The sequence below is a fragment of the Tetrao urogallus genome (assembly GCF_951394365.1).
Source record: "Tetrao urogallus genome assembly, chromosome: 25".
Lineage (NCBI taxonomy): Eukaryota > Metazoa > Chordata > Aves > Galliformes > Phasianidae > Tetrao > Tetrao urogallus.
This window is the reverse complement of record NC_136838.1, coordinates 2,848,059-2,986,532: the sequence shown is the minus strand read 5'-3', so window position 1 is coordinate 2,986,532 and position 138,474 is coordinate 2,848,059. Positions and strand designations below refer to the sequence as shown.

The 138,474-nt window shown below is 52.4% G+C and overlaps 12 protein-coding genes across 14 annotated transcripts in view; 6 read left to right on the top strand and 6 right to left on the bottom strand.

The window, feature by feature from the left end:
- Positions 1-500: 500 nt before the first annotated feature.
- Positions 501-1,511, top strand: LRG1 (leucine rich alpha-2-glycoprotein 1; the record flags this gene model as incomplete). The annotated part of the gene is made up of 1 exon (XM_079546761.1): positions 501-1,511. The coding sequence occupies one exon, from the start codon at positions 501-503 to the stop codon at positions 1,509-1,511; it is 1,011 nt and encodes a 336-aa protein (XP_079402887.1).
- A 1,366-nt stretch (positions 1,512-2,877) lies between these two features.
- Positions 2,878-5,120, top strand: LOC306955463 (perilipin-3-like; the record flags this gene model as incomplete). The annotated part of the gene is given in 8 exon segments (XM_079546760.1): positions 2,878-2,919; positions 2,997-3,023; positions 3,025-3,196; positions 3,280-3,362; positions 3,435-3,687; positions 4,199-4,380; positions 4,453-4,566; positions 4,653-5,120. Coding segments are annotated over 8 exon segments (1,341 nt in total).
- Positions 5,121-6,022: 902 nt separating this feature from the next.
- LOC306955358 (perilipin-3-like) lies at positions 6,023-8,040 on the top strand (the record flags this gene model as incomplete). The annotated part of the gene is made up of 7 exons (XM_079546630.1): positions 6,023-6,076; positions 6,220-6,415; positions 6,504-6,586; positions 6,658-6,955; positions 7,057-7,247; positions 7,324-7,446; positions 7,524-8,040. The coding sequence occupies 7 exons, from the start codon at positions 6,023-6,025 to the stop codon at positions 7,866-7,868; spliced, it is 1,290 nt and encodes a 429-aa protein (XP_079402756.1). The 3' UTR covers positions 7,869-8,040.
- A 1,747-nt stretch (positions 8,041-9,787) lies between these two features.
- Positions 9,788-19,456, bottom strand: HDGFL2 (HDGF like 2; the record flags this gene model as incomplete). The annotated part of the gene is made up of 14 exons (XM_079546845.1): positions 9,788-9,866; positions 10,078-10,207; positions 10,927-11,140; positions 11,230-11,331; positions 11,797-11,867; positions 12,234-12,304; positions 12,830-12,924; positions 13,662-13,947; positions 14,062-14,137; positions 14,349-14,496; positions 14,781-14,852; positions 15,001-15,114; positions 15,383-15,562; positions 19,385-19,456. 14 exons carry the CDS (start codon positions 19,454-19,456, stop codon positions 9,788-9,790), a joined length of 1,710 nt encoding a protein of 569 aa, XP_079402971.1.
- A 2,263-nt stretch (positions 19,457-21,719) lies between these two features.
- UBXN6 (UBX domain protein 6) lies at positions 21,720-25,761 on the top strand (the record flags this gene model as incomplete). Its single annotated transcript, XM_079546953.1, has 11 exons — positions 21,720-21,802; positions 22,050-22,204; positions 22,538-22,599; positions 22,749-22,880; positions 23,139-23,236; positions 23,584-23,659; positions 23,751-23,835; positions 24,041-24,260; positions 24,358-24,488; positions 25,104-25,249; positions 25,633-25,761. The coding sequence occupies 11 exons, from the start codon at positions 21,720-21,722 to the stop codon at positions 25,759-25,761; spliced, it is 1,317 nt and encodes a 438-aa protein (XP_079403079.1).
- A 1,316-nt stretch (positions 25,762-27,077) lies between these two features.
- CHAF1A (chromatin assembly factor 1 subunit A) lies at positions 27,078-41,248 on the bottom strand (the record flags this gene model as incomplete). The annotated part of the gene is made up of 14 exons (XM_079546945.1): positions 27,078-27,175; positions 28,584-28,677; positions 30,850-31,334; positions 31,937-32,198; positions 32,412-32,501; positions 32,589-32,669; positions 32,875-33,043; positions 34,051-34,271; positions 34,672-34,740; positions 35,258-35,318; positions 35,894-36,135; positions 37,815-37,871; positions 40,164-40,984; positions 41,200-41,248. The coding sequence occupies 14 exons, from the start codon at positions 41,246-41,248 to the stop codon at positions 27,078-27,080; spliced, it is 2,799 nt and encodes a 932-aa protein (XP_079403071.1).
- Positions 41,249-42,583: 1,335 nt separating this feature from the next.
- Positions 42,584-67,963, top strand: SH3GL1 (SH3 domain containing GRB2 like 1, endophilin A2; the record flags this gene model as incomplete). 3 transcript variants are annotated; one of them, XM_079546918.1, is made up of 10 exons in its annotated part: positions 42,584-42,628; positions 59,394-59,462; positions 59,575-59,647; positions 60,385-60,437; positions 62,707-62,739; positions 63,578-63,736; positions 64,106-64,209; positions 65,141-65,265; positions 65,740-65,793; positions 67,767-67,963. In XM_079546918.1, the coding sequence occupies 10 exons, from the start codon at positions 42,584-42,586 to the stop codon at positions 67,961-67,963; spliced, it is 912 nt and encodes a 303-aa protein (XP_079403044.1). The 3 variants fall into 3 exon arrangements, with proteins under 3 accessions (XP_079403044.1, XP_079403042.1, XP_079403043.1); XM_079546916.1 differs by having other exon boundaries at positions 60,385-60,528; positions 62,606-62,739; XM_079546917.1 differs by lacking the exon at positions 60,385-60,437 and having other exon boundaries at positions 62,606-62,739.
- Positions 67,964-75,646: 7,683 nt separating this feature from the next.
- MIER2 (MIER family member 2) lies at positions 75,647-85,783 on the top strand (the record flags this gene model as incomplete). Its single annotated transcript, XM_079546848.1, has 12 exons — positions 75,647-75,728; positions 76,243-76,394; positions 77,131-77,256; positions 77,848-77,968; positions 78,593-78,702; positions 79,375-79,444; positions 80,892-81,043; positions 82,514-82,595; positions 82,697-82,791; positions 83,574-83,701; positions 84,354-84,490; positions 85,308-85,783. The coding sequence occupies exons 2-12, from the start codon at positions 76,251-76,253 to the stop codon at positions 85,781-85,783; spliced, it is 1,641 nt and encodes a 546-aa protein (XP_079402974.1). The 5' UTR covers positions 75,647-75,728; positions 76,243-76,250.
- Positions 85,784-91,251: 5,468 nt separating this feature from the next.
- Positions 91,252-98,096, bottom strand: MEX3D (mex-3 RNA binding family member D; the record flags this gene model as incomplete). The annotated part of the gene is made up of 2 exons (XM_079546638.1): positions 91,252-92,507; positions 97,553-98,096. 2 exons carry the CDS (start codon positions 98,094-98,096, stop codon positions 91,252-91,254), a joined length of 1,800 nt encoding a protein of 599 aa, XP_079402764.1.
- Positions 98,097-109,306: 11,210 nt separating this feature from the next.
- On the bottom strand, positions 109,307-122,504 carry MBD3 (methyl-CpG binding domain protein 3; the record flags this gene model as incomplete). Its single annotated transcript, XM_079546825.1, has 7 exons — positions 109,307-109,499; positions 110,473-110,650; positions 111,075-111,165; positions 113,495-113,632; positions 114,462-114,621; positions 118,906-119,028; positions 122,449-122,504. 7 exons carry the CDS (start codon positions 122,502-122,504, stop codon positions 109,307-109,309), a joined length of 939 nt encoding a protein of 312 aa, XP_079402951.1.
- A 3,923-nt stretch (positions 122,505-126,427) lies between these two features.
- Positions 126,428-128,700, bottom strand: UQCR11 (ubiquinol-cytochrome c reductase, complex III subunit XI; the record flags this gene model as incomplete). Its single annotated transcript, XM_079546912.1, has 3 exons — positions 126,428-126,686; positions 127,896-128,035; positions 128,651-128,700. 2 exons carry the CDS (start codon positions 128,698-128,700, stop codon positions 127,915-127,917), a joined length of 171 nt encoding a protein of 56 aa, XP_079403038.1. The 3' UTR covers positions 126,428-126,686; positions 127,896-127,914.
- Positions 128,701-136,869: 8,169 nt separating this feature from the next.
- TCF3 (transcription factor 3) overlaps positions 136,870-138,474 on the bottom strand; it is a gene marked incomplete at both ends in the record, with an annotated part of 98,843 nt that continues 97,238 nt past the window's right edge. Inside the window, one exon of the mRNA XM_079546759.1 lies at positions 136,870-137,012. Coding sequence (XP_079402885.1) covers positions 136,870-137,012 — 143 coding nt within the window. The remainder of the gene's footprint in view (positions 137,013-138,474) is intronic.

Genomic DNA, 138,474 nt, shown 5'->3' with positions numbered 1-138,474 from the left:
GGCTGTGAGGCAGGGGAGCATGTGGGGCTTTGTGCTGTGCCAGCATGCAGAGCCCCACTGCGTGCACATATCTGTGCACTCACGCCTTCATTTGGGCTCCCCTGCAGCCTCGTGGAAGGGGAGAGCTCAGTGCTGTGCCACCCTTGCACCCAGAGCCTCAGTGTGGGGCCATGGGGATGAGGAGCGCCCAGCCCCTGCCGTGGGTGCTGGCACTTCCTTGAGCTGCAGTGATTGCGAAGGCGATGGTTTCCCAATCGAGCGGACGTGAGGCCAAACCAGCAGCGTGGTGACGAAGGAGGAAGGACCGTCCTCAGGGAGCTGAGTTGGCTGCAAGAGGAGGTGAGGAGGGGGCTGGGGGCCCCTGGGCCAGAATGAGGAGGGAGATATAGGGGCTGCAGCCCATCCGCCGCCCAGGGGGGGCACGCAGGGGTGGTGGTGGGAACAGCGCAGGGCACAACGCCTGGGGTGACATTAAGCTGCCTGCCCACAGCACCAGCACTATGGCAGTGCTGGGTCACATCCTGCCACCACCACCTCCTCTGCTGCTGCTGCTGCTACTGCCATACAGCCGTGCTGCACCATGCCACCCACAGCCCAACGCCACGCACTTCATCTGCACGGATCCCACTCTCAGCACTTTCCCCTCCGGACTTCCCCCTACCACCGTGGCCATCTCAGTGGAGTTCACTGCTGTGACCACCATATCCCCCAATGCGCTGGCCGGGCTGCCCCATCTGCAGGAGCTGCACCTCTCCTCCAACCGCCTGGCTGTGCTTCCAGAGGCCCTGCTGCAACCCGTACCCACCCTGCGCATCCTCGACCTGACCGACAACCTCCTGCCCGACCTCCCTGCTGGCATTTTCCATCACTCCATCCACCTGCGGCACCTGGTGCTGCAAGGGAACCTCCTGCAGGCACTGCAGCCAGCCTGGTTCGTGCACCTGACCCAGCTGCATTGGCTCAACCTGGCAGGCAATGCTCTGCTCGAGGTGCCCCCCGCTGCCCTCCGCCCGCTGCGCTCCCTGCGCAGCCTGGACCTGGCACACAATTGCCTGCATCACCTCCATGCTGATACATTCAGGGGGTTGCAGACGCTCGAGCGGCTCGACCTGGAAGGCAACCAGCTCCGTGCACTGTCACCAACCCTCTTCATGCCCACCCCTGCTCTGCGCCTGCTCTTCCTGCAGAGCAACACCCTGCAGGTGCTGCCCGATGGCATTTTCTCCCCACTGCTCCATCTCCGTGTCCTCGACCTGGCACACAACCATCTGCAGGCTCTGCAGCTGCCCCCACGCTCCCCTGGTCCCCCGCTGTCCCTCGACATCTCAGGGAACCCTTGGGTCTGTGAGTGCTCATTGCTGGCACTGCTGCAGGATGCAGCCCCGCAGCTCACTGCTGCCCATGACACACGCTGTGCCAGCCCTGCACAGCACCGGGGGCAGGAGGTGGCTGCTGTGAGCCAGGCTGGCTGTGACCACGGAGGGAACAAACAGAGTCCCCTGGATCACTAAGGAAGGGGTTCAGCACCGTGTCCCCACCCCTCCAACCCTCCCAGGGAAACTGAGGCAATGAGAACAGGGCTGTCCCCATCCCAGTGATTCCCATCCCTATCCCAGTGATTCCCATCCCCATCCAACCCCCTCCATCCCAAAGCCTCCCAGCCTCACCCCGCCTGGTTCACACCATCCCCTGTCCCATCTCTCTGTCCCCATCCTTACAAAAACCAGCATTAAATGGATTCTCCTCGTTCTGCTGTGCTGCCAACTGCGTTGTCCTGTGAAGTTCATGAATGAAAGGCGGTGATGGCTGCCATGTCCTCTGGCCAAGTCCATCCCATCCCCTCCATGTTCCGTGCCCCCTGCCTGCTCCCATCCAGGCCAGCCCGATCCCCTGGGGTGACCCTCCTGGACAACACAACGTCCCCAAGTTCCCCACCATCTCCCCCAGGTGACACTGAGCCCTGGGGACAGACAGAGGGGTCACGGGGTGCTGTCACGGGGAGGCGTGACATAAAGACACTGCATGGGGACACTCGGTGTAGGGTCACTCGCTATGGGGACCATTGACACGTGGACACACACAGCAAAGGGACACTCAATATGGGGACAAACGGGGAGGAGTGCCGGCGGGGGGGGACACCAGCAAGGCACAGGGCCACCTGTTGTGGGACATCCTGCTCGGGGACACCTGGAAGGGGACTCCTGGCACGGGGTTACTGGGTAGGGGGACAACGGCCGGGAGTCCCCTCTTGGCCGCATCCCCTCAACCCTCCCAAAGTCCCGCCCCTCCCTCCCGATTGGCCGCGGAGCGCCCCACCCCTTCGCTGATTGGCTCCCGCCTCGCTATGAACGCGACGCTGGGAGTGGACGAGGAGGGGGGTTACGATCGCGACCGGGAATCTCGATCGTGACCGGAGGTGGCGATATCCCACCCCCCCCCCCCCCTCCCCGCAGTGAGTACGACGCTGGGGTTTTGCAACAGCAGGAGAGTGGGACGGGGGGGGCCGGGGGTCCGAGGATGGGGGCGGCGGGGGCACCGCGATGTCCCATGGGACCCCTAAGAGTCCCCGGCGGGGACACCTCCCCCCCCACTCCCTCCAACGCCCCCTAGAGGACGGAGGGAGTCCTGCACCCCCCAACCCCCTCCCCAAGGACCCCCTTCCGCAGGGATCCAGCCCCTCTTCCATCCCTCGAGACCCAACCCCACTGCGTCCTGGTGGGGTGGGAGGTGAGCCTCAGCACGGAACCCCATCCAATCCCCCATCCACCCCCTTAAAATCCCCATCCCCTGCGGTTCAGTGGCCTCCCGGTGCTTTCCACTCGTGCCATGAGTTTGCGGTGCTCGGCACCACGTGTCCTTTCTCTCTCCACCGCAGCGATGTCAGCCAACAACGCGGCACCAGCACGAAAAGAGCTGCAGGTAGGGCCATGGGGAGGGTCCATGGGCTGGGGGCACTGTGGGATCCCACCTCACTGTTCCCCATTGCCACCCTACAGCAGAGCGCGGTGGGGCGGGTGGCCAGCCCTGCCCCTGGTGAGCTCCGCCTGCGGCATCGTGTCCAGTGCCTACAGCTCCACCAAGAAGAGCCACCCCTACGTCCGTTCTGTGTGTGATGCTGCTGAGAAGGGGGTGAGGACTCTGACAGCAGCGGCGGTCAGTGGAGCACAGCCCATCCTCACCAAGTTGGAGCCACAGCGTGAGTGGGGCACCCCACAAGTCTGGGGATGGGGAGTGTTATGGGGTTCCACATCTGAAATTTTTTTGGGGGTGGGCTTTTAGTATCCACTGCTAATGAATACGCGTGCAGAGGGCTGGATAAGCTGGAGGAGAAGCTGCCCATCTTGCAGCAGCCCACTGAGAAGGTAATGTCCCTATAGGGCAGGCCAGCCTTGGGTGCACTGCTGGGACAAACTGCTCCGTTCTGTGCCCTCCAGGTGGTGGCAGGGACCAGAGAGTTGGTGTTGTGCACAGTGATGGGTGTGCGGGAAGCAGTGAGCGGTGCTGTGGGAATGGCCTATGGGGCCGTGCAGGGCAGAGTGCAGAGGACACAGAGGATGCTGAGCTGCAGCGTCGACACCGTTGTGGGCACCCGTCTGGGTCAGCTGCTGGCAAACAGGACGGAGACAGTGCTGGAGAAGTCAGAGGAGCTGGTGGAGCATTACCTGCCTGGGATGGACGAGGGGCCGGGTGAGTGCCCACCGCCCTGTGCTGAGCCATCTCCCTCTTTTTATGGGGTGTAACCCCCTGTTGGGACTGAACCCCATCCCCAGGGCTCAGCGCTGCTCTGGTACCGTGGGCTCTGGGTGCCACGATAGGAGGTGGGCACTGAAAGTCCCCACCTGCAGAGCAGCCTTCAGCCCTCTGCCAGGGCAGCGCTGAGCCTCGCAGAGCCACCGTAACCCAGAGGATGTTCCCTGCATGGGGAAACATGTAGAGCAGCAGTGGGTGAACTCTCACCTGGAAAGCAGAGAGCAAATATAGCCCTGTGTGCCACCAGCCTGCATGAGCTGAGTATTTATAGCTCAGCACAGGGCAGCGGTGGGCAGAGCTGGCACTGTGTCACCGCAGAGGTGACCGCAGGGGCAGAGGGGACACCTCCAATGACTGGGAGCCAAACACCCTGCGCTGTGACACGGAGCTCAGGGCACATCCTTGGGGATGCTCTGCACCCTGTGCAGCTCTCACCATCACCCTACAGCAGATGGCACCGAGGTGACCTCAAGGGAGCAGCGGCGGAGGCGGCAGAGCTGCATGGTGCGCGTGGGCTCACTTTCAGCCAAGCTGAAGCACCGCGCGCTGCGACGGTCCCTGGGTGAGCTGCAGTGGGCCCAGCACAGTGCACAGCAAGCCCTCAGCAGCCTGCACCGCATCATCGAGCTGGTAAGGCTGCAGCCATCCCTACATCCCCACCTGGATCACAGCAGTGCACTCCTGGTGTTTTCCATCCGTTAGATCCAGCAGGGCCGGCACGGCGTGGACGGCTCGTTGCACAGCGCCCGGCAGCATCTGCACCGCATGTGGCTGGAGTGGAGCCTGCAGGATGATGCACCCATGGAGGACAAGCAAGTAGGGGAGGGCCGCTCCTCAGCAGGGTGTAAGGCAATGGGGTCGGGGCTGTGCCCCAGCAGCGCTGCCTTCTTGCTGCTTTCCAGGTGGAGATGAGGACCATGGCCATGCTGCGAGGGCTCCTGAAGCAGCTGCAGGCTGCCTGCGCCCATCTCCCCATCCGAGGGCTGCCGAGCGGCGTGCAGGACACGGTGGGGCACGTGAGGCACGGCGTGGAAGGGTTGCACAGCTCCCTGTCCCGTGCTTGTTCCTTCCACGACCTGTCTGGCATGGTGCTGGAGCAGAGCAGGCAGCGCGTGCTGCAAGCGCAGCTGAGCATCGATGAGCTCCTGGAGTACGTGGGGCAGCACGCAGCCCTGCCATGGATTGTGGGACCCTTTGCTCCCGTCCTCGTGGAATATCCGGAGGATTGTCCCATCGAGATGGCCAAGTGGAATGGCTGTGACTGTGTGGGACACGGGGTGAGCACTGTGCACGGTGGCTGCGCAGAAGGAAGCCAACCCCAGTGGGGTCAGCAGCAGGATGGATTCAATCGCCCGGTGTGGGACCTGTGATGCAAGGAAAGGGGGTGGTGGCGCGTGAGAAACACCCGTCTCACCCTGAGCCAAGATGGCATCACGATTCCTTATCTTAGCATCTTTCGGAGCACGTGAAAAAGAGAAAAACAAACCAAACGATCCCAACCCATCGCTCTGTGCCTCTCATTGAGTTGGGGGAGGGAAGGGGGACGAGTAGAGCCGGGCTTGGCTCCATCCGGGTGCGGAGGTGGCCGAGTGTCCCCGGGCTGTGCCCCGCCGTCGGGTGGCAGCGGACTTCGGCCTCGTTATCACCGTCTCCGCTTCCCATGGAGCGCGCGGAGCTGTGCGGGCATCCTCACGTCGGGGGGCAGCGAGGGGGGGGTGGGGAGCGTCTGACAGCCGTGGGGAGGGGGGGGACGGGAGGCGTGGAACTGCCTGCTCCGCTGGGGAAGATCTACGCCGTCGGTCGCTGCTCTCGGGCCGCCCCCGGTAGGGTGGGACGCGGTCACATGCGCACGGGGCGGGACCTGGGGCCATAAAAGCGAAGGGGGGGAGCGGCTTCGAAAGGAGCGTCGCGAGTAGCGCTGAGCTGGTGAGTGGGGCGGGGGGGGTTGTGGGGGTGTCCCGGTCCGAGTCCGGAGCTGCTGTGTGTCCCCCCTGTCCCCGCATCCCCTCCGGGAAACAGCCGCCACCGCTCCGTGCTGGGGGTGGGCCGGGATCGCACCGCCCCGTCGTGGTGGGAGCTTCGGAGGGAGCTGGGCCCCCCCTGTCCTGGGGTGTGCGAGTCTGGGATTCCGTCCGGGGGAAAGGAGGGGAAAAGGAGGGGACCGCCGGGGTCGGGGGGCAACGTGGGGTTCCCTCTTCCGGGGTTTTCATTCCCCCCTTCCACCCCCACTGTGCAGATTTTTGGGGGTGCTGCCCTCCTGCTCTGCCCCGCCATGGCCGCTAGTGAGGATGGCACAGCGCAGCCCAAAGCTGAGGAGCAGCAGCAGGTCAGTGGGGCCGGGGGAGTCCGCCTGCATGGCGATGGGGGCGGTGGGCACCGGGGAGGGACAGTGACCCACTCCATCAGTGACCCCATTCCCATCCACGAGGGCTGCGTTTTGCTCTCACTGTTCCCCATTGTCACGCACAGAGCATCGGGACGCGGGTGGCCAGCCTGCCCCTGGTGAGCTCCGCCTGCGGCATCGTGTCCAGTGCCTACAGCTCCACCAAGGAGAGCCACCCCTACGTCCGTTCTGTGTGTGATGCTGCTGAGAAGGGGGTGAGGACTCTGACAGCAGTGGCGGTCAGTGGGGCGCAGCCCATCCTCACCAAGTTGGAGCCACAGCGTGAGTGGGGCACCCCACAAGTCTGGGGATGGGGAGTGTTATGGGGTTCCACATCTGATTTTTTGTTTTTTGGGGTGGGGGCTTTTAGTATCCACTGCTAATGAATACGCGTGCAGAGGGCTGGATAAGCTGGAGGAGAAGCTGCCCATCTTGCAGCAGCCCACTGAGAAGGTAACGTGGGGTGCGTGGTGCGTCGGGATCTGCCCCAGTGCTGCCTACCAGGGCTTTGTCGTTCTCACCAGCTCATCTCAGACACCAAGCAGCTGGTGACGTCCACAGTGACGGGGGCCAGGGATGTCCTGACCTCCACTGTGGCCGGAGCCAAGGATGCAGTGAGCAGCCGTGTGACAGGAGTGATGGATATGACCAAAGGAGCCGTGCAGGGCAGCGTGGAACTGACCAAGTCGGCGGTGAGCAGCGGTGTCACCACCGTGATGGGCTCCACTGTGGGCCAGATGGTGGCCAGTGGGGTGGGCTCCATGCTGGAGAAGTCTGAGGAGCTGGTGGACCACTACCTGCCTATGACAGATGAGGAGCTGGGTGAGGATCTGATCCAATATGTGGCAGATGGAGCCCGCACTGGCTCTGTGTGGAGGTCAGTGGTGGGGCAGGGGCTCAGTTGATGGATTCCTTTCCTCTAGCCAAGCTTGCCACAGCTGTGGAGGGCTTTGAACCGGAGCAGCAGAAGAAGCAGCAGAGCTACTTTGTACGCCTGGGCTCTCTGTCAGCCAAACTGCAGCACCGTGCCCTCCAGCACTCCCTGGGCAAGCTGCAGAGCGCCCGCTCCAGCAGCCAGGATGTGCTGGGCCAGCTCCAGCGTGCCCTCGACCTGGTAGCACCATCCCCATCCCCACCCCCACCGCTGGGCTGGGATCAGCCACCCACCCACTGCTTTGTCCCCGCTGCAGGTGGAGCAACTCAAGCAAGGCGTGGACCAGAAGCTGCAGGGAGGGCAGGAGAAGCTGCAGCAGCTGTGGTTGGAGTGGAGCACCAAGCAGCCCAGTGGCGGCAAGGAGTTGGTGCCACCAGCAGTAAGCAGAGGGCAGGAGGGTCCCAATGCTGCCCCGGTTTCCCTTCCGTGCTCACCCCACTTTTTGTCCCCACACAGACAGTGGAATCAGGTGTGCTGGCCCTGCTGCAGGGCTTGGCTCAGCAGCTGCACAGCACCTGCCAGCCCTTGGTGTGCAGCCTGCAGGGCCTCCCTGCTGGCATCCAGGACACGGCAGCACAGGTCAGACACAACGTGGAGGAGCTCCGTGCCAACCTGACTTCAGCCACCTCCCTGCAGGAGCTGACAGGCAGTGCAGTGACACGGGCACGTGCCCACGCTACCAAAGCCCGTGAGCTGATGGATGAGCTGGTGGAGCACGTGGCGCACAACACCCCCCTGTCCTGGCTGGTGGGGCCCTTTGCTCCTTCCGTGCAGCAGGGGCAGAGTGTGCAGGGGGAATAGCAGCCCCTGGGGGGAGGATGGAAGTGTTTCCAAGCTGAAATCAAAGCTCCTACTAACCTGCCCAAGTACCCATTAACTTCCCTCCCTGCCCATCCTGGGTTTCCCCTTGGCCAGAGCAGTGCCAGCAACGTGCCTTAGCTTCCCTCAGTGCCTTTGGATGCTCCAGCCCTTGTTGGCCAGCTCTCCATCTTCTCCAGCCTCCACTTGTCACCTCTGGTGCCTTCAGGCTCTTGCTCTTCCCATCCTTGCAGCTTCGTCTGCCCCCAGTGGTGGCTCCTGGTGGGGAGGGGGCTGTGGCTTGGGGTGGGTAAAGCAATAAACTCTGTTTAGGTTTTGCAATGGTCTAAGCCTTCTTGGGGGAACTGGGGCTGGTGGGGTTGGGAACCTCGGTTTCACCTCAGGATCTGCCCTGCTGCTCTCCTTGCTGCCACTTGAAATCCTTCCTGGGGTCTTTACTGGAAGGAGGAATGAGGGCACATGGTCCTGTAAGGTCTTCCAAGGGTGGGGGGCTTCCGATAGTGGCACCAGAAGAGGCTGTCCTGGTACTGAGCTCCATGCTCCACCACCAGTGCTGCACAGAGCTGAGGGGTTGAAGCTAGATGATCATTATGGTCCATTTCAACCCAGGCCATTCTAGGATTCTGAAGGTCAGAGGCTCCTGGGGAGTGCAGACCTCTGGGTCTGATCTCCCAGTACCTGCCTAGATCTGGTTCACAGCCTGTATCTGACTTTCAGCTCACCCGTACAGAGTGATGCCCTAAGTGGTGCTCACTGAAGCCCTTTGCTGGGATGACGCACAGTTTGGCCAACCCAAGGCTTGACTTGTTGCCAAAAATTGGGCAAGAAGGAAGCAAGGTTTATTTGGGCTTTGTTTATGGAGGGGTGGAACATGAAATAAACCCTGGGAAAGAGCACAGACTCCCCAGAGTATGGTTACAGCAACACCAGCCTGGGATCAGGGCACACCACCCTGCGTTGGCACTGCCTGACCCATGGCACAAACAGGACACGAGGACGCAGCATCTGGTTGAGCTGGGAACAGCTTTATTTTGCATGTACAAAAGCTTCAGATTTCTTGCAAAAGAGCAGAAAGACAGACAGACAAACAAGATGCTGCCCAGCACAAGGCAGGATGCTGCCATAAGAGTCCCCCAGCCAACGTAGGGGAGAAATACACAATTTCATTGTGCTTATCCAAAGGCAGGTGCTGCATCTGCTGGAGTGGAGGGACCAGGCTCCAGCAGCTGCAACCACAGGAGGGAGAAAAGGGCTCAGAGCAACACAGATCTGCCACTGAGGGGAAAAGTCCTTGTGTCCCTTCCCTAGTGGGGCTGCACTCAGCACCAGCACTGGAAAATGAAGAAGGAAGGCTGGGAGAGCAGCCAGGCCCCACCATCACCCTTTGGGGACAGCTGTGGCAGAGACAGGGCCAACTCTGGGTGCTCAGCCCAGTTCAGGGCCCAAGGGAATAGAGACCCCTGGGGATTTGCTCTGGTCCCAGCCCTGGGCAGGGACAAAGGGATGAGGGAAGCTCCTGCCCACCCCTAGTCACAGTCAACGATGCCTTAAGAAATAGACACTATGGCTCTTTGTGTTTTTCATTAAAAAACCCTTTATATTCATTTCATGTCGGTTGAAATCACAAGAAATTAGGTGGGGGGGAAGGGGGGGAGAGGAAGGAAGGAAAAAAAAAAAATAAGAGGGGACAAATACAGACAAAACAGCACAGTTTCCCCCCACGTTCAGTGCTTTCACGGGGTCAGGGGCACAGGACAAGACCTAGGACATCAGCTACTGTGTGACTTAGTGAAGTAACGCAAAGATGGGCAAGGCAGAGGCCGGTCTCCCTTCGGAGCAGGTTGTGTGGCCCCTCCAACATCCTCCTGCAGGCAGTCCCACGTGCTCAGCTCTCCGCATCCTCAGCTCTCCTCTGCATCATCCACAGACTCTGACTCCCCACGAGCCCTCTCCCGTTCGGTGCTAGGATAATCCTGCACGCTGCAAGGAGAGCACAGGCACCACCTCAGCAAACGTCTCCCCCCTGCCCTGACCCCCCAGCATCCCTTTCCCAAGCTAGGAAAAGTCCTACAACCCATAAAATCCCCCAGATGTGGCCAAACGGGAGCTCGGCTTCCTGCAGAGTTGAGGCTGGGTGTATGGCAGATGCCAAGGAGCTCCTCTGTGCTGCATTTGCCTCTTGTCCACTCACTTGTTATGGGCCTCCTCGCTAGGTGCCTCCGGCTCTCCAGCTCCTGGCCCTCGGCTTTTGTCTCTCTCCTGCTCCTCTGTGCCCTCCATTTTTTGGGACAAGGATTCGCCGTTCACAGGACCTGACAAGTCTGCAGAGAAAAGACAGGTTGGGGCTCTTGGGGCTCTTGGGGCAGTTCTCACCCACCCCACCCCACTCCAGAGGCTGGGCACCACCAGGACCAGCACAGCAGGTTGTCCTGGTACACAGCCAAGCCCTCAGCACAGGTATCCCAGCTCTGGCCTGACCAAGACAGCTATTAGAATGGCCCCAAGACTCAATTGCCCAAGTCCAGAGGCTGACCTCAGCATGGATTTTCCCCACTGTCCCCTCCAGGAAAACTCTTACGCCATTACTAGCATGTGCTCAGCCAGGATTGACTGCTGGGCTCGCAGCCAGGAGACAAAGGAAGATCCCAGCCACCAGCTGCCTGTACAAGATCCCCCCTATGGGTGTCTCCACATTCCTTCATCTCCCTGGTGCCCTGGACCACAGCTCAAAGAGTGAGCCAGGCCCAAAAGCTGCCTCAGAGGCACTCAAAATCAGGGTGTGGACACTGAGGTTGCCCTTTGCTCTTACTGCCACGAGCGTTCGATATTCATCTCACAAAGTCTCACTTAAAAATGCAGTCCCTAGACTCTGTGGGGGAAGCTGGTTTGAAACCAGCCCCTTCTCCAGACAGCTTCACAGCCCTGACGTGAGCTAGACAAAGGTCCACAGGGGGACCAGCTGTGCCCTGAGCACAGCCCTGGGATTGCCACACATCCAGACAGAGCAGGGAACCACCCCGAGACGTGCAGGGAACGTTACCAGCATTCATTTCCTCTTCTCCCTTCTCATTCTGTGTCTCCCCTCCCGACAGCTTCTCCTGGCCTTTCTCTACATCCCCCTTGTCCTTCTCAGGCCCAGCTTTGTTGGCTTTCTGGATTGCTTCCATCTTTGGTCCTAGGACACGCGACTTCAAGCGGGTGTAGACTTCAGCAGCTTTCTCCATCACGTCCTTGTTTGCTTTATAGCGACGGATCTGCAACAGAAACAGGGACAACCTTGGAGTTGTAGTCCCCTAAGCAGGCTTGTGCCCTCAGTGGGCGTTCAATCCTCCACCTGCCATACCTTCTTTAGAGTAGCCACCACATCAGTGTGTTTCTGGAGGATGTGAGAGGTGACCTGGAGTGCACCCAGCTCCTCTAACGCATTCAGGCACCGCTTGATGTCCTGCAAGGATGGCACCAAGATCAGAAACCTCCTGGAAGTCTCTCTGTGGATTACATCTCTCTCTGCACAGGCAGCAGGGGGAATAAATTGGGAGGCAGAGGGACTTCATTTGCTAAACCCCTATGGGGCTTTTCAGCGAAACTCTGGATCTGTCTCAAGGGAGAAACCAACCCTACAGCACTGCAGTCCCAACTCCACCAGCTCAGCTCAGGTGAGAGGACAACCACCCCCCACTTGTGGGGACAGGAATGGGAATGACAGAATCGTCCCTGCCAGCTCCCAAGGGGGCAACCAGGGCAGCCTTGAGCTTCCAGTGGGCATCCAGGACCAGCACTGCTGTGAGCACAGTTCCCTCACAGCACCTGCTATCAAGACATCTGCCTTGAGCAGCTGGCAAGGCCTGCATGGTGGCCAAGGACACAACCAGGGATCTCCCAGGCCAGGTCAATGTGTTTGAGCACTCACTGGGTTGTCCACCTTCAAGGCAAACTTGATCTCACTGTGAAGTTTCTGAAGCTTCTCTTCAACTGTGGGCTCTGGAGCAGCAAGAGACAGAAAAATGTAACAGGTCACCAGTATGGAGCACGCCATTACCCAGGATCTCTCCCCCAAAAGGGGACTGGCTTCTTCTCATGTTTCCAAGGCTGAAAGCAGCCTCAGGGGCTTCTATGAGGAGAATGGGCTGAGGTGTGCCAAAATTAGCAGGAATCTATGTAGGAAAGTGGTCTCTACACACTCTGTAAATACTTTTCGACGTGATGCAGGGACCACGGCCATGCTGGAAAGGTGCAAGCACAGCCAAACTGATCCCAACTGCAGAGAACCCTCCCCCAGCTCAGTTAGGAAAGGAACCAGCCCTGGCTCCCTTCTGTAACTCCTCCCAAAAGCCATCGCTCTCTCACCCTTTTTCTTCTCCATTCTCCTTTCAGGGATCAGGTCAGACTTCTTCCGGCCTCTTTCCACTTTCAAAGGTCTGTAGGTAAAAAAAGAAAGAAGTCATTCAAGGGATGCCTGCAGGTGAAACCACCTGCCTGTTGCTGGGCAAGCAAGCAAGGTGACAGCTCATGCCAGTGCATCCTCCAGACTGTAAAACAGCATGAGCCCTGCCACACTCCACCCATGCTTGCAGACACATCTCCGAGATCACACAGGCAGGAGCTCTGAGACAGCAGCTCCCCCATGCCCCAGCTTTCCAGAACTGCAGAAAGGCAGAACTCAAAGCAAGGTGTCTGGGGATACCCCAAGGATCTTCCCCTCTGTGGGTTGGAATAAACCAAGGAAGCTCAGCCTGGTGCCCTCCAGACACCTCCATCAGCCCCTTCAGTTCTAAGAGAAAGGAGAGGAGAAACCCCCTCCGTGGGTGCTGCTGTCACAGACAGCTCCACAAGGATGCTCATCCCCACTCCAGGGTGTCCTCAAAAGGGACTGGGCACCAGCAGAGGAGGAGATCTGCCCCCAGAAGAAAAGAGCACTGAGTGCAGGGAGGGGAGATGCTGACTTGTTTCGTGGTTTCTCCTCTGCTCGGCCTCTCTTCTCCTTCTGATTTGGTTTCCTTGACAACTCTGAGGGCTGCTTCTTCACTGGTTTCTTTACCTGAAAGGAGAGAACAATGCGGGCAAAAGCAGATTGCAGCAGAGAAACCCCCCCCTACCCCAACCACTGCAGGAGGGAGGCAGTGCCATGGCCCACTCTGATCCTCCCAGTCCCATATGGGGGTGATCCAGAAAATCCAACAGCCAGCACCCATGATATCACTGCTGCAAGCCACAGGCAAGCAGCACCATTGGTCTGGGTGCAGTGCTGTCCCCTGCACAAGATGAAAAAAGATTTGGGTTACAGCACAGCCATCTGCTGCTTCAGAAGTAAATATGCTGGTACTTAAAACAGCCCACCCAGCCTGCAATACCTGGCTGCCTGTGTGGGCAGACCCACACTTCTTTCACAACTCAGATCTGCACGATGCTTTCATAGCCCAGCTCTACATGCAGAAACAGGCATCAGAATGAAACCCTTCCTCTGTCAGTGAGGAACCACAGCAGCCAAAGGCCCTCTGCAATCTTTCTCAGTGCTTTGCCCAAGCCTCGCTAACCCTTTCCATTATCTGCAGAGCAAAATGATGATTGTGGTGGGAGGGACAGCATCACAGGGATGTAAGCTGGATGAGGGCTCCAGAGCCCAGGGAACAGCTGCCCCACGGATACATCCCTTTCCTGCAACTCCAATGCAACAGAAGACCAAGGCAGCAGGTCACTGCTGCTCCTGGAGGCACCTGCTGACCTAACAAGAGAGGGTGGGCTGTCATTTGACACCAGCTCTCCTCCTGTACTCACCTCTTTCTCCATCTCCAGCTCAGAGTCCGAGGAGGACGGGGCCTTACCCCGGCCCTTTCTGCCCTTTTTGGCCACTTCATCATCTGCACTACTGTCGCTGTCTGAGTGCACCTCCTCGCCCTTCTCTGCCTTCTCCTTCCTTTTTTCTTTCTCTTCCTTCTCCTGCTCCCGGAGCCGACGGATTTCTTCCTCTTGTTCCCTCTTCCTCTTCTCTTCCAGCTCCCGTCGCCTTTCCTCGTCTCTCCTCTTCCATTCACTGATACGGTCCACATCACTGTCACTATCACTACAACAAAAAAACAGAGAGTGTGTTTGGAAGCCTTGTAGTGAGAAGTGAAGCCAGGGACTCCCCCCAGCCCAGCGGGTGACAGCACCCCAATCCCACTGCAGCTGATCTCACCTGTCGCTGCTGGAGCTGATAGGGACACGCTCGAGTTTTGGTTTCCTGCCACGGGGCTTGGGAGGGGGTTTCTCAGCTGCAAGACAAGGAGAAGATGTTCAGCAAGAGCCCTGGTAGCTTCTTGTGAAAACTGCCCCAAATCAGGGGGTGCTCAGACACGCATTAGATGCTGCCCACAATACAGTGGGCTTCAGAACCTCAGGAGCACCCAATTTCTCGTGCTCTCCAGTATCCTGAAGAAGCCAGCAGTGGCTCAGTTGCAGTAGGTGAAGTCTCCTTGGTGTTACCTGGCTTTCTGCCCCGTTGAGGCTTTTTAACAGACACATCAGAGTCTGAATCGGAGTTGGAGTCTGACTTGGTCATGTCCACAGTCGCATTTCCCATTTCTGAGTCTGAGTCCACTTTGGAGTCAGAGTCGGAGCAAGACTCCACTTTCTGTAGATAAAAAAGCAGAGTTGGAGGTGGGAAGGCAGGAGCAGCTGACATCCCCAAAAGCAGCACTGCAGGGCCCAGCCAGGTCACTGAGACAGAAGCAAGGTCTCACAGCCTCCTGCCCCAACACAGCAGCACAGAGCTCAGCCTCCCTGCTCAACAGAGGAGCCACCCCCTGCACCTTCCTAGGCAGTGCTGGCAAAAGCCAGCTGCCCCATCACCTGGGGAGTCTGAAGGAAAGCAAAGGAGCAATGTATAGGGACAAACTACTTCAGGAGTCTTTTTACCTTCTTCTTCCTTCCCCCTGCAGGCATCCTCCGGGGAGCCCTGGCCACCGGCTTCTTCTCCGGAGTGAAGTCCTGAAGGAAAACCCAGATATTCAAAAATGGGGAAAGATCTCACGAAGGTGAAGCCAGTCAGTTTCTCCAGGCCTTGATTCAGTGCCACTGGCTCCACAGATGGTGCTGCTCTTCCGGTAGCATCCTGCCATACCCCAAACTCTCTTACCTGGTCACTGTTTTTTTCTGACTCAGACGACGTTTCTGAGTTCTCTTCTTCTGTCAGGGAGGGGCTGCCCTGATCTTCACTTGAAGATTTCCGAGGCCTTTTTGCCACTGGCATCTGATACTCGAGAAGCAACAAAGTGAGAAGTCCACCCTCTTTCCTCCCACAGCAGAAAGGGAGGAAGAGGTTGCCCAGCTCTACCAGATCAGCCCCACTGGAATGGCCACGTGCACCAGGATTTGGCCATGGCCACCACTTCACAAACAAAGCACAACAACTGCAAGACCCGTGAACACACACTGGGCCCCACAACCACACTACAGCAACCCCCCTCCCCCCCATTCTGGGACAGCCCCCCATCCCCACTGCCTCAGCCCACACTCACTTTCATTGCCAGTGATTTTCGTTTGAGCCCGCTGTGGTCGCTGCCTCGATCCGAGTCCTCATCACTTTCCATTTTCTCTGTGGTGACTGCAGCCATGGCAGCATCTTCCTCATCATCACCAGCATCACTTCCCCCCATCGGGTCATTCTCGGGGATGTCACTGTCAGAGGAGCTGGCAGGCTAAAGATAGTGGAAATAACAATGATGTTATTGCACCCGCAGGCCTGTGGTGTGCCAGGCTGGAGAAAAGGGGCACAAAAGGGTGACAAGCAACGAACAGCAGCATTGAGCAGAGAGGAGCACACACAGAAGAGCACAGGTAAGGTCCCCAACAGGAGCCAGGGCCCTTCAGCGTGGTTCTGGGGCAGAAGGACAATATCACACAGCCCTTGGATGAGCGTGCTCTTGATCCCCTTCTTATCTCCCTGCACCCCCTTCCCCAGAGCCCCTTCCACACCACCCCGAGACCACCAGAAACACCTTCCCTCCAGCTCCCTTGGCTCAGCTCCACCTACCACTTCCTTGCTCCCCTCCCCAGCATCCTCATGCTCTGCCAAAGACCCCTGGAGAAGCCTGAGCCTGACATCCCCCAAGGGCGAGCGCACCCCGGCCTTCCTCTGCCTTGCAGGTGCCAGAGAAGCAGGGCTGGGTGGTGTGGTTCAGTCCTTCCTCCAGCAGCTCATTTCATGCCAGGCCTCTTCCTTCTCACACACCTTCCCCATCAGAATGGCCTGCAAAAGGAGTCCAGCACTGCAGCCCTGCTGTCACCCAGTTGGGATCTCTTCCATGCTGTTCCACCACCCCGCGCAGGGAACATCTCCCAGCTTCTTATCAGCCCATCACGAGGTTCCTCAAACAGGCACATCGCATCCAAGGGGAAGAAAGCACCTGAGCTGCTTCTTCTGGGCTCTTCCATACTTTTCACAGACAGCAGGACCAGCTGAGCCGAGAGCCGGGGTTCTTCCAGCACTGAAGCCTTGCTGCTGGAAAGACTCTCATCGTTTTCTTGACACCTTGCTTCACTTAGGTCTCGAAACCAAAACAGCCTCTACTTCAGTCTCTTCTGTGAGACCTGTGGCCTCGTTGGGATCTTTGCCATGGCCTCGGTCACAGCAGACCCTTCAGGAATGAGTTTCTGAAGTCTGCTGGAAGTTCACAGTGATGCTGAGCCATCTCTTGAGCAGAAGGTGCCGCCTTCCTCACCATTGCCATCCTCCCTCCCGCCAATACATACAAGCAAAGTTGTTCTCCAGGTTCTCAAAGATCTCCAGGGTCTCACCTTATCTACAACTGCATCCTCGGGTCCAGCCTTCTCCCACAGCTACTCAAACCACAGCTCCTCTCCTGCAATGCCAGCAGCACATCTGAGCCTGCCTACCTCCAGACCATCTCGTCTTCATAGCTCACCTTTAAAAACCTTCCTCTGCCTCTTCAGACCAACTGCCTATGAAGCTGCTTTGGACGCCTTCTTTGAAGATCGCTATACAATAAATTGTATCATACAATAATGGTTACAAAATGCCCTTCGTACACATGAACAATTGACAGCAAAGAGCCTTTCCCCAGCCTGCTCTGAAGGAGCAATCAGTGGCTTTTGGCTCAGGACCTCGGAAACGAACGAAGAGAGGGACTGCACACAGGTCCATGAGCCAGGGACCAGCAAGCCTCCATTCTCACTCTGACAAAGCAATCCTCTGTGGCTTTGGGCAAGGCACACGCAGCACATCCCTGTCTCACCTCAAAGATGGGGCAGAGGTGCCTACCTCGCAGAGGACAAGGAGGGCCGACTCACCGAAAGGAGAGGCAGGAAGGGGGAAGCTATTTCAACCCGAGAAAGCCAATCTGCGAGATGGAAGCGCAGAGACACCACAGCAGTGACAAGCAGAAAAAGGAGGAGAGCGACTCGGAGGAAAGGAAAGCTGGAGGCAGCCCGGATCCTTGCTGACCCCCCGCCGCACGAGGCCCACACTCACCGGAGGGGCACTGTAACTGGCATGAGGGTTGTTCTGGATTTCCCATAATCCCTCGTTGAAGCCTTTTCTCTTGTTTGGTTTCCCATATTTGTCCTTATACTTTTCATAGGGGAACAGATCTTTGGGGCCCAAAAAGGCGCTGGAGAGAAACAAAGCAGAGGTGAGCCCAGAGCAGAAGCAGCAGGGCAAAGCCCATAGGAGGGGCGAGGCAGCGCTTACGTCTCGTGAGTGCCGAAGAAGAAGATGGGGTACTTGTTCGGCGGGGGTTTCACAGCACCATCCGCGATGTCATCGATCTGAAAGGAAACCCAAAGCAGGAGGTGGTCAGAGAGAGCGGCTTGGGCACATCCTCTGCAAGGCACATTAGCCCCGGCTAGCAGCGTCGGACTCCAGCACACACACACACTTGGAGGCAAGCACGGCAACAAAGCACCCGGACAGGGAACTTGCTACGCACAGAGTCCTAATGCAGCATTACGGCCAAGCAGGAGCTCTAGAAGAGGAACAGAAGGGATCCGGCGCAGACGCTTTATGGCTATAGCTGGGCACCATGTGCCCCTCGTCAGGATGCGTGGGAAACCCCCTCCGAGCCCAGGGGTGGCAGCTCCGGCGGGTGGCCTGAAGGTCCCTCCTGGCTGCAGACGGGCCACAGGCAAAGCCCAGCCGCCAGCAGGACGCACGGGCACCCCAGTCTTCTTCCCAACACGCCGCATCGGCTCCGGTGCCCTTCGGTCTGCTCCACATGGTCTGGGCTGGGGCACAAGCAGGAGCCTCGGGGGCCCCCCAACACGCTGGGGAATCTTCAGGAGGAGCGTTCCCAAAGGAGCAGCCAGCTAAAGCAGGAGATGCTGTGAGCAATGCAGCGAGCGCCCCGCTGGAAGGGCTGAGTCCTGTCGGCGCCGGGCCCCAGCCCCGCGTTGGTGCAGGGCTTGGAATCCCAGATCTCCTGGCGTGGTGCAGCCAAGCAGCGTTGTCTCCAGCACCCTGGTCCTGCACAGCATCACTCACCATCGGACCGACCCACCGAGCCCTCGCACCCTCAGCACTGCAGAACTCTAACTGAGCCCCGCACGCCCCGTGTTGGCACCGCCATTCGGAATGGAGATGCACAGCACTGCCCACCAGGACGGCCATCCCCACCACATGAACTTTATCGCCCCTCACTCTGCCCGCAGCACAACAGCACCGCTCCGCTCCTGCACCTTGAGAGCTCACAGCCCCCTGCACGCATCGGTGTCACCTCAACACGTCCCAGCAAACGGCACTGCCCCACAGAAGCTCTGCCCCCATCCCTCCTCCTGTAGTCCTCTGAGTTTGCAAGGCTGTGCAATGCGGTGGAAGGACGAGGCTGGAGATGGAAGGATGGGGCAGGGGATGGGCGCCGGGAGTACAGACCCAGCAGGAGCCCAGGCAAAGAGTAGCTCCCAACCCCTTGGGAGAGTAGGGCAAAGCGGGAGCCTTTCTTGAGCGGTTCTCCATCTCAGCCAGGGTTGGAGTTTGGCCCATGTGTCAGTACAGGACCTCAGCTCCCCGCTCTGGCTCAAGTGACAGCGTGGGACCCACGTATCAGCACGGGGTCTCAGTTCCCATTCAGCCCAAGCACCAGCGCGGGATCCCAGGGCGACGGGGGCACAGAGCACCAGGGGTGACCAAGGGACGGGAGCGGGGCAGGAGGGCAGAACGGGGGGCAGAACGAGGCCCGTTCCCGATCACAGCCCCATCCCCAGCCGGGAACACAGCGCGGTGCGGTGCCAGCGCGGGTCCGCAGCTCCCAGCCGGCCCCGGTGCCAGCAGAGCCCCGCTACCAACGAGGGACCTCAGCTCCCACTCCGCCCAAGCGCAGCGCGGGCTCGCAATGCCGGCCCGCCCCGATCCCAGCCCCGCTGTCCCCGCGTCCCGCCGGGCTCCGGTCCCGCTGCGAGCGGCCGTGAGAAACCCGCGCTGCGGAGCGCGCTCCGCCCCGAGCCCCGCCGCCACGGGGCAGCCCTTCCCGAGCCCTTCCCCTCGCGGAGCGGCCCCGCGGGCTCACCCGGGCGGGCCAATGCGGGTAGCCCTTCATCTTGGCGAAGACGAGATCTCCGGGCTTGAAGCTGTGCGGCATGGCGGCCGCGGGGCGGGGCGGCGGCGGAGGCCCAGGCCGCGGGCAGCAGCGAGCAACGGGGCGGGGACGGCCCGGCCCGGCCCGCAGGATGTCCCGCCTCTCCCGCACGCCCCGATTCTATTGGTTGCTAGCGGTGCCGCTCTGCCATCTCGTCCAATGGGAAGATGCGAGGGCACGGCGGGATAACGGGATTGGGCCGTGCCTCCAACGGCGGCGGGGTGGGGGCAAAGAGGGGCACGGCCGGGGGGGCGGGGGCCGAGATGTGGAGGGGCGCGGGGCCTCTGCGGGCTGAATTGCGGGGCTCGGGGTTGGATTTCAAGGGGTCGGGAGCTGCGGTTTGGGGCAGATCTGTGAGGGGGGGGCGTGGGCTGTCGGGAACTGTGAAAGGAATGAAAGGAAGAGCCCCATGGAGAGGGTCCCCGCGGCACGAAGGTGAACGATTTAGAGGGAAAAAAGCCATCGGCAGCCATCTCGCTTGGGGCAGAAGTGCAGCCCAGAAAGCCTGAGCCTTCCGGAGAGGTTAAATCCCAACAGCTCCCTGGAGCTGTCCTGATAGAACCATGAGAGCAGGGCTGGGGGTAGCTGGAAGGCATCCCTCAAACAGTGCGGCTGTGGAGAGAGCTTCCCCTTAACCTGGGGGAAGGTTCTACAGGAAAGGAACGGGAAGCACGTGGAGGAATTAGACCTGATTTAGAATCGTGACCTGATTTCTGTGCTTTTGTAAAAACTCCTTTTCACTTGAACTAAATCCAAGTCAAACCAAGTCAGACCGTCTGCAGCTTCGTCCTGGTTTAGCTCAGCTTTTAAACGTGGTTTTATACCAATCTGATTTTTTTTTTCCCCGTTAAATCATGGAAAAGTAACAATTTGCTGCTGTCTCCAAAGTGAGAAACTTCAGTCAAATGGAAGTTGCATGCGATGCTGTGACAGCCTGAGCTGCGCCTGGCAAGGGTGAGGCTGTTACCAAACACAACCCACACGTGTCTCAGAGATTACCTACGGTGCAATTACACCTCTGGGAGAGGCGAGTGAGAACAAACCAGGGGCTGAGTGTGCTGTGCTCCCTGCGGCGCTGCTGGGGCGTGCGTGGCTGCTTTGGTGGCAAGGGGAAATGACTGCAGGCTGTGTGGAAGGAATCCACTGAGGTGTGGCGGGTGCAGACAGCAGCCAAGGATCAGTGTAATGGAGACAGAGTTACCTGGGACAAAGGAGCTGCCCCAAACAGCATCTGCTTCTGTGCCCCTAGGGGAAGCTGTGTTGTATCCTGGGCTGCATCCAAAACAACGTGGCCAGCAGTCATGGAGGGGATCTGCTCCTCTGCCCTGTGCTGGGGAGACTTTATCTGGAGCACTGCGTCCAGATGTGGAATCTTCAGTGCAAGAGAGACACGGACCTGTTGGTGTGTGACCAGAGAGGGATGTGAAGGATGGACCAGCTTCCTGTGAGGACGGGCTGAGAGATGGGGCTGTGCAGCCTGCAGAAGAGAAGGCTCTGGTGGGGAGAGCTGAGAATGGCCTGTCAGTACCTAAAGGGGCTGTAAGGAACAAGGGGATGGTCTTTAGCAGGGTCTGTGTGATAGGACAAGGGGGAATGGTTTCAGACTAAGAGAGGGAAGATTTAGAGCGGATATAAGGAACAAGTTTTTTAACATAAGGGAGCGCTGGCACACGTTGCCCACAGAGGCGGTGGTGCCCCATCCCTGGAGACACTCGGACTCTGGATGGGGCTCTGAGCACCTGACGAAGCTGTGGGCATCCCTGTGTTCACTGCAGAGGAGTGTGACCAAATGGCCTTTAGAGGTCCCTTCCAACTCAAACCAGTCTGTGATTCTACGCCTCGACCCAGTTTGCCTGCAGTTATCACGGGTTATCATAAGATGACAGAATCACGGAACGCTGTGAGGAGCTGCAGGCCGCCATGAGGGGCTGCAGGCCTCGGGGTCCATCAGGGAGCTGTAGGCCACCGTGTGGGCTCCCCTCAGCCTCCCCTTCTCTGTGCAGAACAAACCAAGGGTGGGTTTCGGGTGATCTGGGGGCTTCGCGGTCTGTTTACTACTGAAGTCGTGTCGGTGAGGATACCTCTGTCGGCCCGCGGGCTCCTCAAGAGCCTGGAGGACCGCGCACAGAGGCGGCGGGATAGAGCGGCAAGAGGGCGGTGATGGCCCCGCCCCCTTCCGGGCACGGTCACGTGAGAAGACCGGAAGTGATAGGGTGGGTGCGACTGGTTGCGTTCCGGTGGGAGTTCGCGTCCCGGCTCCGTCGCTATGCGCAAGTTCTTCCAGGAGATCAAGTCCGACCTGAAGTTTCGGAGCGCGGGGCCTGGCCAGAAGCTCTCGGAGCCGGCTCGGTACGGGGTTCGCCGCCGCCGGTAACCGCAGGTCCCGCTGTTGGGCCCGGCGGTGGAGCTCGTGGTCGGGGCGTCACGGCCTGAGGGACGCTGAGCTCCCGAGATGGCTCGAATGCAGCTTGCAGTGATTAGGGAACATACGTTGAGTTCCTCCACGGGGTGCTTCGGGTGCCAAAAGCAAGCGGGTTGCTGCCGGTCCGCGGTGCCCCGGGAGCTGCCTCTTGAGCTGCGTTCTGTCCTGCCGCAGGGTCCCCAAGGAGAAGCCGAAAGCAGAGGCAGCACCGAAACCTCGGCAGGGACCCACTGATGAGGCACAGATGGCAGCGGCGGCAGCGTTGGCCCGGATGGAGCTGAAGCCTAAGGCAAAGCCACCCTCCTCCCAGGGGGCCATCAAGAACCAGGGTAGGAGATTCCTCGAAGGTGCAGCTGGGGTGAGAGCCTGGCTGGGCTGCAAGGCTTTGCTGGTGATGGCTCCAAGCTCAGAGATAACTCCTGCAGCTGCTGTAGGTCTGAGCCTGGAAAGAGAGTTCCTAGCTTGGCAGCTGTGCAGCTGGAGCCGGCTCCTTGCTGATGACAAGCCTCTTAGAAATGGGGCTAAGGCACACCCTGAACCAGAAGCAGAGCACCCACAGAAGTGTTTGCTTCCTTGGAGCAGAACTGCACTGTGCAAAGCCCTCTGAGGAACAACTTGGGGTCTGTGCCCCTGCTGCCATAACTGGGATTTTTCTCTCCTAGTGAGAAAGGAGCTGATGGCTGAGGCAGCTGCAAGTGAGAAGGGGGTTTCTGCACACCAAGAGGTACGAGACCTGCTGCTGTTTCCTAATCATGTTAAAATGCATGCTTTGAGAGTGCTGTTGTCCCTGTCCTATAGAGATATGCTAACAACCCACAACAATCCAATACGAAGCAACCAACATTCAGTTGCGCCTGCTTTTGTCTCTTTTAGGACCCAGCCTTCTCAGACAGGGAAGCTGCAGCTGAACCCTCTGTTTCAGGGGTCTATTTCATTTGCCCGTTGACCAGCGCAGTTGTAAGGAAAGATGAGAAAGAGAAGCATATCAGAGAAGCCATCCAGTCGGTGAGCTCCACATCTGCTGGCTGTGCTTCTTTTATTCCTTCAGTTTAAACTCATTTTGTGCATGAATCTCCCTCAAGCAATGCAGCAGTGACCTCTTACCCTCTGCCTTCTCCCTCATCTACCAGACTGCAGGCTCTGTTCAGATGTTACAAATTCCTGTCCTTTTGCTATTAATGCTGAGGCAGGGAGCTCCAATCCCCTTGGATTGTACACAACAGTCAGTTCCCCCTTGACCAGCGTCTCTCCTTCTTTTTCCAGTATTTCTCTGTAGACCCAGTGGCTGCCTCCATCATGGAGATTCACACCTTCAATAAGGATCGGGAGAAAGTCCGAGTAGGTGTGGAAACCATGGCCAAGTAAGTAGGATGGAGCATTCAGGGAGCTTGTCCCTTCCCTGGAGGTTAACAGGCATTGCTGCACTCCGGGCAATGCCTGAAGGAAAAACAAAACCAAATGCTTGAAACACGTAAAGTGTCAGTTGAAATAAGGCCAGATTCTCTGAGGTGTTTTGAGTTGATCCACTGGTCCAAGGGGTTTGGTGGTTGAGATCAACCACCGCCACGTTCTGCCTCGCTTGCTTTCCTCACTTTTTCAGCTTTTATCTGAGACCTTGCAGTATTTCCCATACGTGATCGTTCTGCGTGGGGGCAGCGTGTCCTCGAGTGCCCGCTTTGATCCATGAACTGCATTCCTCTTTCTGCAGATACTTGGACAACATTTATCTGCATCCAGAGGAGGAGAAGTACCAGAAAATCAAACTGCAGAACAAAGTATTTCAGGTGAGATCAGGATTGCTGCAGGTGCTCTGCCTAGGGAACTCCTTGCCTGGAGCAGACTATGTTTAATTAATTTATTTTTTCTCCCTTCCAGGAAAGGATAAACTGCCTGGAAGGCATACATAGATTTTTCCAGTCTGTTGGGTTTGAGACAAAAACACTTCCTGTTCCAGGACAAGGCAAGATATTTAAGTGTCTTGTAAAGTGAAGGCAGCAGTCTGAGTGGTGGGGCATCCCAGGGGAGGCTTTGGTTGTTCTCAGAGCTCCATGCTTCAGGGCTGTTACACAAACAGCCTCTTGCCCTGCATTTTCCTTGTTAAAACAGGAGTTTTTCTGCATATTATCGCCCTTATATTTTGTGCATTAATGTGCTTCTGGTTGTAGACACCACTGAAGAGTACTATGTACTAAAGGAAGAAATGCTGACCAAGTTGGAAGACCTCAAGGACTACAAAGAGCAGCTTTTAAGCTGTGAGCCACTGAGACTCCAGCTGGATCGGCAGCTCTGTGTATTTAAACCATCAGCTGAAGCCGCTCGATTTGAGCTGCCAAATGACTTCTACAACCTCACTGCAGAAGAGATCAAACGAGAGCAGCGGCTCCGGTGAGGAGGTTTAAAGTGAGGGCCTCCAATAGCCGGGGGGCCTGCTGTAACTCCCTCATGCCTCTTCTTCATGCTGAAAATCACTTTTTATCTAAAGGACAGAAGCAGTGGAAAAGGCTTCAATGCTGAGGACAAGAGCCATGAGAGAGAAAGAAGAACAAAGGGAAATGAGGAAGTACAACTATACCCTGTTACGAGTTAGATTTCCTGATGGCTACCTTCTCCAAGGTAAGACTTCTTAGCCTCTCTTTGTGCACCCCTAATAGCTTTTGAGAATACTTGTAGCAGAAGAGATTGATAAGACGTGCAGAAGACAAGTATTAGAATGAATACAGAAAGAAAAAGAGTAATGTTTCAGTGTGAATCTTTACAACCTTTGAGCCTTCTGTGTGCCTCAGCTGCACAGGGCTGGAACTGTAAGCCAGGGTTCACTGTAGAGGAAAGAATCTCAAGGCATTACTAATTAAATGTGCTCTTCCCAGGCTACTGCTAGCAAGCTGGAATCATTAGATGAGTTTGCTATAGTAACCAGCATGAAATTGCCTGTGTGGTGGCAGGCTGTACAACGGTACAAATCCTCTTCAATTTTTGCAGTAGAACTCCAGAAATAGGTTTAGGCTTTTCCAGTTCTTTGTTACAGGCTGGCAGGGGTTTGCAACGTGCGAAGCAGTGCTTTTCTTTAGGAATGCTGCTTTCATACTTCAGTTGAATCAGGCTCTTCCGATGCCACTGAAGTAGTTTGTAAAGTTAGCATCAGTACTGGAGCCCTGTGAAACCTACCACTAAAGATTGCATTTGCCAAACGCTACAGCCTTCCTCTATGTCACTTTTTCTTCATGGCAGGGACTTTTTATGCACGTGAACCCGTATCTGTGCTCTACAACTTCGTAAGAGAAGCACTCAGAGATAACTGGCTGCCCTTCGAGCTTTTGGGACCTGGAGGTCTCAAACTGACAGAGGAGAACTTGGCTTTCAACGAGTGTGGGCTGGTGAGTAAGAGATTGCACCTTGCACAGGGGTCTTCAGGTGGCAACAGAGCTCGACTTGTCAGGGTCAGATGCTGCTCATAACTTAGGTTGCATCTTCAGCACAGTAGTGCTCTGTCCCTTCTTTAAGCTCAGGCAATTGCACGAAGGCTAACTCAAGGCTAGGAGGCCTCCATCAAAGAGACTTTAAGGACTTAGAGGAAACTCTGGCTACAGCATTTGCCAGCAGAGGGCTAGGACACACTCTGGGAAAAGATGGAAGGCAGCAACTGCGAGCCGAGCACAGCTCTAGCATAAAGGTTCCATGAGCAAGCTCAAAGCAGTGTGCCCCAGGGAGCATATCTGTATAGTATTGTAGCTTAGTAACACTGCTTTCTCTGTTCCAGGTCCCCTCAGCTCTTCTGACTCTCACCTGGGATGCAGCAGTCATGTCAGACATTGAGGCATCAGGACAGGAGCAGCCAGCAAGCCCCCTGAAACCAGAACTTCTCTCCAACGTCCAGACACTATCGTGAAATAAAGGGGAATGGATTCAGCACTGGTGGCTTTAGATTGTTCCCTTAGGCTGGAGCTTCAGCCATTTAAAACCAGCCTTGCAGCCATTTCCACAACTCGGTAGCCATTCAAGGTAGTCTTACCCAGTAAAACTTTCAAGGCTGCACTTAATGGCTTTAAGAACTAAGTTCTAGCAATGACTGCTGAAGGTATTTTTAAGGCCATGATGAAGTACCACTTTCCTCTTTTGGAGGAGGGAGGAGATGCTAAGAGAAGGCTGGATGGCAAACTGAGAGAGCCTGGATATTGGGCTGGGCTTAGAATTCAGCTTTTCCTTTTGTTTCTGTGTGCACTGTAACTCCTATTGGAGAGAGTATATTTAGATAACATTATGTTTAATCTAATTAAATTGATTATTTAAAGATTCAGTTCTCCTTCAAGTTATTTGAATTGTATTATTTACAGTTTTGAAGTACAGCTGAGTTCCAGTCACTGCTGGGGCATTTGTTCTCATCTTCCTAAGGCACCTGCAGCCAGAAGAGCCAGCCTGGGACACAAACAACAAGCAAGAGCTACCGAGGCTCCATTTGCCCTCTGATGAGAGATGAAACTCCAGATTACAGCCAGTATTTCAGGGAATTCATCCCTCAGCAGCTGAGAAGCCTTATAAAGAGTTAAAAACCACAGCAAGCTTGTTCCATACATTGACAAGTGTGATGCTGGTTCCATTCCACATGCTTAAACCCTAAAGCTCTCCTGGGGACAGTGATCAGCTTCCCCCCCCCCCCTTTTCTATTGCAGTGTACACAGGAGATCACAAGTCTCTCACTGTCACTAGCCTGTAATTAATATCAGACTATCACAAAATAGGAGGAACAGCTGGCAGGTGATTCCTTTTCCAAAGGCAGAGCTGTGGAGCTGCTCCTCATAGCAAGTAAAGTCACAAACAGGATAATACAGATAGCATAAAATCAAATGTAATTGTACATCGTTCATGCCCAAGGGCATGCTATACAACATTATGAACAGAGGAAGCCTCAAGAAGCAGCACAATAAGCTTATTTAAAAAACCCTCCACTAACACAGATACCTTCCATTACAAAGAAGTACCAAAATTTCAATAATGCTTTATTAAGGACAGATTAATATGCAATATCTTTTAAGCTAAAAACTAGAAGATTTAAGCTTCCATCTGGTCTGAAGCAGAACAAAGTGCTGTCTTCTCTTTACAAGAAATATGGAATACTTTCAGGTATCTTGTTCAAAGATACACAGGGTTTTAAATTTTCTAAATAATTCTACATACATACAAGAGAAGTTAGTAGGCATTGAAGTCTCAAACTGTATTAGATGGGCTGACCACGTTGGCATCCTGGTGAGCAGCAGCTGTACCACTGGATTCTGGAGCTGTTTCAGTGACTGTCAGTGTTGAATCTGCAAAGTAGAAACTGTCACCTTGTGGTTTTGTTCTTTTTAAAGCATCTTCATTAAACCAGTCAAATCTGACCACTGCCAGCTATGCATGCAGCCACGAATCCAGTTACAAGTCTCCTTTTCAATACCATTTGGTATTAACACTGGATTTCAGCACTGGGTTACACTAATACAGAGTAAAACTAATTCTAATTAAGAATCAAGTCTTGTCAGTGCTTTAGAACTAGGCAGAGCTGCTACCAAACAGCACTCTCATCCTCAGAACAAGAGCTTATGAACCTGAAGTAGGGCTTTCATCCTGCTGCAGTCATGTAATAAGCAAAAGCAGCTTAAGATGAAATGCAAAGCTCCTTGCCAAACAGCTGTGTTGTCACTTATGGAAGGTGAGAGGAGGAATGCAACACCAGCTCAGATAGAAAGAGAACCAAGACATGCCTAGAATGTCTCAAACCTCTGTAGAACTGAGTATTTTGGGAACAGAACAGAGAGGCAGAAGCCCTCATCTAGCAATTAAAGGAGCTGCCTGGTAATAATAATAATAATAATAATAATAATAATAAAGCCACTTAATTCAGGTTATGCAGCATTGTGATAGAGCTGTTGTGAGAGCTGTAAAGCTTGGAGGTTTTAAAAGCAGTTTAGAGGACGTAGCTGCACGTGGTTTGTGTTAAGTCATTGGTCTGTATGATCAATGTGTAGTTAAGACCTCACTGAGATGAAAGGAGCTTTTCCTTTCCTCATCTCCCTGTTCCAGAATCTGTAACCTGAAAGGCTACACTGACAGAGCTTTTGAAAACCCTTTTTCCAAGCGATAACTGGGACGCAAATATAAACAACTGCTTAGATTGTAGCACATAGCCGTGCAATGCTGATCAAAGCACTCATCTGTCACACAGCTGAGAGCTTGGTTATCTGCTGCTATTTCCTTCTGAATGGACACTTCAGCATGCACTTCAGACTTCAAGAAGGCAGCAAAGCTAAGCTCCAGACCTTGTTAAGCTCTGGGAAAGCTCTGAACAGAAGTATGCAACCCCCTGAGATGAGCCCTTCTCAGCAATATCCACTTAATGTTAGTAAATCTGCTGATAGCAAGATGTTCACTTTCCTTATCAGAAACAAACTGTAATGCTGGCAGATAATTGCTGTTCACAAACACTTTGCTCTGCTTAGTCACTTGGAGGGAAAAAGAAGGGCAAGAGCAGATTAGCAAAGATCAGAAAGAAGCATCTAGAATAAGTCATAAAAGCAGAAAAATATATTGCATAAAACATCTATAGAGAAGAGCACAAAGCTTGGTAAAACTGAAGCAAAAACAAAACAAAACAGTGACAGGTTTAGCTACAGTTTTTACTCCTCCATCTGCTACTGGTTGTCTGCCAAGAGCTGGCTAACAAGTGTTTTTCCCCACCTTTGCATGGCTGTACATCCACAATCATGCAGTCGTCATCGTCCTCATCTTCCTCAGTGTCTGCCTGAAAGCCATCCATCTCCATGGCTTCAGCCTTAAGGGGAAGAGGAGGAAAAGTTACAAGGTATCAGCAAGGTGACAGCATTAAGGTGCAAGATCTTGCACAGCCAATGCTAAGGACTGCAATGGAGGCTTCTCACAACTAGTGCTCAAAGCACAGTCCAGACAGGCAGGCAGAGATGTGTGCAAGGAACAGCAAACACTGACTTCTGGTAAAAGGCCTGCTCTGCAATGGCCCATGCAGCAGGAAGCATGCCAAGTGCTTGTGCTCCATGTTACACAGCACAATTACACACCTAGAAGTCAGTTCAGGCCTCAATTAGAGTCTGACTCAGTTTTGTCTTTTTTATTATTATATTTATATATACTTCAGGGAAATCTTCCCCCTCTTTTGATTTCTTGCTTCTGAAGACAAAAAGCAACTTCAGCTTGTCAAGTTTAACCTTGTTCTCCCCTGACTCATCTGTCAATAAACTCATTTTCAGGGAGGGATGACAGGTCTTTCCTTGGTGACACTTTGCTGCCCTGAGAGCTGCAAATCCACTCATGTTGAAGCAGGAAAGGAAACAAAACATAAGGAGTGACGCAAACTGAAGCTGTTCTGCATCAAATATCTCCAAGTTCTTTTTCCCCCCTCTTACTTTCTTCAGCTGGAACTGTGAAATTGAAGTCTCAGAAGTTGGTCCCTGCCCATCCTAACTGTTCCAAGACGTTTCATGTTCACATCTTTCACTAAAGTTGCAGTTTTCAGATAGAAGCCATTCCCCTCCTACACACACTGAGGTATTTCAGTACCAGGTTCTTTCTCTGCAGCTTATGTAAGAGCACCTTCACTTATAGAAGGGTCCTGGCACGAGCTCTGTGGCAGAGCCACACAGGAGAACAATCAGCAGGTCAAGGCTGTCAGCTTCTCCAGTTTCTCCACCAGCCTTGCACAGCTGGAAGGATGGGATCTCAATCCCCAGTTGCTGCTGATTTAGATGACAGGCATGAAAGGCTTTCAGGAACCTGACACCTTTGTTCTCAGCTGTGCTACATCACATCTGAGGGCAACTAAGATGCTTTCAAAAGCTTAGAAGAACTCAGGCCAATGCTGTAATTCTACTAAGAGAGTTAGTTTCACTATGTCTGCCCAAGTGCTTGAATATAAGCAGAGCTTTGTAGTTGTTTATTTTTTAATCTCTGCTTTTATTTAGCACACAAGAAAAAAAACCAAGCAGATGCAGTTTGGGGACTGAACAGTTTCTCAGCTTTCTGATCCCTATCAATATTTGTACTTCATTACAGATCTTCAGTACAAAAGCTGAAGAAGTAGGGAGTAAACTTAGAAAGAAAAGCACAGAAAGCCTTGAGCAAGGCTTCCTTCCTCCCCCTTACACACAGGAGAGTAATAAATCCACTGAAGAGTGCAAACCACTCCTGTCTGCAGGTTTGAAAGCACACAGCTGATAACAGCAGGCTTCAGGACCTAAAGCCTTACTGTCTGAAGAACATGGGCAGAGATTCACGTAGCTAAAGCACTGATCACATGCTTTTCAACCATACTTCTGGATAATTAAGCTCTTAATGCTACTTGTTTGCCTCTGCTTTTCAGGGTAAACATAACAGGAAGAGCACAGATTAGTTGGAATAGTGACTACTCCAAGCATCTCCTCTGCTCCTGTGATTTTTTTTCTTTAAAACAGCTCTTGAAATCCAGCTTATATGTATATAATATTATGAGCCTGAGACTTTGCAGACTATTAAGAGTTGAGTTGCAGCACTCAGAGACCAGATTTAACCAGTACACGTGCATCTGATGCAAGTCACCAGCGCAGGCTATACATCTGGCAGCCATACAGATCTGCAGGCAAATTGCATACAGCTGGAAAACCAAGGACAAACAGACACTCAAAACTATTCACAGCTTGGAAGCAATCACTGCCAAATAGCAGAAAATGGAAGAACAGCAGGAGATTAATGTTTCAAGTGAAACAATCCAAGTCAGAGGCAAAGAAATCCGTCTCTTCAGAGTTGGGAAATTGTACTCCTTCCCCACGAATAAAGATCTTTTTGTATGACAAATTGTTTTGGTAGCTGAATATTTTGACTCTGCTGATGGCAGGTTTAGGTCAGTTTGGGAGGAGTGCCATGATACTTGCCTACTGAAGATGCACAGCTACATTCCTGCTGTTCATAATTGGGGGAGAGGGCTGTGAAAGCTCACCTGTTCAGCATCCCTGGGCCTTTTCATGAATTTAGTGATGCACATACTTCCAGTGGACTTCCTCTTTACTGACACAGGGGTGCTCTGCACAGGTGCCACACCTGGCACACCACCACCATCCTCCTTTCCTGAAGAAGGAACTTGGGTGACGTAGTTCCATTGGCAAGGGACAGGGAGGTGCTCTTGATCAAAACTCTTCAGCACCTCCGAGTGGACGTACCAACACATCCGATATTCAGGTCTCTTCTCATACACAGAGTTCTCAGAAATGATTCTCTTTAGCCTGGCTTTGGAAGGGACACCACTGTCCTCACCGACTGGCGTCTGCGGTCGGGATGTGTTGGGGCTCACAGGGCTCGTGTCTCCACTCTCAGCTGCAGTCACATCACTGAACAGTCCTTGCCGGCAGCACTCCTGGAACTCCTGGATGATCACTTTGCTGCCATTCACGTTCCCATGGAGCAGTGGTAGAAGCTGGCCAAGGACTGCGGAGAAGAGAAGTTGCATAAAGGTTGTAGAGAACGATTTAAAGGTCAAGAAAAGCTTGGCTGACATAATATCAGTGTACACGTCCCCAGGAAAGAAGACAAATGAGATTAATTTTAGCTTCTGTTGCAGCCCCGGATCTAAACTTTATAGTCAAGCACAATAGGAATGTGAAGTGAGAATTTCAATCTCTATTCTGGTCTTTATGGGCATTACTCATACCCTCGTGTTAATCACACACAGGATGTACTCAATACTGAAATTACAAACAAAATACACCCTCTCTCTCTGAGCAACACACAGCTAAGTCAGCTCAAGCACCTCCAGTAAGGAGTCCTAAATCTGAGCCTTCTGAATGAAGTCTTGTTGGCATTGTTTCCTGGATTACCTGAAGCAAGAGCTTTTAGAGACAGCAACCAAGGCCACAGAGTTGTGCAATGGCAGAAAACTGAATCCCAGGAGACTTCATAAAGATTACTTGAATTTCAGACAGTAATAAGCAGGCCATTCTGATGCTTTAACTTGATTTAAAAAAAAGAAATATCTCAAAACTGGAGTACAACAGTGCATATATACAATTATTTAGCCCTTCACGTCTTACTCTGCTGATCTTTTGCTCTTTTTTTGCTACATTTCTGTATCTGCTGTTCTTCCTCAGCAACAGATGAATCCAGGATACATGCTGTGAACTGCTGGAGGACCTTCAGGTCTGCATTTGTGCCGCTGTCATGTTGTGCACTTTCCCAGATGCAGCCAATTTTCACAGGCTGTAGAACATGGAGCCTCTTCCCCTTGGCCATCAGTTCATCCCACTCCTTCGCTTTCAGCTTTTGACGAACCTTCTGATTCTCTGGATCACACTCCTAAAAAGCCACAGGTGAAAAAACTTGTTACAACCGTTCCAGATGAACAATTTTCTTTTGAAAAAAGCCACCTTCTTGCTGTGCCCCCTGAGTTACTCAGGTTCTCTCCTGCTCTAAGCAAATACGAGTTATGCCACTGCCAGGATCACATGATTTCACGTGTCAATATTTAGCGCTTGATAGAAGCAAAGATGGAAATCCTGGTTCACTTACTTCTGTCACTCCTTCATCTTCAGATAGGTACCCATGGGGTACAAAAAACCCATCGTCATCATCTTCATCCTCTCCTTCCTCTTCATCATCCTAAACATAAACTCAGCTTTTTAGAAATCTGGCACTGCCAGATGCAGTCGTTTTTAGAAGCTGTCTTTCAGCACACAGAATCCTTACCCCTTCACTATGGGAAAGGCTTTCACCAGGTTCCTCCTCTTCCCACTCTTCATCACTGTCTACTTCATAGTCCAGTAATTTCTAGAAGAAGAAATGCCAATATGCCACTTCTGTTAGCCTGAAAGCACGATGCCAGAGTCCACCTAGTGCTTTGTAACTCAATAGCAAGAATGAGCACACCAGTGGATCAGCAATCCCAAAGGACAGGTAAACCTGACCACCACATATTCACTTTGAGATCACTAAGAAAAAGAGAATCCAACTACATTGCCTGTAAATTACTCACACTGTCCTTTGACCAAGGATTCCTGGGACGGATGACATTGGTTTTCTTGTTCCATGTGCCCCAGTATGCAGGACGGTGATTTTCACAGAACTGCAGAAGTTTCATTCTACCAAATTTCCCCCTTTCAGGAACAGCATCTGTTTTGCAGTTATCCACCACTACCACATCACTGTTAAAACAAGAGACTCCTTTCAGAACCCACAGAACGCTCCCCTGCCGCTCAGGATATCATCTTCTACAAAGTTTCAGTTCAGCCATGGTATCAACACAGAACTTGATTAGAACAAACACTCACAATTGGGTTGCAAGAACAGGAGTTTCATAGAGGCTACTGCCCTCTTAACAATACTATGAACAACTGCAGCCTGCCTCAGTTTCAAGGAGTACAACTGACATCTATCAAAGATAGATAGATTCCCTCACTGCAAGAAAGATATTGAGGCCCTGGAACGTGTTCAAAGGAGGGCAACAAAGCTGGTGAGGGGTCTGGAACACAGGGCTGATGAGGAGAGGCTGAAGGAGCTGGGAATGTTCAGCCTGGAGAAGAGGAGGCTCAGGGGAGACCTCACTGCTCTCTATAACTTCCTGAAGGGAGGCTGCAGTGAGCTGGGGGTCGGCCTCTGCTCTCGTGTCATCAGTGATAGGAGCAGAGGGAATGGTTTCAAGCTATGGCAGGGGAGATTCAGGCTGGACATGAGGAAGTATTACTTTTCAGAAAGGGTGGTCAGGCACTGGAATGGATGCCCAGGGAGGTGGTGGAGTCACCGAGCCTGGGGGTGTTCAAGGAAAGGCTGGATGTTGTGTTGAGGGACATGGTTTAGTGGGAGCTGTTGGTAAGAGGTGAGCAGTTGGACTGGATGAGCTTTTAGGTCTTTTCCAACCTTGGTGATTCTATGATTCTATGATATAAACACTATTCAAAGGCAAGTAGTTTCCAGTGCTGAAATGCAGCTGCCTAAAACAAAAGACCTCCTGCAAATAAGGATTTAAGAAACATTACAGAATGAAGGAAATCTGTATCCTAACACACTCTCCCTCTGAGGGGACTGTCAGACAAGTATCAAAAGCAAAGCTGCACCTTTCTATTACCCACAGCATTAGATTACAGCTTCCTTGAAACCAGTCCCCTGTTCATCACAAAAACAAGAGGAGAAAAGCCCCGAGACACAGACTAACCTGTTGACTGTGGTACTGCTATTGACAAAAGTGGGTCCAGTTTTACGTGGCTTACGACACTTGAGGTCTCTCAAGAAAGAAACTTCACTATTCTGTGCGTGCAGGAGCCGATCCAGCTGTTCTAAGAAGTCTGGATAAAGGGCAATACGACAGAGGGGAGCTAAGACCATGTTCTCTTTAATTTCAAAAGGAGCAAACTTCCCACAAGAGCCAGCAAGAATCTGAAATGGTAAGTGAGGATTGTTAGGGCCTGAACACCTGAGAAACTGCAGTACCAGCATATTCATAACGCACAAACCTAAGGAAAAAAGAAAGTTACTGATATTTGAATGAGGATTTACATCCTCTCAGAGACCCCAACAGATCCTCTTGATGTCTGTACACCCAACACAGCAGAGACAAAGATGAGATTTTACTCAAGCAACTGCAGACTTCTGTCATCTTTCCTCTGGTCACAGACTTGTTGTTTTAAACCATTCAATGCTTTAAAAATGAGGAAGTAGGCACTAATACCTCATACACCTAAGGAGCTCTGAGGGACAGGTGAGAAGGAAACCAGTGTGTTTTGTAAGAAGATGACTAAGGAAAACCCAACAACATGCAGGCATAGCAATAGCTCACCTTTGGGGCTTGTGGAGTCTTTGGTTTCTGGAAGAATCTTGTAATTTCTGCTTTCTGAGCATTAATACGCTAAGGTCAGAATGGAAATGCAAATTGTAATTAAAGGTATGACAAGGCTTCATCATTTAAAGTGAACTCAAGCATGACCCAACTTCAAAACTAATGAGGCATAAAACAAAGTTCAGTTGTTTATCAGCTCCTGTGATGCAATAAAAAAAATAATAATTGCCTTCTCTAACACACATACACAGATTCCATTGTAATTGCTAAGACAACAAATGCAGAAATAATTTAACAGATAGAACAGAGACAGCAGCATCTAAACAAGACAAGACAACTGCAAGATCTAACTGGTGGAATGGCACTACCTGATCCCATGGGACTGACTCTGTTTCAAAGGGACATGCTCACTTCCCAGCAGCAGATGCTGCAGGGGCAGCAAGGCAGTGTACTGCTGTACTGAGAGAACTTCAGGGAGGGTAAAGCAGCAGTTCCACAGCTAACAGCTCAGCTGCACTCAGCAGGGTGCCAGGGAGTCCATTCACAGCATTTCACAAGAACAGAAGAGCTTAGAGAGAGCATTTACCTTTTCCTCCTCTTTTAACCGTTTCTCCTCTTCTTTCTTTCTCTTCTCCTCGAGTTTTGCCCTTAAATATAAAAGTTCATTTCACCAGTCACAACTCAAAGTATTTGCTTGGACTTTGGCAGGTGAGAAGCCTTAATTAAGAGCACATCACATTATGCACTAAGATAATTTGTTAAACAAGCATGGCACTTGACTGAAGCGTATAGAAGACTCTCTTCACTCCTTCTAAATCAAATATTGAACTGATTTGGGCACAGAGTATAGAGGATGCTTCAAATTCTCCTCGATACAAAAAAAGGCATTTAATGAGTTATCACAATACAAATGACTTCCTCAACAGAAGACAGCAGTACCAGCAAATGCAAAGCTAATAGTAAGAGTGGTCAGGAAGGGAAAAACTCAGTGGTTCATGACAGCTCTTTTCAGCCATTTCTGATCAGAAAGCCAGCTCAGCCAGCAAGCAGAAAGCAGTGCTGGCATTAAGATCTGACATTCTTCCACCACTTTGAATATATTCAGTGACAAACAGGCACGTGCTGTCCTGTGCTCTAAAATAGGGGGAATATGATGGGTCTGCAGAGGTTACCACATCATCATCCATTATTCCCCATGGCCTTTAGAAGCCAAGCCACTTACTCCAAGGCTTCCTGCCTCTCCTTGCGTTTCTCCTCCTTCACTCTCAACTTCTCAGCTTTTTCCTTTTCTTCTTTTTCTTTCTTTTCTCTTCTCTCTTTCTCTTTCAGTTCTTTCTCTTCCTCTTTCTTCTTCTTTGCCTCTTCCTTGGCTCGCTCCTTTGCAGCTTTTGCCTCTTCTTTCAGCCTTCCTTTTTCCTCCCTTTCTGCTTGTAACTTCTGCAGCTTGTCAGCACGCTCCTGATCCTAGTTCAAGAAAACCCATTAAGAAAGTGTCTTTGTGCACAGAAGCAGCTGCTGGCACACACAGCTGGCTGAAACAAGGACACAACTTCTCCAACTGAGATTCTTGACCCATCCACAAAGACCTGCAAGGTTCCAGCTCCTATAGCTGCACTTAGGAACTGCATCCTGGGTGCAGCCTCAGCTAGCTGACCTGTCTTGCGTGCCATTTTATTAGTTAATTTCTTTTCAGATAATCAGACAAGGCAAGGCACTCTGTGCTTACTTAAAGGGTAGCATGAGAACAGTGAGGGAAGGTGACAAGAGTCAAAGTGTTGTTTTTCCACATAATTTCATTTCAAAGCAACTAAAATTCTCATTACGGGTCTACTGACATAAATGAGAACGTGGTATTCTTACTAATTAAAAAAAAAAATTAAGGGAAGTAATTTCCCTACGCTGTAGACATTGGTAACTTCACAAGGAAACTAGGATACGCCTGAACTCAGAGATATAAACAGCCTTCTGGTACATTTCCAATTTCTTTTTGTTTATTTCACATCTAAGTCTTCCTGGCAGGATGAAAAATTACTGAACAGCATCACAGTGTACAAATAATGCCAGAACTGTGCCAGAGGTAAAAAGCAACACTGCCAGAACTGAGTCATGGAACTCAGTAAAGATCTACTGGGTAGCTTTAGGAAGAGGTACGAAGCAGACAGCAGGGGAGGCGGGCTGATTTAGCTTTCAACACTAAGCTTCCACATTCTCATCTCTTTCAAATGTAACTATTTACATAAATAAACATTAGAAGTGAATTACAGGAAAAAAAACCAACAGTCTGGAGCTTCACATGGGGCACTGTGAAAAGCCAGCATCTCAGGGAGTACACTGAGCCACTTATAGCTTATATAGAAAAAATGCAACCAACCAATTTCTAAATTAGTCACTACAAAACACAGCAAGGATTCAGAAGCACAGCCCCTCCCAACTGCTGGTAAAATAACAGCCAGCTTTTCAGCACGCAGAGCCCACTTGTGCAATGCTGGGCTGCTTGAGAACTCCGTGTGATCCATCAGCCTCCTCTGCATTTAGCACTGCATGACTGAAAACAGAATGAATGGACAGCAAAAATCACACCGCCGTTTGGTCTGGATGTTCTGGCTACCAGCATTGGAGTGGACACATAATGCAGCCTTAAACATTCCCAGCAGTGATGTGCAATAGTTTCCATGAACCCATTGGCCCTCTTGCCTCACCTGCTGAAGAACAGATGCTACTTTTTGTGTTTTAAAGGGAGAAGGGTGAGAACAGTAAGGCAGGAACCCTAAATAAAAGCCTCTCAAGGATTTTGGTTGCGAGTCTCCACTCTGGAGGCTTCCACTCTCCAAGGAAGGGTTTGAAAATGCTCCCAAAAGCCCTTTGATGAGCAGTCAGCAACATTTACAGTCTCTTAATACCTTACTGAAGTGCACAGAAATGCAGTGCAGGCCACCCACACACCATCAGGTATGCATTAAGGAGATTTTTGGAACAAACTGAGTGCTTTAACCACATGCATTAAGACTTTTCCATATTCATCAGTGAGGAAAGCCAGGGAAAGAGGTGCTATAAGTAGACTGAGATGAAACGCAGGGGGCTTTGCTTACTATTCAATGCAAAAGCACAGCAGGTTAACTTTCTATTCAGTGAAAAAGCCTTACTCTTTGCAATCTCAGCTTCTCCTTCTCTGCAGAACTTTTGTGGAGTTTCTGAGATACCTGAAATCACAAAAAAGGAAGTTTTAGAGATCCGTGTCATTCCTTTCTCATGAGATGCTAAAACTACTAAGAAGAGCAGCAAGCTTCATTTAAATTACATTAACTTTTTCTTCAGGTTAATGTATCCAGCAACATAAGCATTCCTTCAGCACTAGATATGCTTGAACTCTATTCTTAGATCCAATCTCACTGATTTATAATAAGCCTGAACACACTAATTGTTTCAGTTTACATTAGGTCCTCCTATTACCAGGCTTTGCATAAACAAACCCTTCTCCTTACTCAGCCCTGAAACATCATTTGCAATGTAACACCACGAGTCCAAAAACAAACAGGAGGTACAGCTGCTCCAAATCACAAGAGCACAACATTGACTCAAAGGAAGCAACTCTGCCATATAAACTTTTGTTTTTTTATGCTACTGTTGTTATGCCAGATTATTTAGCTACAGCTTCCTAAGCACAAGGACTACTTTCAGTATTCCCATGCTGTTCCTGCTGGTGATCACAGCCCTCCTGTTCTTCCACTATTATCAACCCTATGGGTCACAGCTTCCTTTCAGTTAAAGCCATTATTCCCAAGGAAGAAAGAAGGCACAAAGCTACTCTGTATCTAAACAGTAGCACTCATTGACCTTAGCTTCTGAGCAGTCTATATTTCAGCTCACTCTGGCTTGCTTTCTTGCATCCTCTTCTTCCTCCTGCCATCCTCAGGCAAAGGCAAGAGCATTTATCTCTGTGATTAAAGCATTTGGTCTGCTTTATTTTCTACACTCAGGCACGGAAGTTCAGAGTGTAAAGATGCATCAGGTGACTCTGTACTCACGTGATGCAAAACAAGAACACTTTAAACTCAGAGCTTTACTTTATTGAAGTGTTTCTGCTTTAGAAAGCAGACATTCTAGCACAGACAATGGTGCAGATCAGCACAGACATCCCACTCTGGCAAACAGAATGAATGATGTGCCAACCTTGCCTCACACCAGGCAAAACCAATAACTTGTTGACGTGAATATATTACATCCAAAGTCAAGTGCCCTCTTCCGTTCCGTTGTACTAGGAATATTTCATGCCTACTTGAGTTTGTGTGTGTATTGTAGAGTGACACCACAAGTTTTAACAGCCAGAAGTCAGGACCAGGTAACTCCCCCCAGGAAAATTCAAACAGAAGAAAAAAGGCAGACCACAATGAGAACTGCAAGTCCAGCTCACGCAGCACAGCATCTGAACAGCTGAAAAAGCCCTCCTCATTTTCCCCTCCAATAATGCAGTTAAATGCAAACAACACAGCAGTCAGAGAGCTCAGCTGAACTTTGGGCAAGGCTTGGCTACAGTATCCAACACACTCCCCAGGGCTGCTCTGCTGTACAGGTTTCACTGCTGACTGTTGTGCTCCCAACCAGAGCATCCTCTCTTTATACCTCCACTGATCTGTTCCCCAGGAAGACCAAGCATTTTCCAACCACTCAACTCACAACCATTTCAGCCACCTGCACAGACACTGTTGGTTTTAAAAGCCTCCCCTTCAGCACAGCACCAGAAGTCCAATCACAGGTGTCTCTTGTTACAGGACAGGCAGCGACCAGAAGCTAAACCAGATCCCAGCCCCAGCACACACAGGGCTGTTGATCAGAGGTATCCCATCCCCTCCAGCCCTAAGCAGCATCTCATGGTCACAGGAACACACAGTGAGTTATCCCTTAAGCAGCCTCCTGCTGGACAGGGCACACAAGATGGCTGACAGCACAAGCCTTACACACTTCATTCCTATGGAGACCCATTTGGCTTGCCCTCTGTCTTCAGAGGGAAAACTGCACTTCTGCTAATGCCCTATAGTTTCACTGAAAGGGTTTTTAACAGCCCAGATTCAAGATTTCAAAGCTGGTGGTGGAAGCTGACAAAAAAACCCCACAGCACCAACAGAGAGAACAGAATGGATAAAACAACCCCTGCTGGACAACAACTCTTTGAGCTCTGTCCTTATCCCAGTTACTAAGGTGTACATCCCAAGGCATACACTTCACAATCACTATAATGAAAAGAACCTGTAACAGGAGCTTAAAGCTGCACTCACACTATTCAAACACAGCAACTCAAAACCAAGACTTAAATAGTCTAGCTACACAATTTAAAGGAGGATTCAAGAGGGTAATCATTCAGTTACATTATTAATAGATGGACAACACCTTCCATAAGGTCCCACAATCTTTGTGAATAACTTGTTTATCCTTTTCATGACAAACAGTCCATCTACAGTGTAATAACTCTTAAACAACCAAGAAAAGAGACCAACCTTCCTAATAGGCGTTGAGACAGCTAAAGGACTAGTATTTCTCTTGCTTTCTGCAACAGGCTGTGCCTCAGGGGAGCTCACAGAGAGGGAGCTTAATGAGGAATTAGTAAGTACAGAGTCTCCTTCATGGGACAATTCTACGGTCTCATTTTCTGATGTGACACTTCCATCCAGAGAAGTGACTTGGGGAGATTTAGCAGCCATAATATCTTCAAGAAGCACTACAGGCATCTTCCCCTCAAATATGATGTCCTTCAGTTCACCCTGATTAACCTTCGTGTTTTCCAAGTTGTTACACTTTGTCAACCCAGAACAAGACTGGATTCCATCTACCAAATCTTCACCCTTATTTGCAATAGCTTCACACTGCACATCAGTCTCCATTGAATCATCAGTTTGGCTGTTCTGGGTGGAATTCAGGCAACTCAGCTTGTTCGTATCTTTTCCTAGCACACCGTTAGTCAGAGCTGCAGAAGATGCTTTTGAATCAAAATTAACGTGGTCTACATCATCACTGAGCCTTTGATTAGGCTCATCTACCGAGTCAATAATGACGATGATTTCATCTCTGTTATCTTTTGAGCCCTTTTGTATAAAGTGGTCTAAAGGACCCTTCCCGTTAACAAGCTTCGGAACAAAAGTCACATCTGAATTCAGCTGGCAGTCATTCTCCATATTGTCCGTGGAAGCACACGATGTGGCTGTGGAAGAATCCTTACTTTGGCCCAAACCACTCTTAGAACTCTTTCCTTTCTTGCCTTCTGCTTCTGCATCACATTTCTCCTTTGGTACAGGATTCAGGCGCTTGAAAGGCAACCGAGCTGCAACAAACAACATTTGGCTATTTCAGTCACAGCAAACAAAGCAGCAGGGTAAGGAGAAATAAAACTTAACGCATTCATTTTGCTGTTAAACAGCAGAACGAAACCAGATTACAGCTGCAGGCAGTTCACTGCGGCAAATACTCCCAGGCCTGGTGGTTTTTGAAGGCATTGGGGCTTTACAAGAGGTGACAGAGGCTCTCCCACAGCCTTACCTTGCACGAGTCTCCGCGGGGGAACGACCGCTTTGTCTCTGCACTCCATGGCTACAAAAGGGAAACAAAAAGAGCCCCGTGAATGGCCGGGCCACGCTGCAGCCCCACCACCGGCCCCGAGCAGCACCCAACAGGCACAGCCGGGCTCAGACTGACCTCCAGAGCTGAGGGAAACCCAACGACTGAGGAAACGGCGCCGCACGGGGCCTACACCGAAACGGTACCTCCGCTCTTGGGCCTCCTTTGTTACCTCAGGAAGAACCCGCGCCCCCGGAGACCCGGAAGCCCCGCGATGCCTCCAGGCCTTCCCCTACCTGCCATGGCGAAGCGCCACGGCTCCTAGCGGCAGCCGACCAGAGCGGACCCGGCCCGCTCCAACCCGTTCCGTCCGGTTCCGGCCCTGTGCCTCCCGCTCGTATTTGGCGGGAGCCGGGACGACCCCGCGCCTGTCCGCGCTGATTGGCGGAGAGCGCCCACGTGACTCGCTCTTCCGCCCGCCCTGCCTCCGCCCGCGTCTCGCGAGGAGCCTGTGTGGGAGGCTCGGCGCCGGCTCCGCCCCTACATCCGCATTGGTCAGAGCGAGAAGGAGAGCTGATTGGCGATCACGATTGTCATTCTCGCTCGCTGGAAGCGCTGATTGGATGAAGATGACGAGGAAGGAGGAGTGCGGAAGGTCCCTCACCCCCGGGCCTGAGGCCGTGTTGCTGTCGGGCGGGAGTGAGGGCGGTGCGGCTCTGTGGAGATCAAGGCAGTCCTTCAGCAGTGGTGGGCAGAGGGGCGGGGCCGCCCAGTACCTTAGGTCATTGAGTGGGCCGAGACGGTGCGCGAAATGGCGGCCGTGTGGCCAACGAGAGGCCCGGTCAGTGGGCGGCTTTGGCGCGAAGGCTGCTGGGAGTTGTAGTCCGCCTCTGGCGCATGGGGTGCTGGGAGCGGGAGCGTCATTCCAGCAGCTGCAGTGCCGGCTCTTCTTTTCCCTAAAATCCCCCCTTTTCGTTCAAAAACCATTCCCGCTCGTGCTGTCACTACCTACCCGTGTACCAAGTCGCTCTCCCTCCTGTTTATGAGCCGCCTTCAGCTACAGGAAGGCCGCCACGAGCTTTCCCCAGAGCCCCTCTGTCTTCCAGGCCGAACACCCCCCCACTCCGTCCGCCTCTCCCCGCCCCGTAACAGTGGTGCCGCTGTGGCGCTCCGCCAGGCCGCTAGGGGGCGCTGTGTTCCCGCTTTGGGGCGGGGCGGGCCGAGCCGCTTCCTGGCGGCGGCGACTCGGCGGAAACGGCGGCGTTGGCAGCGGCGGAGCGGGTCTGCGGGTGGGCTCCGTGTTTGCCGAGTGTCACCTCGGCGTCCCGCCGCCCGCTGCGTGTCCCCGGTCGGCACAGGAGGCAGCATGTCGGTGGCGGGGCTGAAGAAGCAGTTCTACAAAGCGAGCCAGGTGAGGCACCGCGATCCGCGCCTTCCCTTAGCCGTTGCTGTCCGTCCGCTCTCGGTGCTCCCGGAGGTTCGTTCCTACCCTCCCTACCGACCTCGCCGCTCTCCGGCTGATGGCGGTTCCGCTGTTTCCATCCGGTAGCCCCGTGCCAACGAGCCGAGCTCCCGTTGCGCCTCGGTTTTCCGCCCTGGGACACCCCAGGTGTCCCGTCCCCCCCCTTCCCCGGTCTGTGCTGCTTTCCCATCCCGTTACCGGCGCCCATCCCTTGGCCGGAGCCTCTTCCCTTCACGCAGACCCGTTGCGGGCTCCATTGCCGTCCCTGCTATGGCAGTCCCTGGACTGATCCCCCACTGCTGTGGCAGTGGGTCACAGCACCCCTGGTTCAAGCCCACCGTTGCTGTCAGGTGCCCTCCCTGCTGTGTTGGATGGAGATGAGGCACTGCTGGAGCTCTGCGTGCCATCGGTGTTGTGGTGACATGAGCACAGCTCTCCATCCAGGCCAGCACAGTGACACAGTCACCAAAAGGAACTTGGCTCCAGCACGACGATGCAGAGATCTGTGCGGCTTCACTGGGAGCTGTGTGGCAAAGAGCTTCCATCCCTGTGCTTTATGGAATTCCTGGACAGAGTAAGAATCACAAAATGGCCAGGGTTGGAAGGGACCTCAGGAATCATGAAGCTCCAACCCCCTGCTGTGTGCAGGGCTGCCAACCTCCACATTTCATAGCAGCCCAGGCTGCCCAGGACCCCAACCAACCTGGCCTTGAACACCTCCAGGGATGGACGGGGCATCACAGCCTCTCTGGGCAGCTGTTCCAGCACCTCACCGCTCTGATAGTAAAGAAATTTAAGGATAATAATAATAATAAAGGGATTTTAGGAGCAATGTGTTAAAAGGGAAAGGGAGAGCAGTTGCATAAAATGCAGTCTGCAGGGCGATGTTCGCTACGGCCTTGGGAAATTCCCACTGCTGTGGTAGCTCTGGGACTGGGGAAGGGTTTTGTGCTCAGCAGGGCAGAAGCACAGCTCCCCATCTGTGTGCGTCAGGGCTCTGCTCTTTGGGAAGACTGTCAAAAGAGCAGTTTTTAGCAAACGAAGCCTTTTTGTGCCTCCTGCAGTTGCAGTACGGTGTTGTTCCTGAAATTAACTCTTGGGATTATTGTTTTTTTAATGCATTTTTGGAACAAATCTGGATTTAGGAGCGCGCCCTTAGGAGCATTGCTCTGGGTCCCCCAATCACTGCTTTTGTGCCCCTGTTTTCAATTTAAGGCAGGTTAATTTCTCACAGGTCCACCAACGGGCTCTGCTTCCCATGCTCATAGTTTAAACCCTTCTAATCTCAATCTGCGTACGCTTGCTACGTGGATGGGTTCCTTCCTTGGCCATGTTTATGAGAAAGCATTTTGCTTGAACAGCAAAGTAATACATTCCTGAAGTCATTCCCCACCCCCTTTCTTACAACAGGAAAACAAATCTCTGCATCATTATTATGGCTTTTTTTTTATGGCTTCCATGGGGGAAGGTTGTGCTGAAAAAGAAACTGTAGGAAGGCTTTCCTAGCACAGATGTGCAGTGTTGTTGTAGCAGGGCAATTAGAGGTGAAAGCGCATCGATGAGTCAGAAGCAACGTGTTTCCAAAGCCTGGAAACATCTTTCTAAAACATCTGATGAAACTTTTCTGTGGGGAATTACTGTAAACTGAAGTGAATTCATATGTGGTCTTTGGTGGGCGTTTTTCTTACGGATGCCGTGTTTTATTTTTTTAAAGGAACCAATCTGATTACTCATGGAAAAGTTAAACCCTGTGAGCTCTCTGGTGTGCAGCAGCCCAGCGTCCAAACTTGGAAGCCCGTTTATCTGCATGCATGCTTGCATGTACTTGTTTTGAGCACTTAGCTTGTGCTCAAGGAATATTGCAGTGGGGGAAAAGCTGTGTGTGTGTGTGGCTGCATCTTGGGCTCTCTTGCAGCTCCTGCTGCTGCAGGGCTTTGGAAGGTGATGAAATCTGAAGAAGCCTTTCTGCTGGTATTTGCAGTAGGGTTGCAGAGTTGCTTTGCAGGATCTGGAGAAGCGCAGTCACAGGGTGGACCCTGCTATTGCCTTCATGGTTCCAGTGGCTGGAACCACACTGCAGAGGTCCTTTGCCTGGAAACGAGAGTGACTGGTTCTAGCTCTGCCCCTGTTCTGTGTTCTCCTCTCCTTTTCATTTTCACCCTTCTTCCCTTTCCCTCCCCTGGTCCCAATCTTCAGCCACTCCTTGGCTGAAGCAGGAGGAGGATTAGCTATTTTTTGGCTCTCTTAAAGGTATTAGATGCTGCCAAAGCCAAACATGTGGAAGATCTTTCCTAAAACGTTGTGTTTTGTTCCACGTCTGTTATTAATTGAAGAAGAGCACAGCCAGGACCGAGGCATGCTGGGCCCTTCACTCCCGGGTATGGGGATAAAGCTGGGCATCAGCTTCTGCCTCGTACCCATATGCAGCAGAGGGCCTACAGTACCCTGCAAAAAGCCACGCTTGCAATGCTGCAGGACGTGAGCCTGTGCATCCAGAACAGGTTTTGCTAGTTCACAGCAAAATGTTCCTCTGGAGAGAGGGAAAAAAAAAAAAAGACAGTACAAAAATAAAACCAGCCTTTAGAAAGTGTTCTCCCGTGGGGGAGAAGCAACCAAATGCACAGCTTGGAGCTCCAGCAGCACGAGCTGGGTGCTGCATGGGAGGCTGTCATCACTGTAATCCACTGCTGGCCTCTCGGGTACTCAAGGAGATGCAGAAACCTTCTGGTGCAGAGATGGCTTCACATGCACTGTTTTCTCTTTCGACAAACCAATTGAAGTCCTGAAGTGGAAGGTTTAATATCTGCAAGGCTTTCTGTTAACCGCAGTCATTTGATTCACTTGGTGCATAAGCAGGGCAAAGAAATGTGTCTGTGCTGTTCCCTGAGGAACCCAGTGCCAAGATGAGCGCGTGTGCAGGTTCCTTGCTGCTGTCCTACAGAACAGCATGCTACCTGTGGCAGGGGGGTTATCTGCCACTGAAGGGACAAGCCCTAGGGTGGAGGCACTGTGATGTGGCACTGGTGAACGTGTCCCCTCCCTCTGCCAGGTAGCCCTGTCCCCACTGGGGCATGCCAACTGCTGGCATTCCATGTGTAACAAGGCCTTTGCAGAGACATGAAACACGGTCTTGTGTTCCCATCGATCAGCCCTGATGGCTCAGCATGGAGTTGGATTCAACCCAGGTGGGAGAGTGGCATTGCTTTTTTTTTTGCTCAGCCCTCAATGTCGTTGTCACGTGGAACAGGATGAGCGTTCTCTGCATGGACCAAACCCAAACCTTGCTCGTCCTGCTCAGGCTCAGTAACCAGAGCACCATACGAGTTCTTGTGCTTGCTGTGCTTGAGGAGCTCCTTGCCAGCCACCCTTCTGCTTGCAATCTGTCACGGCTGCACTCGGTGACCATGCCAAAACCCTTGGTGTGTAGGGCAGCACGGCAGCCTCAGAGCTGTAGGATAACATCCTCTTCCCTTCCTGGGGTGTGCAGCATGAGAACAGAGAGCCCTGGCCCAAGACAAAGACCAGCAGCCTCCCCCCTCTGTGTGCAGAAGACAAAAGCTGTATTCTGACAGGGGAGTGCTAATTAAAACTACCAAGCCCTTAACATACACACTTTTTCCTGAGTCTGATGATTGCTCTCGAGGCTCTTGAAGATATTTTTGAAAACATGAGTGCCTGATCTGAGGACCTGGGCTGTGCTCTTTGGCCCGTGACAGTATTTCACTCCAGGAACAAGCGGATCCTACGCCCTGTACGTCTGCAGTGTGTGCTCACTGTCCTGAGCAATGGCTGAAGAATCACCTGTGCCTGGTGCTGAGGTGCAGCAGCATCAGCTTAAAGGCCTGAGACACGAGCCTGGCCCAGACACACTGCACAGGGACTGCGTGAGGACCAGGAGAGGGATGGCAATGCCCTTTTTTTGTCTTTCTGCCTCTTGTCTGGTCCGCAGAGAGATTTCCTTTATGAAGTTCTTTCTGTTGAGGCTTTGTGCTGTAGTTTCGGATGTTCTTCTTCCCTCTCCTGTTTCCCACATTGTACCTTTTAACAGTTCCTAAAGTTAAGCCAGTCCTCCTAGCACTCTTAGGCTTTCTCCCCCAGGCAGGAGATGGCTCTCCACTCATTTCCTTTGCTCTGTTTGCAGCTGGGCACTGGGCTGCTCTGAGTGTCACAGATGTGCTGTGCAGTTCAGGATCCCCTGCTGGAAGGGAAATGGGCTGCTCAGCATGCAGGATAACCTTTTACACTGAAAACAAAACCCACAGAGGCCCATTTCCCTGGCCTGTTGGTGCCCCGTCCTGCTGCAGACGTTTTGAGTTGTGCCTGTTTCCAGATGGAAGCTGTTCCCACACTGCTAGATGCTTCCACACCTGCAGCTCAAGACAACCATTGCAAGAGCTTCAGCCACTGATAGCAGATGCTGGATGTGAATTGCAGGGCTAAGAGCAGTGGTGTCAGGACAGTGGTGTCCCCAGTGCCGATGTGCTGCAGCTTTATGGACATAGGAAGCACGGTGCCACAGTGGGCACAGAACCTCAAGACAAGCCAGGCTGTGCACTGACATGCAAATGTCACACTGGCTTTTAGGGAATCCTTCAGAAAAAGGATGGCAATGGACCTCAGAGGCAAGATGTGAGGAGCACAAAGAGGCCTGGTGAGTAGGGCACTCTCAATTTGCCCTGCTGGGACTCAAGGGGCACAAACAGCATGGAGACACCGGTGCTTTGCCTTGAAGCTCCTACAGGTCAATTCAGCTTGGGGCTGAACGAAATTCATCTAGAAGCTACCTTCAGTTCTGACAGTGTGTACAGCAGCATCTCTTTTGCTCCTGTTTTGAAGTTGGAAGAACAAATCCTCCAGTTTTCTCTTCCAGGTCTCCCCGTGAGGCTGGCACAAGGCAGTGCTGCTGGGTTGAACCTTGGTGACAAAGGCAGGCTGAGATGCAATGTCCAAGTGCCTTATCTGAAAATATGAACTTGAACCAGCAAGTAGAGGGATTTGCCATGTCCTCCCAGCTTTATCTTCTCTCCTATGGCACTCAGGCTTTCCTCTATTAGTATTAACCCAGGCTAGAGTCCCCTCCAGCCTCCCATGTTTGTCATTCAGTATTCATCTGCTCCTGAGTCACAGGGCTGAGAAAAGGAGGATTTGCTCAAGCACAATGTGATCCTGGGTGCTCAGAGTGCCAGCCAGCAATGTCAGAGAGCAAACTGTGTTCTGCAGCCAGTCAGAGTGCTGCTGTCATCCTTGCGCAGCGTGCTGGAGCCCTCAGCTTTCTGTGCCATTGGAGCCCAGAGTCTCATTGATGCCTGTGTGCAAGTCCAAGTATGGCAGGTGCAGATGTGAAGCAGAATGCAGGTACTCTGCTCTCAGCAAACCTCAGAGTCAATGGGTTTCAGGGGCCAGGGGTGCCTCTCCCTGTTCTCACTGAATGCTGTTATGATGCCTGCTGCTCCATCTAGCTAAAATGCCCATGTGCAGGACATTTTAATAGTAATTTCCTTCCTTTCTTGCATGATTTGTCATTGATGAAATACTTGGCATGGCAGCATTGTTCTGCTGGTTAATCATTGTCAGAACAGCCCCATGAATACACCGGTTTTCAGCTTTTCTCACTGTTGTCCAGCCTGTCTGGAGGTGCAGGTTCACGTCTTTGTGTCAGTTATGTTGACTTGGCTTTTCTCATCCTTTTAGGATTGCTTTCACAGCTTTTAGGTTCCCATTGTAATTAAAGCTCTGGTTCTTGAAAGGCAAAGACAGAAAGCAGAGGTGGAAAGCTCTGGCTCCCCCATACTCATCTCACTGTGCTTCCCTCCTCATTTTTCACGTTAAACAGAGCACTGTTTAGTGCATTGCATCCCATGTTTACAGCTGGGGAATCTGGGACACGGGGAGGATGCATGATTCAGAGCTGTGGGGGAATCGTGTGGCACCAGGAATGCTGATTCCTCATTGTCATCTCACCCTGTCTAAAATTACCTATTTGTCTAACTGTTCTAACGGGTTAATTTGAGGGTGAAGTATTGAAAGTGTAAGACAGAGCTGAGGGGGGGGGTGTTGCTGGAAGAAGTGGAAGGAAATCCTTCCTCCTGCTTCGCCCTGCCAACACTTTCCTCCTGGGAAAGAGCAAAATGGGGATGAGATCAGGCAGACTGCTCTGTAAAAGCTGACTTATTCCTTTAGCACATTTGTTGTTCCTTCTCTCCCCCATTCCTCCATACTCCAGCACCTTTTGCCAGGACTTGCAGCCCTATCCAGCCCCTGGCAGACCCGGGGGGACATGGACCCATAGCATGGAAGTGCTGCTGAAGGAGTGGAGCACTTTGCCTCGCTTGAGATGCAGGAGCACTCATGCAAAAATGAATCAAAGCTGCAGGCTCAGTGTGCCTGGGGAGGGCTGTAGCCTCTTTTGCAGGAGCTGATGTTGGCTGAAGGGAAGAGGTTCTGTCTGTGCCCCTCTGAGCAGATGTCCGTGCTCACAAGTAGGTTCATTAGGGGGGCTGGGAAGTGCTGAGCACCGTCCTCACCTGCACCTTTCCACAGTCCCTGAGTCTCCTGGCAACTTCTGCTTCATCCACCTGAGGCATACAGTGGGTTCCTACAGGGAGCCAAGATGGATGAAGAATGCAGTGTGAAAAGGTCTTCTGTGCTCTGTCAGGAGTGGAACGTGAGGGGGTTATTGCAGGACCTGCTGCACTGTGTCACCATGTTGCTGTATTCCCAGGGAGGGCTGCTGGCGTGTGCCAATGCCAAGCAAGATGCCAAACTGCTGGGAAAAAAAGAACAAACCCAGAAATAAAGTAAATCCATAATTCAGAAGGTCTTGGGTTTGTGATGTCAGCTCGCCTCATTCACATGGAAAAGCAGTGATGCATCTGGACATTCATGCTGTTTCATAAGAGCCCCATGCAGAGTGCTGTGCTGTCAGCCTCTTTGCTTGTTGGTCAAATCTGAGTGTGAGTGATGAAGTTGGGGCCCAGAGCTGAAGCACGCAGGGAGTTGCTCTGTTCTTGCTTGTCTGCAGCGTGGCTTTCATGTCACTCTACAGATCTGCTCCTTGCTGAGCTCTGGCCCCTCGCTGTCCTGCTGCTTCCCTGAGCTGGGGGCAGGTGAGTGACATCTGTGCAGAGCTGGAGCAGAAGAGGAAGGAGCCATGCAGCATCACATTACTTCTCTGTTAGTGAGGCTCTGTGTGACATGGCTTAGTGCAAGTTTCACACACACCCCTTGGCCTCTCCCTGTATAAAAGTAATATATATATATATGTATATATATATATGTAATTCTTTTTTTTTTTTTTTTGAGAAAGAAAGGTTTCCTCTTCCACCTGCCCCCACCCATCCCTTTAAACTGCAACCCCATCACTTTCAGGTTCCTGTTGACAGGAAGCAGCCGTGCTGGGAGGCTGGGGCTTCGTGGCAGCAGCCATCCAGGCTGAAGCCGTAAGCAAGCAGCTCCCTGGATCCCTTCCAGCAGCAGCATGGTTTCCATCTGGGGCTGAGGGTCAGGACCTGCCCTGCTGCTCCTCCTGCTGAGTGCACAGAGCACAGCCCATGCCACGCTCATCCCAGCCTGTGCCACTGGCTTCGTCACCAGTACCTGCTGGTGCAGGTGGGATTTCCTTCCTGAGCCACTGGGATCTGAGAATCTTCCTCTCTCACCTGTTAATGAAGTTCAGAGCATTGTCACTAATGAGCTTGTGCTTCTGCTCAGAAAAGTGAAGCACATCTCTGTAATGTAATTCTGTCTTTCAGACAGAAGGTAAAGTTTGTGTCGTGATTAAAGCTTTACAGGGCTTTTTCTGATTGAGAAAAATGCTTGATAATTCATCCCAGAACTTAAAACCAGGCTGTATGTGCTTGCTGGGCCAGACTTTACCTGGCTATTATGATGTATCAGGCACTTTCTTGACCAAATTTGTATTGATTTTATAGGACCAGCTATATTTAACATTATTCTTATCACCTTCATAACGAAAAAGCAGAAAAATGGTGGATAATTACCCACCCACAAAGCAAAGCTACTGAGTAAGGAGGTGCTGCTCTTAGCAGAAGGATTTTTTTCCCTAATCTTCACTGTGTAGCAAAGTGGTGAAGCATTTAGCAAGCACTACATTTGGTGCTGACGTGTGGCTGCACACGTGCTTTTGTTGGGCACTGAGCAGGCACAAATCTTCAGCACCAGATGTTGCTGGAGCCGTTTTCATACGTAGCAAAGCTCCTAATTGCATTGGATGCATTTCCAAGAGCAAAGGAATCTGCTTTCTGTATTTAAACAGGGTAATGCAGGAGGGGTTTCTGATACACCTGGTTCTCTGGCTTCGAGGCAGAAAGGCTGAAGTGATGCATTGAGAGTGTAATCTGCAGAGTGAAAGCAAACTGCAGGAGCCTGAGCTGGCTCTGCTGGCTCCCCGCAGCCTTACAGATGTCACTCCCCCTCTCCTTTTCCTTAGGATGCTGTGCTGGGGTGTGATAACCACTAAGCCTTTCCTAGTATTCACGTTTACAAAGGAAAACGTGTGTTTGTCTGATTTTCTGAATTATTTCTCTCCCACTTTGATGTTTGTGTACGCTGTGATTGCTGTAGATCTCGTTTGGCCAACGCAGCCTGTGTTAAGGAAGGGACGTGAGCTGTGCTCTGTCCTCCTCTGCTCCCCTTGCGCTTAGGCAGGGGGATCACTACCTTCCCTTTTACAGATCTGAGCTGCTGCTGAAGTCCTTTCACCGCCTTTTTTGGATCTGGTCTGTCCATGAGCCTGACTGCTGACTCAGCTCCCAGTCCTCATTAACACAGTCTGCATCTGAACCTGCACACACGTGTCTGAACCCCATTACCTAACTGCTCGGTGTGTCCCATCAGCATGGCTTGGGCTCATCCATCACACTGCAGACCTGGAGCTGACCAGCTCTGTAGCCCCATTCCCAGCCCTGTGACATTCTTTGAGCTCTGCTGTACTTTTGCTTGATGATACCATTCAATGATATCCATCCAATGCTGATACCACGCTGCCCTGTGCCCTGGGGTGGTACTGTTCTTGTGTTTCACTTTTCACTGGAGCAGAAATCCTGTCAACTTCTTGAGAGCCCTTCCTGCAAGCTGCCTCATGCTTGCTGTGTTTGGGACCTCCAGTTGTCAAAAACCCTCATTTTTTTTCCATTGCTTTCCATGGTATCCTGAAATCCCTGGCAGCAGCATAGACAGGCTGCTGGTTGCTCTGCCTCAGCGTCATCAGGACTTTGCTGCTGTCTCACAAAAGAGGCAAAAAGCAAATTCCAGGAGGCCCTTCAGCACTTTGTGCCTTTCTGCCCTATGGACTGAGCAGCTCCAAGTGTCAAATGGCAGCAGCTCCTTTTCCCCTGCGTCAGAGGTCTGGTGGAGCTGCTGGGAAGTGATTGCTCAGCAACTTCAGACAAGTCGGGCAGTGATTAACAAAGGCTTTTGGAGATAGGATGTGGGGAGGTTGGGCAGGAAATCTGAATGCAAGGCAAATATTCCCCATTTCCCCTCAGTTTACTGTCGTTCTGCAGCCATGGCAGGTGGGCGAGGAGATGGGCAGTGCCAGTTGCACAGGGGAAAACTGCTGCTGCTTTTTCCCCGTGGTTTTGTTTTCACTTGTTTGCTTGACCCAGTTTTTTTTAACTCTAGCTGAATAGAAATGATGTCTCATTTGGTATAAAGCAAGTGAGAAGTAGCTAATAACAGGAGAAAATGTGATGCAAGGCCTCGTTGCTGACTGTTGGGAGGTGCCTGCTTTCATGTGGTGAGCCCGTGGCAGGAGGTGAGGACTGAAACTTCTCCTCTCTGGTGCCAATCTGTGCTCAGGGCAGCAGCGTGCCTCTGCTACAAGCTAGGACTCAAATGCTGTTCATCCAGCTACAGAAAATGAAAGGATGAATTCCCCAAGCAAATGGGCAGTGTCTGCATTGCACTGGCCTTAGCTCTGCGAGTGAGACCTGCTGGCTCCTGCTTAAGTTACGTTTTCTAATTCATGCTGTCCTCATTCCTCTGAGCCCATCTGCTGGATGGAGATGAGTCACTCGATAATGCTTTGAGTAGGTGATTGGACAGGTGGCTCCCTAGAAAGCTGTCTTTGCATATGACAGCTCTTTCTTTGCAGTTCCTATATGATAAGATTACAACCTGAGGTCACTTTGAAGGCATTTTGTTAGGGAAGGAAGGAAAGGGAAGGGAAAGGAAGGGAAAGGGGGCAGGGCAGAAGGCAGCAGGAGCACCTCTGTGTGTGCTTGCACAGGTTCATTGATGGTGCTTGGTCTCAGGAGGGAGTAGCTCTTCCTGTAAAAGAAAGGAGCAGTAAAGGCAAGAAAGCCCAGCAGAAGACTGAGGGCTGGATACCAGAGTGAAAACTTATGTGAGTGAGTGGGGAGATGGGATGGGGTAAGTGGCAGGTGGTACCGTCAGGTCCAAATGCCCAGAGAAGTGAGATGAAAGCAGGACTGATGTTAAGAGCCAGCAGCAGGGTCTCACATGGAGGGACAGGGAGGTGAGAGCTTCTGCTGTTTGCCTTCCTCTGATCTGCCCTTCTGCAGCCAAACCGAGTGTGAGAAAAGGTAGGGCAGTGTCTGTCGAGTCATATCCCACTTCTGGTTATGGTTCTGCTGCTAACCTGCTCTTGACAGTAGGCAAATCACTTCCTCTCATTCTTTCCTCTTTTCTGCTTAGAGTGATGACTTTTGGGTGAGGAAGTCCGGCAGATGTGGTGGAGCTGTGCCAGGACCTACAGAGCACTGTGGGGACTCTCAGCATCCTTTGGCTGCTCAAAGCATGCTAGGGAATGTGCCTTCCTCCTTGTTACGAGACGATAATTGTTCATCCCTTATTCCATAGAATAACACTTCTGTCTATTTCCTTCTCTTTAAAGTAGGTCAGAAGTTGCCCAGATTAGGATGCACTTTGCTGTGGGTGTGCTGATCACTGGGTAAACTGGGATGCCTGCTACCTCTCTGCAGCGTCATTCCTTAAGAAAGGATGCCTTCTGTTTTCTAAGAGTTTGAAAGCCTCTGAGGAGGCAGAATGTGATCGAGGATAAGAAGCAAGTAAGGACAGATGCCAGAGAGAACTGCAGGCTCAATGAGGGCAAAAGGTGTGTTTGCAGTGCCAGTGCTCCCAGTGGGCTGCTGCTGCTTTCCTGGCCCACAGCTGAGGATGCAGTGAGCAGCAAGAAACAGGGATGGAGGAGAAGTGATGCCTGCTGTTGGATGAACACCTTCCAATCTTGCCACGCTCCCAAGGATCGTGGTGGGAAGGTGACAACTGCCATGAGACCTTAGAGACAGCACGGGTGCTTCGTAGGTGCTGGAGCAGTGTGTTTCAGGAATAGCTTTTGGGGTTCTTCAGCCCCTTCTGACAGACCCCACAGCAGGAGAGTGCAGCACCGTGCTTGAGGGATTAGAGCCACGTGCTGCCCAGCTGTTCTAAATATACGTGCAGCAGCAGCGAGCTGTGTTGGCTGCATGGAGCTGTGAGCACCCCGCTGCCTCCTCCTTTGTGATGATGAAGCTACTAGTGAAGACAACCAAAAATTACACTTAATTCCAGGGCGCCGTGCCTCACTGAGCTATTGCAGTGCCTTTATTTAGCTCCCACGGGCACAGCTCACAGCAACGTGCTGTTGTGCACTACCGAAACTGCTCACCAGCAATCCCAGCACTTACAGCTGTGTTTTCCTTAACTGCATCTCTCGACCAGGATTTTGTGTTGCACTAAAGCCCTGTTCATCTGGGATTCAAAACACCTACAGCACCTTTTTAGTTAGTTTGTGGGCTGTTTTCTTTCTTCTTTTTTTTTTTCTTTCCCACTGAACTTGCTCTTTTCTAATGCAGGCAACCGGGGCAGAGCTGCTCGTCTGTTTGCTTGTCTGTGGTTTTTATTTCTCAAAAGAGCACTTTCTGCTGAGGCAGGACGCAGGGAGGAGTGAGAAGGCTTTGGCACATCAGTCTTGGGAAGGATAATGTTTTCATTGCAGTGTGGGCAACTGCTTTGAATGCAGCGATTGCATGCGTTTGATATGTTACAAATAGCGCTGGCTGTTTGATAAGGGGAAAAAATGCAAGTTTTAAAAGAAAAAAACAGGTATTTTTCATTCTTGATGAGCTGTGCTTGTTCGAGGAAGTTACATCCTACAGTTGACTACCTTAATTTCCCAATTGAAAATACTTGAAAGTTGAAGAGCAGTGTGTCGGACCGGGATGTGTGAGGTCCCTGTGGAGAAGCTGCTCGTTGGCACAGCACTGATTTCAGCCTCCTGTATCCACAGGCTGGGCAGCCAAAGACTTGCTCACTTTTAGGGCCAGTGCTGCACATCTGCCTTCTGTTGGATCTTGAGATGGAGGGGCTTCACCAGCACTCCTCAACTGCAGAAGGTTTGGATGGTGGCATCTTCCCACTCGGTTTTGGCTCTGTTTTCATGGTTGGTGATTGTACTGTATGTTGATTTCCCTTTTTTTTGCCTACACGTCTGTCCTTCCTCCGTCACCAGCGCTGGTGTGATGCAGCAACATCCCATTGCTCTGAGCTGCCACTCGTTGACTCTGGGAACACATCTGCTGCTCGCAAAATATCTTGATGCTCTGCACTCCTAAATACATCCACAGGCACCTGCTGTGCAGAGAGATGCCCTGGGCACGGCCTCATGTCACCACCTCTTTGCAGGAATGTTAAAGGGGTGGTGCTGCAGCCAGCCAGCAATGAGGGGAGTGCAGCTTTGGGGTGGGTGTGCCAAGGTCCTACTTAATGCCACTGGGATCTGTTTAGGTTTCAGCGATGGCGTGGGCAGCAGCAGATGCCTGCTAGGTCTGTCTGATTCATGGGGTTTACGTAAGGGTGAACCAAATGACGAGAGCGTTGTCCGATGGTTTGTTATTTACCACGAGTTCATCCTGGGGTTGAAGGGCAGTTGTGTAGGTTGAATGAAGGAGTGGTGGGTTTGGAGGGGGCTGGTGAGGGTGAGGAGGGGTGTGTGGATTTTGTGTTGTGTCTGGAGAGACAGCACAGCCCTCCCTCATCCCTGGCATTACGTTTCTCTCCCACTCTCTGCTATAAGAGAAGCCCCTTTCCATCCTGTCTTTTTTATCCTTCAGCATACACAGCTCATTCCTTCCCCTCCCTGTTGCCAAGCTCCTGTTGCAGTAGTTAGCTAACAAAAGGGCTTTCATTTCTGAACATCTTCTGCCACGCACAGCCCTTTGGTAGCATTGGAACACCAAAGGTAAGTGTGATTGAAGCCCCTGCGAGTCGATCCTTGTTAAAACGAGGCTGCAGATCTGCAAAATACGGTCAGGAGCAAAGAGACAGACGAAGCAGAAGACAAGTGCTGTGCTGTGGAGGTGTTTGCTGGGTGGGATCCACCACTGCACCCTGGCACAGAACCAGAGCCGTCCAACAGGACTGCAATCACCGTACCTCCCTACGCCCTGAGCTCAGGTCTGAGCTATCTGGGCCACATTTTTACTGCCAGCAAGCTTTAATTATACACGGGTGTTGCTTCTCTGCTGGACTGTTTGTGCACCGTCTGCTTCGTCCCTTTTTCTGACCCTACAGATTGGTGGTTAAAGTGCCAGGTAAACAGCCATCCTGTTTTGAAGCTGTTTTATCTCGCCGATCTGTGACGCCCAACCGTATTGCCTTGTGCTAATATTTGCTCCAGGAAGCACACAGCTTTGGCTGCTGTGCAGTACAGCTGAGGGCTTTTGCTTTTCCACTCTGTCCTGCTTCTCTCGCACTAAGCTACAGTACTGTCTCCTGTAGGCTTAACATTATGCTATATGCCCTGTCCTGGGTTCCATTTTGTGCCCAGTGCCCCTTGTACTGTCACTGGGCACCACCAAACAGAGCCTGGCCCCATCCTCCTGACCTCCCTCCCTTTGGATATTGATCAGATCCCTTCTCCAGGATGGGTGGGCCTGGGCTAACAGCACGTTGGCCGTGTCCCTGGCTCACATCCTTGCTGGCACAGAGGGGAACTGGCATTAGTTTGTCCTGTGCCTGACAGATTTGGGACTGTTGGGATGGAGATGGCACACAGTCCCTCCTTCTTTCCTCCTGAGATGAAGCCTCCTAGCTTAATTAGAGCCAGCAGGGAGAAAACCTCAGTCGTATTCGTCCTTCACAGCAGGGCACCAGTAGCATTTCTTGGATGTCAAAAGGAGGATTAAATTAGTCTGCAAGCGAATTTTCCCCCTCCACATCTCTATGCTCTCTGAGAGAGTGTTAAGCCTCCAAAATCACTGTGGTGATCACTGTGTACAGCATGGCATGCAGTCCCCGATTACAGCAGAGCTCTCCATCACAGGCTGTATTTGCAGCTTTCTGGGTTGCAAATCTGTGGGTGGGTGGAGAAAAGCAGGGATGGAATTACTCCGGTTAATTGTACTCTTCTCAGGTGTATTGCAGAGGAAAGGACCTTTCTGGAGGTGCTGCTGTGGGCTGTGTAGAAGCCCCTTTCTGGCCACAGAGGCTGCGTGTCGAGCTGTCTTTTGGCACGGAAGCACAGGAGTGGGTGGTGGCAGCTGGCAGTGAGTGCCCACGCAGGGTCTGCAAGGCAGAGCAACCGCTTTGTGGTTTATTTTCCCTGCTCCAAAGAGGAATGTGTGCTTCCCCAGCTCAGAGCTGGCAGGCAGAAGTGTGTGCTGGCACCCCGAGCACAGAGCAAGGATCCAAAAAAAGCAAGAATTTGAGTTTTTGGTTGTTTGCCCATCTGCAGGCAGCTCTGTGGTGATAACACCCCTTTGAGCCCCTCTTGGCACACTTGCTGAATCCACAGTCCTGCTCTCCCTGCACTTCCCATGTCCTTTCAGGTGCTAGAAAAAAGCTGGTGAGGTCAGGAGGGCTGCGCTGCACCCAGAAGCCTGCATGGACCTTTGTGGGGCTGCACGTGCAGGGATGTGTGAAGATCCATCTGGGTGTGCATCTGAGAATGAAATCCAGAGCTGAGAGCTGGGCTGGGTGAACCTGCAGAGCGCTGACCCATTGCTTTCCCCCAGTGTTTTAATGCCCAGGGGAACCACAGCAATCTCTTTGTGAAACATCTGAGGTCCTCTGCTTCCCCAGGAAGAGAAAAAAGCCTTGCCCAGGCAAAACGAGGCGCTGAAAGGCTGCTGTCTTCTTTCTCAGCTCTTTCAGACTCTTGCTCTAAAAGGATATTTTGGCCTTGGGATGATTTGTGCTGCTGTTGCTCAGTGCAGAGCTGTCATTCAGAAGAGCTCTCTGCTCTCTCTGAGCCTCTTCCCTGTAATGTCTGCATGCCTCGAAGCTCTGAGCAGCTGCAGATATCCACCCGACCACTGAGGCACGAGGAGCACATCAGCCATAGCAGTGCTCAGCCTAGCACCCTGGTTTGCAGCTTCTTAGTTGTTTTCCTTTCCTGGTTTGGGGTGTAGAATTTTGCTGAATCCCTGCAGACTTTCCTGTTTTACAGCAATCATTTGATTTTGGGACTAAGCACTGCCCAGGGAGCGCAGTCGCATGGAGCTTATGGGGTATCTCTAAGTGCATTTGGAACTGGATGCTTGCGTAAAGAGTTTTTTTTCCTTGTCCTTTAACTAAGGAACCACTCTGAGTCCCCATGGGCGCCACAGGAAGAAAGACTTGATAAAATCAAGTATTTGATGTTGAAGTAAACAAACCTGTATTGTTTGTCCAGAACTGGAGTTTTGACTACAAGCATGAGGAATCCTGGCAATGGCCTGTGGCAGGCATCAAGAGCTTGGGGAGGCAGCAACCATTTCCTAAACCGCTTTTGATGTCTGTGGAGGTAATTTGCTGTGCACACATCCATTTTGGGGCCTGGCAGTTGCTTGTGGGCACATTGCAGGTAGCTTTGGCCGATCTGTTGAGCCCCAGGTGCTGCCACTGGCTTTGCCACATGGGAATGGGGCAGGGCAGGAGATGTTCTTCTCCATTTGAGTTGCATGGAAGGACACTTCTTCAGTTGGATTTGATAAAGCACTGTTGGCACGTGTCTTTCAGCTCGGGAAGGTGAGTGGTGAAGCTTTGGGAAAAAGTCTTTTCTTACACTAAATGGCATTTTGAAGAAAGCTGATAAGCCCTTGGTGCAGATAGCCACAAGCAACCCTGCCTTCCCAGCTGTGTCAAACGTCTTGTGTTCGCCTTGTTTTAGAACAGACATCAGAGATACCTTGATAATTGGATTTGAACATTTTCCTGTAGCTTCTGTAAGTCTCTTTATCCTTCTCTTTCAAAAATGCTGGAATAGAGAGCCCTAAGCTCTCACCATCTGGATTGCAAGGAGTTGTGGTTGAGGGCTTTGAGTGGTTCTTTCTGGGCTTAGCTCTGTACTGGCTGCTGCAAGCAGAGTATGTGAATTCCCTGTTTACTTGCATTTTGCCTTGTGTGAAATTGAAGCCTCTCTTGAAGCAGAGTTGAGAGACAATGCTGTTGCTCCCTTTTTACAGAAAGCGTCGGAGTTGGAGCTGTGAGTTATGATTTTAAAGAGCTTTGTGGCTTCTGCCAGGTGAGGAATATCCTGCCTGTGTCTGAAGGCTGAGCTGTGCTGTGGGAGGATAGGGCAGCATGTTGTTACCATGCTTTGGGCTGTTCCTACTGCCTCCTTTCTCTTGCAGATGCTGTCTGGACCATCCCTCTTCCCTTTCTGTCCCCAGGACTCGATACCTCTCTGCGTGAGGTAGAGTGGACAGCCACTGCCATGCCTGATTCTTCCTGCCTTGTTCTTTTTCTGCAGCTGGTCAGCGAAAAGGTTGGAGGGGCAGAAGGGACCAAACTTGACGATGACTTCAAGGAAATGGAAAAAGTGAGTAAGGGATAGGAGAAATCCCCTAAAATTACCCGTAAAAGCCTTCTGTGACCTTGCCAAAGCCCTGAGCTGATCTTCACTGCTGCTGGATCATCTTGTTTTCCTACAGAAAGTGGATTTGACCAGCAAGGCAGTTACAGAAGTATTGACCAGAACAATAGAATATCTGCAGCCAAACCCAGGTGAGTGACAGCACCTCTGCTGTCCACTTCCCCCTGCCCCCCAAAGAGGGTAGGAGAGAAAGAGGCAGAGAGACCTCAGAGAGAACCTTGATGGCCTTGAGGTGTGCCACCAAGCCCACATTTGTTACCAGGTATGCTGTCTACCTTTACCAGATGTATGCTGGGCTGTCCTGTACATTCCCTGTGGCTTTGCTAACTGGCTGAGCTTAGTGGGGTCTTACCCCAGCTCACAGGTGCTTTGTGGTCATACGGCCCTTTTGACCAGTGATGTGTTTCTGGGCTGTAAGATACTGCTGTTGCTATCAAACAGTGAATAAAACAGATGCATCTTTAACCTTGGATCTAGGAAAGATCTGGAGGGGACCTGTTTTTACCAGGGTGTCCAGAAAAAATGTCATCTCTGGCTTGGAAAGGGATGGTTAGCTTTGTAACCATCACCTCCGGAGCCTGCTGTCCTGTGTGTTTCCAGGCAGCTTGCTCAGAGAATGCTCCAGGGACTACAGGAGGGCTGGGGAAACTCCTTTGGCCTTCACCAGTTAGCTGTGGGGATCTATATTTATTTGCTGCCTTGGAAAAGAAACTTTACTTTTCATAGCAAGTGATATTTCTGGTAGATTATGGCAATAGCACTTCTTGGCTTTGGGAGTCACTTAAAAAAAGAAAAGAGTTGGCAGTGGCCAGCAGCTGCTGGCAAGTCCAAGTAATTACAAACACGGCTGTGGCTGTTTCTGTGCCAGCTTCCAGAGCCAAGCTAACCATGCTGAACACGATGTCGAAGATCCGTGGGCAGGTGAAGAATCCTGGCTACCCGCAGTCAGAAGGGCTGCTGGGGGAGAGCATGATCCGCTACGGCAAGGAGCTGGGCGAGGACTCCAACTTTGGTGAGTGCCCCGTGGGGCTGCACCCTACAGCAGCGTGCAGATAAGACAGCAAAGCCTGATGCCAAATCTCCAAACTGTGTTCTTTTGGATTCCCAAAGGGCTCTGGGACCCTTTGTATCACTTAGCAGCATGTGCCTCTGGTCCAGGCTGGAGTGCCAGATCTGTAGCAGTCTCAGAGCAAATGCATGGCCGCGGCTGCGCCTCATTCCTTAAACCAAAACCAAGGGCAAAATCCACAGCTCACCACTGATGTCTGTGCTGTCAACTGCCTTTCTGTACACTGGCCTTTAGAAGAGGTCTGAAGGCTTCCACTCGGGGAAGGAGAATCACAGAATCACCCAGGTTGGAAGGGACCTCAAGGATCATGTAGTTCCAACCCCCCTGCCTAGCAGGGCCACCAAACATCCACATTTAGATCAGGTTGCCCAGGACCCCGTCCAACCTGGCCTTGAACACGTCCAAGGACGGGGCATCCACAACCTCCCTGGGCAGCCCATTCCAGGGCTTAACCACTCTCCTTGTAAAGAAAGAGTGGAGAAGCAGAACCCAAGGGGACTGGATCGTAATTGACATTAGGTTTAGATCCAAAACCTTCTAATACTTTTTTGTTGAGTACTGGGATAAGCTTGCATGTGGGAAAAACTGTCTCTGTGCTTTTAAACTGAATGTGGTGATGTGGAAACTGGACTGAGCAATATGAGGTGCTTTAATACGCCGTAGAGCTCTGCTATGGGGATTCCGTAGCCAAGAAATCTCTTCATGGGGTGACTTCTCATAATCATGAAACAAGCCACGTGTGACTTGCAGGGAGGAAGGGGGTGTGAAGCTTTTTGATGACATTAGTCTCAATCCAGTGAAACATCAGCCTGCCCATGTGACAGAGCCAATGCAGTGCACAGCTCTCTGATCCCTTCCAGTGCAGGGAGGAGCCTTCTTGCTTCAGGAAAATTACAAAGCCCTGGCTGCTCTGTGGGAGTGGTGAATTCTCGAGGGTATCTCTGGCTGACTCAGAACTCTGTATCTCTCTTGGCTTGCAGGAAACCAGTATTATTGCAGAGCAAGGGGGAAGGAAGTTTTTAGAAGAACATAGCAAACCTGGCTTCCTCTAATAGCCTCGCTTTACAGAAACACTTCACTTGATGAATTTTTATTTTGACAGGTTATCTAGAGTTAGCACCATTGAAATAATTCTTCTGCAGATACTCTGTCGTTTGCTTTTTTTCCACCTGGACAGCAGACTGGTGGTTTCACTTGACTCTCCATTTCATTTGCATCAACTCCTGTGCTGATGCAGTGCTGAAACGATTGGTTTGCCAAAGCTGCACAGGAATAATTTAATCTATAAATGGTTTCCGCTGGAATAAAAAGCCCAGACTAAAAGTGCTTTTCAGCGAGGCTGTCTGGTTTAACTGTCATCATTAGAGGGAGCTTTAGAAAAGCTAAATAGGTTTCAGTAAGCGACTCTGAGTTCGAATTCAGAGAGAGGTGGAAAAAGAGATAAGATTGGCTCGATAGAGGTCCAAAATGAATAGAAGGCTGCAGGTTTGTTGTTGACATCTGGGGAAACTTGAGAGGTTGGTCAAGAGTGCTCTGGGCTTAAAAGCCATCTGAACAAAAGGATGGCTTGGCTCAATCAGGCCAAATGTACTCTGCCCCCAGCTTCTGCTGCCAGCAGTGGCCAAGCAAGGTTAAAGCTGTGCTCAGCCAATTAGTAGCTCAGGGACTCCCTGAGTTAACAAAGCTGTTTACAAAATACTTTTCCCTTCCTCTGTGTAGTTTGTAGAGATTGTTCCTTGTGTTCAGAGGAAGAAAATGAAGCACATTGGTGAAGTGTCTTCTGTGGAGTTTGCACCGACGTGCCGTTGCCCGCTGTCACGCCAGTCAGCGCTCCCTGTGCTCAGCTCAGGAAGTTGCTCCACGTAGAAACGTGGAGGTTTTTGGCATAGGACAGAAGTTGCACATGCTGGGTATCATGGCAGAATGGCTCTGCATGCAGCTGCCACAGACTTTGGCTCTGTTTAACCGGCTGGCTTGTTCTCCTCCTCCCTTTCTCTTCCCTTCCTTTTCTCACTCAAAGGCGATGCGCTGCTTGATGCTGGGGAATCTATGAAACGATTGGCTGAAGTGAAGGATTCACTGGATATTGAAGTCAAACAAAATTTCATTGATCCCCTCCAGAACCTGTGTGACAAAGACCTGAAAGAGATCCAGGTAAACGCCACGGTGTTATCTCTGCTGTTCATCTCCTTAGATGCTGGCCTGTTCTGGCTATCAGTGCATGTAGCCACTTGCTCCATCACAGTGGAAAACAATGTGGACAGGCAGAGGTACCACTTCTGTTCCCCTGCATGTGATGTGCATTCTCTCTCCGTATTTCCTAGTATTTCCTCCCCTGCTCGGTGTATTCAGCACCACTGCCACTGCTCCTGAGCAGCTTCTACAGCTGGTGTAGGTTGGAGTAGTTCATTCACTGTTCTTTATGGAGGATGCTGTGATAGTGTATCCCAACATATGTTCTGGGCTGCTTGCTTTTGGTGCTGATTTAAACAGTTCTGACCCTAAGCTGTTACAGGATATAATATTCAGCATCTGTATCCCAATTCCTGATCTGTAGAGATCCCTGTCACTCACAAGGAGCTCGAAGTAGAGCCAGTTCTTCCTTTCCATGAAAACCTTGCATGAGGAACAGACCTGGGCTGCTCACCACATTGTTTTCCTCCAGCTCCCAGCTAGAAAGGGGTGAAACTATATTTCCATACCATACTTGAAGGTTATTCCTTAGTAAGAAGCACCTACAGCAGTAATGCTTTGCCAAACTGTCTGCTCCTCCATATCATCTCACAGCACCCCTGATGTGCAGCTCTCTATCCTGTGCTGCAACCTGAACAAACATGGGAGCCACAGAAGTGTATGCTCTGAGATCAAGCTTCTGAAACGAATGAGCTTGGCCTGTGACCAGTGCTGCCTTCTCAACACAAAAATTCAGTTGCTCCCAGTCTCTGGTTCTTTCCTCTTTTTTCTTTGCTGCTCATAACCGTCTTCTTCCCAGCACCATCTCAAGAAGCTGGAAGGCAGACGTTTGGACTTTGATTACAAGAAGAAACGACAGGGAAAAATCCCTGATGAGGAACTCCGACAGGCCATGGAGAAGTTTGAAGAGTCCAAGGAAGTAGCAGAGACCAGTATGCACAACCTCCTAGAAACTGATGTAAGTGCATAGAGGGCGCCTGGACTCCTTGCTGCTCCTGGGGCTGAGAGCTGGGGGTGGCTTTTGTGTTTCCATCTGTGTGAGGGTGCCATTGGGAATGAGTTTGGCCAGATAATGCAGCACCCTTGGGAAGGATTTGACCAGCTGGGGAAGGGAAGGCTTCAGGGTGGGAGACAGTGGGAGAATGGGAGCCATTCTGCTGAGTCTGAGCCAGAGCCTGGTCTCAAGTACCTGAAATCCCAAACCTCATCCTCGTTTCCCTGGGGAAGCTGTCCCTTGTGCACGTTTCCCAGTATAATCTCAGCCCTAGTGGGAGTCTTCTGTCAGCAAGGGAAAGCCAATCATCCTGCCTTGGTTTGATTCTCTCAGATTGAGCAGGTGAGCCAGCTGTCGGCCCTGGTGGATGCTCAGCTGGACTACCACAGGCAGGCAGTGCAGATCCTGGATGAATTGGCAGAGAAGCTCAAACGCAGGTGAGTCCTGGGGGCTTTGGGCACTCTGTTCTCACAGCCATGAGCTCTGCATGGCACCTGCCTGCAAATATACCTGGCTCCCTGTCTGAATCTGCCCCCTGGTGTTAAAGCCAGTGCTTGCAGTCACTGCAGCTTCGGTCCAAACCTCATTCAGATCAGTGATGGGCACATTCTGACATACAAAACATGTCTGTCCTTGCTTCACGGGCAGCCAGTTTCTGCTGCTTTGAGCGATGCCTGAATTGGAGTGTGCAGTTCTCAGGGAACTTGATATTGAATTTGGCAGAGAAAGGGCAGATATGCAGTGCACCCTTAATGCCAGTGCCCACAGCTCCTTGCATCTTGGGCCTTGACCAGGAAATATCTTTTAGCTAGACCTGGGATCAAGTAACCGTGCTGCTGGAGCAGATGGATCAGATGTCATGACCTGAATGTGCCTGTCCCCTCCTAGCTTAGTGTCTTTGTGCCATTAGCTTCAGTTGTATTTAGGGAGCTGGAGTTCCTGGTGATTTAGCACTGCTGCCCTGCTGCTCTTCTGTCATAGAAGAAACCACTGAATGGATGCTGTGTCTGGTTGGAATTGAGAAGAGCTGGGAGTATCCTACTGCTGTGAGCTTTCAAAGTGCAGCACGAGTGTCCTCTGCTGGCCTGAAAGCAGTGGTTGCCTGAGCTGCTCTACAGCAAAGCCTAGGGGTGTTGTCTTCCAAAAGCTGAGCTGTAGGTCTGAGGTGGAGGCAACTGAAACTTGTTCCTCTATGGTTGTAAGGGGTCAGTTATGTTTGCCTTGCTTAGCTGAGGACAGAGCTTCATGTTCTAGCTCTGGATGCATCATGCCTTTTCCAGAGCATTCACACCACCAAGCAAGACGTGCACTGATCTTCTCAGACTCGTTTTCACTTTAATTTATCCACATTTCTTTTGATTCTGCCAGAATGAGGGAGGCCTCCTCACGTCCCAGGCGGGAATACAAGCCCAAACCCAGGGAGACATATGACTTCGGAGAGAGTGACCAATCTAACGGGGGCTTCTCTTGTGCTCCCACCCCTAAAGTCTCAGGTAAAGTTGTCCCATGTATGTCATCGTGCACACAGGTGTCTCTGGAGCAGTGTCCTGGGGATGGAGGGGAACTGCTCTGCCTAAGAGTTATGTTTCTGATGTGTTGGATGTGCCTGCACAAGCTGGTGGCTCTGGAAGTGTCTTAAACATCTCTAGAGTCAGGCTGTTTTCTCTTGAGGCCCAACAGCCTCCGTTTTCTTGACTTTGGAGAAGTCCCAGCAGAGCCTGCAGTCTGGGTCACTGACTGATAGCACCCAGTCAGTGACAGCAAGGGCAGAAAGGAAAAATTAAACATCTCTTCTCCCCATCTTCCATCACGCTGCATTTGTCCCTCCCCGGTCCCAGCGAGGCAGATGGTTTTCTAACAGCATGCAGGATGCCGTGTTTCTCCTAACAGAACCTCCCTTTGGGCCCTGCCTTCCCCTCACTCCAGTTCACGTTGTTTTAAGCATGTCTCTTTTTGTTTGGAAGCAGCTTCCTCCTCTTTCCGATCCGACAAGCCGTCCCGGGCCTCCGTCAGGAGTATCCGTGAGTTTCCTCCCACTGCACTGCATGATGTGTGACCATCTTTCCCCACCCCTCCTTGCTCCTCCTTCCTTGACACTGCTTCTGGAAGCCACTAATACCCCTGTGCTGAGCCACTGTGCCTGGCCAGCAGAACAGCTGAGCTAAACATCACCTCTACTGAGGCCCAAATGAACCCAACCATGCTATATTGATATTTACCACCCTAAAGCTTTTGCTCACCTGGATGAGTTGTAGCAGCAGTCGTCATGCAGGCACGTCCTGCTTGAGAGCACAAAGATCAGGAGCTCTACCAGGAGATATCAACCACCTCACTCCTGTTACAAGCCTCCCAGCTCTGATCTGTCCCACTCCTGCACCTACTGCCTGCTGTCCCCTACCCTGCAGCTGGGAGCTGGGGACAGAGCAGGCGGTGCTTCGGTACACGATGTGGGTTTTGTGGTGTCTGGGCAGCAAGCAGCCTCAGATGGGTTGTGACTGGTGGCAAGTCCCCAGGCTGGGCCCACAGGTTGACTTGAAGGGGCTCATGGGGCTTTCATTGGGGTACGGGGCCAGGCTGTGTCTTTTTGTTCGAAAGGCAAATGGGATCCTCGAAAGGCAAATGGGATCCTGGGCTCCATCAGGAGAGGGGTGGTCAGCAGGGACAGGGAAGTGATTGTCCCTCTCTACTCGGCTCTTGTGAGGCCCCATCTGGAGTACTGTGTCCAGGTGTGGAGCCCTCAGTACAAGAAAGACATGGAGATTTTGGAAAGGGTCCAGAGGAGGGCGACTAAGATGATCAGGGGGCTAGAGCACCTCCCCTATGAGGACAGGCTGAGGGAGTTGGGCTTGTTCAGCCTGGAGAAGAGAAGGCTGCGGGGCGACCTCATTGCAGCCTATCAATACCTGAAGGGAACCTACACCCAGGAGGGGAGTAAACTCTTCATAAGGGCTGACAATAGCAGGACTAGGGGAAATGGATCCAAGTTGAAGGAGGGAAGATTTAGGTTGGATGTTAGGGGGAAGTTCTTTACGAGGAGAGTGGTTAGGCCCTGGAACGGGCTGCCCAGGGAGGTTGTGGATGCCCCGTCCTTGGACGTGTTCAAGGCCAGGTTGGACGGGGTCCTGGGCAACCTGATCTAAATGTGTATGTTTGGTGGCCCTGCTAGGCAGGGGGGTTGGAACTACATGATCCTTGAGGTCCCTTCCAACCCGGGTGATTCTGTGATTCTGTGTGATTCTGTGTCTTGGAGGCATCAGAGTGGGGCAAGCGAGGGGTTCATGGTGGTACAGTAGTGGGGTAGGAGGGCTTAAGGAGCCTGGAAAGGGTTATATGCTGTGGTTGTGGAACCGGCGTGGTGTTTTGAGAAGCTCTCTCAGAAATGAACCTGCTTGGCTGCTGCTTTTGGTGTTTTCTGAGTTCTCTTGTAATGCTGAGCCCTCTTGTGCTGTGGAAGTTCAGCAGTCCAGGTGTGCTGGGCCTCCTGTTCTGCCATTCCCCCTGCCCTAGCACAGAGCCATGCCAGGTGCTGAGCAACAGGGAAGGGAATTAGGGCCCTGGAGACTGTGGTGGTCTGCATTAGCTCAGCTTGCTCTCAGTAGAGTCTCTACAGCTGCAAAGTTTAGTGGCTGCTCTTCTCCCATTAGAGTGAGGTGGGGGGCACAGGGAAGGTACAGGGGTTGGGGCTGTGCTCTGGGAGCAAGTTATGAAGGGAAACGTTTGGAACAAGAAGGCAGAGGAGCCACTGTGCTAAAACCCATCGAAGAGTTCAAACTGAGTTAATGCTTTACCATCCTGGGGGCAAAGCTAACAAACAGTTTCTCCCAGGCGGGGCAGAGCCCCCAGTACTCACTCGTGTCACTGGGGCTGTGTGAATCCTGGCTCTGACAGACCTGGTTTGGTGTCTGGGACTGGAGTGAGTGGCTGGCTGCCAGCTGTGGGGCTGGGGCAGGACTGTAGGCAGCCTCCTCACCCCTTGCATGCACTCTCCCCACAGCTCACCTGGACCAGCCCTGCTGCAAGGCGCTCTACGACTTTGAACCCGAGAACGATGGTGAGCTTGGCTTCAAGGAAGGCGACATCATCACCCTGACCAACCAGATCGATGAAAACTGGTACGAGGGCATGATCAATGGCCAGTCAGGCTTCTTCCCACTCAACTACGTGGAAGTGCTGGTTCCGCTACCTCAGTGAATTGGCAGCTCTCCCCGTTCCTCTCCACTCGTGCCCCCTCACAGCGCAGGGCCGAGCCTGCATTCCACGTTTGTCCTGACACGAGCCCTCTAGTGAGGTGGGGAGAGAAGACACGGCCATTTCCTGTATCATCTCGGGGTGAGTTTGCCACCAGGGAACAAGCCAGAAGGGTCAGACAGCCCTATCCTGGAGAATATGTTTTGTCTTTTTTTTTTGTCTTTTTTTTTTTTTTTTGTGTCCTTCTGGTGCTTGAACTTAGGTACTTTATGAATCCTGCCAGGTTCTTCCAGTCTGTACGTTCAAGCTGGGTCATAGGCCTCTCCCTGTCCAGTTTTTGTCTTTCCTTTGGTCCAGTTTCCATATGAACCAGGTTGGCTGTGCTGGAGAGCCGGGGTGCATGACCTTCATGCTGATCATTACCCCAGGTCACCCGGCGCTGAGCAGCCCTGAGCCTCGTGGAGGGGTGAGAGGTTCGCCCCTCCTTCAGGATGGTGTGGGCATCTGCCCCTGAACACTACCCACCTCCCCTCAGCCTACAGCCCCCTGCTCAATCTGACACCCAGCTGCTGTGGGAAGGGACTCAGCTTCCTCAGCACCCCAGAGCCAGGGCTCAGTGGAGAAAGCACGGAGCAGAGCAACACTATGACACAGATGGAACACTACACCAGCTCAAGGCAGTGCTGAGCCTCTGTGCTGTCCCTCCCCTCCCTGGAGAGGGGCAGAGATGTCTGATGCATGGTGCTGGCTCTCTGTCCTCTCCGTGGCACGGCACGGTTCAATTCCTTTCTGCCCTGGAAATGTTTTAAGCTGGGCTGCTTCTGAAGTTTGGGCTTTTCCTGCTGCAGCCTCTACCTGCAAAACTGAGGGGTGACTCAAGGGGCAGTTTGGGCTGCAGCCCAAGGTCTGCCTATGGAATATCCCAAGTTGGAATGGACCCTTAATGATCATCGAGTCCAACTCTTAGCTCCAGACAAGGGAGGCAGATGATGGCTCCTGCCCATGGTGAGGCAGAGCAGATTGCAGAATGGTCCCATGCAAGATCCTCTCACCTGCTAGCTCTGTGCTTGTTCTCCCCATCAGAACCCCATGAGGCGGAGCTGCAGTCCCTCTGCTTGCTCTTTGGGGCTGCTTGCTTTGGACCAGGTTAATCCTCACGTGCCTTTCCTGCTGCCCCTCCTCAGCCCCCTCCCCATGGCCATCTCCACCCATTGGGAGAAGCTGCACCCTGGGCTCTGTGACCTTCAGCTTCTGCACCCTGCAAATGCGTTTGGTGGAAAAGGCATCTTATATCTCTGCACCCCTTCTGCCCTGCTCCTGGCTGCCCTGGCTGCTCCCAACCTCTTTCCCCACACACGTTTTGGAATGGGGCTGGGAGCTACAGTGCTCAGCTCCTGGGGAAGAGAGCACGGCACTGCATCCACAGCTCCTGAGCTCCATTTCTTGCTTTTCCAGTGTTGATAGAAAAATGGTTTCCCTGCTCTGGGGGCCTGGCACCTCTGCTGCAGCACTTAGCAGGGCTCTGGCACTGCATTTCTTGACCAGCAACCTCCTGGCCACGCATGCAAGCCTTAGCTCCCTGCCAGCCCCACACTGCAGCTGCTCCATCTCCTGTTACATTTACACAGAACGTTTTTAATGTTTTTAACCATGCATGTTGATGTACGTCTGGTCCCCTGCTACACCGTGGGCTGACCCTCGTCTGGCACCAGTGCCTGACCCTCCCTCCTGGTGCAGGATGTGGGAGCACACGTGGATTTCTCCCCCAGCTCCCAGCAGTGCAGGGGGCCGAAGGGACTGATGGCCTCAGTGCCCTGTCCCTGCCCCACTGAGGGCTGCAGCCATGGCCCAGGGCTGCTGGCTCCTGCTCAGGTGGATGGAGATGAGTCTGTCAGCTGGGACAACTTGCAAGACCTTTTTTGTAATGGTTTGTAAAGGGGAAAAGAAAAAAAAAAAAAAGGACCCCCAAATCTCAACTTGTATCTCTGAATAAAAGTATTAAATGTTTTCTTCTTTCTAATGGCTGCATTCTCTCTGTGCACATGAGATCTCTCACTGGAGCTGAGATAGAAATGGGGGATGTGGAGGGCTGGAGGAGCAGCCCTGGAGGAGCATCCGTACCTCTGCTCTGTGCCTTTGGAAGGGCACCCTGCTGGGGCTGGAGGTATCCCTGTTTGTTGCAAGGGAGTTGGATCTTTAAAGGTCCCTTCCAACTCTGTGATTCTGTGTGTTCAAATTGGCAGCTTCCAGCAAATGGGCTGTGCCTGCTGAGCACTGCCTGCTGCCTGGCCCTGCAGTCCCTGCAGAGGGCTCAAGTTTGGGGAGAAGAAAATTCCTCGTTTCCATGGGAACTGGAAGAGGAAAGTTTGCCAGCTGTGGCTGGGATCGATCCAGGTGGGCTGAGTGCAGCTGGGCAGTGGCACCCAGTGCTGTCCCTGCAGTGCCTGCATCTCCCCTGCACCCAGGCAGTGCTCAGTGGCCGATCCTGCTGCCTGCACCCCATGAGGTGCAGCCCTGCTTACCCAGGAGCTCATCTCAGAGCAGACTGTGGCTGTGACACGAGGCCCTATAGCAGGTGTTAATGATGCCTTGGGACAGAGCCAACCTTTCCACCATCCAGCATTACCTGCGGCTCCCTGCCGTTACCTGCATGGATACCTGTGGATTTCATTTCCATATTCATGGCGTTTTAATGACCCCGCAACGTCTTTATGTTCCACAATTAAATGTGAAATCCTTTTTTTTTTTTTTTCTTCCCTCCTGCAGATTAGCATCTGCACGGGATGATCTGAGCAGAGGAAGGAGGCTGTGCAGGAGGATTAAGCTCTGAGGATCTCTACGGCCCCCCATCCCTCTGCTGTGTGTCTGTCTTCACAGTTCCAAGGCAGACAGACAGACGGGGTACCAGGAGAAGTGTGGGGCATCCTGCAGCCCCCAGCCCAGGGCTTGTATTGCTCCACCTCCACTCCCAGAGCACCCCAGGGCTGTGCTATCCTCTGAGCAAAGAGATGCCATTGGGTTTCAGTTCTGCAAGATGGATGGGCAGAGCAGAGGGAGGGGTTGTGAGGGGGACAGATCCCTTCTCCTCCACTGCCTTCACCCACTTCCTACCCTCTGCTGGGCTGTCAGATACACACATGTCAATGTACGTATTTAGATACCTCATTTCCCCAATACTTGGGCTTTGTAGAGGCCAAGCAGCTGCCATTGCCCACCCCAACATCTTCCAAGGACGATACTGCATCAGGTGGCTGAAGGACGGTGGTGAATTCTGTGCTGATTCTGATGACACAGTGTAACAGTTTGGGCACAGACACTGGGAGAGGCACAGCCTGGCAGCTGTCACAGCAGTCATTAAGCAGAGAGCTGGAAGCTGGCATGGACGCAGATCCAGGTCACTGGAAAACTGTGCTTCTGGCACAGCACTGCACAACAGAGCAGAGATGGGCAATCACAGACCCGCAGAACTTCTGAGGTTGGAAAAGACCTTCAAGATCATCGAGCCCAACCTCAACCAAACCATCCTACCCCAACCACCCAGTGCTAAATCATGGCCCTGAGCACCACCGGCTACGGAGAGCTAAAAGGGATTTGCTGCAATCAGTCCTTATTTCCAAACTTTTGGGGCACTGCAGCTCTGCCTCCTCCAGGCTGAAGGGAAGGAGGCGTCAGAGTGAACCTGGACTCGCACGGCAACCTGGAACCGCTTCTCTGTGGGTTTGGAGCTCCGAAACGGAGCCCAAAGCAGAACCGATCCCCCCGGTACCGGCCGGGCCTCAGACCCGGCCCCGCCTTTATCTCAGCGCTGTGATTGAGGCTCAGATTCCGCCCGCTCCGGCCTGCCGGAGCTCGGAGCTCTCCGCGGCTCTCCGGATTCGGGCCCTGCACTCCGAATGGGACCCGCGATGCACCGGGGCCGGACTCAGCCCGCGCTCCGCTTAGCCCCGCCCCCTGACCTCTGACCTCTGACCCCGCCGCGCCTCCGCCGCTCCCCCCGCCCTCGTGGCCTCGCAGCCAATCAGCGGCCGCCGCCACATCCGGGTCCCGCTCTCCCCCTTTCCCCCCTCCCCCCACCAACCTCCGCCGCCGCTCGCGCCCGGCCATGGCGGAGGTGAGTGCGGAGCCGGTGGGGTCGCGCCGGGCCGGAGCCGGGATGGGGCCGCGTCTTCCGCATCGCTTTTGGGCCGGGTTGGATCCCTGCGGGATGCAGTGTCCGTGGATGGGTTCCGAGGAGCGGGGCCGGCTCCGAGCCGGGAGCTGCCGGGCCTTGGGCCCGGTTGTGTGGGGGGCGAGGGCCTGAGCGACGGAGAGGCTCTGGAAGCAGCGGGGCTGGGCCTGGAGCCGAGAGCGGGCACGGAGCGGAGCGGGGCTGTGCGGGAGTTTGACCTGATGGGATCCCCGGGGGGATTTGGAGGCAGAACCGTGGGAAGGAGCATTGGGAGGGGGGTTGTCCCGTGGGGGTGCTGGGTTGGGATCCCTTGGCTTCTACTGGTGCTGCTGCTGGACCCATCGCTCTGCATTGCTCTGACATCTCCTGGTGCTTCCCAAACACTGCCGGGCCTCGTGGTGATGGAGGCACGTGGGATTGATGGGAGCACTGGGAGCTCTGCACTGGGAGCACTGCGTTGGCTGCTGTTCATCGTGGGACAACAGCTTCTATCAGAGCAGCAGATTTCACCGTTGGGACATCACAGCACTCCTCTGCCTGTCCCGCCCAGAACAGCTCCGTCTTCATTTTGGCCTTTGGAGCATCAGTACTGCGTTCCTCTTTATGCTGTTGCTTTGGTGTGAGGTTGACCGACGAATCCCTTTGCCTTTGGGACAGCACAGGGCCACGCTGATGAGGTTGGAGCACGGGTGTCCCTTAAGGCATCACCAGAACAAGAGATGTGGGCAGTGCAGGATGTGGCCTTTGTGAATGTTTTGCTCCTTCAGCTGCATAGGATACAGCACAGATGTATTCCCATCCACACCGCTTTCTTCTGGCTACCACTGGGGTTTGTAGAAAGCAAATCCAAGTTGACTCTCATAGAGTTCAAAATACGTGTCAAACTAGCTCAGGAAATCACTTCAGTTATTAAAATAGTGATGTTAGAAGGAGAAGTCTTCTCTCTTTTTCCTCACTTTCTTGCAAGAGTTGCTTCAGCTTGAGAGACTTTCCTTCTCTGGACAATCGCAGTCAGCACTGCAATGGAGAACGGCTTTGTCTGTGCCCTTCCTTTGTGTAAGATACAACTCTTGATTGGTCTGATGTGCTCAAAAACTTGAGTGCACAACACAGAATGGAGTGCTGGAAACATCTAAAAATACGAAGAAGAGATTGGATAACAGGTCAACGTCTGTGTGACTTTTGTGAGAGGCAGGGGGTTGCAACTGGATGATCTTTGAGGTCCTTTCCAACCCAAGTCATTCAGTGATTCTGTGATTATGCCTGAGAAGCAGAGAGTAATGGAAGGGGAACTGCTGCTGGGAATACCTTTTCCTTTCCCAAGTGACCGATGGATGGAGGAGCCATTTTCCAACCTCGTGGTTCACTGTAGAGGTGAATGGAGATCAGTGCTGTTGTCTCCCGTGGGGACGGAGCTGCCACCAGCAGTAGGTGACACCACTCTTGATCTGGGGGCATCTGATGATGCCTTGGTGTTCCTGCTCTCTTTCCAACGCACGTAATGCTGTTGTGTTTCCTTCTTCCTGCCTGATGGTTGCATCTGAAGTGTCAAGACTGCAGCTCCTCGCCTTCACATGGAATAACCACCCATCACATGGCATCAGGAATATTCTTTCTGTCATTATTTACCTATTTAAGCCAGACCCCCTTTTCCCTCTTATTCCTCTGGCTTGTCTGTTCCCCTAATTCCTAATAATTTGAAGGCTTGTTCAGTTTTTCTTCTTTTCTCAAGCCAAACACAGCAGTGCCAATCGTTTCATGGTGACCTCCAGCTTACAGCAGTTCCCACTCTCCCTAATGCTGCCTTAGTGCTTTGTGGACATAAACCAGTGCTTAGTTACTGGGTTGTCATCCTGCCATATTGACTGTTACTCTTTGTTGTAGCATCTGATCTTTAATCCGAGAGCTCATCATCCCTGAAGTGTTCTGACACCTTTTCAAGCCAGCCCTGCTTGACAAAGCAGCTGCTGCTGCTTTCAGTCTTCGTTTTCAGAATCCTTTGCGTGCAGCTCTGCATTGATCCCCGTGTGAAGGAAGCACAGTCAATATATGGATCATTGTCTCAGGACAGGGAGCTCTGCACATCACTTGAGGCGAAAGGGAGTGAAGCCCACACCCTTCTCATCCTTACCAGACTGGGATTATTTGTTTGGATGGATTTATCCAAGAGGTTTTTGTGCTCAGTCCCATTCCGGCAAGGACCAACAGAGACATTGAACTTTCCTGTGTTATGAATCCCTTTCCCAGCACGACTGCTCTCAAAATGGAGGTTGGCTGAACTCTTTCCTTCCATTAGCCCACAAATTCCTCCTCTCTTTTCTTCTCTGTGCGCTCTGCCTGCAGCCAGAATGGTCTGCAGTGGGGTGACCCTGTTGCTAAAGCTCAGGCCCCAGGGATGATGGATTGCAGCACTCTGTGCACCTCAGCTGGGACTGAGGCGTCCTCGTTTCACTGCTCTGGGCAGGGGAAGGAACAGGAGTTCCATGGCTGCTTCACACGTCCTTGCCTTCCGTCCTTCTTGGTCTTTGTCTTGATGGGAACATCTGCTGCCTTCTAAACCAAAGCCTGGAGTGGCTGTTTTGGTGCATACTTCCTTTTAGAGGATCAGTTTTGATAGGAACCTGTGTTTTTTAAGCTTTTAGAGCCTTGTACTGAAGCACCCTAAGATGCCCTGGCTCACAAAGAGGATCACGACGACATGTCAGCAATGACTGTGCTGGACTGATGCTCTGACTTCCTTCTGCCATCAGATGCTCTCACTCAGCTCAGAGGCATCACTTAATTACCTGCTTGCTCCCTACCTGGGCTGAACTTGATGAACAGCATTTCCACGTCCCTCAGCCCAGGGAGCTGCAGTTGTTCTGCTTTGCTTTTCAGGCCTCAGCCTGAACTTCTGACCACGCACTGAATGCCAAAAGGCAGGATCCTGTTCTCACCATCCACCTGCCTCACCTCTGCTACTTTCACACCTCCCAGGCTCCTTTCCTGCTTACCCAGCTCTGAATTTCTTGCCTGGCCCCCCTGAGTCTCCTGAATGTGGTGAGGCCTTGGGGAGAAGCTGACGTGGTGGTGGACGGCCGTGTCTGATTGCATCTCCAAAGAGTGGCTCAGGTCCTGGAAGTGCTGTGTTCCAACACAGCGTGATGTCTGTATTTGGGGTTAAAATCCTTCATTTAAGTGAGCGTGTAAACCATAAAGAGCTGAGGTCTGGAGCTGATGAGTGCTGATGAGAGGATAAATAATTAGCAGAGCTCTGAAGGTAAGGTGGAAACTCCACCACATGCACTTAGAGACTGAGGGGAAGGTGCAGAACCCAAAGAGCAGAGCCCTGGGAGAGCTGCTCCATGCACCCAACAAGAGTTCTTCTTGCACAGCACGATTTCCAGTGCTACCCTGTGTGGATTTTATTAATTTCTGCTGTGAAATGAAACTGATTGCATTTACTGGTGGGGTTAAGAGGTGCGTTATGTTCTTAAGAGATGTCTCAGCCATGTTTTTCTCTTTCCTTCAAGGCCTCGGTGGGCAGGCAGAGCCCCAGGGTGGTGCCATACCCAGCCCACAGCCTTTGTCCTGGAGAGCCCAGCCTTCAGAGCGCAGCAGGTAGCCATGCTTTGTCCTTCTGTTTGTTGGTCTGATTTCCAGAGGAATCTGTGCTCCTGGGGTCAGTCTGTCTGTTTCCTCCCTTTCTCCTTCCAACATCTTTGGAACCCGTTGGTTGATTCGGATGACATTTGATGGAGAAGTCTGAATGATGCCAAAGCTCCTACAAATGTCCGTTTGCTGTTCTCCCAATATTATCCTGAAAATGCCTCCAATGAAGGAAAAGCTGCAGCGTGCATTCAGATGAATGACATCAGAGGATCCAGCTAAGAGAGGAGCATAAATACTTGGGCAACAGTCATGGGATGCGAATGTTCAGGGAGCCAGGCTTGTAGTGCTCACAGAAGGACTTTGTTCAGTTGTTTCCATTCTTTCTCCCTCTTTTCTGCCTAATCTCTTCCTCTGGCTTATTGTGGCTGCACATGCACACAAGAAAGGGTCGCGTCAGGTTTTGTTGCATCAGAAGGTTGGGTTCAGGGTGGTGCTGGTGTCCAACTTGTTTTAATCCCTGCAGTTGTGTCAATGGGCTCAGCTGATCACCGACTGAACCTAGCAGAGATCCTTTCGCAGAACTACGGCGTACGGGAAGAAAGGGAAGAAGAAGATGATGCTCAGGAGAAACAGAAGTCTTTAGAAGAGCTGGAGAAGAGTTTCAGTGCCTCTCAGGTAAAGGCAGCAAGGGAGGGGAAGGGGAAATTACCTGATGGATTTTCTTGTTTTTCTTTGACAGTACTAGCACCAAAGATCCTGGTGGGAAACTGTTTTGCTTGCTCTGTGCTGTGTTTAAGTCCACCCACCAATAGGTCTTAGATCTGAATTTGGATAGCAAGGAGTTGGTCTTTCAGCAGCTGGCAGCAGTACGTGATGGTCAGCAGGTCTCCACTGACTGCTGTTCCTTCACACACGTTATCAAGGAGCCATCAGCTGTTGGCTGCACGTGCAGCATCCATTCCATGGTGGAGAGGAGCCACAGAGAACAGACGATGTGGTTCTCTGGTGGATGATCCCCGTGGGGGCCTCAGTGGAACACAAAGCATGCTCTTGCTCTTCAGGTCTGGCCCAAGAGCAGTGCAGGGATTTGCTCCATCTCTTCTATCACTACAGTTTTGCTGTTTGGCATCTTTTCACCAGCATGAAATCTAGTATAAATGTATTTCTAAAATACTTTGACTGTGTTGTTTTGGGGGTGAAATTTCCTGGCTTGTCCTTACCTTTGAGAAAAACAGGTTGTGGTGGAAGACCATGCCCCCATTCATTGTGCTGCAATTACCCAAGGCACTCAGAGCCCCCAGAAGAGCAGAGCTGCCATGACTGCCTCTGCATATCTCTGTGTTCACTGCAGCTGCTGTTGTTCTCGGTGATTGTTCCATGCCTGATGAAGCTTTGTCCTCCTCTCGCTCAGAGCAGTGAAATGCCATTTGAGGAGCTGCTTGCACTTTATGGCTATGAGGCATCCGATCCCATTTCAGAGCAGGACAGCGAGAGCAATGACATCCCTCCAAATCTCCCTGATATGACCCTGGATAAGGTAAGAGCAGCTGTCAGCTTGGGTGTGTGCTGGTGGGCTGCACTGCAGCTTGCTGTGCTGCCTTAGGGCTCCACGTGTCTGGTGGCTCTTTTCAAAGGGAGTTTGGGGAATGCTAAGGAAAGGGGTCTGCCTGGTTCTGGTGCCCCAGTGAAAAACACCAGGTGCAGAAATGTGAATGAACATACAGAGTGTGGAGGAGGCTGGAGGAAAGAGAACTTTGGAAAAGGACACTGTCACAACTCTGTGTGGAACTTTGTTAACAGTTCTTGGCTCGTAAGGTGAGTCTGTGAATAGACAGGGAAGGTTTGGATCTACCTTCAGTGCTAGCTAACCTATCTCTGGCTTCCACAGGAGTCCACTCTCCTCTGAACACTTAGAGGAGTGCTTCAAGGGTGAATAATCTAGGGGTGATGGGGAGCACGAGGGAGAATCAGTCTTTGAAGCTGTGGGAGGGTGAGGAGAGCTGTGGATGCAGCCACTCTGGGGCAGAAGTGCTTTCCTCTACACCTTGCTCCCCACCCCCTTTCCTGCTTTCACGTAATTCTTTTTTTTAATCTAAACTGTTTTTCACTTTCTTGTTGTTGTTAAAAGGAACAAATAGCGAAGGATTTGCTTTCAGGGGAGGAAGAGGAGACACAGTCTTCAGCAGATGATCTGACTCCATCGGTCACATCCCACGATGCATCAGACCTATTCCCAAACCAGCCTGGCTGTACGTGTTGCTAATTTCTAAGTAATTGTTTTGTACTTAGATGTGATCTGCAGGGTAAAGCAGGGATGTATTTCTTTACTCTGTCCCTAAATTCCCTGACATAAATTTCCCCATGTTCCTTCTGGGGGCTGTGAATAAACTTGTGTGCTGGTGGGGTCACCCAGCATCAGTTGGACATGAGTTTGGGTGGACCCTTGGGATCAGGAGAGAGCTGTTTATAACTCATAACAGTGAGAAAGTGAGAAATGTTTTGCTACCTGTTGCAATTACAGTCTGTAAGATCAGTGCTGTGTCTGACATCCCTACAAGTGAATAAATTCAGTAGCAGTAGTGGCCTGATGTATTGTGGCAGTTGCTGAATATCAGGCATGAAGCTGAAGTGCGTGAGAGACTCGATGTGAAGTGATCTTATTCCTGCTGCTGCCTCACAAAATGAAGGCTTGGTTGGCATCACCCATATGGCAACTGAACATTCTTTTGTTTAAAAGGGAGGAGTGGAAGTATGGGGAAGTTGTCACTGAGGGCCACTCTGAAAGCGACTTTAAGACAGAAAATAAAGGGAAGGAGAGGGAGCAATAGGAATAAATCGTTTCATAACAGCAAATCTTTCCCTTCTCCACAAAGCAAACAACTTCCTTGCTGATGAAGACAAAGAGCCCTGTTCATCTCCATGTGCTTCCTCCATGGCTGAGGAGTCAGAGGAGGATTCCATGCCATCTAGCGAGTGTAAGAAGGTAAATGGTTGAAGCACATCCAGAAGGGGAGCTGAGGCAGTGTGCCAGAGCCTGAGGAAAACATGACACAAAAGCACTGTGATATTCCTCAAGCAAGTGTTCTTGCTTTAACTTTCTTTTGCTCGGTGCCTTGTGTTTTGTGGAAGTGGCATCCGTGGATTGGAAGTGTTTCTTTAATGTGATCTCAAAATCTCTTATCAGTTTTCTGCTTCACGTATGCAAAGTGCTGTTGTGTCTTGGTAAGTCAAAAGGGCACTCTGGAGCCCTATAAAAGGGAATTGCTGGGCAGTATTCCCAGTGGGCTTTACTGGAGGGGAACCATCTTATCAAAGGGAGGAGCAGACTCCAAATTCATCCTGGTTATGAAGGTTGCAGGAGGCCTTTAGCACATCTTTTCTGTCCATCCTCAGCTGTTTGCTGTATATCCAACATCAGAACAGTGTAAATGCCTGAGGTCCCTGGAGTTTGCTCTGCCTAGTTGTAAATCTTTCTAGCTACCTTATAAAGTATCAGAGTTCCCTAGAAGTAATCGTGACACTGGGGACTGCAGGTGGAGCCTGGCCTCGTGGTGTCACAGTCCTTAAATAATGGAGTAAACTCAGTGCCTGTTCATTTACTGAAGTAAACATGCAGCCTGTTCCATTTACCCAACTCTCTGTGATGGTGTTTCAGGACATCAGCATTGGACCTCAGTTCCAAGCCACCGTTCCCATCCTGCACTTAAACAGGCACAGTGAGAAAGGTAAGGCAGCTTCCTTGCTGTGTCTTATTTGGGTGTAGGGTTGTTGTCCTGGGAATCTGATGGGCTCTGGATCACTAAATCTATTTTGTATCTCTCAGCTTGGCATCTCTCAGTATCGACATAAAAATTTACAGCTATACCCAAGCTAGCTTTAAACTAGTTTGCTTGGATTTGGCTGGTCATAGAACTGCAGAAACTCCATGAAAACTGGCTTGGCATGGCAGGTTAGGAGGAGGGGAGCTCATCTGTAGCCAAAGCAAGATGCTGTGATGTCTTCTTCCCTGGCATCTTCCTGAAGCAGCAAGAGTTACTTCCAGTCCATAAACCTGGAGCTGACAGTTCCTAATTAGTTGTGCAGACATGCTGATGTGCAGATTGTCTCGTAACGAGTGCATTGCTAGCAGCAGCATGTGGAGGTTCTGAAGAAGATAGTTAACAGAAAAGCACCTCTTTTAGAAATGACTCACTTCCTCACTGGGTTCTTTTCACCCAGCAGACTGGAAGCAACTTTGTTAAAGGGGAGAAAAAAAGTGCTCTCAGCCTTTTGTGCCAAAGATCACAGGTTTAGTGCGTTTCATGCAGTGTGTATGTTTGCATCAGCATGAAATGAGAGGAAACTGACAGTAGATCCACACAGGGATCTTTTTTATGCCCTGCCAGTGCTTCCTCTGACCTGACTTCATGTGGCAGGAAGGTTCCTTTGCCTCTAGAAAGAAGTGAACAGGTGAAACATGAAGCTAATGGTTGTTATCTGAACAGAAAATGAAATCACTGTATTTCTGGTTATTTTTATTGCAGAATCCCTTTTTGCTTTCCTCTGTGCTGTTTATTTTACTTAAACACCTTTACATTGCTTTGTGCCCTGCTCTCATGGACTCAGAGCCTTGAAACCTAAAAGGGGCCGTAAGCACAGAGTGATGCTTTGTGCTGCTGCTGTTTTATGTGGATGGAGCAGCTCATGGAGGAGCATTACAAGCTAGCACAGCTTTGCAGCTGCTTAGTTTTGTTTCTAGGATGAAGAGAGTCTTGAGCCCAGGCCAGACTTGTAACTGAAAGCCGCCTTTTCTTCCTCATTCTTATGTTTCCTGCATGTGGGAAAAGACACCTTACAACCTACAGTTTTTGAGTTGCTAAGATTAATGAATCAAAGCAACAGAGAACATGGTAACAACAAAACTCATCACCCAACCCTTGTGAAGAAGAGGAAACGAGTCAAGCCTATGCTTGGGGCTCTAAAAGAGATACAAGCAGTATTAAGCTCATCTGCCTCCAAAATCAGGAGGGAAAGGTGCAGTGCCTTCACACAGATGGCTGCCATCTCTGGTGCCAGCTTGGCGTCCAAACAAAGGTTTTCTTTCTCCTCCTATCTCTGCTGTGCATGTCCATGCTGATTGTTTCTCAAAAGCAGTGGGATTCTCTGAGCTTATTTCAGTGCTTTTTCTGTTAGCCTATGAAAATGAAGATCAGCTGCTTTGGGACCCAAACATCCTACCTGAAAGAGAGGTTGAAGAGTTCCTATACCGTGCCGTGAAGCGGCGGTGGGACGAGCTGTCTAGCAGCAGCCTGCCAGAAGGAGAGATGGTGAAAGACAACGAACAGGTAAACCCTGGTAGCCAGAGATACTGTTAAGGTAAAATTCTGTCATAATGGTGCAAACATTCCTTCAGAGATCCTGAAAAGGCTCACTTACAAGAGGATGGGGCCTCCCTCCTGCGATCCTCTCCTCCTGCTTCCTAGATAAGTGAGACTGCCCCTCAGATGCTCTTTGGAGGCTCTTCATCCTGCCCTTGCAAAACCTCTGAGGCAGAGCTTGCAGCATACACACACACACACAGAATCACAAGGTTGGAAACGACCTGCAAGATCATCCAGTCCAACCACCCTCCCATTCCTATTGGTACCACAAGCTACTAAACCATATCTCATAGATCCTCATCCAGGTGCCTCTTGAACACTGCCAGGGACGGCGACTCCACCACCTCCCTGGGCAGCCATTGCAGTGCCTGATCACCCTTTGAGAGAAAAAGTTTCTCCTAATATCCAACCTAAACCTCCTCTGGTACAACTTCTGGCCGTTTCCTCGGGTCCTACTGTTGGCTGGGAGAAGAGGCCAGACCCTTTTGCACCACAGCCTCCCTTCAGGAAGTTGTACAGTGCAGTGAGGTCTCCCCTGAGCCTCCTCTTCTCCACACTGAACAATCCCAGCTCCCTCAGCCGCTCCTCATAAGCCTTGTGCTCCAGACCCCTCACCAGTTTCGTTGCCCTTCTCTGGACATGTTCAAGGGCCTCAATGTCTTTCTTGTAGTGAGGGGCCCAAAACTGAACGCAGCACTCGAGGTGCAGCCTCACCAGTGCTGAGTAGAGGGGGATGCTCACCTCCCTGCTCTGCTGGCCACACCATTTCTAATGCAGGCCAGGATGCCGCTGGCCCTCTTGGCCACCTGGGCACAGTGGCAGCTCATGTTCAGCCGAGCACCAACCAACACCCCCAGCTCCCTTTCCTCTTCACAATCATCCAACCACTCATCCCCAAGCCTGTCACGCTGCATGGGGTTGTTGTGGCCAAAGTGCAGGACCTGACACTTGGCCTTGTTAAACCTCATCCCATTCACCTCGGCCCAGCGATCCAGCTTATCTAGATCCCTCTGCAGGGCCTCCCTGCCCTCAGGCATGATCATCATTTTGGATCTGCCCTCTGTGCGTTCTGTGTCTTTTGCTTTTAAGCCAGCAGAAGGTGAAACTTCTGGAGAAACTTCAGAGCAGTTGTGTTTCCCGTGAGCTAGCCAGGCTGGATTCTCACAGCAAGCCCCAGTGTCTGTAGAAATACAGAAGCACACCAGAAATCTCTAGAGCTGCTGGTAGAATTGCATCTTCTCAGTCCTAGGGTTTGTAATCCAGTGCTGTGCAAATGAGAAATAGCATAACGCAGGCTGGTGGCCAAGTTGAGGCTAATGGCAAAATGACTCCCGGGAAAAAGAAGTGTTAGAGGGCAGATGTGAGTCGGGAGGAGCTCTGCTTCTGGTCTGTTTCTCTCCTACACGCCGTCAGCCACTTTCTTTTGTGTCCTAGGCTTTGTACGAGCTGGTGAAATGCAACTTCAATGCAGAAGAGGCACTGCGGAGGTTACGGTTCAACGTGAAGGTTATCAGAGGTGAGAACCCCCTGTCTGGGTTCTACCCCAAAATCAAGGTGCACAGAATTCTTCCTGGATTCTGTGCGTTTTCCCCAATTTCTCTCTTTTTTCTCCTCTAGATGAGCTTTGTGCGTGGAGTGAAGAAGAATGTAGAAATTTTGAACACGGCTTCAGGGTCCATGGGAAAAACTTCCATCTTATCCAGGCAAACAAGGTAAGAATGTTCAGCCCTGCATCCCACTGAGACAGAGGGAATGAGACAGAGGTGTATTTGGAGCCTTGGCTAATGCAGGAAGTGCAGAACTGCTGAGTTCCAACCCCGGGCTTTGTGTTGACTCATGCTAGCAGGTGATGGGCTGTTCACTGCCCTGCTCTGCCTTATTTTCCAGGTGGGAGAAGTCACAAACAACACTGGCCTGCATGAGTGATGTCAGTTAATTACTGATTAGCCCTTTCTGGAAGTCTCAAAAAGTTCTTTCCAAACTCTCAGCCCTTGCAGTACCTTCTGTGAATGAGTGAGTTGAGCATGTGGATGTTTTGTAAAGTCCCCTGGGGTCCTCTAGAATGAAAGATGCTGTTGTAGGGAGAACTGGGCCCCAGGACATATGCTGCTGTGCTGGGAGTTGGCAGAACCAGAGAGTCCAGTTCTGCAGCTGATTCATTGTGGGCATGTTGACTCTGGCCAGCGAAAATGGATGCAGGTTTGCTCTCTTGATGTTAAGTGTGCTATGGAGGTGCAGGAAAGTCCTGCATGAATGTACTGTGTGTGAGCCCACACTGGGGTCTGCAAGAACAATTCTGCACCATGGGGAATTCCTTCTTTGGCTGATTACCAATTTGGAAATCTCAGTATCTGCTTCTGTTCTGCAGTGTAGATGTGTCCGTAGCAATAACATCACCGCCACGCACTTGACTTTCTGTGCTGATAAAAACGGCTGAGCAGCCCTTGCTCTGTGACACACACAGCTGGGTGCTGACTGTGCTGTTCCTCCTCAGGTCCGTACTCGGTCAGTGGGAGAATGTGTGGAATATTATTACATGTGGAAGAAGTCAGAACGCTACGACTACTTCACTCAGCAGACTCGTTTAGGAAGGAAGAAGTACGTCCTCCACCCTGGAGCCACGTGCGTGGAATATTCTCACACTAAAATTAGTAATATTGTGAAGATCCCTGCTGCAAAGCACCTCCGCTGTAAAGGCTGTGCTGTCTGCTCTGGAAGGTTTTTTGGGGTGGGAGCACATAGTTCTCAGAAGTTAAAGCCACCGTTGGTGTGGGAAGGGATGGTTAAGCAAATACGTGCTTGGATCTGGACTGAATTAGGCCAGAAAATACTGCTTTCTTTTTCATATAAATGCATTGATGACAGAGGTTAGGATCAGGGGCTCGGGGCTAATCTCAAGATGGATGAAATTTCAGGAATAGGATTTTTCCATGCACTCAGTTTCTGATGTGTTTTGGAGGTGAATTAATTTATTTCCCAGACGCTCCCCTTTGAGGCAAATTGCAATCTACGTTAATTACAGCAAATGCTCTTCTAAAAGCTTGAAGCTGAAATGCTTTAAAAGGTCAAATCAAAATATTTAAGACTTAACTGTGATTGCCTCCGTGCCAGAACCTAAACTGGGTTCTGCAGACCGAGAAGCGATGGACGTTCCTTTTTGTGAGCCCCCTGCAGCCCTGTTGCTTTGTTTGTTGGTGGGTTTGGATCCGAGTCTTCCTTGCCTTCATCTCTCTGGTTTGTGGGTGGTCACAGTGCTGTCTGCCTTTCCCTGCAGGGATTACACTGACAATGATTTGGATGGGGGTGAGGTGGAAAACGCCAGCCGCTCTCGGAGCTCCCCTCCCATTCCCTCTGCCACCAGCTGCCTGGACTCTCACTTTGGCCAAGACCAGCTAGCAATTGAGAGCACAGGTAACTTCCTTCCCTTCTGTCTACCACGGGAGAGGAGTTATCCTCCTCTCCATCACTCAGCAGCTGGACCCCCCTTTCGCCTTTCTCCTTTTGCCATTATCCAGCAGTTGCTCTTTTCCCTGCATCGTGTCAGTGTGCTCACAGAGTATGGTGCATGTAAAAGGAGACTTGGCTTTCTCTGCAGTGATGAGCACTGACTTTTCTGGAGTTGTCTTACAGTTGGTCCTGCTTCACAGGCAGAAGAATGGCCTGTGGCATTCCCAAAGCAAGAGAATGCACTGACTTTGGGCACCTGCAGTAGAGAGTTGTTTCCAATGCTCCTGATCTAGTTAATGTGCACAGGTGTGTTCTCCAGAGGCTGATTTGAAGCACCAGAAGTCAGTCTGTACCTGTGAACTGCTCTCAGAGCTGTGAGAAGACTCAGAGAGACTGAATTGGGTTCACTCCCTCTCTCTGTCCTACCACCGAGAAGGGCTTCGTGTTGGCACCTGCCAGGTGCTGGAGGGGCTGGAGTTTAGGATGGGGTTTATATTGGAGAGCCTTAGATTTCCTTTTAACTTCTATAGAAACACCAATGCTCCCTTAGCAGCTGCCTGCCTTTCTTTAGTAGATGCTGGCAGGATTTGTGCTTGCTATGATAAAGAAACATTTCTGCCATCAAACAAGAACTGTTCTGGACAGGTGGGATTTGAACTGGATTCTGGTTTTCGTACGTTATGGACTCCAAAGTGAAATGCTTTTATTTCATTGCTTTCCTCCTCTTCCTCCCTCCCTCTCTGTCCGTCTCCCTTACATTTCCCTCCTTTGCTGCACGCAGAGCCCCTGAGCGTGGAGAGCACAGCCTGCAGCCTGGGCAGCATGAGTGAATCGGGACAGGGCTACGAGTGCAGTACTCCTTCAGAGACAAATTGTTCCTTCGACCCTGCAGAAGAAACCTCCTCAGGCACCATCTCTGCTTCCTGCACACGGCATGCTGTCACCCCCTCGGACACGGGGCTCTTTGCTTTGCCACCAGCAGGACCAGGACTGGCAGAGAAGCAGGAGACATTACAAAGCTCTGGTGAGACGATAACCATGGACTTCACTCTCCCTGCAGACATTAATGAGGGTTTGCCTTTAATTGCTGGCCCTGTGGATTTGGGCAGAGACCCAGAGGCAGCGGTGGCCCCTGCTCAAGTGTCCTTATCGGTCACAGATTTTGGCCTCATTGGCATCGGAGATGTAAATAGTTTCCTGACTGCTCATCAGGCCTGCTCAGCACCTGTGGCTCGGTCAGAGCCTTTGTCACAGTGAGAATCTTCAGTCACAAACCTGTCACGGACCCAGCAAGGACTTGGACCTGACTGAGTCAAATCCTGGAACTTCCACTGTTCTGTAGGAACAGTTTGGAGCTCTTGGTCAGAATCCGTCTTTCCATCCTCCTTGATCCAAGGCTACAGTGAAACCAAACACATTTCTTCTCCAGCGTGTTCTGACACAGTCATGCAAAGCTGGTGGCTGGCTTGAGTGAGGGGGGAGGCTCACGACCCCCCCATTTCGTTGACCATGTGTTACCCCAGGTAATGCCAGGCTGTTGGGAAAATCCCTGCCCTCAGTACAGGGGAAGTGCCCTTTGGCCCAATGGGACAGTGAGTGAAGAGATGTTTTCAAAACAGGGATGTGTTACGGGCACTTCAGGGCTTGGACAGAGGGTCTGAGAGCTTAGGAAATCGGCATGGAGCACAGTCTGCTTGGGCTGGAGGGCTGTTCACCAGCAGAGGTGAGCATGGTGATGCCAAAGGAAGGTGAGGAGTCCTGGCTGTTCACCCACATGTAGTGCATTGCAGTAGAAGCCACTCTTCCCCCCTCCCTTTCCCTGCGCTCTGAGCTGTGGGTCGTGGTTGGTGCACACAGTGCTGTTCTCAAAGCTCCTGCAGTGTGCATTTCCCTCTGCCCACGCTGCCCCCAGCTGCAGGTGAGATGGTACAAACTCTTCCAGTCCTCTGGCCAAAGCTTCAGGGCTTGGAAATGGACGCTGCGATAGTATGGTGCATGCTTAAGCCTTTCCCACCTTCCTTTGCAGAAGAAGGGAACGGTTATCTCTGAGTTGAATCTCGCTTTGGACAGTGGCTGGAGCTAGAAGTGTGAAGGTGAATATGGAGAAGCTGAAGGTGCCAGCACAGGGCAGCTCTCAGCTGCTCTGACCCCACCACTGGCTTGCATCTCCCTGGGGCAGTGATGCCAAATGTGGGATGGATGCAGCCTGGGGGGCGACAGCTTTCAGCCCCTGTACTGCTGGAATCAGAGCAAATTGCCCACAGCAGCACCAGCCATCCTCTCACTGCCACTTTGAGCACACAGTGTGCACCTCAGCCCCTGGGGCACCCAGTGAGTGTAGGGCACCAATGCCAGCACCGGGACCCAGCAGAAGAGCACATGGCATTCCTTTCCCTTTCCACCCACCTCTGTTCTGAAACATCACCCCAAACTCTCATACAGGAGAGAAGGGGATGTCTGTACTGCCATTAGCACTCAGGAGGTGATGGGGTGGGTAGGAGGTGGCCGGCTGCTGTGCAGAGAGCTGTGGTGGCCAATTGGTGTCACAGAATGTGTGCCAGCTCTAGAGTTTGTCCCTGGCTTAAATCCACTAATGGTTCTCATTCCCTTCTCCCGTGCAGGAGAGAAGGGAATCTTCTCTCTGCTGACTTGCTAGGCAGGGCTCTGGTGCAGATGTTCCCTTCCTCCAGACATTTTCTGTGTTTGAGAAAGGGTTTGGGTTAAGATTTTTTTGCTTATTTTGGTAGAAGCCTTCAAGGCTGTGATCCTGCAGTTGCTTCTGCTGCCACTGGATTTGGAAGGTGACTAAAACTATTAGCCTGGATCCTGGTTTTACCTGGCACGGTGAGGCTGCGCTCCTGCGGAGGGAGCACAGAGCGCCAGACAGCTTCAAGGGATGGCTTAGGATCAGACCTCGTCTCTCACCTTCTGAGCCCCAGACCTGTTCCCCTATGCCAGCAGGGGGTTGTTTCAGTCCCAGCCCACGCTGAGCTGTGCCAAGATCCTGACACAATGCTCTTGTGACCGGGCATCGCTCTGCGAACCACATATGGTAAAACAGAGGTCTTTGGCTGCACCCAGCTGCTGGAAATGGAAAGCAAATCCAAATGCCAGCTCCATAGTGGAACTTCCCAGGCTGTGATTCCCCCTTTCTGGGGGAGAGAGAAAACTCCTTGGCTGGAAGGAGAGGAGGGGGCAGGGAGAGAGCAGCTGCAGCCCTCCCAGGGAGGGCCGGGCCTTGACTTCTCCTCTCCATCAGCCAAGAAGGTTTTTAGTTTTTCCTGAAACTGTTTTTTTTTTTCTTTGGTTTGTTTCAAGCCCCGATGAGAGCAGAGGGGAGGCTGGAGGAGGCAGAAGTGTCTCTTATTTATATTATTCAGTGTTGTTTACAGATTCGCATGGGGTCTTTCAACGTGTCAACAGGAGAGCGCGGCGCATTTTTCCACATCACTTTAAAAGGGAGAGGGGTGGAAAGGGCCGGGATGGGGAGGGGAGGCACAGGGGGAGGAGGTTTGGTTTTGTTGGGGTTTTCTTTTTTTTTCTTTCTTACAAAGCACATTCACTTGGAGATGCTCCCAGTGCTGGACTCTTCCCCCTTCCCACCTTCATGCCCTACACTGTGAAGTGATACTGCCTTGAAGGCCCCTCGCCGTTATTTATTTAATTAAAAGCCTAATTTGAAAGCGAGCAGGAAAAGTGCATTGGGAGTTTTTGGAGAGACCGAGGAGTCGTAGCCCTGTGCGTGGCAGCGGAGGTGCCAGAGCCCATCCTGGATCACATTTCCCCCATCCTTTGTGCTCCAGTGACCTGCCAGGACCTGTGTGAGCAGCGCAGGGGTCCAGCACGGCTCAGGGCAGAGCGCTGCCCGCACTGACAGCCCCTGCATGGCTGTGGATGCTCCTGGGGCAGCAGGGAGTGAATTTCCCCCCCGTGCTGTGCATGGAGGCTGACCGGAGCGCCTGCCCCGTGCCCGCCCAGGCTCTCATCCTCAGACCCAAGGCTCAGAGTAGGAAGGAGACCCTCAGTGCTGCTCAGGCGAACCGCAGCCTCGGGAGCCGAAACGCGTGGATGTTCCTCCTCCTGGTCGTCCTGCGCATGCGCACGGAAACGCAGAAATGGCGTTTCTCTGCTCTAACCGCTCTACTCTGCCAGTCCTCTCATGTCTATGGTAATGGATCCTCCTGTTCGCACTGCGCATGCGCACCAAACAGCGAAAGGGCTTTTGCTTTGCTCCAACCGCTCTGCGCAACCAGTCATCCACTATCTATGGTCTTCGGTCCTCCACAGAGCAGCGAGAGCATTCAACCGCTCTGCGCAACCAGTCATCCAATATCTATGGTCTTCGGTCCTCTGCAGGGTAACGCGCATGCGCGCGTAAACGCGGAAGTGGCGCCGTGATCCTGAGTGGAAGGCAGTGAATATCTGAGGCCTGAGGGCAGCAGGGCTGTGCTTAATAACTCAAGCCATTAACAAAATAAGAAAATACTTCTTTTTTTTTCTTCTTTTTTTAGGTAAGAAAGCACAGCGCTCTGAGTAGAAATGTTGTTCTGCTGCTGCTGTTCGTGAAGGCAGAAGGAGGGAATATATCTGCACATGTAAATGGGGGTGTCATGGATTAGGGAGTGCACTGTTGTGTGTTTTATACACAGAGGTAAAAGGAATTGTGTATAAATATGAATAAAGTTGGTTGGAAGGGAGGAAAGATTAATTCCTCCAAGGTGGAACACATAGCTGCAATTGAGAGATGAAGGGATACTGAAAAAAAATCAAGGAAGGAGAATATTGAACAAAAACAGCGAAAATCCTGTTATTTTCTACTCGAAAACTGATCAGGAGTGCCACCATCAAGCACAGCAAAATCTGCCTTTCCCTGCCTGAGGCCCAGAGTGACACAAAATGCCCATCCTGGGCCATGTCAGTCCTCCCATGTCTATGGTCCTTGGTCCTCCACTGATCCCCAGCTCCTGGACCCCACGCTTTTCTGCCAGCCATGGGTGTCAGCTCATTGGCGTGGGCCTCCACGGTCTGTGGGTACCACTGCCTATGGGTGCCACCACCCTTGGGTGCCACCCTTTTGGACCTAGAGTCCCCCTGGGCACCACTTACGGGTCCTCATTCCCATGGGTGCCCATGGGTTCCCATTGCCCACAGGTGCCATTGTTTCTGGCTCCCAACGGCCCATTCTTCCCCACGGCCCATTCACTGGGTCCCACAGCCCAGGGGCACCATCGTCTCTCAATGACCCATGAGGGGAGAGGCAGAGGACGGCGATCATTCTCCACTTTGGGAGCACAAACCAACACCTCCTGCCTCAAAAACACCCAATCTCCCATTGCCCAAGGGCTGCCACGTGCAACCCCATGGCCACCAACCCATTTCTCCCCCAGTCGTCCCAAAACCCAAGAGACTGGAGGCGGCCACGCAGCAGAGGCAGCACACGGATTCGTATATAGTAAAAAGTCTTTATTAAGAAGGCTTTGAAGTCAAAAAATAAAACTCTTGATACAATTTTCATAACCGTCAAGTCAGCTCAGCAAATATATAATCAGTACTTTAGCCATGTAAGGTTAAAGGTCCGTTATTTTCTTTTTAAAATAAAATATATTTTAGTTTTTAAAATTTATTCAATAAAGTACATATTTTCCTATAAATTCCCTACATATACATAAAGAGGTAAAAAATAAAAAAATAAAACTAGAACGACAACAACAAAAGGGGAAAAAAAAAAAAGAAAAAAAAACCAACAAAAAAAAACCAACCACGAAACAAAAAGGAGATATAGAAATCTGTCTGCTTTTCTCTTTGCGCCATGCCGTGTTCACCCCTCCAACCCCTCGTAATGCTTTTTTTTGGGCAGTTTTCACATTGGCAAAATAGAAGATAAGACCTGTGTTACAAAAAAAATATATATATATATATATTTATAGAACCGTCAAGAATCATCCAAAAAAATAACTACATACAAAAAGAACGACAACGAAAAAATTATAATAATAATAGAATGCTTTTAAAAAAATAAAAGACAACCCTTGCGTGTCCTAAAATAAAAAGTGCAACCGGACCTTTTCTTTCTGTTTATTTAACTTTGCAAACTGAATACTGTTATTTGGAAAGGACTGTTGAAGAACAGCTGGGCTTCCTCTCCCCAGCCGCCACAGCCGGGCTAAGAGTTAAAGCTATTCTGTAAACATTGGGTTCTGCTCCTCTCTGCGGTTCTGCGTCTCTTCCTCGTCGTCTTCGTCTGCCCCTTCCTCCCCAGCCCTCCCGACCCCTTTGCTCTGCCCCCTCCCTCCCCGCGATCCTGCCCTCCGGCTTCCATCCAGCGGGAGAAAAATAGCATCTCCATCCCCACCCCTGCACCCCCAGTCCGATCCTTTAAATAAAAAGGGTTGACGCCGACGGTCGCGTTGATGCCAACGGTTGCGTTGACCCCAACGGTTGCCTTGATGCCAATGGTTGCATTGACCCCGATGGCTGCGTTGACCTCAACGGTTGCGTTGACCCCGATGGCTGCGTTGACCCCAACGGCTACGTTGACCCCAACGGTTGCCTTGATGCCAACGGTTGCGTTGACCCCGATGGCTGCGTTGACCCCAACGGTTGCCTTGATGCCAATGGTTGCGTTGACCTCAACGGCTGCGTTGACCCCAACCGCTTCAAGTCCTTAAAAAGTTGTGTTGGAGGGGAGGGGAGTGGGGCTGCTCGCCGCGTCAAGCTGGCCCCGGCTAGGAGAAGATGTGGATGGCTTGGGTGGCCGGTGTGTGGCACGCGGGGCACTCGGGCTCGGCCTTGCCACAGATGCGCATGGCACACTCCATGCAGAAGAGGTTGTGGCCGCAGGGCACCAGGGCGGCGATCACCTCGCTCTCAAAGCACACCATGCACTCACGAGAGCTCTTGCGATGCCCGTCGGAGCTGCTGGAGTCGGTGGGTGAACCCGAGGCGGCCGAGACGCTGCCGGGCAGCGATGAGGAGGAGGAGTAACCCGTGCTGGTGGAGAAGGAGGAGAGCGAGCCCTGGGTGGGCAGCCAGGACAAGGTGCTGACGGGGTTGCTCTGGATGCGGCGCGCCAAGGGGTGCTCCAAGGCCCCTCCGGTGCTCTCGGGCAAAGTGGGTGAATGGCGCGGTGTGGCCGTGCCGCTGTTGCGTCTCTGCGAGCCGCCGAAGGCTTGCAGGGGGTTGGCAGCACGCTCGAAAGGCGACCAGATGGCGGCGGCGGCACTCGGCGTCGTCAGGTCCAAGGCCAAGAAGTCGAAGCCGAAGTCACATTCCTCCGAACCCAGCGGGGCCGGCGCATCGCTGAAGGTGAATCCACCGCCGGTGCTGTAGGGGCTGGTGGGGCTGTTATCTGCCACCCGCCCGCTGTAGAAGGACTCGGTGGAGGCGCTGCCCAGGGAGCTGAGGCTGTCGTTGCGCAGCGCGGCCGCGGGCCGGCGGGCCGGGTGCGGAGCTTTGGCCCACAGACCGGCAGAACCACCCTGCAGGTCCAAGCAGACGTCGGTGCCGTTGGTGTGGAAGTCGTTTTCGGCGTTGACGTCGACGAAGGAACCCGTCCGCATGGTGATGTGGGCCTCGATCTCCTCGCGGGCCCGGTCCACGTTCTCGGGCATTCCCGTCACCTCAAAGACGGGCTCCTTGTCACGGCTGGGTGTCACGATGTAGGTGTGTGTCTGCTGCTGGATGCGCTTGATGGTGGCTCCCTTGGGGCCCACCACCAGCCCCACCACGCGGTATGGGACTCTCACCTGGATGGTGGTCTGGCCCGGCAGGTTGGGGGGACCCTGCAGGGCACCCGTCAGCCCATTCACTTTGTTGCGTGTCGCTCGGATCATGGAGAAGTGCTCAGCAGCTGAGAGGATCTCCCTCTTGGCCATTTCCACATCCTCCTTCCTCCCGGTGACGATGAAGATGGGCTCCTCACCCCTCACTGGCGTCTTGATGTATGTGTTTGTCTTGGCGCGCAGGGCTTTGATTTTGCAACCTGGGGAGCGAAGGAAAAGGGGGAAAAGATGATGCGTCAAAGCCAAGACCTCGTGGGAACACAGCGCCCAGGAGGGAGAGATGCAGAGCCGGCAGGTACCACAGGTATCCAGCAGGTCCCAACAGGACCCAATAGGACCCAACAGGACCCAATAGGACCCAATAGGACCCAACAGGTGCCCCGGTTCTGCAGCTGCAGCCCAGACACCCCTGGAGAAGGCTCTTGCTTCACAACTCACAACACCAGCTGCTAAGCCAGGAAACGGCCCAAGCACAGCAGGAATGGGCACAGAGGGATGGGTGAACTGGGTGGCACCGGCAGCCCATCCTCACCCATCCCAAACTCCTCTTAGAGGGGACACCAAAGCAGGTGGGTGCCAGCTGAGATGGGGTTTGCTGCCTTGCCCAGCCCCAGCGATCACACTCTCCGGTGCACACTCCATTGCACAGCACACCCAAAGCGTAGTTGGGATCCCACAGGACAGAGGGAGCAGGGGCAAGAGCGTGAAGCCCACCCCTGTGCTGCTGCTGCAGATCCCCATTCATAGCACCAAACAGCTGCACGGCACCAGGAGAGCTCTGCGGTGCACACAGAACAGCAGCCGCGAGCGTAAGGAGAGCTCCTCCTCCTCTTCATTCCCAGCAGCAGAGAAAAAGGAGCCCTGGGGGGGCTACAGCAGGACCCCCAGCAGCCCCATCCCATGCAGGGACATCCCCAGGGAACCTAACGGGGGGACAGAGGCAGCAGAGCCACACACAGCTCCAAAACCCCGCGTGCAGCTCCAGGACAGAGAGAGCAGCTGGGGATGCAGCCCTACGGATCCATTCCCACCCGGGTTCAGCCCTTCCTGCAACCCCAGAGCCTCCCGGCTCCCAGCATTGCTCCTGGTGAAGCCGTGTGCGGCTGCAGAGCTCGCCAAGGAAGAATGTGGGTGGAGAAGGGTTTGTCGGCGCTTTTCCTAATTTAGGACAGCAACTGGAAGGTGTATTTATGGCTGGGGGCAGCGCAGGGGCGGGGAAAGCAGCGGCCCAGTGGCTGGGGCTGGGCAGAACCAGCAGCCACCAAAGACCCATTTATTATTTTTAAGTGTCAGCACTGCTGCAGCCCCACGCTGCCCTCCCAGCGTCTGCTGTAGGGCTGCCCTGCTCCGTGCGTTGCAAATCGGGGGAAGGCAGCAGCAACACCGCATGTGGGGTTTGAACTCACACGGCCACATGCATCTCAATGACTGGGGGAGAGGCCAGGAAGCAAAAGGGGAGGAAAAGCCCCGAGTGCTCAGCTGCTAAAAGCACCAGGTGTGATTTGGGGATCGAGGCTCTGAGGATGCGCTGCAGGGATGGGGAACCTTGATGGGTTCACAGCACGTTTGGGGCTGAGAGCTTCGGTGCCATCACCTTTGGGGACACAGCAGACGCATCCGTCTCCAGTCCCAAACTCCACCCAAAGCAGAGAAATGGGGCTGGTGCCCACTGGCTGTGGGATGGCTGATCCCTAAACATCCCAGCCACCCCGCTGGACTGCAATTTGGTGACACAATTAAATACATCACTGCTGGCCCCATGCTAAGCCCATACAACCCCACAGAATCAATCAATACCCCACACTGGAAGGGGTCCATCAGCATCACGGAGTCCGACACCACCGTGTCCCATCCCCAGGCAGCTCTGGGAAGTGCCCAAAGCTTCCACATCCCACCTGGGGTGCACCCGAACTGCACAACACATGGCTTCACCGACAGCCCGCAGCGGGGGGAATGCTCTGTACCAGCAGGAGCTATTTTCAATCAGTCCCAACACGCCTCCAGCCCAGATGGCCACATCCTTCTTGAGTCCACACGGCACAACCCCAGCGATGGGGACCCGGGATGGAGTGGGTCCCCCAGCATCGCCTGCATCCCGCTGCGCTTTTTGTTTGCTGGGGCGACCCAAGGTGCAGCAGTAATGATGAGGGATGAGGAAAACAAGGTGCCAGACTTCTCTACGAGGCTATAAATAAGGTGGCTTTAAAAGTGTTGCCGCAGATCCCAAAAAAAAAACTCCAACAAAACAGGGGGAGCTGCAGCCCACAAAGACCCCCCCGACACATCCGCACCGCCCGGGGGGCTCCTCTGTCCTCACCCTGGGGGTCTCCAGCACAGACAGCATCGCCACCAAACGATGACCCGGCGATGGCACTGCATCACCCCTTGGATGCTCCCCTCCAAATCCTCCCAAATCCAACTCTGCGCCCTTTTTGCCCTCTGCTGCCCTGCACGCAGCTCCACGTGTTGATGATGTGGAGCAGGACGCCGTGGCACTGACCCCGGGCTGGCTGTGCCACAGCCCATCCATGCACTGCCTGCACGTGGCCCTGGGAGCTCTACTCAGAGCAGGGTCACCCTCGGGGACGTGGCTCAGCTCAGTGCTCAGGATGCTCCCTCTGCCCTCACCCCCATACAGGGACCCCACTGCCCACCCCGTGCCCAAATCTCTCCATCCCCAGCACAGCCCCCATCACCTGGACACCGCTGCCCTATTTCTGCTGGTTGCAAAGAGTCAAACGATCGGTGCCCACAGCATTTGGAGCAGACAATCCCTCCCACGGACGGAGTCATGACCAGGCTTGCACGAGGAGGCACAGCCACGTAATCCTGCCCGGCCGCGTTGTGGGGTGGGCATGGAGAAGGGCCTGGGACTTTGGCTCATGTCACACAAACACCGAGATGGCACCGATGCACTCCGTGCAACAAAGGTTTACTTCCTGAGCTGCTTAACTTAGCTCTGGAGGAGAGAGATAAAAGAGAAGAGAGAAACAGGAGAAACTGCAGCCAACACCCTCTGCCATGCATCAGCCCATGTGGGACGGCGCGGCGCAGGTCGGACGGTGCTGCCAGATCACTGCAGGACCTGCAGCTCTGCACTCAAACTCAGGGCAATGCAGGCTGCAGGGACAGGAACACGGGTCCCACAGCACCCAAAGTGCCGCCCAGCAGCACGCACAGCTCGCAGGAAGGCTCACAGATCTGCACGGGATGGGGACACGCAGCCCTCAGCCTGCTATCACCCCAAAGCCACCGCCCCAAAGCGCCGCCCCGGCCCAGCATCCCCACAGCACACGTGGTCAACACCAAGCTGGGGATGCGAGGGACCTCAATCCCTGCGGCAGAGGGGGACAGTGAGGAAGAGGAGGCTGATGGAGGAAGGGCTGCGCTGGGTTTTGAGGCCCCAGAGCCTCGCACATCCCTCATTTAAAGTGGAAGAGAGCACGGTGACACCCCCTCGCACTCATCGTGGCGCAGAGATCCTTTCTCCATGCCCACCTCGTGCCCAAAGCTCTCCATCCCCAACACAGCACCTGCACACCACCGCCCTTTTCTGCCAGTTACAAAGAGCCAAACAAACCCCTCGGTCCCGTCTCACAGCACCAAACCATCCCCAAACCAGCACACACAGCACCACCGTTGCTGGGCAGAACCTGCGGTGCCGAGCGCTGAACCCAAACCACCCCACCATGAGAGGGGGGAGCACAGCACAGAGCCAACAGTGCTGGGGGGGGCCAAGAGTGGGTGCACAGATGGTGCACATGGAGCACATCTCAGAGAGAGTGCAGCAGGGGGGGGCTACAGCCATCGGAGAGACCAGGACCCCATGGGTGACCCTGCGACCCCATTGGTTGAGCCCAGGATCCCGTTGGTGAGCCTGGAACCCCATTAATGAGCCCAGGACACCATCGATGAGCCTGGGACCCCATCAGTGGCCCTGGGAACCAACTGGTGAGCCCAAGACCCCACCAGTGGCCCTGGGACCCCATCGGTGGCCCTGGGAACCGACTGGTGAGCCCAAGACCCCACCAGTGGCCCTGGGACCCCATCGGTGAACCCGGGACCCCATCGGCGAGCCTGGAACCCCATCGGCGAGCCCAGCACCACATTGGTGAGCCTGGGATCCCATCAGTGACCCTGGAACCCCATCGGCGAGCTCAGGACGACGCAGAAGGGCAGGCAGGCACTGTGACCCTTCTTGATACAGCACAAGCATCCTCCACGTGAGCCCCAACGCACCGAGGGGGTCCACGGACCCCCATGGAAGCACGGAACCACGTCCCCATGCTGAACACAGCAAGATGCTGCCCCCGGCACGGGGCACAACGTGATGTGCAGCTGTTCTTATCGAGCTCTCACCATCCTGGGCTCGGCGGTGCCATATCTAAAGAGGGTCAGTGATGTGAAATTAAGGGGTGCCAAAAAGTTGGGTGTCCCGGTGCCGACCGGGAGCGTGGTTGGTGGGGAAGCAACGCAGGCCAATGGGAAGCGTAGAGCATGATGTCACCACGCTAATCGCAGCATGGCTCGGGCTAACAAAGAGAACAATGAGGCTGCCCAGCTCCCCTCTTCTCTGCTGGAAAAAAAAATAAGTCCCCCCCCCCCAAAATCCCCCCAAGCGCAGAGAGATGGATGGGGATGGAGGAGGAATGGGATGGCTGAGATGGGGAGACCTGGGGTGGGTGTGTGTGTGGGGGGGGGGTTCGGGGGGGCAGCCCCTTTCTGGTTTTAATTCATTGGGGATATTTAGTGTTGTTAAGGTGTAACTGAGCGTGTGGGCTAATGGGGTGGGGGGGGGGGGGGGTTGGTTGGGACAAAGCAATGTGTTATGGGGTGAAGCGTGTGGGGAGGGGGGCGTGTTTTAGGGGGAGTTGTGCACTTTTGCAACGGGTGATAAAAAGGGGGGGGGGGGGAGGTGGAGGGAATAAAGGGTGAAATGGGATAAGGGGGGGGGGGGGGGATGGGGGTGAGGTAAAGGACTTGGAGCAAGTCTAGAGATGGGCTGAACTTTTGGGTGGTGGGGAGGTTTGGATTTAGAAGCCGGGGGGGGGGGGGAGGGGAATGAGACAAAGAATGAAATTGACCCAAATGATGATAAGGGATGGGGGAGGTGGAAGCCTCAGCCCCGGGGGGGGTCCGAAGAGCCCGGAGACGCCGTACGGCGTCTCCGGGCTCTTCGGACCCCCCCCGGGGCTGATAGTATGGTTGGGATAGGGCTAAAAACACACAAAGAAAACACATTTACCTTGACGGCCCACGATTTCAGCGACGTGTTCGGAGCTGGGAACGGGAACGCATTCGGTCATATTGACGCTTTTTTTCCTATTCCCGAGGATGTTCATCTGGTCGGTTAAAAGAGGGGGGAGGTGGTGGTGGTGGTGGTGGTGGTGGTGGTGGTTCGGTGCGAAGTTGCCGAAAACGGATGATGATGATGATGATGATGATGATGATGGTGGTGGTGGTGGTGAAGAAGAGGTACCGGGAAGAGTCGGGTTGTTCCCGGGGGGCTCCGGTTCCGCTTCCCCACCCCCTCCTCCTCCTCCTCCTCCTCCTCCCCCCCCCGGTTCGGTCGTTTCCTCCAAACCCAATAACGATAATTGATCCAAGGCGAATCTCAAAGCTTCTTCTTGCGTTTGAGACGGCCCCTCCCTCCTCTCCGTTTCGGTCTCCGGTTCCTGCCCGGTGCTTACGATCGACGGTGGGGTTGGAGGAGGATTTAATAAAGCTAAACAACGAGGGGGGGCTCGACCAGCCTCGCCTCCGTCGGGTTGATAGATGGAGCCGGGCATGGCGGTGCTGTGCGGTGCTTTGCGGGGCGGTGGCGGTGCCCGGTGCCCGCCGCACGCCGCCTCCCCCCCCCACCCCGCCCGGCCCCGCGCCGTTCAGCCCCGCCCCCCCCTCCCCCCTCCCCTTTCGACGTCAGCCCGCCCCGACAATGGGCCGCGCCCGGCGGCGCGCATGCGCGGTAGCCAACAGGAAGTGAGGCGTGGTTACGGCGTTAAGCCCCGCCCATCTACTTCCGTGACCACGCCCACTTTTCCACCCTCCCATCCTGGCGGGAAGCGAGAGAGCGGGTGGGGGAGGGGGGAGCTGTGGGATGGAGTCGGCGTCTCCGTTTCCTTTGTGTGTTTTTATCATAATCAGAACCACAGAACGGCCAGGGTTGGAAGGGACCTCAAGGGTCATGAAGCTCCAACCCCCTGCCGCACGCAGGGCCACCAACCTCCACATTTCATACCACACCAGGCTGCCCAGGGCCCCCATCCAGCCTGGCCTTGAACGCCTCCAGGGATGGATGGGGCATCACAGCCTCTCTGGGCAGCTGTTCCAGCACCTCACCACTCCCATAGCAAAGAACTTCCCCCTGACATCCAACCTCCCCTCCCTCAACTTCAAACCATCTCCCCTTGTCCTGCTGTTATCAACCCTTTCCAAGAGTTGATTCCCCTCCCTTTCGGTACTGAAGGCTGCACTGAGGTCACCACACTGCCTTCTTTTCTCCAGGCTGAACAAGCCCAGTTCCCTCAGCCTGTCTTCATAGGGGAGGTGCTCCCCTATCCCAAGCACTCATTATTTACAACCATACTATCAACCCCGGGGGGGTTCAAGGAGCTCAGAGACGCCGTACAGCATCTCTGGGCTCCTCGGACCCCCCCAGGGCTGAGGCTTCCACCCCCCTCCCCAACCCAGTTCTGACCTAAAGAAAGAGAAATCAACACCACGTGGTTTAAATCCATTCCTCCTCGTCTTGTTACTAATGGGGAAGAAGTAGATCAGGTCCTGGGGGGGAGAGGGGGGCATCTTTCACCCAAAAGGTGGTGGGTGCCCCATCCCAAGACTGTGAGGCAGCCCATGGCGCTGATACGGGGCTGGGAGCTCCATTCCAGCTGTGGGAACGGAATGTTGTTTCTGCATTTGATATTAAAAAGGGCAATAGGTCTGGTATGAAACGTGGAGGTTGGCGGCCCTGCATGTGGCAGGGGGTTGGAGATTCGTGATCCTTGAGGTCCCTTCTAACCCTGGCCGTTCTGTGATTCTGTGACAGGCAGGCACCAAGATGGCTCCCCTCTTTCTCCCCAGCTTATCTTTGTGGAAATGACAATCAGGTATCCGCAAAATAACGATCGAGTGTGGAATAAGTTAATTAATTAACTACTGATTTACGCTTAGGCAACAAAAACTTATGTTTGTCCAGTGTTTCCATGTTTAGTGAAGCGTCAAGAAGATTGTGAACCTAAAGTACTCGGCCAATGAGGAACCAGGGGAGAAAGAGATCAGCGTCGAGGAATAGGGAATAAAAGATGTAACCCTGTTTTCTGGGGGCTCTCCTGCTTGCAGGAGGCCCAACATTGCAATTGCAAATAAAATCTGCTTTATCAGAGATCCCATCCTGGAAAATGATTTGGATATTTCCAACACAGCCCAGCCATGCTGTGATTCCATGCTTCTACGACCATTAAGAACCCTTCCAACCCCACCGCTGTCTCCTCCCCCTGCAGCCCCAGCAGTTTGCAGCCCCCAGACCCACGATGGGGATTCACCCATTCTCCCCTCTATGCTGCAGGCCCTCCCCAGCTGTGCATCAGCTCCCTGCATTCACCTCTCATTCATCTGCCCCACCTGGGCCAGGCCCTGCAGGGCATTCCCAGCTCTTCCTGGCAGTGACTGCACACTCACTCACCCAAACGCTATCAAGATCTGTTATTAGCTCACCCACTGCCTCAGATACCCACCCCATCCTGCTCAAAGTCCACAGGCCCAATTCTCAACTTTTATTTTTGCCACTTTCACACCGTTCTCTCACCCCCATCCCTGCCTATGGAACCAGTTCAGCCATTGGGATTGTTTTCAGCTCCAAGAACCCTCAGTGCCAGGCTCAGAAACCCCCACCTCAGAACCCCCCTCCCTGTTTGCCCTGCACACATCCCAGTAAACATTAACTCCTGCGGGTCAGCGGCCAAACAAGCAGCACCAGCTCTGCCCTTGTGCTCCCAAGGTCTGATCCACGGGGAGGGACTTTCAGCCCATCCTTGTGATGATCCCCTTAAACGTCTCCATCATCTACCCGACCACATAACAGCCAGCAGGAGCTGCCTCCTCCTTTCCATTCTGTTTAGTTGGCAGCTGCTGCAATGCTTCATGCAATGCCTCGCTTGCTCCTCTCCTCTCGGTTACATCCCGGTGCTGAGCTCTGAGCTGCTGGTTCTGCATGCTGCACTGCTTCTTATCACCATCTCACCATCAGTTTGTGCTCATCCCCACCTGCCCTGTTCTCGCTGCACCTTCCCATCCCATGCCATGAGCTGCTGAGTGCAGCAGGGCTCTGGGTTGGATGGGAGCAGCTCACACCTGCTGCAGTTCTCCGCTAAGGGCAGATGTGGCAAAAGCAGATCTGACTGCGAGACGTCTCCTCCTCACACTTCCCAAAATATTTCACTTAGTAAGCTGAATCACCCCCAGCAAACCACTAAAAATAGTGGCTTTTCCATTACTTGCGACGGTGCAACCTCTCCATTCCAAGCTTCTCCTATTTCCAGATTGTCCAAAAAAAAAAAACAACACCAAAACCCAACAAAACCCCCACCAAAAAACTCCTGGAGGTGGTCAAGAACGGTGGAGATGCGGCACTTGAGGACACAGGTTGGAGTTCTCAGAGGTCTTTTCCATCCTTTGTGGTTCTGCGCAGTCTGAACTGATGCCATGGTGAAGCTCCATACGAAATGCTGTGCACGGGCTCCCCAAGTCACCCCAGCAACTGCAACAGCAGCTCCAAACTCTGTCACTTTTGCCCACGCTGTGCTCTCAGCCCTTTCTGGAAATCACTGCGTCACGTCCCACAACACCTAGGAAAGTGCCAGCTCTTATTTAAAGTGGTTTGGTGTTTCTTTTTTTTTGGCTAAACTGGTTTCTAGATGTTATGCCTGTGCTCTGTTCCATTTTCAGCAGAAGTAGCTCATGCTTTCTTCTTTCCTTCGCTTCTTAATTTCACTCGTGACCCTAAGTTACCTTCTTTTTTAACCTATGTAATTAGCAAGTCCTTAAAAGACTTGGCTTCATTAACAGAGAACACGGATTACATAAATTAGACAAATTCTTTAGCTTAACTCCACTTGCCTACCAAAAACTCCACCGCCACAGTGAAGAGCAACAGTGGAGGAGCAGCACTTGGGGGCAGTCAGTGGACACTGTGGGACAGGCTGGGTTTGGTCACCTTGGAGGTCTTTTCCAGCCCTAACGATGCTGTGATTCTAACATCCAACTTCCCTGAACACAATCAAAAGGAGGAGGCTGGCGCTGCTGCTTCCAAGCCCACCTACACAATGCTTGCTTCTGGTTTCCCCGTTCCCTATCAGGGCTCATTCCCGATTCCCTCTGCTGCTGCTCTGTAGCCATTTGCCAAGCAGCCCCAAGTTGAGGAGCTGCCCTCAGAGATGCTGTGGGTCACAAAACCTCTCAGCTGAGCTTCCAGCACAGCCCTTTGTTGGCTGCAGTCGCTGTGCAACGAGGGCCCAGCACTGTGCTGGCACCATCCTCAGCTGAGCATCCTCAGAACGCAGCTGTCACCCAAAGCCATCCCCTGCATGCATACAGGGAGTTCAGAACGCTGAACTGAAGCAAAGCAGAGGTGTAGCAGCACATTAAGCCATTTTCTGGATGTGGAAATAGATCAGTATAACTACAGCAAAGTTATTATTACCACCATAGCTATGCAAGTGTAAACTCCCTCCATGATTCTGAGACAGCCTCTTCTAGTTCAGGTCAAGTGTGCAAATGCAGAACTTGCAACACCCTAGCTAGAATATTTATTCTGTTACAAAGACCAAGCCCTAAAGAGAGGATACCTGAACATACAGGGAGGGGAGAAAAAAAAAAACAAAAAAAACCCACACTTGTCTCCAGTTCCTTTAATCACAGCACATTAGCCAAATGTGATACACAGGATGCAGCATTTAGGTGGGGAGTGTGTTTCGCAGTGGCTCTTCTAAGTCTTCAGGAGCTCCAACTTGACTTTCTGCACCGTCCTCCAAGCAAAAGAAATCATGCAAACGTCATGCAAAGAATCCATGCTTTGAGCACGGCGCAGGAGAGGGGGTGCAGCCTGGAGAAGAACTATAAAAAAAGCCCTCGGTGGTGTGTGGGAAGGCTTAGGGGAATATTTCAGCACATCAGGAGCTGAATCACTGCATGTAGGTGGAGCCAGACAGATTGACAAGATCTGCAACTTGGAAAAATGACCTAAGTCTGAGATCAATCATCTCACAAAGTCGCTGACGGAGGGAACAACAGATGGATGGGGATGGAGGTGAGGAGGCTCAATGTCAGCGCGGCGCGGAAGAAGGCCCTGGGAACACACACTGTGCTGACCTCAAGCACGCAGGGATGCATTCTGTGCAGTGTAAGATCTGAGCACACCTCTTCTGTTACCTGCCAGCATCGCCACCAAAACTTTCTCTCCTGCTGCAGCAGTGCATGAAGAAGGCACTGGGGGGGAAGCTATGAGCACACATCTGCCATGTGTGAGATTAATGAAGGATGCAGCTTCCAGGTAACGACTTCTCAGAAGTTGTGGAGCAGCACTTGATGCAAAACTATGGATTAATTGCACGTCAGATAAAAGCACGAAAAATAAACGACTGTAAACCAAGCTTTCAAGTTTTACAGCCCTTCAGATCGCTGCATCCCAGTTAAATCTGCTTCACAGGCTGATCCGGGACGTAAAACTGTACTCAAATCACAAGCAAACCTGAGTAATAACTTCCTAATTTCCTTCAGAAAGCCCAAACTCGGGGCCTATTCATCACAAGAGCTGTACTTTGTCCATGCAAATAAACACAGCACTCCTCAGCCGAGCAGTTCCTGAGCTCTGCCGCTAGAGACAAACCACATACGAGGTCACTCACTGCCCTACTATTCCAGTTCTGCACGATCTCCAAGCATTTCCCTTTGTGACTCTGCATGGTACGAAGAATGCACTGAACATTAAGAGATTAATTGAATGAATTAAACAACGGCTTGCCTTGCTTGGTAAATAAAACTCACTTGCAGCCGCTGGCACCGTATCTGTAGCATCAATACTCAATTACAAAGCCAGCCCGTAACCCTGGCAATCATCTCCAATGCCATTTGGCAGGTCGTGCTGGAGTTCAAGATGTTATGACTGCAGATCAGCATTTAGCAAACGCTGCTCTGTGCTGCTCTCACGCACAGCAGCTGGTCGTGGGGTTAAACAAAAGGGCAATGCTTTGCCCTCAGCAGTTCAAGGCCAACACGGCTCATCTCTGATAATCTGAGGGCAAACCCGAGCTTTCAGCTCGCTGCATCCAACCCAGGATGCTCTATTCTGTTCACAGCAGGGAGCTGTGCTACATATCGTGGGTCTGATAAGTTTGTGCTGTGTGTGACAGCAGCACTTCATGTGATAGGGGATAACTGCAGCTCTTGGGCAGGATACGATCCAAAGATTTCCATGGGCATCCTGACTCCTGGAGTTTGGTCTTACGTCTGCATGCAATCCCAAATAATGGGGCTGACTGGATTGTTAATCCTAAAAACCCTGACTTTGTAGGATCCCACCCTGTCTCCTCGTTTGCCCCGTGCCCTCTGAACACGTCATCCTACCTTCTTGAGCATCAGCCTATGTGGAACAGGCTCTTTTTAAAGCAAGACCAAAAGAACGCGATTCAGGTGCTTGGAGATGGGCTGTCCTTTCCTATGTTCTGCTCCACAACCTCCTGCAAAGTAGTAAAGAGTGGGAGTGAATTACAGAAATGAACAGAGGAAGCAGGAAGGCTCAGAGGGAAGCTGAGCACGTAGGAAAGATGGGGAGGGCCTTTTTGCAGCCAGGCACCTTGCACAGGACCAGCACCAAAACTCATCTGACCAAGGAAACTTTATCAGCACTGCGCGCTGCCTCTTCCCTCTGCTGCTCACGCTGCTGTCAGCCTGGGAGAGATTAGCTTTCAGCAAGACAGCTGCAAAATACACGTCCTTCTTTTCCCCCCTTTCACCTTCACTGATGCTCCCCGTTCAACATTTCTTCACTTTATAGAAAGGAGCAGGAGGACAGCCTGCCAGAGCTGTAGAGAAGCACAATTCCCTCCACCAGCAGCTGATAAACTGCCACTGCTGAAAAGCTTCCATTCAGCAGCCTGGTTGGCACAAAGCGAATTGCTTCCAGCTCCCAAACGTGCCTCGCTGATGGAAACACGTGTTTCTGATTTGCCAAGTTCATCCCAGCTCCTCCTCTCACCCAGGAAGCAGAACAAGAGTGTGCATTTATCAGTGAACTCTCACATCAGACCTTTTTGCTGCAGTATTCCTGCTAGGAAGCCATGGGAGAGATGGAACAAAAGGCTCCACGTGCTGGGTTTACCATGCCCACAGTAGCAACCCAGCTGTGCCTCTCATGCCTGTTTTCTCTTCCTAATATGCTCAGTTTACAAGCAAGAAAACTCCTCCCTTGTCTTGCTCAACAGGCAGCCAAGCAAGTTGGGCTTCAGATGGGAGCTGGCTTTCAGGCAGAGCCACCAACAAGAGCTCTGCAGGCTTAAACTGTACCAACATCTGTGCAAATTGGTGATTTCACTGCCATTTTCACTGCCTCCAAGCAGTGCTCCCTGCCACTGAGCAGGCTGCTGCCTGCAGGTGGGACACGAACCATCATGAGGAGCACAGCACAGGGCTGGAATGGCTTTTGGGAGCTCAGCAATGTGACAGCATCTGCAGAAAAAGCTGCACGGTTGCAGCTGCACGGGGCAGACTCCTGCCTTCTCAGTGAAGATGACCACTGACAAAGCTTGGCACCATCATTTCAGATGAGCAAAGCAGTCTATCATCGCAAACCTTGCACAGGACACACCTAAGCCTAATCTATTCTGCCTTAACATCATTCAGTTACTTTTCTTCCAAGTTTTCTTTGCTTATTCACTGCTTCAGAAGATACACCTCAGTAACGACGCTCTCTCCATCTTGGGGATGTGCAGAAGGCAGGCAGCTCACCGTGTGCTCCTCCACCATGGCTGCAAATGAGAAACTCAGTCATCAGAGCAGCAATGTGAAAAAGCCAGCAAGCTCCTTTCCAAGGAATGTTCATTTACTCACCTGTTTCAGCAAGCAGGTAATGTTAGTCAAGTTCCTTTGGATCTCCTGTCCTCCTTTTCTGGTACTCTGAGCAATCAGCTCCCTCCATATGAATGCAAACATACATAGGCTTTTGATTTGAGGAACCAGTTGGCAGCAATTTGAACTGCTTAATTTGTTCTTCTTAATCTTTGGTGCTGTCAGCTTCTCAGTCGCCTGCGTTGTGGTGCCATGTAGGCTTAAAATGCATTTCCGTTTGCATAGAAGCAGAGGCATCACTAGGTATCAGAAGTTTACAATAAACCCCATCAAAATAGCACCAGAACACGGTCACCTCTGTCATAAGAGCCCCTCCAGGGTGGGCTGTAGACTTCTAGAGCTCAAATCCAGCCCAAAACACATCTCAGCAGCCGCTCGGTGAGGATGCAGGACTCAGCAGCCTTCCACAGTGTCACTCTTCTCCTCCTCTTATGGATCTCAAACACTGAGATCCAAAGCTCAGAGCAGAGCCCACCACAAAGATGTGAACATCTCCCTGCCCACATACCTGGAACGCGGCACACAGACTCCAAGCAGGGGCTCGAGGGAAAAGAGAAGAGTCTCCACTTTGTGAGAAACATTTAATTCAACACAATGAATTACAAGAGGACAGTTTTACAGAATAATAACCGTAACAGACTGTTTAAAAAGGAAAAATCATCCTCGCTGGCTGCAGTAGAAGGTAAAGACCCCCAGCACGATACCTGGTACAGCAGCAGCAAAGTACAATTTCAGTCTTCTTGCAGTACTCCAAATGAGCAATAGCAAAAGGATTTTGTGTCTTCACATCTTTAAGAAAGGTTAATACAGTACCAGTCGCTTTGGCATGGGATCTTTTTCGAGGGGCTTTTAAACCCTACGGACATCACTAAAGCAAACTACTCCCAAAGGTCCCTCGCTCTGACTGCTAACCATCCTCACACAATAAAGGCTCTGGGAGCTACTTTCTTCCCCAAGTTTTGGGATACCAACAACTTGTACAAGTGGTTAGTGGCACAACATTGAATCCACCACTTTATACTGTTACTCTCAGCTGAGACGTCCACGCATTCATTATGCAGTGGATACCCTAAGACTAAAATAACTTCTGCAACCTAGTCAACATATTCTCCAAGCTATACACTCATCTTCCTTCCCCTCTCCCTATCCTCCCTCCCCAGATAAAGCCCTTTTTAGCCCCAAGTTCCCCCCAAATGCTCACAGTTGTACTAGAAGAGACTGAGGAATCAATCAAGGTACCCACGGTGAAGCCAAATACTTATAAACACATTAAGGCAGGTTTCACATCATTTCAGTTTTTGGACACAAAAATGCTGGTCACTTCACTGCACATGCAAATAAGAAAGGTTTAATACTTAATAAAAAGCTTTAGATCCTTTTTTTTTTTTTTTTTTTTTAAGGTAACAATTATAGAAAAAAAAATCAACCTTTTGCCTTGTTTTTAAAAGAGGTCAGAACATCACTGCACATGAAAGCAGATGTGTAGAAACACCTATTGGAATGGATTCCCTTCCCTCCACACACACAGAAACAGAGGTGAGGGTTCTTGGCACCAAAAGAGAAAAGAGGAAGTCTTCCTCATTGTCAGTCAGAAATGAGGAATCCTCCCATTCTGAGTTGAGGTCCTTCTGACCAGAAGAAACCAAAGCAAAATATACCACTGAGCAGGTATATTTATCTTACCTGTTCTGCTATGCCTGAGGCATACACAGAACTCCATATAAAAACGTGCACTGTAGTGCATTTGGTTTGATGTTGGAACTCACTAAAAAAACCAGATTGCCATTGACCAGTTCCTCATGTGTAACATCCCCTGCTCATCGAAACCTCAGGTGGAAGAGGCACTGGCAGTTCATCTCTGAGACTACGCTGCCAAGACCAATGTGGTCTTGTGAGGAAAATGAAATTCACTGACCTGAATTGACACATGGAATGACAATCCACAACATAAAATGACCTCCGTACAGACTGGTACAGACAGGTAGCCCACAGCAGAGCAGCCAAGGAGTGAAACGGCATCTCTCTCGCTTGCATCAGAGAGAAAATGGTTTCCGTGGGTCATCCTTAAAGGTACTTGGATAGAAAAGCTTGGAAAAAAAAACGTAGCACCTATTGCTGACCCACAAAACCAAAACCAAATTAAGAAGGACAGGGAGTTTGGTTCCTAATACATTCCCTCCCACTGTTTTGCATTCCTTTATTCCCTCCCGCTTTTGTTTTCCCCGTTGCCCTCCCCCTTAACAAAAAGGAGGGGGAATAGAGCTCAAGTCAAGTTCCATCTTCCAAACTACCCAGCAATGAATGAACCATCAGCTTCTTGGCTTTCCTGAAGTGTACATCAAAATGCTCATAGTTGCAGCTGGACTGGTGGTGCAAGTTACTCTGCAGACACTCTTGGCTTTGTAAATAGTTGTGCTGACCCTGCTGGTAGGGTTTGTTCTGGGAATTCTTAGATGGAACTCCCTAGAAGAGAAAGAAAAGAAGAGCTGGTAAGTCAGGAGACACCTCCGAATGCCTTCGCAGCACCACTGCCAAAACATCACCACTCCTTTATCTCCTGTTTTTCACCTTCAGCAGATAGTTTGTTATGGTTTTCTGCTGGGCCAGAGCTCTGCAGTAGAAAGGAATGTGAGATATTCACTGTCCAAATAAAGCTACTGCTAGTCATGTGGTAAACCAGGAAAATGTAGAGCCCAGATGCAAGATGGTATCTCCCAAACGCTGAACAGATTTCACATCACAACCAGCCTTCCAGCTTCACACCAATTGTTCTTCATTCTATCTCATGCTGAAATGCAGCTGCCACTCCCTCCAAAGGGGTTTTTCTTTTCTTCTGCTGTTCCTCCTGAAGATCCTTCCTTCCTCCACATTCCTGATTCCTGCCTGACAGGCTCACACCACTGGAATCCGCACGATGCAGCACCCAGGCTGTTGGCTGTCCTACCACAGAATGCTTGCTGCTTTCTCAGGCTACAATGATCAAAACTTAAAGCCAGCGAGTTCTGTTTCCATCTGGCTGCACGAGGTGCCTTTTCCCCCCCACTCTGCATTCCTACACAGCAAAAATTTATTACTGAGAGCTACTTTGGGTTACGAGACAATAAAACAAAATTCCACCTGCACCTTTCAAAAGCTCCACTGTACAAGTGAAAGTCAGACAAACCTGAACACAAGCAGCAGCTCCTGATGCTAACTTCAAAGGCTGCTCAGCGTTAAAGGCACGTTTCTGTGAACCCTGCAGCTGGCAGCAAGCAACAATTCAGTTCTTCTCAGATTCTGAACACATTACATTCTCCTGTTGCTTTCAGTTTACAAATTCCTGCCACAAAGTATTTCAGCAACTTCCCTCTTCTGGTGGCCAGGTTGCCCTTTTCTGATTTCTAAAAATGTTTCAAATTTCCAGAAAGGTGCCCTCTGATACATTCTGCAAGTGAAACACTTGCTGGAAAAGCAAGAAGAGAACAGAGCCCATAAGGCATCAGCTGTCCTGCCCCCCTGCAGGATCCTCCTGCCTGTCACAGGCCATAATAAATAAGCTGGGGGGGCAAAATGACATCACGAGGCATCCAATTTTTAAGAACTGATCCATTTTCATCATCGAATCCTTCACGTGCTGCCATTCAGAGCCTGGTTACACATTCAGCCATTCCATCCGAGGCAAACTTAAGGCCCAGAACACTTCATGACAATGCAAACACTCACCAGACATCACAGTCAACAAGATATTTGATTTCTGCACGAAAAGCACGCTGTGAAAGCGTGTGCTCAGAAGCAAAGATTGGTCAATATTTGCCAGGGTTCCCTCAGAAAACATTTCTGCCTTCAGTGGGGCACTATTCAGTAAGTTGCTGTGAGAAAGGAGGCTGTCACATTACCTGGACTATACATTCTCCATTTCCTGGTCATGATCCTGTTCCTCTTCTTCCTCCTCATCTTCTCCTTCCTCCTCACCTCCTTCTTTCTCTGTAGGAGCTTCCCCATCTCTTGCTATCTCCTCTACATGGGCCAGCATGTCAGCCATCAGAGCTTCCTCCAGCCTCTTCCGCACCTGCTGCACCAGCTCCTCTTGCTTCCTGCCCCCAAATCAACCAACATCGACATTAATTCTCAAAGCTACTTCAAGCAAAAGAAAGACTGCTCATAGACAAGGCCAGGCAGAAAAGCAGGACTTGGAAAGAGCCTTCAGCAAGAGCTGCACCATTAAAAAAGAAAAAGCCTGGCATTAAAACGAGGTTGAAAGAAACATCTCCATTTCTCCGTTGAATATTTCAACGTTACAGCTCCTTTTACCTCAAAGCCACGTAATGCAATGTAAAGAATTGGTCAACAAACTGCAGTGTGTGGGATTCCTATTTCATCTCAGCCACAGGAAACCAGAAAGCTATAAACAGACTGCTTTTCCTGGTCATTCATGTCTAAATCACACCCCACAAATGTCATCCTGTAGTTCAAAAAGATCGACCAGCTGAACAGTCCAGACAATTCCTGCTTTTATGCACTGTCAATGAATGTGAAGTAGTGTGATTTCAGGTTTGAGAAAGGAATATACCAAAGACATTACCAGGTGCTTAAAGCTGAACCTGACCAACTCTGATTTGTTGAAAGCAAGCTGCAGCCACTCAAATTGCATCCTTGTTCACTGCCACAGCAGTGGTTGATGCTTTTGGTTGGTGCTGTGCTGACACAGGAAGGTAAGATGGTGAAAAATACACCTGGTGTTTTCCCAAGCATCCAATTTCTTGAGAGGTGCCCTAAGCCACGTTACTCAAACTCAGACACCTTTGTCAATTAAAGGAGACACACTGATATGAAGAACAAACACGAACCTGAAACCTCAGAGTAACTGACCACAGTCCAAATAAAAAATAATGTGCTTTAAGTACAGGACTGTGTGAGAGCTGCTTCGTGCAAGGATTTTCTTCTGCTTTTCTGATAGAGACACTTTCAAAGCCATGCTCTACCAGAGGATTCAGCTTGCCACTGAACAGAGAGAGCGCTGTTCTACTAGAGGAAAACTTTTCAAGACAGTATTTCTCTGATTGATACCTAATATCTTCATCAGTCACCATAAACGCTTTGCAAAGTGGCTGTGAAGTGTTGAGCCACACGCCAGGATTCTTCTCCACGGCTGCAGACAGCTGCCCAGTGATGGGCATGGTGCTGGTGTGCAGGGCACTGGCGATGGCAGACAGGAGGGTCTCATCAGTGCAACCAGGTCCAACCCCTGCAAGGCAGAGAAGTGACAATCAGCACTGCACGACATGCAGCAGATCAAACAGAAAGCACTGCTTAAACGTTAATGGCAAAGCAGGTGGCGTTATTTAGGAAGCCAGCATGACCTAAATCTCAATCCTGAATGCTTTTCATAGCACCTGCACAACTCCAGCCCCCCAGATCCATCCCTCGTTGTGCCACGTGAAACACAGCCTGGGAGTGGAAGCGGTTTGAACAGGCACTGCTTCTGGAGTACAAACAAACACAAGTCAAGCAACTTTGCCACTTCCTCTCATTATGCTGCTGTATCCCCTAAGGACAAAGGGAGGTCACAGGGCACTAACAGCTGCTGCTGGAGGAAGAGTGGTCTGAAGAGCTCAAGCACAGCACCTCTGGATCATGGCTGGAACCGGAGCTCAGGGCAGGCTGATTACCTTGTAAACCTTTAGGCAGGTCCATCGTTTTCACCAGCTCCTCTGCGATGTCAAAAGCGTTCAGCCCGCTTAATTTCTTCTCCCAGAAGAGCTGCCATGAAAGAAAGCATTGATTGGTACACAGAAAGAAATGGAATCAGACACAGCCAACACTTGCTGGCTACAGAAGCAGGCAGGGCACTGCTGCAAAGGTTGGAGTCGTTGCAGACAGGGCTCTGCCATGCATGAAGGCAGGGAGCAAACCTCACTGCCCATCAATCCCACACCTCATCCTGATTTACTGCCTTGAGGGCTTTGCCCCCGAGGAGCAGAACATCTCTGCTTCTTTACTCTTCTGCTCTCTCTGTCACATGCCACAGAACTGAAGTTAAGGAATGCAGAACTCATCTGAGCATTATTTCACTCCTCTCCTGGCATTCATTAGAACCATCCCAGCTCATCCTGAACGCTTCATTACAGGTTCTCCTCAAACTCAAAGGCAGGAGAAGCCGTGGTTTGGTGGGGAGATTGACAGAAAAGCTGGGTACACTTTCATCTCTCAATCTGCCTGTAAAAGGATGATCAAGGAATAGCTGGAATGCATTTTTTCTTGCAATAAAGCCACTTTACCCAGGTAAGCAGGCCACACACCTCCTTTCATGCCTGACAGCATCCATGTGTTACGAGCTTCTAACTGAGAAATGAGGACTGCAAAAGCCAAAACACTTTGGGGCTGGTTATTCTCTCACCTGTGACTTTCAAACAGGTGGAATTTACAGCAGCACACGATGGCTTACAGGAGGAGCAACAGAACTGCCAACATACACCCTTCCTCCTTAGGAAATGATGTTAGAAACCCAGCAGCCTGGCTTTAAAACGTAACCACCACTCCATTTCAAAGAGATCCTCCACCATATTTCACTAAGGTAAGTTCTCAAGCTTGCATCAAGTCCTCAGTGTGAGATGTAAGAGTATTTTATAAGGTATTTTTAATGAAATCGCTTTCCTCTTTGTGTGATACACCTGCAAGAGCCTAAGATATCCTGCTAATTGGTACCATTGACAGCATCTGAACAGACTAATGAAGCTGAACTTCTAGTTTCCAAAAGGCACAAAGATAGGCTCACGACAGGAAAGGATTCACAGAAACCCTGGTGTGAGCTCTGTGCAGGCAGCAGGCTGTCAGCTCTGGGCAGCACTAATGAACTGAGAACGCCTTCCAAAGGCAGCTTTGAACACACCAGCCTCACTTGAACCAATGCCCAGCTCCAAAGCTGCATTGGTCCAAGCACACTCTTTGCATCCTTTCACTTGACGAAATTAAGCTGAAAGATTCCCTTTACCATTGGTTTGTTTCCTTGCTGGCAAATATACAGCATGAGAAGAAAAACAACAGGCAACTTTGTCACAGTGACATTCCAAGTGAGTTTCTGACTGTACTCAAAGAGGTGGGGACAGCCAGCAATGACAGAGCCACCTGCAGGGGGACCATCCTGTGCAGCACATCACAAGCACCACAGAGGAACAGGGACTTCTTGAGACACAGAATTTGAACATTTTGTAATAGCTGCACTAAAAATGGTGATGAGGTCCAAGTTTGTAGATAGGACTTGAATTAAGAGCCTGGAGCACCCTAAGCTTTCTGTAATCTTGCATTACTGTGCTCTCTGTCCAATGTTACAAACTCTAGGCATTTTATTTCAGGACTTCTCAGCAGCAAAAGTCAAGTTAGCTCTGCAGGGAAGGACCTGGTGGATGAGAAACTGAACGTTGAGCCAGCAGTGTGCTCATGCAGCTTGGAAAGCAAATGGTATCCTGGGCTCCATCAGAAGCAGGGACAGGGAGGTGACTGTCCTTCTCTACTCTGCCCTCATGAGGCACCATCTGCAGTACTGCATCCAGGTCTGGGGCACCCAATACAAGACAGGGAGCTGTGGGAGAGGGTCTAGAAGAGGCCACAAAGATGAGCAAAGGCCTGGAGCAGCTCCCCTCCAAAGACAGGCTGAAGGAACTGGGCTTGTTCAGCCTGGAGAAGAGAAGCTGCAGGGTGACCTCAGTGCAGCCTGCAGTACCTAAAGGGAGCCTGCAAACAGGAGGGGAATCAACTCTATGAAAGGGGAGATGACAGCAGGACAGGAGGGAATGGTTTGAAGTTGAGGGAGGGGAGATTTAGATTGGATGTCAGGGGGAAGTTCTTTGCTATGAGAGTGGTGAGGTGCTGGAACAGCTGCCCAGAGAGGCTGTGATGCCCCGTCCATCCCTGGAGGTGTTCAAGGCCAGGTTGGATGGGGCCCTGGGCAGCCTGGGCTGGTACTGAATGTGGAGGATGGCAGCCCTGCCTGCAGCAGGGGGTCTGGAGCTTGATGATCCTTAAGGTCTCTTCCAACCCAACCCATTCTATGATTCTTCTGGAAAAGCAGCCTCTGAGCTCCAGGCCTCACCTGCCGGGGTTGGTCCACAGCTTTCTGTGGGTCACTCTTCACCTTATTGCTGGGATGGTTTGTGATCTTTGTGACAGGCTGTTTGAAGATGGAGGCCGTCTGTCTGACGGGCAGCGCCGTGTTCAAATCAGGCTTGCCCTAAACATTTCAAAACAAAAAGGAAGCAGAAAATGCCATAAAACATTTTACATTTGCCAAAATACTACTGCAGCTACAAGGAGGCACAGCGTGCAAAAGCAGCAGCACTCATGGACTTGAAAACCTGCCTGATCTGTAGCAGTGAGACTGCTGAAAATGCACACAGTACCCCTCAGATCTCACCTAAGGCCTCTCAAACATAACCACACCTTCCCCTCCTCATCTAATTCATACAGTTTTATTTCTATTTTGACAGAATTTAGGAGTCAGAACATTGGTTTTACGTTCTGATGTGACAAGCCACCTTTGGGTCACTAAACCTAGATACAATGTTGGTAATAATTAGGAAAATCTGTTATGTGGGATTTAGAGAGCAGTTTGTGAATCCAGAAACCATCCTGACCTCTCTGGTTTTATTTGCTGGCATCCACTACTGAATTACAACAACACAACTGGAATCAAGCGCTCTTCTTTTCTACAAACCTTCAGTTCTTAACAAAACTCAAAAAAAAAAGCACTGATAACCATCAGGTTGGACTAGATGAACTCAGTGGTCTTTCCAACCTTAACGACTCTGAGGTTTCACAGCACCACTGCGCCTTGAGTTACACAGGAATTGTGCCATTTAGATCTGCCCTGCTCATCTGGGAAGGGCTGTGGGACAGGCTTTGCTCCCGAGAATGCAGACATACTATGTGCTCAACCTATTTATGAGGTGTAGAAAAGGACTAAGGACAAATGCTGCGTGCCACAAGCTCACGACGGCTGTTTGTACCCACCATCCACACAGTGCTGCCTCCTCACTTAATCCCAAAGGTGAACGACTTACTTTGGCTTGGTTGGAACAGTCGTAGCGCATCCTCTGCCTGTTCTTGTTCATTTTACTCATCAGCATTTTCCCCGTGCGGAAATCAAAAGTGCTCAGGTCCATGGAGCTGCCCAGGTAGCGAGCCAGCTGGGGTTTGCTGCGGAACTTCTTACCACTGGGGCTGGAAAAGCACAGAAAAGAGATCAGGAGGGAGAATGAAACCCTCTGCACTTCAGCACAGCGGCTGCTTTAAGTTGTGTTTCTCTTCCTGAGCTCACGCTCAGCTCAGGATGGGCATCGCTGCACTCACGTCAGCTTCTGGTTGTTACTGGGAGAGACAAACGGAGCAGAACTCGTTGGGATGTGTTGGAAACAAAAATTTAGACCTTATATAAATAAAGTATATGTTGTATTTTGCTGTATAAATTATGCTATATAAATTAACAGCATAATTAGCAGAATAACTGGAAACGACGGCGCAGGGGCAGCTATCACTCAGTCATCTCCAATAACAACACCTGTTTCCAAGGATAATCTCCTTGTGTCTGAGAGGTACCATAAGTCCTCCCCAGCTCTGCTGTGCAGCAGCAAGGAGGAGGAAATTCACTGCCAAGGAAATGCGACGCTTAGCTGATGCAAGAATTAAGGTCAAAACCTTACAAAACTCTCAATTGATGGCAAAACAGAAGAGATTTGTTTTATGCACCTGATTTTACATGGACACTACAAGCTGGCAAGCACACACAAACCACTCCACCTCTTGTTTTATTTTAATAACAGCAGAGCCCTTTGCACTACAACAAAAAGCACTAATGGAGCCCTTTTGTACTTCGTGCATAAAGCAAGAAGCAGTCAATGCACTGTGACTGCAGCGAGAACTACAGACCCCGAGCACAAAGTCGTCCTCACATCTCATTTAGCATCACAACAACGCTGCTTTCTTCTCTTAATTTCTCTCCTTTCTGTTACTTTGCATCTTTAACGTGCCAAGTACTTCGCTTCCTGAGGAGCAGAGGACAGCAGTGCGCATCCAGCAGGCAAGGTGTGCATACAGTGCTCCATACAGCCTGACACAGGCTCTCCCATACAGCCACTGCAGGTTAAGTGAGTGAAAAACACCCAAAACTCCAGCTGAGCCCTCCCCACATTTGTCCATTTCCTTCTATCATGCAGCAGTCAGCAGAGCTAGGACAGATCCGTCACATCACATGGGAGCAGGATTATCTCCGAGTGCATGCTGCTGCTTTTGGGTCGAGGTAACCCCAGATTGCACACATTACAGGCTCCATTTGCTCCCCTCGAGGAGGGAGAGGGGTGTTATCAGCACAACTTGCACCCGTCGGACACAAATGAGCACGGATGAGGCTTCAATGCCTTCTGGAGTCAGTTGGAGATCTGTAATTAAGTCACCTTCTGTTACTCCTGAAGCTACAAACGCAGTTTCTTGCTCATGGATTTCTACTAAAAGGCCAAGAATAACTGGAAATAATGAAGCTGTCACAGGCAGAGGGAAGCAGCACTGCTTCAGCAATGCAGAACACCCCCCAGCGCTGCGGTGCTGAGATGCTAACAACCTCTCTGGGGTCTTCTTTAGGGCAGCTCAAAGGAAAAAGCGTTTTTCCACCATATTATCTGCTTCTTTGAAAGCTCCATAGCAGGACAGTCTGGAAAAAGCAGTGTGAGCACAGGATTTCTAGTGCCATGGTACTGAATGGCAGGAGCAAGTCAATTAGTGTGGGGAAGGGAAGGGAAGGGAAGGGAAGGGAAGGGAAGGGAAGGGAAGGGAAGGGAAGGGAAGGGAAGGGAAGGGAAGGGAAGGGAAGGGAAGGGAAGGGAAGGGAAGGGAAGGGAAGGGAAGGGAAGGGAAGGGAAGGGAAGGGAAGGGAAGGGAAGGGAAGGGAAGGGAAGGGAAGGGAAGGGAAGGGAAGGGAAGGGAAGGGAAGGGAAGGGAAGGGAAGGGAAGGGAAGGGAAGGGAAGGGAAGGGAAGGGAAGGGAAGGGAAGGGAAGGGAAGGGAAGGGAAGGGAAGGGAAGGGAAGGGAGCCAGAAGGAACCAGATGATTAAAAACTCTCAAAACAACCCTCCTGAAAGGGAAAGTCAGTACACATCATACTGAAAATATCAGAGGAAGAAAGGCTCCATCCCTGTCTGCGTGCAGAACGGCTGGCTGTGAGCTGCAGAATGCTCAGACCAGAAGATGGCATCAGAGCAGGACGAAGCAGGCAGGAACAGACTGGATCCAGACATCAAATTTGAAACCGCTGCTTCAAAACACAAAGGGAGCTGTATGCTGTGATCCCCAAAGGAAGAACCAACTCCAGCAGGGCTCTGGGCTGAGCTTTCGCTGCTGACAGCGGAGTCAAAAAGAAAAGCTCCTGCTGCATGAAAGGCACGATGCTGCTTCCTCTTCTGAGACCTGCAGCTCCCATTTATTTAATAGAAACAGAAATCCACCGAAGGGAATATTAAAAATAACGTGCTGAGGGCTGTGCTGAGGTGCAAGGTTCTTGTTCTGCCACTTCAAAGCGTGGGGGATTCCAGAGCAACAGAGCCAGATGCACTCCGAGCACGTTGCACAAAGCCTGCAGCTCTATTTGTCAGCATGCACTCTAGTAATTCTGCAAGGGATCCGAAGAACAGCTTCTAACTCAACTCGGCTTACAACTAAAACAACCCTGAAATGACTCAGAGCTCCGTCCCTCCTCCCTGGGGAAGCCTGGCCCAAAACAAAAGCACTGAGGGGTTAAAGAGAGAAACTTTTATCCCTGTGCAATGGGGGAACGAAGCTGCGGAGCTGCTGCAGCTCGGGGGTGCTGAGAGGGTCAGAAAACAAAATGCAGCCAAAAACCCCCACTGACAAAACTCAGCAGGTTGTGCTTCCAACGAGGCACGAGGCACAGAGATGGTGCTCCAGCACTGATGGAGCTGACGTGACTTTTAATGCGTGAAAGAGGAAATTTCTCTCTTTCCAAGCACAGAGCAAAAGCTTTGCTTTATCTTGGGTTGGTTTTCTGATACACGAAGACTCAGAAGAGACCCAAAAGAAAGAAATTTTGACGCAAAACTGCAGCAATCAACCTCTTGCGGATGGGACTGCAGGTCCTGGCGCTGCGAGCGCGGCGCCGAGCTGGGAATTCCCTCCTCCCACACTTCTCCCCACCCCTTAAAAAGCAGGGAACCACGAAGCCACCAGCGATTCCCACGCCGCCCATCAGCAGCCACACAGCATTTTCTGTACCCAGGGCTGACAGAACGGCCCCACAGAGCCCTCGTTTGCTACTCGGGGACGCTGTGGGTGCAGATGGGTTGGATGCATGCAGCCCATTCAGGGCACGTGGCCGCCAGGTGCCCACTCTCTGTGCTCAGCTCAGCCTTTGTCTCTGTGCTGCCAGCAGCGCTCCCTCCTCCTGCCTCACTCCACGAGTCTCCTCCCCTCTGCTCTCCCCATTTCGCATCCGCCAGATCCGAACAACTTGGGAAGCGAGGGAACAAAAGGCAAAAAAAAATTAAAATGAAATAAATCCCACCAGCTCACTCCGGATGTTGCCTGCCTTTCAATGAACGTAACCGACGTCAGAAGGGGTGGGTGATCAGAAGCATATGCTTCAAGCCTCGTGATGGTTATAATGCTAAATGCTTTTCCTCCTCTTCTCACTCTTTTCCTCCTCCGCTGCCTGCATCCCACCCCACCCGAGGAACTCCATGCCACTACTCCACTGTCCCCATTACCGGTGGCAGCAGGTCCTGAACTCATCCTGGTGCTCCCACACCTCTATGGGATGCAACCAGACAGCACAGACACAAAAAGCAGCAGGGCAAACCCAGCGGGACCAGCTGAGCCCTGCAGCCACCTCTTCTTATATCCCGGGGTGCTCACAGGGATACCCACACATCAGCGTCTCCGTCCCCCATCCCTGGCACCCTGCTGACAGCCCACAGCTGTTTGAGCCACAGCAACAGCCCACCCAGAAGCACCACATCCACATGGCTTTGCTCAGTGGGCCACCGAGGGCACAGACCCACAGCTGGGCCACGCAGAACATCGTGACTGAACGGGCCACCAAGGACATGGGGCGTGCAGGACGTGGCCCCATAGGCAGACACAAGCACCGCTGCACACAGCAGCCGTAAGCCCTCCTTCCTCTCCTCGTGTGGGCACAAAGAGCCTAAAAACCACGCAGCCAGAACTCTCTCAGACTTCATGAACTGACACGATTCCCTTTGCGACGCGCAGAGCAGACCCTCCACCCCTGCTGCACCATCAGCCCCACTGCACTGACACCACCAAGCACTCCTGTGCTGCTCCACCAGGCGAGGCTGGAGGACAATTCCCTCCAACAGAACACGACGCATCTGCCTCCCAAAGCAAACTCCACACGGAACAGAAGGCATTTAGGGCTACACAAGGAGATCTCCACACACGGCAGCCACAAGGAAAGCGATCCGTGCTGCCCGCGCTGCTCACCTTGGATTGGTGTTAATCCCCAGGGCTGGTGATCTCACACGGGAGCGTTTGTTTCCAGTGATTTCTGATGGGAAGCTGTGCACGCAATTGTCCACGCTCACTGCATCCGTGTGCTCAGAGCAGCTGGGTGAAAGGAAACAGCCAGGTAAGCAACAGGCAGAAATAGCAGAGGTATTCATAAAGCGCCGCTGGTGTGTTTGCCACTCTGAGGTGGTTCAAAATGCAACAGTAACTGAAAATTAGTGCAGCGGGGCCGCGTTATACCTTTCATCTCTGTCCAAACTGATAGAAAGAAAAAAATCTATTATACCTTGGGAGTAATATGGCATTTATCCTCTCCCCTGCTCTGTGGCTCTGAGAGCGCAACTCTACAACGAAGCCCCTGGGAAGCAGAACAACCATCTGCACCCTCAGCTCTGCATGTGGGGCTTTCCCTTCCCTGGATCCAACACTGTTTGGGCACCTCCAGCATCAGACCCCACCAACGAGCACTTTGCTGCTCTGCTCAGTGCACGATGCTAATCCCCACCATCAGAATGCGATGGTGAAGATGAACACCATGTGTGCTGAGCTGACAGCACATCCCACCAACCACAAGGGCTGGGTGAAAACAGCCTGGCACCCACACTGAGCTCCTCCAGCCCTGGGTCTGCCCATGGGGCAGCAGCTCCTGGTGTTGGAAGGAAGATCCACATGGCCCACACACGGCTGCACAAAGCGTTCTCATCTCCCATCTCCTCCAGGCAAAGCAGGTGAGCGCTCTCCACGCTGCTGAGCTCTCTGCCTGCCCTCACAGCACAGTCTGCTGCCTTCACTTGACCCCAAAGCAGCACAGGACAGGCGGTGGGAGCAGCCCTGGGATGATGGGATCCTCATTCTGACACCTGGAGCACCCAGCACCCATCGGACCCACTGCCCTGCAGCACTGCGAGGGGATGAGGGCACTGTGAAGGGATCATCCCACAGCACCCAGCTCCTGGGGCAGCACAGAGCAGGGAACCAGCAGCCCCCAAAGCAGTCCCCCAACACCCCAAAGCAGCCACGCAATGACCCCAAAGAGCCCTCAAGCAGCCCCCAATGATCCTAAAGCAGCCCTCCAATGCCCCCAAAGTGCCCTAAAGCAACCCCCAATGACCCCAAGTAGCCCCCAACAATCCCAAAGCAGCCCTCCAATGCCACAGTGCCCTAAAGCAGCCCCCAGTGACCCCAAGCAGCCCCCAACGCCCTCCAATGCCCCCAAAGTGCCCTAAAGCAACCCCCAATGAACCCAAAGAGCCCTCAAACAGCCTCCAATGACCACAAAGCAGCCCTCCAATGCCCCAAAGTGCCCTAAAGCAACCCCCAATGACCCCAAAGCAGCCCCCAAAGAAGCCCTCCAATGCCCCCAGTGCCCTAAAGCAGCCCCCAATGTCACCAAGTAGCCCCCAATGATCCCAAAGCAGCCCTCCAATACCACAATGTGCCCCAAAGCAGACCCCAATGAACCCAGAGCCCTCCAGCAGCCCCCAATGACCACAAAGCAACCCCCCAATGCTCCAAAGAACCCTAAAGCAACCCCCAACGACCCCAAGCAGCCCCCAAAGAAGCCCTCCAATGCACCAAAGTGCCCTAAAGCCCCCAACGACCCCAGAGCAGCCCTCCAATACCACAACGTGCCCTAAAGCAACCCCCAACGAACCCAGAGCCCTCAAGCAGCCCCCAATGAATCCAAGCAGCCTCCAATGACCACAAAGCAGCCCTCCAATGCCCCAAAGCGCCCTCAAGCAGCCCCCAATGACCCCAAGCAGCCCCCAAAGCAGCCTTCCAATGCCACAACGTACCCCAAAGCAGACCCCAATTCCCCCTAAGCAACCCCCCAAGCCCTAAAGAGCCCTAAAGAGCCCTCAAGAAGCCCCCAACGAACCCAACGCAGCCCCCAATTCCCCCAAAGCAGCCCCCCAACGCCTCCAAAGCGCCCTCAAGCGGCCCCCAACGCAGCCCCACATCTCTCAATCCGGGACCCCCCGTCCCGCAGCACCAGCAACGCCTCCCCGCGCTCTCCCCCCCCCGTCCCTCCCTCCTCCTGCCCGCTCCCACCTCTTCCGCTCCATCTCCGCCGCCGCAGACCTCGGCTTCCCCGACTCCCCGCCGCCCCTCCGCCCGCCGCCTCTTCCCGTTCCCACCAACGGCCGCAGCTCCTCCCGCTCCGCTCGCGGCCCCGAGCGCGGCCTCCCCTGGGCCACGCCGCGGCCCTCCCTCGGCCGTAAGGCGCCGCGCTCCGCTGCGCTCCGCCCGCCTCCGCGGTTCCGTTCTCCGCCCCCCCCCCCCCTCCGCCTCCCTCCTTTTTCACCGCGCTCCGCCTCTCGCGGGGTCGGGGGCGGCGGATCCCTCCGCCCGGGCACGCCGCGGGATATAGTCCCTGGGTAGGGGCTGCCCTTTGGAGACCCCATTCCCCCCTCTCCCCCCCAATCCAACGCGGCACCCCGAGCTTCAAACCTCTCCTTCCTCCATAGACCCCCACAGACCCCTTCTGACACACGCAGCCCCAACAGCCACCGCTACAGCCTTCCCCCATCTCCATTGAGACCCCCCCCTACCTCACCCCCCCCCCCCTCGAATCATCCTCATCCCCATACAGAACTCACCCCCCAGGGATCCCCTTACCCCCATAGAGACCCCTCTACCCCCACAAGGACCCCCCCCCCATCCCCATAGAGACCCCGCCCTATCCCCACGAGGACCCCCCCCATCCCCATAGAGACTCCCCCTACCCCCACATGGACCCCCCATCCCCATAGAGACCTTCCCCACCCCCACAAGGACCCCCCGATCCTCACAGAGACTCCCCCTACCCTCACATGGACCCCCCCCATCCCCATAGAGACTCCCCCCACCCCCACATGGACCCCCCATCCCCACAGAGACTCCCCCGACCCCCACATGGACCCCCCCCATCCCCATAGAGACTCCCCCTACCCCCACATGGACCCCCCCCATCCCCATAGAGACCTTCCCCACCCCCCCCAAGGACCCTCCCATCCCCATAGAGACTCCCCCTACCCCCACATGGACCCCCCCATCCCCATAGAGACTCCCCCTACCCCCACATGGACCCCCCCCCATCCCCATAGAGACTCCCCCCACCCCCACAAGGACCCCCCCATCCCCATAGAGACCTTCCCCACCCCCCCCAAGGACCCTCCCATCCCCATAGAGACTCCCCCCACCCCCACAAGGACCCCCCCATCCCCATAGAGACCTTCCCCACCCCCCCCAAGGACCCTCCCATCCCCATAGAGACTCCCCCTACCCCCACATGGACCCCCCCCATCCCCATAGAGACTCCCTCCCAACCCCACAAAGACCCCTCAGTATCCATATCCTCCCCCGACCCCCTCTCTACCCCCACCCGGCCCCCCCCACATCCCACCCCCCCCACCCCACGCGGACCACATCCCCATAGAGAAACCCCTCCCCCCCAACATCCAATGCCCATACTGACCCCCTTCATCCCCTTCCAATTCCCTCATCCCCCCTCCATCCCCGCACCCCCCCCAGCCTTACCCCAACGCCTGGCGCCGCGCCCCCCCTCGCTGTCCCGGCAGCGCCGTTTTGGGCATCCTTCCTCCCCCCCCCCCCGGCCGTCCGTTCCCGCCGCTCTGCCCGCGCAGCCCCTCTCGCCCCCCGCCCCTCCCGCTCGCGCCCCCTGCAGCCCCCGGGCTGCAGCGCACAGAAGGGGGGGAGGGACAGAAGGAGGGCTGGGTGGCTGGGTGGTCGTGCCCTCGGTGGGCTGTAAGAGGACGCAGAGGCTGGATAACGACCCAAAGCAGCCCCCAATGACCCCAAGCAGCCCCACAGCTCCCAATTCGGGACCCCCCCCACCTCCACAAGACCCCCCCCCATCCCCGTAGAGACTCTTCCATCCCCATTGAGACCCCCGCCTGTCCCCACAGGGACCCCCCCCCAACCCCACACAGACCCCTCAGCTATCGATATCCTCCCCATCCCCCTCTCTACCCCTACACAGACCCCCCCCACCTATCTGTCGGGACTGGGGGGAGGGGGAGGGGGTGGTCGTGCCTTTGGTGCGCTGTAAGAGGACACAGAGGCTGGATAACTGCTTAGGAAGCGAGGCTATAAATGTTCTGTATAGGACCACCTTAGCACAGGGTATGGATGGACCACCATAAATGGGCCATGCAGGGATTGGGGAATGAATGGGCTGTGGATGGGTGAGGAATGAATGGGCTGTGAACGGGTTAACAAAGGTGTGAGCCCATGGGTGAGCTGCGAAGGATGCAGGGTGTGGATGGGCTATCATGAATGTAAGGTATGGCCACCAAGGACGTGGATCCATGCGGGACATGGGGAGTGAATGGGCAACCATTGGTGTGGCCCTTTGGATAAACCATACAGGATGAAGGGCATGGAATGGCCACTGAGAACGTAGGGTATGGATGGGTCATCAGCACAGCTCCATGGACAGGCTGTGAAGGATAGGGGTGATGGATGAGCTGTCAGTGATGTGGATGGGCCACCAAGGACGTGGATCCATGCGGGACATGGGGAGTGAATGGGCCACCAATAGTGTGGCCCCATGGATAAACCACGCAGGATATAGGGCATGGAATGGCCACCAGGAACATGGGGTACGGATGGGCCACCGAGGACATTTATCCATGTGGGACATGGGGAGCGAGTGGGCCACCAAGGATGTGACCCCATGGATAGGCTGCGCAGCCATGAAAGGCCACCAAGAATGTGGCCCCGTGGACAAGTCATGAAGGATGTGGGGAGTGAAGGGTCCACAAAGGCAATGACCTCAGAGACAGACCGTGCAGGGCATGGAGGCTGAACGGGCCACCAAGAACATGGGGCATGGATGGGACATCAAAAGTAGGAGCTCGTGGACAAGCCATGCATGGTATAGGGCATGGATGGATCACCAGGGACGTGTGGATATGGATGGCCATGCAGGACATGGATGGGCCACTGAGGACACGGACCCCAAAACATGCTGTGCAGGACAGCCTGACACGGAGCTTCTTCAGCCTGTTGGATCTCCCAGCTTTTCCTTTGGCTCACAGCCGTGCAAAAAAAGCCATCGTTGTTTTACTTAAGGAAAAAAAAAAAACAACAAGACACAAGAAAAAAAACGTGGCTCATTGGTTTCAAACGAACGCAGCAGGGAACGCGAGGAAGGATGTGAGATGTGTGCTGGGGACGAGAGGAAATCCAGTCCTGCGTGCGGGGTGCAGGGGGAGAAGCTCATAACGGCTTCAGAGGGGTGGCTGTGCCCAGGGGTGCAGGGCTGCAGTTGTCACACAGGAAGAATTTTCTATCTCAGACACCTGGCAGTGGAGATTGGGCCTTTCATCAGCGCAGAGCTCGCATTCCACGTCACCAGGGTTGTTTCTCTTGGTTTGTGTTTGTCTCCTCCAGGATGAACGCTCAGGAAGCATCTTGCTCTCCTCTCGTTATTCCCTGCAATCTCGAGCACACAAAGCTCTGACCACCAGCACTGATCAAAACCACATCGTTTTTCATCAGCCTACTTCCCCTTTTTCCCGTTGCTTTTTTCCCCCTCTCTTCACAGCAAAGCAGCCGGACTGAAACACAGCTTCTCCACCAAGAATAAAGGTTGGTGGACAAGCCGTGCACGGGAATTGAGGCACAGCATTCCCAAATTTGCTCTTTTTCAGCGCAGCAAATGGGGAAATGAGGAAGAGAAGCTGATGGAAGCGAGGCTGCTGTGCTGGAAGCAGAGCCTGAACCCCACAGCCCTGTGTACAGCAAATGGCCCTCAGTGGCGTTTTATTTAAGAACAAACTGCACGAGATGGGGAGAAACCGTGGCGCAGGTGGGGATGGAGACACCAACCTGGAGACACCAACCTGCTTAATGCCCACCGAACTGCAAGGAAGAGCAGTTGGAAAAGGAATTTTTCCTGCAGGAAGAGGCTATGAAAGGAAGATGTTCAGTTCTCCTGGGACGGCAGGAAAAGTTTGGAACTCGAGGGGAAAATATTCTGGCGTTCCTTTGGGAATGCTGCTGAGGTACAGAGGATGAAGCGTGCGGATCTGAGCGCGCTGGGCTGCAGGAGCAGCCGATCCTCCACCCCGCACGTCGGGTTTCTGCTCAGCCCCTGCCGCGCCGTGCCATCTAGCGGAGCTCCTGCTTGTGACACGGCGGCTTCCTCTCGCAGGTCTTTGTCTGACCCCGATTTCTTCCCGTGCGACATCAGCTCATTCTGGAAAACAACGGGTTGAAAAGAGGCGATGGGCGGATGTGAAAAACTGGAAAGGTCAGCCCTGGTAATCAGACGGTAAGGACTCGGATTTTAACAGCAATTTGTCTGAGAACAGAAGGATGTTTCTGCTGGGGAATTTCTCTCGTGGAAGTACCAGAGATGGCATTAGCAAGAGGCTGATCCTAGGGCTAATTACAGACAAAACCATCATTTGAAACGCAGCAGAAAACACGAGCAGCTGAACCATCGCCAAAGGGCAAACAAATCCAAAGTCCACGCGTTTCTTGCCCTGCCTGCCCGTGCACTCAGCTGGCGTTTTGAGTGTGCTTCTCTTTCAGTACCTCCCAACGCAACCCGCCGTGCACAGCAGCACTGCCGCCGCTGGGTCCCTGCTGACGACAACTGTCTCTCATCAGAGCTGCAGCCGGAGAACTCAGGGCCACGGCGGAGCAGCGGGAAGCAGGGACGAGCCTTCGCTCCCAGCCCTTCTGAAGGCTTCTCCCAGCAGCAGGAGGAGCATCGGCCGCCCACGGGGACGAGCCCGAACTCGGTCAGGACTGCAGGCGGCAGCAGCAGCGCGTTCTGCCCTTCGTGCCTGGACATGCAGAGCAGGTAAAAGCACGGGTTGACGGCTCGGCTCTGATTTAAGCACGGTGGCGACGTGCGGGCTCACCTGACTTCCACTTTCAGGGCGGTTTGGGTGAGAATGGATCGACGCCTCTGTGTGCAGCGCAGGGCTGCGATGCCAGAATTTCACGGCGCCTTTGCCTTTCAGAGCCTGGAGTTCAGGCTCCAGCCAGCCAGGTGACGGCAGCCATCCCACCACAGCCTTCAGGAGCACCCAACTGCAATGAGTTTTGTACAGGAAAACACTTGATTTTCCCCATACAGCCAATGATCAACGCTGCTGCATTCATGTTAAAGCAGTTTTTCTGTTTGGCAGTTGAAGCATCCTGCTCAGTGACACCATTTAGCCAGATTTTACAGCAGTGTTCCACTTAGAACAGCGTCACTGCGAAGCCTTCAACCCTAAATGCAACACCCAAGCAGCACCATCACTGCAACCAAGATGAAATCTTCCCTAAGGAGATGCTGCTGAGCCAGGAATCAGCACCTTGCTAAGAGCAGCTCAAAAACTCCAGCAGCATCAACAGGAGCGAGCAACAGCTACAGCAGTTGGTGCCTGAGGAAACTGGAGGGGAAACAAAGCAAACCTGTGCACACCCTCCTTGGGGCACGTGTTAAACAAGCTGAAGACACAACAACAAACGTGGACACAGCAACACCAACGTGTCGTTCACTTGATTTATTTTGTACATCAGCTTCATAAATTACTTGCATGAGGCCAAGATCAGCTGTGGAAGGGATCAGGAGAGCACGAGGCAGGCTGTGTGGGAAGCAGAACGTTCACAGCTGAGTGTTCACAAGTGTTTGTGGCAGAGTCAGGGGCACCACAGCCTCTTGTAGAATCTGTACTGAGCATTTCAAGTTCACCTCAAAGCAGGGTTCTCAGCAGAAGGCTCCGAAACACTTCAATCCAGCAATACGTTTCCTACAATGAACACAGAGCAGTCATTAAGAGGCACTTCCTGCAAAGTACAGCAGCCAACACTACAGACAGAGGTCAATAAACCTCTAATAACACCCAGAGACAAATTTCTGCTACAGAAGCCAACACCAGAATGGAGGCTTTTAAATCTCTTTCGAAGGAACCAGAGGCCACCACAGAAACACCCTTCTTCTCTACAGCAACGTGCTGTGCATAAGGATCTGGAGAAAGCAATACTTGAAAACAGGGAACATAAGCTGTGCTCTCAGGAACGCATCCATGTTCCCACTGCTGGCTCAGGTAATTTTTAAGCAAAGAAAACCCTTACTGAGTGGCTTAATTGCTCCTGTGTGATCTGAGGGCTTTTCCTCAGCCTTTTCCTCTCAGTGTCTTTAAAATAAAGCAAAAAAAAAAGCATAAATTTTATACCTGCAGCAAGGAATAGCATAGAATCATAGAAGGGAATATAGAACAAAGTAGTTCTAAGCCTGCTTACCACCTGTGTGTGCATTTAGAGGCTCAGCAGAAGGAACTAATTGCTGCTTTAGCTCGACGGATGGTCAGTCTTATAAGACCCAGAACAGCACATTCCATATGTAATTTAAAAGGAATGGGAAGAACACACTGAGAAAGCCAATTTTCCAATTATTTTTAGTACTTTGTAGCCAGCACTGAAAGCTTAGCTTATTTTTGATGATTACACAGAAGAGAAAGGCATCTGAATAGGTCTAACAACAAAGTCTTGACCTTTAAGCCAGTGTAGCTAAGATTAGAAGTAAATGGATCTGCCTGAAGTCCTAATTTACCCCAGAGGGCTCAATTTCACTTCTCAAGAACCAGAGCACACTGTGGAAAATACACTGCTAACAAAATAACCCCTTGAAAATGATATTCTTGGTTATGTTTCATCCTTCTGAAACCCTGTGAAGCGCTGCCTGTTAAAAACCAGCAACAACAGAGAACAAAACACCGAATCATCAAAACAAGGAACAATGTTTTGGACCTGGAGGAACAGGACAACATATCAACCATCCCTGCAGGCATTCAAGGCCAGGCTGGATGTGGCCCTGGGCAGCCTGGGCTGCTGGTTGGTGACCTGCACACAGCAGGGGCTTGGAACTGGATGAGCACTGTGGTCCTTCCCAACCCAGGCCATTCTGTGATCACATCCAAGCAGCTTTACAACTCCAACTCACAGCTGCACAAACCAACCTGACTGTCAGAGGGAAGCTCAGTCTTCAGTTTTATACTTCCCACCGATGTAGGGGACGTACTGAAGGATGAGTTTCCAGTCTGTGATCCATATCACACCGATGCCAGCTACACCACCCCACGTAACGAGGGTGGGAGTCCTAAAGAAGAGATAGAAAAGGTGAACAGCTTTAATTCTCCCCTGGGAAAGGTTTGGCAAAAGTTGAGGGAGGAGAGATTGAGGTTGGATGTCAGGGGGAAGTTCTTTGCTATGAGAGTGGTGAGGTGCTGGAACAGCTGCCCAGAGAGGCTGTGATGCCCCGTCCATCCCTGGAGGTGTTCAAGGCCGGGTTGGATGGGGCGCTGGGCAGCCTGGGCTGCTGTGAAATGGGGAGGTTGGTGGCCCTGCGTGTGGCAGGGGGTTGGAGCTTTGTGATCCTTCCAACCTGGGCCATGCTGTGATTCTGTGATTCGGGAAATTCATCACAGACAAGAACTACCTTGGCAGAAACCCTGCAGGCACTCCACGTACAGGAGGCAGCATCCAGAACAGCCGAAATGTCGCACAGCAAAGCTTTGAAATGTTTTTTATTCAAAGGTGACACTGAAAAAGGACCTTCGAGCCCAGCTGACGGCCCTCCCATAAGGAGACACAGAGCTGTGCAGCAGCTGCGCTCCCTTCAGGGGGGAAAAGAACCACCCGAAGCCCCTTCCCTTCACTCACCCCATCCCCTCCCTCAGCCCAAGGCGCAGCTTCGACCCAGCCCGCCGCTCACCAGTTCTGCAGGAGCTGAACGTAACGCGGCCCCACCAACTTGCTCAGCATCGCGCAGCCTCAAAGTCACCCGCACTGCGCATGCGCCACCGCGACGCCGAGCGTCGAAGGACCCCGGGGCTGTCCGCGGCGCTGCCTGAGCGCAGCCGTGTTGTCATGGCAACGGGCCCACCGCCTTCATGCCGAGTGGGCCTGTGGCCTGTAAAAGGGAGAAGTGAATCACAGAATGGCCCAGGTTGGAAGGGACCTCAAGGATCGCGAATCTCCAACGCCCTGCCACATGCAGGGCCACCAACCTCCCCATTTCACAGCAGCCCAGGCTGCCCAGGGCCCCATCCAACCTGGCCTTGAACACCTCCAGGGATGGATGGGGCATCACAGCCTCTCTGGGCAGCTGTTCCAGCACCTCACCACTCTCATAGCAAAGAACTTCCCCCTGACATCCAACCTCAATCTCCCCTCCCTCAACTTCAAACCATTTCCCCCTGTCCTGCTGTTATCTCCCCTTTCCAAGAGTTGATTCCCCTCCTTTTAGGTACTGAAAGGCTGCACTGAGGTCACCCCGCAGCCTTCTCTTGTCCAGGCTGAACAAGCCCAGCTCCCTCAGCCTGTCTTCATAGGGGAAGGGGTTGGGGCTGTCCTCACTGCGCTGCGGGGTTGCAGATTAGGCCCTGACCCCGTTGTGGGGCTGAGAGATGAGCCTGAGGGGCCAGGCCTGCCCTCACAGCAGTGCAGGGGCTCTGTGGCTGTGCTGCAGTGAGGAGGGAGGCTGCACAGTGAGGGCTCAGGGGGTGTGGTGTTCTTGTGGTGGACGGGGATCACAGGCCCTGAGGGCCGGCCCTATCCCTGCACAAGGGCAGAGGTGTGGGCTGTTGGCCCTGTCCCCATGTTGGAGGAGGGAGGTGACCCCCGGGACCTGGCACTGTGTCCAGATGTGGAGTCCACAGTACAGGAGGGGCATGGACCTGTTGGAGAGCAACCAGAGAGAAACCACAAAAATCATAGAGTCATGGAATGGCCTGGGTCGAAAAGGAGCACAACGTTCATCCAGCTCCAACCCCCTGCTGTGTGCAGGTCGCCAACCAGCAGCCCAGGCTGCCCAGAGCCACATCCAGCCTGGCCTTGAATGCCTGCAGGGATGGGGCATCCACAGCCTCCTTGGGCAACCTGTGCCAGTGCCTCATCACTCTCTATGTGAAAAACTTCCTCCTAATATCCAACCTAAACCTCCCCTGTCTCAGTTTAAGGCCATTCCTCCTTGTCCTGTCACTATCCACCCTTGTAAAAATGATGTGTGGGCTGGGACAGGTCCTGTGAGGACGGGCTGAGAGCTGGGGCTGTGCAGCCTGCAAAAGAGAAGGCTGGAGAGCTGAGAGAGGCCTGTCAGCACCTAAAGGAGCTGTAAGAAACAAGGGGATGGTCTTTAGCAGGGTCTGTGTGATAGGACAAGGGGAAAAGGGCTCTGGCTAAAAGAGGGGAGATTTAGAGTGGATATAAGGAAACAGGTTTTTATGATAAGGGCAGTGAAGCGCTGACATAAGGCTGCCCAAAGCGGTGCTGGATGTCCCGACCTTCAGACACCCGAGGGCAGGGGATGGGGCTCTGAGCAGTGATGGAGCTGTGGGTGTCCCTGCTCAGTGCAGGGAGTGGGACCAGATGGCCTTTAGAGCCCCCTTCCAACTCCAACCATTCTACAATTCTACCTGAATCTCATGCAAAAAAAAAAATACAACCCAACCCAGCCTGTTGTTTTTGTTGACTTTTTTGTCCTCACCAGAATTATTTCATCAGCACTTTGCATGATCGACTTCACCACCGCATTTCACGCTGACGGTTTGACTTTTTCTCCAGCAGGGTGACGCAGGTTACCGAACCATGCTGACTTTTGGGTTCGTTTCTGCCCGCCGTTCCCCCCGGTGCCCACGCACCAGCTGGTGCAGGAGGAAGTCAGACAGAGCCGTGGGGCTCAGGATCCTGCAGGAAGCTGCTGCTTTTGCCACCACCAGCGTGGTGATGGAGGGAGAGGGGAGGCGAGCAGAATCTGTGCAGGTTTTTCTGTTGTAATGTTTGAGCTCAGTGCCTTGGAGTCACGCAAATGCAAGGCAGCCACAGCTCTCAATTTGCATTGAAAGTTTCCTAGGTGAAAGACAAATAATCCAAGGTAAAATAACTCCGAGCTCAAGAAAAACATCTCAGTGTGTATCTTCAGAAAAGCCTTGTGGTTTTCAAGAGAGTTTTAGGAGCGTTTCCTACTGCTTGACCACAGTGCAAGCAGTCAGCAAGAGATACAGTAACGCTACTGGTTTCCTGGTTAAAACAAAACAGCAGTATTCTCATTCTTCCAATATATTTTGCTGTGGTCTGAAGTTCAAGTGCTGCACAGAGGGATTTGCTGCCTGCTCTCTCCCTGCAGAAACTCCTGATTGCTGCTGGGGGTCGGTAGCTCACAGCACCATGCAGAGCTGCACCCCACACACCTGAAGGGAAGCTGCTGCCCGTCTGAGGGTCACCTCGCCTGGCTGTGGCACAGGTATTGCTGGAGGGTCTGAAGCAGAAGAGGGGCAGCACGCCTGCTTGCCCAGAGCTGCCTTAGGGACACCGCAGTGAAGCAAAGCGTTTACTTGCAGCACCTCCTGCCCTCACTGCGCTCCCAGCTTTGTGCTCAGCCTGGTGCATCTCTGTCTTCCCACCCCAATCCCGCTCCCGGTCACGCTTTTCTCATTCCTCTGTTTCATGATCTGGTACAGCCTTGGTTTCTCAGTCCTCGCCTTTCCTTGTCCCCATAGGGGTGGGTGGCTGCTCCTCACCCCCCTCGCCTGGCATCTCCCAGCTCACACTTCTCAATAACCAAGGGGTGTTTGGCAGCACTTTGGCTCTGCGCTGAGGCAGGGAAGGAGGAAAAGCACCAGCAGAGCAACACCCAGGGCTGTACGAGGGGAAGGAAACTGGATCAGCCCCTGGGAGGGGACATGGAGGCAAAGGGGTGAAGCAGCGCCGGGACGAGGAGACACTGAATGAAACGGCTGTGAGGTGACGAGCAGCAGAGGGCTAAGAAACCCCCTGCAAGCCCAAGGGTGGATTTGGGGCAACAGCAGGACTTGTGGTGATGGGTTTGGGCTGAGCCCTTGGCCCAGAGCACAGAACAGAGGGCAGGCAGTGGCTGAGTCCTGCTGGGTCGCCTCGTCTTTTTCTCTTCTGCAGTTCTTTTTAGTACCAGGTCAAACCTTTATTACAACTTTGCAGTCATAGGTACACAACATCTGACAGACAGACATGGGGAAAAGAAAAAAAAAAAAAAGGAATATTGTTATAAAATGTCACATTTATTGCTACATTACTGTTATATACAGGACAGTTCTCAAAATCTACTTTAAAAAAGTTAGGATTATTTAAAAATTCCAAATAATCCAGCCAGCTGTTTTGACACTTGTATAAAATTATTTAAAAAAATGAAAACAATTCTTATCTCGAGGCACTCAGAAACACAATTTCATCCCCCAATTGTGATTCATTTCAAAGAGCAATGCATTTCCCCACCCCCAAATACTTTATTTTCTTATTTTTTTTTTTAATTTTTGCTGGGTTAGGCATATATATATATATATTTACTATATATATAGTTCAAAACTATAATGTGTATCTGATTTAAGAACAAGGATTTCAGCCACTTAAGTACATCTGGATTTACAGGTAGGCAGCATAGACATCAAAAGCAAGGACCATTTCATTATTATTCTTTCTTTTCATTTAAAGGCCAAAAAAAAAAAAAAAAAAAACCCACCCCGAAACCAACCTAAAACTTTATATGGGGTGAAAAATAACTTCTGCAGCCATCTCCCATCTGCTCTCCCATCCCGCCCTGTCCTACAAAAATATATAGAAAGAGCAACCATGGGATGCTTCGTTTTGCCAACCAGCTCCTTGGAAAACGAATCGCTCCCGCCCCCCAGCTTGGTGCCCCTCTCACCCCACAACCGAAAGCTGCTGGTGGGGAGCCTCCCCACGTCCCCCTGCTGCTGTTTGCTTGGACGCTGGTGGCTTTCGGGTGATTTGGGGCCGTGGGGAGGCAGCACGGCTGCGGGGATGCTCTGCTGCACCCTCAGCACAGCCCGGGTTTGGGGCATAAAGCCCCGCTGCTTCCCCACTGCAGCTGCGGGTGTAAGGGGGTGAGAGGGCTTTTCTCTGCCTTCCTTCCACTGCAATGGGTGCCGAGCTGGAGCGGGGCTGGTGGCACGGGACCCAGGGACAGAAATACTGGTGTGGAACCCCTGCTCCTGCCCAAAGGAAGAGCAGCCGAACCGGGTGCCGGCAGAGCAGCCCAAAAGCTCCATTCCCAACCACTGCAGGGTGGAGGATGCTGGCGGAGCAGCGTGCAGAAGGCACAGGAGGGGGAAAGCGTGCGTGAAGAGCCCCAGGACAGGCCTGGGTCCCCCCCAGGTCGGTGCTGGGAGCTGCTCCTGCTTCTCGCCGTTCATCCGACCCGCGGTCTCAGGGCGCAGGTCTGGAAATGCTTTTGGAGCTGCTGGAAATGAAGCTGCATCCTTAGAGCACTGGGGCTCGGCGGGCACAGAGCAGAGAGAAGGGGCTGGGCTGGGACCTGCAGGGCCCTGAGGGAGAGGAGAGGGGGTTGCATAGGATTTAACAGGGCAAAGACCTCGTGCAAGCCTGTGTACAGCGATCAGGTCTTGCTAGTGCTGGTGTTAAGCAGGAATGGGGAATCCAGCGGCCGTGGCTTGCTGTGGGTTGGCCATGCTGTGTGTGGGCTCTCTGCTTGTCCCAGCCCAGTGCTGCTTCTCCTCCCCATCCCCAGCTCTATTCTAAAGCCCCAGGCCAGGGGCTGGCACAGCACGCAGCAGGGCTGCAGGCTCCACTGAGACATCACTCCATAAAGGCAAAACTCAGGGACAGAGGGAATGGGAACGGGCATTCAGAAGCCTCCTGGCTCTCAAAGGCCTCAGCTGAGGGGGTTGAGGGCTCTGCTGGCTTCAGATGCCTCAGACACAAAGCGCCTTTGAGAGAGGCTTCTGCACTGAACCTGAAATTGCAGACTCCTGGGGAAATCCCAGCCTGCTTCTGCCCTTCCTGCTCAAGCATAACCTCAAAGAAACCGTCTCACCGCGCCGGCTGCTCGCCCAAATGACAGCTGGGAAGGTCCCACATCGCAACTCTGCATTTCTCATCCAGAGGGGACAAAAACTCCCAACGCCAAGCAGACAGATCCCATCCCTCGAGCGATGGGGACGGCAAAGCACAATCCTGCACTGCCCCAGCTCCAGCAGAGCATCTGCTGCTCCCAGCCCCGAGGTGCACAGGCTGGGACCCAGCTCCTGCCCTGCAGCTCAGCGCTGCAGGGTGAGACATGAGCAGAGGCACAGCAATGCCACGTCCCCACCGTGCTGCCCTGTGCAGAAGAGAGGCACCAAAACCTCCCCAAGCTCTGGCACAGCGCGGTTTGTGCTCGAGGGCCCTTTGTCTGTGCCCTGCCAAGAAGTTGGCTAGTTTTTGCTAACAAGAAATCTTCAATTTTGCTGACAGCTCATGGATTTTTGTAAGATTTTTTTTTTCCTTTTAAAATCGGAGATTTTCTTTCAATCCATCTGTACGCGACCACCTTCTCAAATTCTTGTTGCTAAATCAACATGTCAGGGAAGCACTTCTAAAGCTTTCTGCATGGTTTTGGGCTCGCAGGGCTGGGATTTTGCAGGGTGCTCTGAGGGGGGGACGACCCAGCTCTGCTGCAGGGCTGTCCCACAGGCAGAACCCAGAGCAGGAGTGCTGTAAGCCAGCGAGCTCACGGCGCGGTGCAGGAGGCTGCCCTGCTCTCAGGTCTCACTCCACAGACGTGATGCTGGGAGCAGGGAAAGCCAGAAGCATCCAACATGGCCTCCTACACCTTGCAGAGTCCCAGCAAGGAGAGATGGTCCCATCCTGCTCCAGCACCCAGCCCCATTCTGAGCTACTGCCATGGGGAGATGAGCAACATCGCGAGTGCTTCCAGCCAGAGCACGAAGCGGAGCTACAAAGCACAAGGTTACACCAAGGAAATGCCACAGGACCCAGTGCTGCTTGCTAGCCCTTCCCTCTCCCTGTACTGAAGCAATACAGCTCTCCCAGGAACACAGGGCCCAAAAACAAAGGACACAGACAGACCCTGCTTGCTGTCCGCATGGCCTGTCCTGCCCCATGGAGGCAGCTGACCCACTTCCAGGGCACTGCAGATGCTGCTGGAATGGGGGATGGCATCGTCCTGGAGCACTGACACCATCAGCCCACCGAGCTGAAAAGAAGCGGGCAGAAAACATTTTGGAAGTGATTTTGGCGAAGGAAAGGGAAGAAACAAAAAAAAAAACCCCAGAATCCCGGCGGATGATCTTCCACTGCCAACTTCAGAAGGGCTCAGCACCTTCTTGCTTTGGGCTCTCCTCCTGCTGGGCACATCTGGGGTGACCCGGCGCGGCTCAGAGCAAAGGGAGCGCAGCACAGCTTGGCTGCCGGAGCGCTGTGTGGGGTGGGTGCCCACTGCTGCCTTCCTTTCCTGCCTACGCAGATGATATCGGCTGCCCCACGGCAGGATGGGCACAGTGTGACCTCCAGGAGATGCAGCAGCAGGACGCAGAGCTGCCCCTCTTCCTGCAGCGCTGCCGCTTCCCGTCGGTTGCGACTCTGGGCTGGGATCCCACCACAGCCACGGCAGGGGGCTGAGCTGCCCGTGTCTGTGCGTCCATCCGCTCCCACGGCACCAGGCACTGCGTCCTCAATGCTGCTGCTTCATCTGCCACCGCATCTTCCCAATGCCTCCAGCTTTGTTCGGTCATCTTTGTTCAGCGCTGCCTCTGGAAGAGCCTCGGGCTCCAGGCGGCCACTTGCAGGCGTGGGCAGCTTTCATCTGCAGCAGCTCTGCTTACCTTGGGAACGCAGCCATCCTCTGTTCCCTTCCACACCCCGTGCTCCTGTCCTCCCATCACGGCGCTCCTGGGCCAGCACCCAACAGGAGCGAAGGGGAGCCGGCGCAGCCCCGCAATGGGGGATTTTTCCTCCTGGGAGGAGCTGCTGCAGGCCGCTGGTTGATTTCCTTTTCCCAAATCAGAAGTGGCCGAAGCAAAGAGATGGAGAATTCAGCACGAGTTTGTTTTGTCACGGAAGGTACAAGCCGGGCAAGGACCAACACCTCCTTGCTGTGGCTACATTCGCTTTTAGTGGCTTTCAGAGCCGAATGTGAGAATTCCTCTCTTTATATCCAGTCTCTCTTAATACAATTTTAATATTCTGGTTGATCCTAAAGATGCAACGTTAACTATAGAAACAGCAGCAGAAAAGCGTGGGGGTACAAGACATTTTTTTATACAAAAAAAAACCAAAACAAAACAAAACAAAAAACCCAAAACAAAACAACAAATAAACAAACAAACAAAAAAAAAACAAATCCCAAAAAAATTCCTTTTCGTCGCTTACAAAACATAGGCAAAAGAAGCTAAAAAACGAAACAAAAAAAAAAACAACACAGAGCCCAAAAGGCGTCGCTAATTTGTTCTACGTAAAAAAATCTCGTCACTAATGGCCTTTTTTCTTTCTTTTTTTTCTTCTTTTTTTTTTTCGTTTGTTTGTTTTAAAAAAAAAAAAAAAAAAGAAAAAGAAAAAAAAAAAGAGAGAGAGAAATACGAAGCTTAGGCACAATTTTGCTGCTGGCTGCTTGTGAACAAGCCAAGAGAACACGCCACCCCCTCCTAACTGAGTGATATGTATTGACTGTTCCGCGCTTTATACTTAAGGCAATTTTGTTTGTTTGTTTGTTTGCGTTTCAAAGTGTTTTTCCACCCCTTACGTCACGCCAGGATCCGTCCACGTGTGCCAGTATGAGCAGGACTAAAGTTTATGGGTCGGGAAGGTCGCAGATCGCAGCGAGGATTCGCATCCTGTGGATCTCCGCGTCCAGAGGAACAAAAGGATCTGAGAATCAAACCAAGAAAAGCACCAATGAGAACAGGAATGGAGCAGCGTCCCCAGCCTGCAGTGGGATGAAGCACCCCGAGGGCCCAGCGGGGCTGAGGAGCAGCTGAGATGTAAGCTGTAAGCCTGCTGCTTCCTTGGGTTTTGCCTCTTTTCACTCCTTTGTGATAAATACACAGACTCTGGATGGAGACTTGGCTCGGCCACCAAGGGAGGATGGCAAAGAAGAGCGGGATGGAGCCGACTGGGATGGCAGGGCAGGGAATGGTACCTTTACATGTGTCCAACGGGGTTGTGAGCGTCTCCGAGACCAGGATGCGAAGCTGAAAGTGTCATCTGGGGGTCTCCCACCACTCCGGATACTTTCTCCTCTTCCCGACGCTTCAAGCAGGCAGCTTTGGGGTTCAGATTGCGCTCTGTGCCAAAAAAACAGCAGGGGAGGGAAGGGAACGAGCTCAGTCTGGGCAACAGCATCCCAAGAGTGAGGGCAGAGGCACGGGACAGAACGGGGCATGCGAGGTGGGAGCTGCTCTCTCCTGCGGCTCTGCAGGGACGTGGCTGCACTCCGGCCCAGCGCTGCGTTGGGAGCGAAGCAAAGCGAAGCCGAAAAGCCGAGTTTTCCAAAGGGATCCGGGTGCCAAACTGCCATAAGCACAAAAAAGGGGACAGAGAGGCTCCAAGTAGCCAAAGCCAGGCGGTGGCTTCGGAAAGGTCAGCGCACGTGAAGCAGAGCGGCAGCAGAGGTGCGCGCACACGCACAGAATGGGGAGAGGGACCCCGAGGTGAACCTCTGGCAGTTTCCATACCTCGTACTTGCTGCTCCAGGCCCAGAATGACCTGCACCGCTTGCTGGAGGATGATCAGTTTGGTCTGTGCTTTGTCCGTTTTTAAGTGCATCTGACACATGCGTCCCAGCTCCTTAAAGGCCTCGTTAATGTCCCGCACGCGCACCCTCTCCCTGGCGTTATTGGCCATTCTCCTCTCCCGGTCCCTCAGATCTTTGTCCTCCAGTGATAAGGCCTCGTCTGTACTGCTGGGTTCACAGCACCACAGGGTTAGTCAGGGGGGTGCTCCGGGAGGGGGCAGACGTTGCCGTGCTGGTAGTGCTCCTGCTGTCCACTGGAAGCGGCCCAAGCGGCCCTCGTTTTTCAAAGCCAATTGCTGCGGGTGCTGCTGGGGGGGGTCCGGACTGCGGGGGTTGTTTGTCCCCTCTGCAGGCTAGGGGAGGTGCTGCCAGCGTGGGGGGGGTGCAATGGTAACAGCTGCACCCCGTGCACAACGTCAAAGCTGCGAAATGTGGGGGATGTTGGGCACATCTCGGCCCCAAAACATTGGGTTTATCACCCGAGATGACGCCCAAACCCCTCTTTGTACATCTGTATCCCAACAAAGGGTTTGTGCCCCAATCCTCTGACAGGTTTGGGCAGCAGCGGCGTGGGGGGCCAAGCACCCCTGGGTCACTTTCAAGTGCACTGAACCCAGCTCATCCCAGAGAGCCCAAACCCCCCCCCAGCATCCTGAAAGGGGGAATTCTCTCTTCCAGGCAGGGATGGGAGCCTGGGAGAGCTCCTGCCACAGCAGCACCAGGCTGGCAGCACCGTACCCCATGGCATCGCCGCAGCCCTGCGACCCCCATTGCGCTGTACAGACGACCTTCTCCCCCAGAGCAAAAATTCTCACCGGAACGCCCCTATCTGAGGTCCTGGGCGCCAGCCCTGTCCCTGTCCTGTCCTCTCCTCGCCGTCACGGTGCTCGGTTGGCACGGCCACTGCCTCTCCAGCAGCTGGGATGGCCAAAGTAGCGAGGCCACCCGCAGCCACCCCAGCAATGATGCTGCCACTGCTCCCAGCTAACGCTGGTGGCTCAGACGCACCACAG